This window comes from Podarcis pityusensis (assembly GCF_964106645.2).
Source record: "Podarcis pityusensis genome assembly, chromosome: 6".
NCBI classification, from domain to species: Eukaryota; Metazoa; Chordata; class Lepidosauria; order Squamata; family Lacertidae; genus Podarcis; species Podarcis pityusensis.
Window position 1 is genome coordinate 4136099 of NC_138030.1, and position 133753 is coordinate 4269851.

The 133753-nt window shown below is 48.1% G+C and overlaps 3 protein-coding genes across 3 annotated transcripts; all 3 read left to right on the forward strand.

Annotated features, from left to right (window-relative positions):
* Positions 1–20206: 20206 nt before the first annotated feature.
* SCRT2 (scratch family transcriptional repressor 2) lies at positions 20207–51913 on the forward strand. The gene is made up of 2 exons (XM_081011569.1): positions 20207–20413; positions 45459–51913. The coding sequence occupies exons 1-2, from the start codon at positions 20272–20274 to the stop codon at positions 46160–46162; spliced, it is 846 nt and encodes a 281-aa protein (XP_080867695.1). The 5' UTR covers positions 20207–20271; the 3' UTR covers positions 46163–51913.
* Positions 51914–57292: 5379 nt separating this feature from the next.
* SRXN1 (sulfiredoxin 1) lies at positions 57293–63643 on the forward strand. Its single transcript, XM_081011676.1, has 2 exons — positions 57293–57861; positions 63032–63643. The coding sequence occupies exons 1-2, from the start codon at positions 57616–57618 to the stop codon at positions 63233–63235; spliced, it is 450 nt and encodes a 149-aa protein (XP_080867802.1). The 5' UTR covers positions 57293–57615; the 3' UTR covers positions 63236–63643.
* Positions 63644–90684: 27041 nt separating this feature from the next.
* TCF15 (transcription factor 15) lies at positions 90685–104516 on the forward strand. The gene is made up of 2 exons (XM_081011655.1): positions 90685–91294; positions 103915–104516. Exons 1-2 carry the CDS (start codon positions 90800–90802, stop codon positions 103990–103992), a joined length of 573 nt encoding a protein of 190 aa, XP_080867781.1. The 5' UTR covers positions 90685–90799; the 3' UTR covers positions 103993–104516.
* The last annotated feature ends 29237 nt before the right edge of the window (positions 104517–133753 follow it).

Below are 133753 nucleotides of genomic sequence, written 5' to 3' on the forward strand. Positions count from 1 at the left end.
TTTTAAAAGCAAAAACAGAAGCACCAAATATCTAATCAGAAGCGGGGTGCTCAAATCAGAAACGGAAAACTCAAACAGGAAGGTAAAGGTAAAGGGACCCCTGACCATTAGGTCCAGTCGCAAACAACTCTGGGGTTGCGGCGTTCATCTCGCTTTATTGGCCGAGGGAGCCGGCGTACAGCTTCTGGGTCATGTGGCCAGCATGACTAAGCCACTTCCGGCGAACCACAGCAGCGCACGGAAACGCCGTTTACCTTTCCGCCGGAGCGGTACCTATTTATCTACTTGCACTTTGACGTGCTTTCGCACTGCTAGGTTGGCAGGAGCAGGGACCGAGCAACGGGAGCTCAGCCCGTCGCGGGGATTCGAACCGCCAACCTTCTGATCAGCAAGCACTAGGCTCTGTGGTTTAACCCACAGCGCCATCAGTGTCCCCAAACAGGAAGAGGAACACGCTAATCAGAAGCAGAGGACTATAAAAACAGAGCACGTTCAGCTTCCAAAAAAAAAAAAAAAAAGTTCGCAAACTGGAACAGTCACTTCCGGTTTGTAGTGTTCGGGTTCCAAGTTGTTCGAGAACTAAGCTGTTCGAAAACCAAGGTACCACTGTATTTGCGTGTGAAACATTAAAAAAAAAAAAAAATGAACAGAGCCCTTGAGATACGGGTGGGTGCTGTTTCGTACTAAAATGGCATGAGACCTGCACGCAGAGGGGCAAATTCTGAAACCAGGGGTTGTCTGTGTGTCCCTGATGCTAAGTTCCATCTGTCTGCAATCCCCCATAAAGTTGGCAGAAGGTGTAGAATGCTTCCAACCCCCTTCCCCTCTCGCTCCAGCCCTGGCCAATTTTCCAGGCATAAATTTGGTTGCAATTTTGCCTCCAGCCTGCAGGAGTCATCCTCCAGAGACGTCTGTGTGTGTGAGTGTGCGTGTGTGTTGATGTGATGGGGAGGGGTATAATTAACTCGGAGCTAATAAAATGCCGATTTGGGGGTTCTTTTGTGCTGGCTGCAGAAGGCAGCTTTGAGATGCAAAGTGCATCATGTCCGCGCCTGGTTGCAGATATCCTTCCTTGGCTGCAGCTGGCCAGGAATGGCCAGCTGTACATGCCAGATTTGTCTGAGGGTGCAGATCTGGAGCTGGAGTGGGGGGAGGCAGGAGAGAAAACCTCCCCCCCCCACACACACCCCATTTCTCCTGCAAGTGGCTGACAGCATCAACTCAGGCCTCTTGCCTCGAAAGTCTCTCTGTTTGCACACAGGAGGACAGTACGATCGGACACTCTTAGGTACAGCCAGGATAGATAATAATAAAGCAGATTATTATTATTATTATTACCCCGCCCATCTGGGCGGCTTCCAACAGAATATTAAAAACACGATAAAACATCAAACATTAAAAACTTCCCTAAACAGGGCTGCCTTCAGATGTCTTCTAAAAGTCAGATAGCTGTTTATTTCCTTGACATCTGATGGGAGGGCGTTAGGACTTGAACCAATGGATTCAAGATACAAGAAAGGAGATTCTGCCTGAAAAAAATCAGGAATAACTTTATGGCAGAAAGAGCTTCTTTGACAGTGGAACAGTTTCCCTTGGGAGGTGGTAATAATAATAATAATAATAATAATAATAATAATAATAATTTATTTATTTATACCCCACCCATCTGACTGGCAGAAAATTAAAAGGGTGTTTGGAGGGGCCCATGGATTGAGCCTGAGAACCTGGCATGAAGGGTTCATGCTTCCCCCTTCTTCTCCCTGTTGCTTTGATCTTAACTTCCACGGCTGCTTTCAAGTTAAATCAATCATTCGATCCATCAGGAGTTGCAACGTCATGTCAATCTGGCCCTGCAGACAAGCGGGCAATGAGCCCATCAAATATCACCCATGCATTCTTTCCTTCCCCAGGTGGTAAAGCAGGAGTGGGAAAATCTATGGCCGTCCATAGGTGGCTGGACTCCCAGGAGCCCCAGGAAGCATAGACAATGGTCATGAGAACATAAGAAGGCATCAGGCCAATGGCCCATCTAATCCAGCGTCTTGGATCTCACAGCGGCCAACCAGATGACCGTGAGAAGCATGCAAGCAGAAAGAGGAGCACAAGGAAGCTCATCCAACTGTATTCAGAAGCAACTGTGCAGGCAGAGCTTCTTTCTTCTTTGGCGACAACACGTAGCCAAGTAAGATTGTCTTCCATAAACAGGGTTTTAACAATGAGTCTGTAAGTGACTGTGGAGGCCAATTCTGGATCCACACGTCCTTCCACAGTGGGGACATTGGTTTCCGGGTGGGAGTTGATCACGGTGTAGATTTGCTAAGCATGCCTTCCTCTTAGCACGTTTCTTCCTTGCGTCCTGAGTTTGAGTGTCTTCAAAGCCCATGACACCTTTGGTAAAGGCTGTTCTCCAGCTGGAGCGCTCGCAGGCAAGTGTTTCCCAGTTGTCAGTGTTTAATAATCCTTTTTTTTTTTTAGATTTGCCTTCAGCGAGTCCTTAAACCTCTTTTGTTGACCACCTGCATTACGCTTTCCATTTTTAAGTTCGGAATAAGAAGAAGGAATTTGGATTTGATATCCCTCTTTATCACTACCCGAAGGAGTCTCAAAGTGGCTAACAATCTCCTTTTCCCTTCCTCCCCCAAAACAAACACTCTGTGAGGTGAGTGAGCCTGAGAGACTTCAGAGAAGTGTGACTGGCCAAAGGTCACTCAGCAGCTGCATGTGGAGGAGCAGAGACGCGAACCCGGTTCACCAGATTGCAAGTCCACTGCTCTTAACCACTACACCACACTGATAATCAGGCATCCACACAACATGACCAGTCCAACGAAGTTGACGTTGAAGAATCGTTGCTTCAACACTGGTGATCTTTGCTTCTTCCAGTACACTGGCATTAGTTCGCCTGTCTTCCCAAGTGATGTGTAAAAAATTTCAGAGACACCATTGATGGAATCTTTCAGGGAGTTAGAGATGGTGTTTATAAGTAGTCCATGTTTCAAAAGCATACAGATCATGGGTAGGAGTCATTAATAGCCACCTCCTCCATGAATTGATCTCATCCTCTTTCAAAGCCAGCCAAGTTGGGGGCCATCACAGCCTCATGGAGGAGTGCATTCCATAGTACAGTGGTACCTTGGGTTAAGAACTTAATTCGTTCTGGAGGTCCGTTCTTAACTTGAAACTGTTCTTAACCTAAAGCACCACTTTAGCTAATGGGGCCTCTTGCTGCCGCCGTGCCATCGTCATGCAATTTCTGTTCTCATCCAGAATCAAAGTTCTTAACCCCAGGTACTATTTCTGGGTTAGCGGAGTCTGTAACCTGAAGCGTCTGTAACCCGAGGTAGCACTGTACAGATCTGCCCACCCTATAAGATCAATTTCTTGCAAGTGCAGAATTAATATTACTTGGCCCTTACAGCATCGCCAGTTCGGTAGTTTTCTGCTGTGGCATAGAATACACACGCAAACCCATGAGCAGTAAGGGGGCAGCTGTCCCCTCCACTCACCCCACACCCATGTCCTGAGGGCAGATCTGGAGCTGTCAACACCCCCCCCCCCAGCAACAACAACAACAATTCAGTGCAAGAGAACAGGGGATAATTGAGCTTCCCTCCCTTTCAAAGAGTCAGAAATGCAGATGCTCCAATTTGTTTGCTGTCTTGGGTTCCCCAACAAATGGAGCAAGCAGCACGGGGTATCACAAACAGCTCGATCCAATCAAGGTGCTAAGCGAGGACCCTCCAGTGTGTGGAGCACAGCTATCAGGAAAACCACATCAATTTCTGCTGAGAGAGCGAGCGAGAGAGGAAGGTTTCTGCAAGGAGTCTGATAATTGCATTCCACCTGCATCCTCAGCTTAGGATGTTGAACTATTGATCCGAGACCCCACTGAGAGATGGGCTGGGGAACTATGCAGAGAGAGAGAGAGAGAGAGAGAGAGAGAGAGAGAGAGAGAGAGAGAGAGGCAAAATGGATTTCAGAGAAAGCCTTATGGCGGACAGCTCCATCCACAACTATTAGGTATGATTGCCTAAAATGGTGGCACCAAACTGAGAGGCGGCATAACTTGCCTCCACGCAGCGAAAGCAAACAACAAAGGCATCCTTGTGGCCTGTATTTTTATTTACTCATGTTTTATTATGATTAATTAAATTTGTATACCACCCTTCATCTGTAGATCTCAGGGTAAGGTAAAGGTAAAGGGACCCCTGACCATTAGGTCAAGTCGTGACCGACTCTGGGGTTGTGGCGCTGATCTCGCTTTATTGGCCAAGGGAGCCGGCGTACAGCTTCCGGGTCATGTGGCCAGCATGACTAAGCCGCTTCTGGAGAACCAGAGCAGCGCACGGAAACGCCATTTACCTTTCCGCCGGAGCGGTACCTATTTATCTACTTGCACTTTGATGTGCTTTCGAACTGCTAGGTTGGCAGGAGCTGGGACCAAGCAACAGGAGCTCATCCCGTTACGGGGATTCGAACCGCCGACCTTCTGATCAGCAAGCCCTAGGCTCTGTGGTTTAACCCACAGCATCACCCGCGTCCCCTCAGATCTCAGGGTAGTTTATGACATAAAAAATACAAGATGAAAACACAAAATACAAACACACACACAGACCAATAACCTCCTTGCCCCACCCCCTCCCACAAACACATTTAAAAGGGGCATCAGGTGTCACTCAGCCCAAGGCCTGGTTGAGGAGGACCATTTTCACCTGGCACCTAAAGATGCACAGTGAAGGCACCAGGCGAGCCTTCCTGGAGAGAGCATTCCACAAATGAGGAGCCACTGCAGGTAAGGCCCTGTTCTCATGTTACCGCCCTCTGGATTTCACGTGGAGGAGGCACATGACAAAGGGCCTCAGATGGTGATCTCAGGGTCCGGGTTGGTTCATATGAAGTGAAGCAGTCCTTGAGGTATTGCTATCCTGAGCAGTTTAAAGCTTTATAGGTCAAAACCAGCACTTTGAATTGAGCCCAGAAACGAATTGGCAGCCAGTGTAGTCGGACCAGGATCAGTGCAATATGCTCAAACTTTCTTGCCCAAGTGAGCAACCTGGCCACTGAATTCTGCACATCTTACAATAATCTAACCTCACCTTTCTTCCATCATGAAACCCAATGGGGCACACCTGTGATTCCTACATTGAAAGGGTTTGGACCAGGGTCCCCTTGTGTCCCTTCTGATTCAATGATTCTGTGTGGACCCCAGGTGGTCTCCCATCCAGACACTGACCACCCCGAGACCTGCTTAGCTTCAGCAAGGTGGCTGCTTCATGAATCTTCAGATCAGGCCCGGACTGCAGAGTTTCCCTTTTGTAAAAACTGAGCTGCCTTATATCGAGTCAGAGACCATTGGTCCATCTAGCTTTGCTCCCGTTGATCTGTCCCTGCTCCTGCCAACCTAGCAGTTCGAAAGCATGCCAGTGCAAGTAGATAAATAGGTACTGTTGTGGCAGGAAGGTAAACCATGTTTCCATGCGCTCTGGCACTCGTCACAGTGTCCCATTGCGGCAGAAGCGGTTTAGTCCTGCTGGCCACACGACCCGGAAAGCTGTCTGTGGACAAACGCCGACTCCCTGTGCCTGAAAGCGAGATGAGTGCCGCAACCCCATAGTCGCCTTGGACTGGACTTAACCGTCCGGGGGTCCTTTACCTTTTTACCTTTACCTTTACCTGCACACAATGGCTCCTTGATACAATCCCTTGCATCTTCAGATTGGGTTTGCAGAAACCAGGAGCTGAATCTCTGGACAGCTACTGCCAGTCCATGTAGACAAGAGCTAGATGAAGCGACTCAGCATAAAGCCTTTTTCTTTCAAAAGTGGAGCGACATGCATGGCAGCAGGTTGGACTAAATGACATGGGTGTCATCCAAAATGGACGTATTATTCAATGTGAAAATTAAGCACTGCGCTTTCTACATGTTTCCAAAAAAACCGCCAATGCAAGTGTTGCAGATGGTAAGGAAAACCTCAGTGAGAGGCGTTGAGAGGGGTTGTTTTTTGGGGCTACGCTGCGAGGTCCTGGCTCCCTTTTCCCTCCTGGAGAGACCAGGATCATCCTTGGCCTGCTATCCCTTCATCCCCCAAGAAGAACCCCACTTGCCCCCCAAAGGAGACCCTTTTTTATCGCTGGCCCTTTTGACGAACGGCACGTCCAAGATCAAATTAACTTTTGCACACTTAATTATGCCTCCTTCTCCTCTTCTCCACACACACACACACACACAAGGCAGCCAGATCTCACACTCCAGTCCTTTGGGCAATTAATCTTCGCACCTCAACCAGCCAACTGGCTATTGTGCAGCCATGAATGGGATGGGGGGTGCAGGCAGGAGCCGTGGGGCTCAGGGCCTGTTCATGGTGATAAGGAAGGAGACACACTGCCAAGGCTGCTTCCCCCTTTGTGAGGGGCTCAGGGAGAAATGGATAACCCCCCCCCCACCGGCACACTCCTCCTTGGCTGTCTCGCTCCCCTCCTCCTTCCCCTTTCGCCTTCCATCCATCTGTTTGCACAGGACTATTCCCCCAGGGTGCTGGGAAGGGGGGAAACAGAAAGAGAGAGAGAGAGAGCGCTGATCTATGGCTTTTGTGTGTCCTCGTTACTGCATGAAAGTATAATTATTTGGGGAAGGAATGGGGTGGGGGTGGGAGGTTGCAAAATAATTGTTCTGGAGCTGAACTTGGCATCCCGATCATGAAGTCACCAGGGGCCATCAGAAAGAGGTCCATTATTTCCTCCCCATCCTCTCTCAGAGATGGAGATCAGGAAGTTCGAATCCAGGTGGGAATGTCAAAGAGAAAAAAGAACACTTTCAGCTAGGTCACCTCCTGCCCCAGTTCAAATAAACGGGAGCTGCTCAACACGATGTTGGAATCCTTGCTCCTTCCCATTTTGGGGCAAATGCAGGCAATAATATAAATTCAGCAATGGCATTCAGTTTATGCAGGACAAAGGATTCTATTTTTTCTCGGAACAGAATTTGGGCTGCCTGGGGGCCTCATTATGTTTCCGCTTTCTATCGGCATACAAGGAGACACAACTTTGTCTGCGTGGGCCTCTTGCTGCTGGGTCCTGTCACACATGAAAATAGGTAAGAACAATCTAACAAATGGGTTGGTGGTAGCAGGCAGGCAGGTTTCCCGGCACCACCACTCCACGCAAAAGAATAGCATTTGTTTGCTGGTTTGCTTCCATGGAAAGCGCTCTGAGGAGAGCAAACCCGAGTAGGGGGAAGCCACAGCCAAGAACTTGATTGATCACAATAATAATCCAGTTAATTAAAATTGGAATCTGGGAAGGAGGCATCCTCCAAGGCTCTAGGGAAGGCTTTGATACATTCTGTTATAAGCTCGGGTTTTTTGGATTGCAAACGTTGGCACTCTGTTGCATGGGGCTCTCTGGTGTCCACGCCACTCCTGGTTCAATTTCCCCTTGCTACGTTAGAATCAAAGAATTGTAGACTTGGAAGGGATCCCCAAGGGTTATCTAGTCAACCCCCACAATGCAGGAATTCGTTTTTGCCTGAACTCATGACAGAGCCAAGGGTGAACTTGTGCAAATTGCAAAATGACTCGGGCTACTGCCAGGGGCAGGATGGATGGTGGCTAACAGATTGAGGTTGAATCCTGACAAGACAGAAGTACTGTTTTGGGGGGACAGGAGGCGGGCGGGTGTGGAGGATTCCCTGGTCCTGAATGGGGTAACTGTGCCCCTGAAGGACCAGGTGCGCAGCCTGGGAGTCATTTTGGACTCACAGCTGTCCATGGAGGCGCAGGTCAATTCTGTGTCCAGGGCGGCTGTCTACCAGCTCCATCTGGTACACAGGCTAAGACCCTACCTGCCCGCGGACTGCCTCGCCAGAGTGGTGCATGCTCTAGTGATCTCCCGCTTTGACTACTGCAACGCGCTCTACGTGGGGCTACCTTTGAAGGTGACCCAGAAACTGCAACTAATCCAGAATGCGGCAGCTAGACTGGTGACTGGGAGTGGCCGCCACGACCACATAACATCGGTCTTGAAAGACCTACATTGGCTACTACATTTTGCTCCGAGCACAATTCAAAGTGTTGGTGCTGACCTTTAAAGCCCTAAATGGCCTCTGTCCAGTATTCTGAAGGAGCGTCTCCACCCCCATCGTTCTACCCGGACACTGAGGTCCAGCGCTGAGGGCCTTCTGGTGGTTCCCTTACTGCGAGAAGCCAAGTTACAGGGAACCCGGCAGAGGGCCTTCTCGGTAGTGGTGACCGCCCTGTGGAATGCCCTCCCATCAGATGTCAAAGAGATAAACAACTACCTGACATTTAGAAGACATCTGAAGGCAGCCCTGTTCAGGGAAGTTTTTAATGTGTGACATTTTAATGTATTTTTAATCTTTGTTGGAAGCCACCCAGAGTGGCTGGGGAAACCCAGCCAGATGGGCGGGGTACAAATAATAAATTATTATTATTATTATTATTATTATTATTATTATTATCATCATTATTATTATAGATAACCCTTAGGGATCCCTTCCAAATCTACCATTCTGTGGTTCTGCGATTCCATGCGCAAACACTGCACTCTCTCCCCTAGGAGAGGCGCTTTGCACATATCATGTTTGAAGCAGCTTGGAAACGGCTCGGACCTCTGGTGCTCCAGCTGCTTAATTGATACGCAGATCGATCCGTTTGATTGGCCGCTGCCGGAGACCTTCTCCTGCGACCTTTCGGCATGGAGGGCCAAGCTGGGTGGGCTCCATTTGCCCACCCTGTGGTGAAGAACAGAGATCGCCGAGCGGTGGTGGGTCTAATTGATACGTGGTTGAGAGGGCCTGAGTGGAGCAAGTTGCAAAAGCGAAAGCCACAGGGCTCTTTCCTCAAGCCGTGGGCAGCCAGAGGATTAAAGGTTTACGAGAGAAAGAGACCAGAAAAAACCCTTCTCATTGTTGGCCGCCATGTAAGTCATCCGGCCAAGCGATGAGAAGCCCTGCGGCAAATCAACTGCTCTTTCGAAGCTTGAGGTTGTTCAAATAAATATGTATTTACATAGTATGGAAAAGATTTGGAAGCAGCCATGCCTGGTTATTGTCTCTGATTTAGACAGTCAAATTCTGAATCTTTAGAATGGAAAGTTCTGTTGATATGCTTGTGCCCATACTTCACTTACTTGCCTTCATTCACCAAACTTAGTACAGTGGTACCTCGTGTTACAGATGCTTCAGGTTACAGACGCTTCAGGTTACAGACTCCGCTAACCCAGAAATAGTACCTCGGGTTAAGAACTTTGCTTCAGGATGAGACCAGAAATCGCACGGTGGCAGCGGGAGGCCCCATTAGTTAAAGTGGTGCTTCAGCTTAAGAACAGTTTCAGGTTAAGAACGGACCTCCAGAACGAATTAAGTTCTTAACCCAAGGTACCACTATACCATAGAACTGTCTAGTTGGAAAGGGGTGCCAAGGGTCATCTAGTCCAGCCCCCTGCAATGCAGGAAATTCAACTCAAAGATCCAGGACAGATGGCCATCCAACTTCTGCTTAAAAACCTCCAAGGCAGAAGAGTCCACAACCTCCCAAGGAAGACCGTTCCAATGTCGAACAGCTCTTACTGCCAAAAAATTATTCCTGATGTTTAGTTGGAATCTCCTTGTTCAGTTGGAATCTCCTTTCTTGTAGCTTGAAGCCATGGGTTCGAGTCCTACAGAGCAGGAGAAAACAAATTTGCTACCTCTTCCATGTGACAGCCCTTTAGATTTTGGAAGATGGCTCTCATATCTCCTCTCAGTCTCCTCTCTTCCAGGCTAAAGATACTCAGCTCCTTCAAGCACTCCTTGTAAGGCTTGGCTTCCAGACCATTGATCATCTTGGTCACCCTCTTCTGCACACATTCCAGCTTGTCAACATCCTTCTTAAACTGTGGTGCCCAGAATTGGACACAGTATTCCAAGGGTGGTCTGACCAAGGCAGAATAGACCAACCACAGGGCCTAGGACTTGCCGATCAGAAGGTTGGCAGTTTGAATCCCCGCGACGGGGTGAGCTCCCGTTGCTCGGTCCCTGCTCCTGCCCACCTAGCAGTTCGAAAGCACATCAAAGTGCAAGCAGATAAATAGGTACCGCTCTGGCGGGAAGGTAAACGGCGTTTCCGTGCGCTGCTCTGGTTCGCCAGAAGCGGCTTAGTCAGGGCCCGGAAGCTGTACGCCGGCTCCCTCGACCAATAAAGTGAGATGAGCGCCGCAACCCCAGATTCGGCCACGACTGGACCTAATGGTCAGGGATCCCTTTACCTTTACTTTATGTGTACAGGTATAAAGTGCAACTGATTTTCAGTTTTGTTTGTGTTAAAGAAAATTCAATAAAAAGCATTTGGGGGGAAAAAGAAAAAGAGGGGAAGTCACCTAAGGTTTTTTAAAAAAAAATAAGAAGAAGAGTAAAGACCCAGGAGAGGAAAATAGTGAGATACAGGCTCAGCGTTGAATAGACAAAAGGGAGCCAGAAACTCAGGAGGTGTGATCAAAACTCTCCAACCACCACAAGTTACGCAGCCTTAAGGAAATGCAAAACTCCTTCAGAAGTGAGGCTGTGCCATCCATTTGAGCAGCTGGCACTGTCAGCATGCAAAGCAGGGCAGCTCCTGACCCCACTCTGAAAACGCCCAACAATTCCCTTCTGAAACTGGGGCACAATTCCCAGGCCACCATCCTCAGCTGCCCTCCTCATGCCAGCAAGGAAGAACAGCCGAAACACCTGTTTCCTCCTTCCCCTTTAAAAGGGTCCAAGATGCCCTGTCGTTTCTTCCCCCCCTTCTTTTATTTGGGGTGCTTCCCTCTCTCTGTGCCACTCGACTCCAGCTGGGGATTTTATGGGACGGCTGCGGTGCTAACCTGTCTTAAATCAAGGCAGCGGGGCAGGCAGGATGAAAGAGGCCACAGGGCGCCAGGTGTACCCAGCAGAAAAGATGGAGGTCTGAGGTTGTGAATGTGCCACCTGTGAGCTCTCTGCCCTCCCCACCCCCCGCTTGCCCGCCCAGCCCCCCAGGCTGCTAAGGAGGGGGCCAGTTTCATGATTCATGAGTGAGTGGGCCAGAGCACGTCAGGCAGGTGGTGCCAGGGAAATAACCAAACAGAGCCCAGTCACCCACAATTCCATCTCTTAGGTTTAACACAGAAGCATTCAGATTATGATTCCCAGAACCAACGCTTAATCCTACACAGGGGCGTAGGAAAGGGGGGCAGGCAGCCCCAGGTGCCATCATGGAGGGGGGTGACAAATTATCAAGCAACAATAACTGCCCCACTAGGGCGGTTCATAAAAAACTCTTTTTTAAAAAAATGCCTGCTCCAAAGATTATACAGCTATATATGAAATGTCATGCATATCAGTTAATATCTTGACCCTCCTCCATGAAAACAGCTGTTTACTTGACTGTTTTCCTATGTCGTGAAGGCTGGAATTTCAATTCAGTGGAGCACTTACTGTTCCCAACCCTAACCCTGTGGAAAGCCATCTAATTAGACTGTAATTTGAATTTGACATGTTTTTAGGAGGTAATTTAATTATTGTTTGATTTTATACCAGTGTTATGTATCTGATGTTAGCTGCCCTGAGTCCAACTTCGGCTGGGGAGGGCGGGATATAAATAAAAGTTTGTTATTATTATTTATTCCTTTGTAAGAAAATATGAAATAACATAAAGCCATTTTTGCAGGCAAAAAAAAAAGTCAATGTGTGTGTGGGGGGGAGACAAGAAATTTTCCGCACCGGGTACCACCTGAACTTCCTACGCCTCTGATCCTACGTTTAAAAAACACACACCCCTATTTACACTTAGAATTGTAGAGTTGTAAGGGAAGAAGAAGAAGAGTTTGGATTTGATATCCCGCTTTATCACTACCCGAAGGAGTCTCAAAGCGGCTAACATTCTCCTTTCCCTTCCTCCCCCACAACAAATACTCTGTGAGGTGAGTGAGGCTGAGAGACTTCAGAGAAGTGTGACTAGCCCAAGGTCACCCAGCAGCTGCATGTGGAGGAGCAGGGAAGTGAACCCGGTTCACCAGATTACAAGTCCACCGCTCTTAACCACTACACCACGCTGGCTCTTGGGAGACCCTAAGAGTCATCTAGTCCAATGCTGGCATCACAGCTAGAAAATCCCTGACAGGTGGCCATTCAACCTCTGTTTAAGGAGAGACCACCAGAGTAGTCTGCTCTGCTGTTCCACCATCAGAAAGTTCTTCCTGACTTTCAGTCATTATCTCCCTTCTTGCCATTTGAATCCATTGGTCAGGGTCCTACCCCCTGGAGCAGCGGAAAACAAGCTTGTTCCATCTTCCGTGTGGCAGCTCCTCAGCCCTTCAGGAGGGCTGCCCGCTGAGGGACTGAAGGGCCCATCCTTTCCTCTCTCAACGCCAGTGTGGTGTAGTGGTTAAGAGCAGTAGACTAGTAATCTGGTGAACCGGGTTCGTGTCTCCGCTCCTCCACAAGGGTAACCTTGGGGTAGTCACACTTCTCTGAAGTCTCTCAGCCCCACTCACCTCACAGAGTGTTGTGGGGGAGGAAGGGAAAGGAGATTGTTAGCCGCTTTGAGACTCCTTCGGGTAGTGATAAAGCGGGATATCAAATCCAAACTCTTCTTCCTCTTCTTCTCTCCACCTGGCTTGGGGCGGGGCCTGACAGGCTTCACAAGGACCGCGGCTGCTGCTCAGCAGAGAGGGCTCCTCTTTCAAAATTGTTTTTAATTTTTATCTGCGTTCTTTTAAATGAGACCGTCTTCTTGGATGTGAGCCCTGGAAGACCCGCACTCTGCCTTGCTGGCCCTTTTCCATCTGGCCTGGCAGAGTGGAGTGCGGACTGACTCCAGCTACAAAAGCTGAGGCTGTTGAACAGATTCTTGGGCTGGAGTACAGTGGTATCTCGGGTTACAGACGATTCAGGTTACAGACGCTTCAGGTTACAGACTCTGCTAACCGAGAAATAGTGCCTCGGGTTTAGAACTTTGCTTCAGGATGGGAACAGAAATCGTGCAGCTGCGGTGCAGCGGCAGCAGGAGGCCCCATTAGCTAAAGTCGTGCTTCAGGTTAAGAACAGTTTCAGGTTAAGAATGGACCTCCAGAACGAATTAAGTTCTTAACCCAAGGTACCACTGTATTGTTTATGGAGGATTGAGAGAGCTGCTGCTGTTATGGATATTATTGTTGCATCTTTAGTTTTTGATCTTATGATTTACGTGGAAATTGTTTCCATTTGGCTGTGTACTTTTTGATGTGTTTTATTTATTGTTTATGACTTCTGCTGTGTTTGTAATTGTGTAAATCTTGTCATGTTGTAAGCCGCCTTGAGCATAGTGTCAACTATGGAAAGGCAGCTACAAATAAAATAATGAAGATGATGATGATGATAATGATTGAAGATGGCTCTCGAATCAGCGCCCAGTCTTCTCTCCTCCAACTTGTTTGCTCAAACCACATCTCATATTTGCTCTCATTGCCTCCAACATTTCTCTGATAAAAATAGGGACGTCATAAGGAAAAGCGGGACATTCCAAATAAAATAAAAATCAAATCAAATAAATCAAATAAAAAACGACAACCGGGATGGCTGCTGTAAATCTGGGATTGTCCCAGGAAAATCGGGACAGTCGGAAGGTCTGCATTCATGCTTTCCACCTCCAAATCACCACACGCACATAACACCCTCCTGAAAGAACACATGGCCCATGAGAACAATCTGGGGCTCTTTATGACATCATAGCCCATCTGTCTCCCCGGCAAGGAGCCGTGACATCACACGCCTTGCAAGTTCAAGGTTAGCGGTCCCGCTGGAGCAAACAGAAGCCACCTCTCCAGACAATTTGCCTTTTAGGTCCGCAAAGGGCAGCTCTTATTTAAATGCCGCTGCTTAGCAATGCCCCCCCTCCTTTCTCCCTGAGCCCATCTCCTTGTTGCTCCTTTATTGCATGCTTCAGAGAGTCCCTTTCGCAAGGCCTTGGGCGGTGGTGGGGAGATAGAAGAGTCCGGTTTTCCCTGTACCTTATCTGTTAATATGGAATCCTGTTTCCCTTTCCTTCCTCGGAGGCACAGCAAGCGAATTGGCGATTACTCATGCCCTATTTGTGCCAAACACACTTGCCCGCTGCCCTGCGATATTTCTGCACCCCTCCCCACCCTGATGTAGTGCAATAAGCGAGGTAATTAAGTGTAAAAGACAAGGTAGGGGTGGGGATTGGGGAGGGGGAGCGAGAGGGACGGCTGGGGAGGGGAGAAAGAGAATAGCCCCCCCTCTTTTCAGGAGCAGGGGACTGAGATAATATATGCTAATAACCGGCAATCAGAGCGGCCGAGTGGCATTAATACTGCTGACTGCAATAAGCCTCTGTGTGCTGCCCCCTCCCCAAATGCACACAAAGAACCCCCTTCTCCATGCACAAAAAAGGACAGAGGGGAGAGACACACAAGGAAGAATGCAAACCTTTTCTTCCACGCTAGGAAGAAAGGACCCCCCCAGCCTCCAGCAACCCACAATGATCTTAAAATTCGTGGCTTTCTGGGCAGCTGTATGGAAATAATTTTCCTCAACTGAATGTGATAGCCCCCAATGTGAGGTTGGTGAGGGTTTAAAAAAAAAAAGTGGGGGTGGTGAAGGAGTTAAGCGTATGGGGCTGTATTGAGGAAGGGGAAACAGATTCAGAAAGCCAGTGGGATGCAATGGTTAGAGTGTCGGACTTGGGCAGACAAGGGCAGAGTTCGAATCCTCCCTTGGCCATGAAACTCTCTGGCTGACCTTGCGCCAGTCACTGCCTCTTAGCCTAACCTACCTCACAGGGTTGTTTGGGGGATTAAATGAGAAGCAGGGAGAACCACATATGCCTCCTTGAGCTCCTGGGAAGGGAGAAGGGGGGATATGAACACAATAAACATAGAGGCCAAGTCATCTGGGGCAGGTTGAAGCACAAGAGAAAGAAGAAGTTGCAATTGCAGGCTTCTTTTGGATGGAGAGGTCAAAAACTCTGGTTGAGTGTCCAGAAGTGGTGGGCATTTGGGCTTTGTCTGGTCTCCTCTCCACCTTCCTGTTTTCTAGGGTGTGACACCTGCACTGACATCAACAGCAACAAGGGCCATCAGCTTGCATCAGGGGTCTTTTTCAGCCTGTGGGGCCACATCCAGGGGCCCCATGCTGGTGGGGAGTGGAGTCAGATACCAAAGTCGTCATCTTCTTTGGCGATCCCTCGTAGCCGAGTAAGATTGCCTTCCATAAACACAGTTTTAACAATGAGTCTGTGACTATGGAGGCCAATTCTGGATCCACACGTCCTTCCACAGTGGGGACATTGCTTTCCAGGTGGGAGTTGATCTCAGCGTGGATTTGCCAAGCATGGCTTCCTCTTAGCACGTGTCTCCTTTTCACCCTGAATTCCTGCTTTTTCAGAGTCTACGACACCTTTGGTAAAGGCTGTTTTCCAACTGGAGCACTCGCAGGTCAGTGTTTCCTAGTTGTCGGCGTTTATACTACATTTTTTAAAGATTTGCCTTGAGTCTTTGAACCTCTTTTGTTGACCACCAGCATTACGCTTTCCATTTTTAAGTTTGGAATAGAGTAGTTGCTTTGGAAGACAATAATCAAGCATCCGAACAACTTGACTAGTCCAACAAAGTTGATGTTGAAGAATCATCCCTGCAGGAGCAACACACAAAATGAATTAAACAGGCAGCAGTGATACGATCATTTACCTGGCTTGTGGCCCAGGGTGGAGGGGCGCAGGCTATTGTTTACTTTTTATTTATTGTTATATTTAATTTCCATTCTGTGTTTATATACAATATGTATATCATTGAAATACCAATTTCAAAATAAATTTTATTTCAAGGGTTGTTGTTTTTTGAAATTTCGTTTTAAAAGGAAAACTGCACAGGGCAGGTTGTGGGACTCCAAATCCCATCAGCCCCCAGTAGGGATGAGAGGAGAAATTTGACACAGTTCACATTTTAATGCAAGCCTACATGATTCACGCGGGAATCACACGCTGTGGGTTAAACCACAGAGCCTAGGACTTGCTAATCAGAAGGTTGGCGGTTCGAATCCCCACGATGAAGTGAGCTCCCGTTCCTCGGTCCCTGCTCCTGCCAACCTAGCAGTTCAAAAGCACATCAAAGTGCAAGTAGATAAATAGGTACCGCTCCGGCAGGAAGGTAAACGGTGTTTCCGTGCGCTGCTCTGGTTCGCCAGAAGCGGCTTTGTCATGCTGGCCACATGACCCGGAAGCTGTACGCCGGCTCCCTCAGCCAATAAAGCGAGATGAGCGCCGCAACACCAGAGTCGGCCACGACTGGACCTAATGATCAGGGGTCCCTTTACCTTTACCTTACCTGATTCACAGTTCCTGAAACAATGCGGAATGAAACAAGGCTCATTTTCACCCGGGTCAAAGAATCCTGATCAAATTTGCAGATGACGCCAAACTGGGAGGGGTGGCTAACACCCCAGAGGACAGGATCACACTTCAAAACGACCTTGACAGATTAGAGAACTGGGCCAAAACAAACAAGATAAATTTTAACAGGAAGAAATGTAAGGTATTGCACTTGGGCAAAAAAAATGAGAGGCACAAATACAAGATGAGTGACACCTGGCTTGAGAGCAGTACATGTGAAAAGGATCTAGGAGTCTTGGTTGACCACAAACTTGACATGAGCCAACAGTGTGACGCGGCAGCTAAAAAGGCCAATGCAATTCTGGGCTGCCTCAATAGGAGTATAGCATCTAGATCAAGGGAAGTAATAGTGCCACTGTATTCTGCTCTGGTCAGACCTCACCTGGAGTACTGTGTCCAGTTCTGGGCACCACAGTTCAAGAAGGACACTGATAAACTGGAACGTGTCCAGAGGAGGGCAACCAAAATGGTCAAAGGCCTGGAAACGATGCCTTATGAGGAACGGCTAAGGGAGCTGGGCATGTTTAGCCTGGAGAAGAGGAGGTTAAGGGGTGATATGATAGCCATGTTCAAATATATAAAAGGATGTCACATAGAGGAGGGAGAAAGGTTGTTTTCTGCTGCTCCAGAGAAGCGGACACGGAGCAATGGATCCAAACTACAAGAAAGAAGATTCCACCTAAACATTAGGAAGAACTTCCTGACAGTAAGAGCTGTTTGACAGTGGAATTTGCTGCCAAGGAGTGTGGTGGAGTCTCCTTCTTTGGAGGTCTTTAAGCAGAGGCTTGACAACCATATGTCAGGAGTGCTCTGATGGTGTTTCCTGCTTGGCAGGGGGTTGGACTCGATGGCCCTTGTGGTCTCTTCCAACTCTATGATTCTATGATTCTATGATTCTATAACCATTGCTGTGTACAAACACAGGCTGGGAGCCTCAGTGGAGCCCCTTTGGAGGCTTCACCCAGAACAAAAAAAAATGTAGCCAGCCCCCCCACCCCACCCCAATAGCTACGGCTCTGAACAATGCATGAAATAAAACACAGGTATCCAAAAGTCACACTTCTCCAAATTTCGCAGCAAAGCATTCCAACCAAATAATGTGTAGAAAAATGCATATGCTGCAAAAAAGCGGGCATTAAAATGCAAATAAAAGTAATAGCGTACTACTACTATTATTAGTTTGCAAAATGTGTATAGCAGGTAAATATGCAACTATTAGGAGAAATTTGCACAAAAATGCTGACAGGTTTTCATAGAGACTCTTTGCAGTTACATAAATGTGGAGAACTGAACTATTTCCAAAATGAGAAACTTTAAGAAACCGAATTGGAAAGATTTGTCCATCCCTGAGCCCCAGTCAGAATGGGCAATAGTCTGGGATAATGTGAACATCTGGGATATGGCAACATCTGTAATGTCACAGGTCTGCCGCAGCTGCTTCCTAGATTAAGGACGGTGCATTAGTTTCTGCTCTGAAAGCTGCAGGGAAACTTTGCAATCTGTAGCCTTCCTGGTGCAGTAGTTAGGCCACAGGCTAAACAAACAATGGTTGCGATAAAATGAATTATCCAAGGACACGGAGGACAGGATTCATTTCATCCCCAGGCTGGCAACGCTTTGTGGATTTGAGAGGGAGCCATTTCAACAGGCTGCTAGGCCCAAGCTGACAGGCATTGGCAACAGGCAAAGAAACACCATCCGTCAAACGCCTGGTGGACTTTTTAGTGGCTGTCCTGGCCTGATGGCACAGAGTAAGGAACAGGCCCTGATTTATACCCCGAAGGAACTGGAAATGGTCAAAGTCAAGAAGAGTCTGTGCAGAACACACACACACACACACACACAGAGAGAGAGAGAGAGAGAGAGAGAGAGAGAGGTTTGCAATGCACCTTGAACAAGCTGGGGTCTGTGCTGTCCTCCCATTACCCCTGCCTTTTTCTGGGGTCAAATGAAGACACAGGCAGCTTCACAAACAGACAAGGGGCAGCTGGATGATTAGGGGTGTGATCAAGGGCTATGGAACAGAAGACCAAGTTGGAGGTGTGGACCCTCAGGGGTCTCAGATTTCAGTGGCACCCTGTGCGATGCCAGAATTCGGCCTACACACACCCTGCTTGCCGTGCGACCGAACCAGTCGCACTGCCCTGAATCCGGCTCTGTCTGGGGTTCAATCCGCTGCAAACGTCTCCTGTTGAAAAGTAACCAGGAGCTGTGCACTGGGGCTTGTGGGGGAGAATTACCTCTGTGGGTTGTGTGCCTCGCATTATTTTGGAGGGTGGTGGCACCACTGAGGGTTTTGTTTTCTCCTTCTCGCCTCAAGCAGCGAAATAACTTCAGTATTTCAGCTGGCTCTAGATAAAAGGAATAAACTGACTCTTCTCCTTCTCCATTCTCGCTTTTCCAAAGGTCAAAGTACTCCACCTTTTGTTGAACTGGGAAATCAGGGTTTCTCACCGCCCTTGAATCCAGGCTCAATAACAATCATAATTTGCTGGGTCTTAAACCACCCTGGGTTTGCACCAAGACAAAGAAACCGTGGATGGTGGTGAAGAGAGGGATGGGGGGGGGGGAGAGAGAGAGAATCTTTCCCCCCTCCCCACCCCCCTCTCCCCTCCTCTTCTTCCTCAGACACGTGTCCCTATTGTTCTGCCTTTGGCTGGACACGAGGAAGGGGAGGGGAGGCAAGAGTTAATCAACCCTCCGGGTGGAGAGAAACGACTGTCGAAGGAGCAGTTTTGCTCGAGGGGAGGGGGTCGATTTGGAGGAGGAAGGGGAGGGGAAACGACGAGGGGGGCGGAGGAATTCCCTGCATGGCGAGGAATTTGGGTAGCTGTGTTAGGAAACGTTGCGCGGGGGGGGGGGGAGGAAGAGTGTTCCCAAAAGGAGTAGAAAATGCCGGCCTGTTCTGGAGCTTTGCTCAGTGGGGGGAGAAAGGGACGGATGCAGTGGAGGGAGCGATAGGGATCGATAGGTACCTATTTTTGCCTCCATCCCTCTGGCAACCAGCATTCCATTTTATTTTCTGGGGTGCAGAAGGGGAAGAAAAAAGTTATCTTGCACTGATTTTAGAACAGATTTCAGAGCGCCGGCCTCTCTCCTCATCTTGGGTACAGACTTTGCCTGCGAATTTCTCCCGGAGCTGAAATTGGCCGTCGCCGCGTGGGTTATATGATGGCGCGGGGGTGGGAGAGCCGAATAATATGGAAAAGGTGTTTATAGGCTCAAACCTTGGACTCTAGACGTGTGTGTGTGTCGCAGTGTTAACCAGATGGGCAATGGAATACTGTGTTCTCTCCCTCCTCTCTCTCTCTCTCTCTCTCTCTTTCTTCCTCCCCCCCCCCCCCCTCACCGCACTGCCAACCCGGTCCCCTTGTCTGCTTCACCCTCCTCTCACTTTCTCCCTCCCCTGCCCCCCTCCCCTCCTCCCACCCTTGCCTTGCCTCTCGCAATATCCCCCCAACTCCCCCCCCAAACACACAACGCCCCCATCCTTTAGCCCGGCCTGTTCTTTGCTCACGTGCTGACGGTCCGGGGGGACCGTTGATGGATTAATCCACCTGATCGCCCCCCCGCTCCAACCCCACTCCCCGCAGCCTGCGTCCCATATAAAGACAGGAGGAAGGGGGGGTGAGGCTGGAGCGTGCTGCTGACCTCAGCTATTCCTCGGCAGTTCCCGCCTCTCCCCCCCCCCAACCTTGTCTCCTCCTCCACTTTCCTCCCCCCCCTTCCCATCTCCGCCCCTCCCTCCTCTCGCTCCCCAGCGGAGAGCTGTCCAAAGTGCTGATCGAGGCTCAGGAGGAGGCGGCAGCAGCAGTAGCAGAAGCCAGAGGCGGCGGAGGCGGCGGCGGCGTCTCGGGTCCTTTGCACGATGCCTCGCTCTTTCCTGGTCAAGAAGATCAAGGCAGACGCTTTCCAGCCCAGCCCGGCGACCCCCACTTACCACCCCTTGGAAACTTCCTACAATGAGTTGGCGGGACCCCTGGGAGCCGGCGACCCTGGGGTGGAGGATGGTAAGGAGGCGAGAGGCGCTCTGAGAAGGGTCGGAGGGCGGGTTGGGCGGGGGGCGCGTGCGATGCTAGGAAGTGATGAGAGCGAAAGTGTGGGGATGAGGGAGAGGGGACTTAGAAGGGGACAGGAGGAGCGTGTAAAGGGGAAACACTTGGTTATGCGCGTGCGGGGTGAGCCAAGAGCGGGCGCAACCTATTTGGCAAGGTCTGGGTCGTTTTGCATAGAGGGACCTCGATTATAACCACGGTGGGTGTTAATGGAGTTCTCCTTCCCTCTACCTCGGTCTCTCTGTTCCCCGGACACAGTGACACCTCCCCCCCCCCCCCCTTCGTGGCTCCTCTAGGGAACGGAAACAGGCAGCAAAAAGTGGTGTCAATCTTTTTTTAAAAAAACACACCACAAAACACAAAACTGCCTGCAGGGTGAGCGCGGGGGGGGTCTCTTCTACTGCTCCCACCCACCCTCCCACAGCATCATTGTACCAGAGGGATAGTTCTGAACGTTAGAACAGAATTGTGTGTGTGTGTGTGATTGCCCCCCCCGGGGGTACATCGCCAGTGAGCAGGGAGAAATAACCTTTGTGAGAGAGCGTTGGATGCGTTATGACACATCGGCACCCAAAGTCTGGGTGGGCAAAGTTTGGACCAGGCGGTGGTCCTCACTCACCCCCTCTACTACCGAAAGGGTACACAAAACGGGGGAGGGCAGAGATGATACTGTACTTAAATTGGGATGCTTTTTTCCGTTATGCAATGTGAGATCTTAGAGTTTTCTGTAGGGGGGAGAAATGTTCTGAGTCCAAGAGATTTGTATAAATACATTTTTAAACGGGGTGCGGGGGCAGAGTGAGAGATGGATAGGGTTTGCTCGCCCCAAGGCCGCAAAAGGGGGATTTTGAGCTCAAGGTAGGATAGGCAAAGCCTCTGTTCGCGGCCCGGACTCAGGATCATTCCTTGCTTTCTTTCATCCATTTCGTCCTACAAAGAGGCAGGATGTTCTCCCCTCCCCCCTTCTCCTCCCAGCCGCTTTCATCCTCGGCTGCCTTCTTCCATCTCCCAAGTTTATGACCCAAAGCAGCAGCAGCAGTACCTCTCATTCTCTCCCCCGCCAACCAGAAACCCATGTTGGACAGCTCAGGTGGACGACTTTAGCGGAGCCGTTGCAAAAAAATGAGGCATGGAAAAGTTTGGTCTTTCTCGCGTTTTGTGCGTGGCTAGCTGTGTGTGTGTGTTGGAAAGGGCATTCTGCGCGTGTTTCTCGAACCTCAGGGATTGGCCCAATGTATGTGAAAGCGAAGGACGCGTTTGCAAAGAGCGGCTCCGTGTTTTTGTGTGTGTGTGTGTTGTCGTGCTAGTTTATTGCAGATGAATTCCCATAGGTGCACCCTGCGTAAAACTGCTGCGTCTGCAGAAATATGACATTCCTTCCTGAGTGGATGCGGCGGCCTTTGCAAGGAGTTTTGATTCTGTGAGTGGCGTCGCTCCAGTCCGTTCGCCCCGACAGGACTGCTGTGCGAAGCTTCAATAGGTCAAGGGTGTGGATGTATTTCTAAGGATTTAAGAGATGCGTTGCTGGCCCAGATCAAAAGGTCACACACTCTTTTAGCAGCGGTCAGTCCCTTAAAACGCTCGTAGCAAGAAAACAATGGAACTCTCCTGTTGTTTCACCCCAGTATTTGGGGTGAAGAGATATACTGTCCCTGTAGAAGGAGGCTTGATTAAACCACCATGACTAAGAGCTGCTGGTAGTCTGATCCTCCATAAATTTTAATTAAATTCTGATGGATACATATCATTCATTCATTCATTCAAAAGTGGGATCCCCATCTTTCCTCTGTGAACAATGATACCTGGGAGCAGGTCAGTCCCATTGAGATCAGTGGGTCTTACTTCCAAGTAGACCTACACGGGATTGATGAGGCTGTATATTTTGTGGTTGTTGGATTGGTGTTGTTTAAATCAAATTACTGTGCTAAGGAAATCCAACTCCTGTGATCAGAATAATCTGTGGAACGACCCTCTATCGCATTATTTTGAGAAGGCTGCTTCTTGCATACAATGTAGGCTTTTGAAAGGATCTGAAACTTTTTTTGCAAACGTTGGGAATGGGAAGCAAAATGATTTGAAGATTTGAGAATGTGGGATTTAGGGACGGGAGCCAGGAATTAGTGGGAGGGGGAGGAGAACCACATGGCGGGGGCGGGGCGCGTTGGATTCAAGCCTTCACCCCCCCCACCCCCAGTTAGTGGGAATCCTGCTCAATCACCCTCTGACATATGAGATTTCACACCTGCCCTCCCATTTACAAGGATATACTATGGAGTCATGGAAGAAAAAGAGAGAGAAAGGGAGATTTTAACCCAATTTTTTGTGACTCTTGGGCAGCGGACCTCCTTGTTTAAGAACAAGGAATTTGGAGGAGGTGGGAAGAGAACATTCCTGTGTCCAAATGATTTTTGCAAGCATGTGAGAGGTAGTGACCAGAGTGCTGGACTAGCACCAGGGAGACCCAGACAAGCTATGAGATTCCTAGGGTGTTGTTGTTGTTGTTTAGTCGTTTAGTCGTGTCCGACTCTTTGTGACCCCCTGGACCAGAGCACACCAGGCACTCCTGTCTTCCACTGCCTCCCACAGTTTGGTCAAACTCATGCTGGTAGCTTCAAGAACACTGTCCAACCATCTCATCATCTGTCATCCCCTTCTCCTTGTGCCCTCCATCTTTCCCAACATCAGGGTCTTTTCCCGGGAGTCTTCTCTTCTCATGAGGTGGCCAAAGTCATGGAGCCTCAGCTTCAGGATCTGTCCTTCCAGTGAGTACTCAGGGCTGATTTCCTTCAGAATGGATAGGTTTGATCTTCTTGCAGTTCACGGGACTCTCAAGAGTCTCCTCCAGCACCAGAATTCAAAAGCATCAATTCTTCAGGGATCAGCCTTCTTCATGGTCCAGCTCTCACTTCCATACATCACTACAGGGAAAAGTCAAATGATACCTCAAGACATGAGGTTCTCTAGATGACCTTGAGCCAACCTCTCTCTAACCTGCCTCACAGGGTCCTTGTGGGTTTCAAAGTGGAGAACAACTTTTCCATTTCTTTGCTACCCTATTTGTGCCAAAGCTAAAATGGGGAAATCAGATTCACCTAACACTCAGATAGCTCAGTTGGTAGAGTATGAGACTCTTAATCTCAGGGCCATGGGTTTGAGCCCACGCTGGGCAAAAAGATTCCTGCATTGCAGGAGGTTGGACTAGATGACCCTCAGGGTCTCTTCCAACTACAATTCTACGATTCCAGCTGCCTCCATTGCAACTAAAGGACTGTGTTGCTGTTCTCCTTATCCATCCTCCCCAAGAACAGCGCCTCCCCTATTTCTTGCCCTTGTAAGTTTACCACCCAAGTCATACATTGATGATGGTGTGCATGAAAATATTCAGTCCATGATCAAGGATGATGGAGTTGTCATCCCATGTTGGCTGCCTCTGATGCCGTCCTTCGTCCTGCCTCCTAAGACCCCCTCTGCGAGAGGGGATGGAGCTCAGTGGTCCCTAACCCTCTCCAGATGGTGTGGACTACAACTCCCACCATCCTCACTCAGCATGGCCAACGGTCAAGAATGATGGGAGCTGTAGTCTGTCACTGATGCCTTCCTTCATCCTGCCTCCTGAGACCCCCTCTGGGAGAGGAGATGGAGCTCAGAGATCCCTAACCGGCCACCCTCTCTGGAGGAAGGCATCAGGAATAGCCAACATGGGATGACAACTCCCCTAATCTTTGACCATTGGCTGTGGGCTGGATATTCTAATCTGAATGCACACCATCAAGTTGTGACCTGGGTCCTTTAGTTACAATGCAGTCAGGTGGAAGCTGTGGTCCAGAACACCCTGGAGAAGGCAGCTGATGTAGCTCATTAGCACAGCGCTGACTTTGCATCCCACAGTCAAGCCCCAACATCTCCAGGTGTTGTTGGTTTGTTTTGTTTTTTAAGGCTCTTGTGTACCTGCCTGAGAAAGGCTTCTTTCTGACTGGGTCCCAGAAACCCTGGCAGCTCCTTTTTATCCAGCCCAGAGCTCTGAGCATCTGGCAGAGCCTAGCTGCCATTTTGATTCCCCAACGGAGCGCAGTTCTGGGGCATTGTGGGAAATGTAAATGTTGGCTCACTAGCCCCCAGTGCTGCTGGCTGGTAAGCTCACTGGGGCCCAGCCAGAGAGGAGGGGGTTTGCCCAGGCCCTCCACAAACCTGCAGCTGACCTTGACCTGGGATACAGCCAATGAACACATTCCCCCATGTTCCCTTTTAGCCTTGGCAACTTCCCAGATGTTACCCTGTGGATAGGCAACTCTGATCTGCTGTCGTCTCCACAGTCCCACAGGTGTGCTGAATGCACAAAATGCTGCTTACATACAAGCTGGGGGCATCTGAATTTATTTCTCACTGTTGTGCTGCAACATTTTGTTGTGGTGCTGCATGGCTTGCATGAAATGTTTTCCAAGGTTTTGCAGCAAGAGTCATCGATCTTTGCAGTGGCATCATCATCATCATCATCATCATCATCATCATAATGTTGTTTTCATTCCACCCATCTGACTGGGTTACTCCAGCCACTCTGGGCAGCTTCTAACAAATTAAAACACAATATGACATCAAACATTAAAAACTTCCCTAAACAGGGCATGATTCTTGATGGGCACATTAGGTCAGGGGTCAGCAAACTTTTCCAGCAGGGGGCCAGTCCACTGTCCCTCAGACCTTGTGGGGGGTCGGAATGTATTTTGAAAAATAATAATGAACAAATTCCTATGCCCCACAAATAACCCAGAGATGCATTTTAAATAAAAGGACACCTTCTACTCATGTAAAAACATGCAGATTCCCGGACCACCCACGGGCCAGATTTAGAAGGTCGATTGGGCCACATCCAGCCCCCAGGCCTTAGTTTGCCTACCCATGTCCTAGAAAGCTACTGCCAGTTTGTGCTGGCAATATGGAAATAGGTGGACCAAGCATCTGATTCACTGCTAAGGCAGCTTTCTGTGTTCCTCTGGGACTCTGTCTTGCGCAGGCTCCATCGGTTCCCCTTCCTTTCCACCTGGGACCCTGCAGGACGACATCTGAGGGGGGTTGTTAACCATCGCAAGGAACTGGAGAGTCGATTCTCCCCTGGTGGAACCGAGGCAAAACAAAGGCAAATTGACTAGCAAGAGCTCTCTCTCTTGTCTCAGGCAGCGGGGGCTGGCAGATCAATGGCAAGAGGAAAGCAGCAAGACCATATGGATTGCTTTTCCCCAGGGGGGAAGATTCCGGAGTGCGGGGGGAGAGCATGAACAACCCTGCAAAGAGAGAGAGAGGGAGAGGGAGAGGGAGAGAGGAAGAAAGCAGCAGAGCGTGCTGCCATTGGCCTACCAGGCTGTCAGCTACAAGCATCCATGCATGTAGCTGCATTGTGTTAGATCTGCACTTTAGCCTCCCTGCCCCCATCTACAGTTGTCCCTTGAGGGTATGAGGACTTCCATGTGCACACAGAAAGAGAGAGAGATGTCCTGTATGCAGGCACTTCCCCTTTCCCTTCAATGGAACAGGATGTGCAAAGAGCTGCGTCTCAATCCATTCAACGGTAGATTAATCAACTAAAAGTTTCTATTGATTAATTTATCGGGGAGGGTCCATTTTTAGGTAAAGGTAAAGGGGACCCCTGACCATTAGGTCCAGTCATGTCCGACTCTGGGGTTGTGGCGCTCATCTCGCTTTATTGGCCAAGGGAGCCAGCGTACAGCTTCCGGGTCATGTGGCCAGCATGACTAAGCCACTTCTGGCGAACCAAAGCAACGCATGGAAACGCCATTTACCTTCCCGTCGGAGCGGTACCTATTTATCTACTTGCACTATGACGTGCTTCCGAACTGCTAGGTTGGCAGGAGCAGGGACCGAGCAATGGGAGCTCACCCCGTCACGGGGATTTGAACCGCCAACCTTCTGATCGGCAAGTCCTAGGCTCCGTGGTTTAACCCACAGCGCCACCGGTGGCCAAATCATAATTAGTGGGTCTACAATTAAAGGGATGCGGGTGGCGCTGTGGTCTAGGTCGGTGGTTTGAATCCCCGCAATGGGGTGAGCTCCCGTTGCTCGGTCCCTGCTCCTGCCAGCCTAGCAGTTCGAAAGCACATCCAAGTGCAAGTAGATAAATAGGTACCGCTCCGGTGGGAAGGTAAATGGCGTTTCCGTGCGCTGCTCTGGTTCGCCAGAAGTGGCTTAGTCATGCTGGCCACATGACCCAGAAGCTGTCTGCGGACAAACGCCGGCTCCCTCGGCCAATAAAGCAAGATGAGCACCGCAGCCCCAGAGTCATCCGTGACTGGACCTAATGGTCAGGGGTCCCTTTACCTTTACCTTTAATGTTTCTGACACTTTCCTGCAAGTTGCTCAGGGGATAGGCACTCTCTTCCCCACCCTGTTTATCCTAAAACCTCACCTGTCCAGGTGAGGGAGTGAGACTGAGAGGGAGTGACTGGCTCAAGGACACCCCATCGACTTCAGAACTGGACGTGTATTTGAATCTGCGTCTCCCTGGGTCACGCTGCCCACTACACCATACTGCCTCCCTAAAGGTCTTCAAAGGATGCTGGTAGTGAACTTTTGGTTAAAATGATGGTTCATCTACATTTTACTGACTGCCAGATTAATAAGAAGAACCCTGCTGGAGTTGACCAGCCATTACCGCATCTTGTGGCAGTGAGTTCCACAAGTCAATCAGGCATTCAGTGAAGGGGGACATTCTCTGATGGATGAGTTTGAAGGAATGGCTCCATGGACTCTACCAACAGCTCTGCTCTTCAGGTGAGCCAATGGAATGGTGTGTGGTCAAAGGGGTGTGCACCCCAAAATCCTTTGCTGTGTCAGGGTTTGCCCCATTTGGGGCTGCACACACTTGAGTGGCAAAACATCTCGAGCCATCCCTGGGTGTGGCAATCCTTCCCTTTGGGATTTCTCCCTAGGATATAGGGACACTTTCTACAGTACCAGCTCCAGGGTTGTGCGGTGTCAGTCGTCAGAGGATCTAACCCCCCACGGTAGGTTGCCAGGAATGGATAAGACAAGGAACGTTCCTACCAACTGCTTTTTATTAAATATTCACAGAGAGGTTTAGAAATGCAGCTTCTTGGAATACTACGGGTGCTGAGATGTGCCCTCTGCCTCTGAGCTCTCTGCTCTCCTACTTTCAATGCCTGCCAGGTTCTGGGAGAGGCTGGGTCTGGAATGCTTTCCAAAGACACTGTGTCCATCAGCTCTCTCCCCCCCCCCCCGTGCTTCTTCTTCCTCCTCTCCCATTATTTCCCAGCTTTCCCCCTCATCTGCCTCTACGATACAATAATCTTTATTGTCATTAACCCATACAGAACAATGAAATTGAAAAAATCTACATCAGACATTCAAAAACCAACAAGCCTGCTATCCCAGCTATCCCAACCTGGTTAACCCCCTAAAAACTCTGATACCCCATAATTGAATACAATATACTCCCACAGAGACTATCTTACACTGTGTTTAAAACCAAAATCGCATTTGGATAGAAACTGTTTCTCAGGCGGCTACTCCTAGTCTTAATAACCCTGTACCTTCTTCAAGAAGGCAGAAGCTGAAAGAGATCATTTCCGGGGTGCGCACTATCCTGCGCTATCTCTGCAGCTTTCTTATGGCACCTGGAAGCATGTTGTTGTTTAGTCGTTTAGTCGTGTCCGACTCTTCGTGACCCCATGGACCAGAGCACGCCAGGCACTTCTGTCTTCCACTATACCTGGAAGCATAGATTTGATCTAAGATTTGATCTGAGCTGTGATCTCCCTCAAACCCCTGTTGTAATTCTGAACTGTCTTCTTCTCTGGAAGGGTCAGGCTGGGGAGAGAGTCTCCACCCCTCCTCCACTGCCTGGTCCCTGACATGGGGTTGTGAAGGCTGAGGCAAGATGCCCTCCATGAGCAGGTCCATCCTCTCTGCACTGCTGTGGAGTAAAGGGCCGTAGCTCAGTGGTAGAACTTCTGCTCTGCACGCAGAAGGTCGCGGGTTCAATCCCCGGCCTTTCCAGGTAGGGCTAGGACTATCTCCTGCCAGAAACCCTTGACAGCTGCTGCCAGTCAGAGTCCATATTACAGTGTCTCCCTCCCCCCTATTTATTTTTATTTCATGTATTAAATTGCACACATAACCCCACCTTTCCCCCATAGAGCTCTCCTCCTGCCTATTGTACATATACAACAACCTTGTGAGGTAGGTTAGGCTAAGAAAGAGAGAATGACCGTCCCAAGGTCACCCAATGAGCTTCATGGCTGAGTGAGGATTTGAACTCGGGCCTTAGCCCAACACTCTAACCACTAGTCTACACTGTCTCTTTCTGCCCCCCCTTTCTCCCCCCCCCCCCAGCAGGCTCTGAACGCTTGTGCCAGAGGTCTGAACTGGCTGCGTGGAGAGACCCTTTGAAAGTAGGCTGAGGAGGAACAGAGGGACGCAGATTAACCTCCCCTTTCCTGAATTGTGGGCTGCCTGCTCCGTGCAGCTCAGCACATTTGGAGAAAACGCAACATCTTTGATCACAAGTCAGAGCTGCTTCTGAGAAGGTCTCCCTTCCTTCCCTCCCTCCCTCCCTGTAAAGAAAACCAGATATTTCAGGAAGGAAAGCAAGAATCAGGGGAAGGATTAAGCTGTCCTGGGCTGAGTGAGAAGATGAGCTGTCAAAAGCTTTCCGCTTCAAAGTCTTGGCAGGCCTGTTCTGCCCAGGGAGGCTGCAGAAACCTGGAAACTTGAAAGGAGGGCATGTGCAAAGTCTTTTCCTACCAGTTCCCCTGAGATCCTTCAACTCCTGCTTTAGGAGTTAAAATGCACTGCAGAAGTAGTAGAGGTGGCTAGCTTGGCCCCACCACAGCTAGAAAAGTGCCAGCCCTCGCAAATGCAGCATTTGGCCCAGGAGGGGAGTTATAATAATAATAATTTATTATTTATACCCCGCCCATCTGGCTGGGCTTCCCCAGCCACTCTGGGCAGCTTCCAACAAAATATTAAAATACAGTAATGCATCAGACATTAAAAGCTTCCCTAAACAGGGCTGCCTTCAGATGTCTTCTAAAAGTTTGGTAGTTGTTCTCTTTGACATCTGGTGGGAGGGCATTCCACAGGGCGGGTGCCACCACCGAGAAGGCCCACTGCCTGGTTCCCTGTAACTTGGCTTCTCGCAGCGAGGGAACTGCCAGAAGGCCCTCGGCGCTGGACATCAGTGTCCTGGTAGAACGATGGGGGTGGAGACGCTGTCCCTAATCATGGTGATACTGGGGATCTTGCCCAGAAAAGGGCGGCCACACCGTTTTAGCTATGCGTCCTGCATTGCAGGAGTTGGGCTGGATGACCCTTTGGGTCCCTGCCAGCACTACAATTCTGTGTGGGAATGTTGAGGAAAGTAGGAGAGGATATATTGATTAAATATTATCCCTCCTCACTCACGCTAGTGAGCAAGCAGCAGAGCACATTCCCTTGAAGACTGATGGAAGCAAGTTGATGATTCGTTAGAATTCTTTAAGTCAGCGGTTCTCAACCTATGGGTCCCCAGATGTGGTTGGACTACAACTCCCATCATCTCTGAGCTCTGGCCTTGCTAGCTAGGGGTGATGGGAGTTGTAGTCCAACAACATCTGGGGACCCACAGGTTGAGAAAGGCTGCTTTAAGTTAAGCAGTCCAGTCTGGCTTTTCCAGTCTGGCTTGTTCCTGGTAAGTTTCCCCTTTTATTTCCCTCTTAAACTAATAATAACACGATAGTCTTGATTAAAAGTAAGAGTAAAGTTTACTTACATTCAGTCCAAAGCAGTATTCTGAAGGCAGGCTTCATCTCGTGGTTACAGTTACATTTGTAGAGAAAAGAAATCTGAGTTAGGCCTCAGACTTTCTGCTTTGTGGCTTCCATCCTCTTTAAGGATGAGAGCCATGTGCTGCTGGCTAAGGGCCAGCAGAGAGGAAGATGGCAAAAGAGCAAAAAAGGCAGAAGAGGAAGATGGTTGCATGACTAGCTCTTTTATAGGGTCTGCTGGGGTCACGCCCATCTACCCGCCCCCTGTGTGTTCACTCTAGGAAACAGGAAATGTTGTATTTGACTGCTTCAGTGATGATACATCCCACATTCTGTGATTCTGTGCTCCTGTTCTGCTTGCAGGTTTCCCATAGACATCTGGTTGGCCTCTGCACTGAACTAGAGGGGGCCTTTGGTCTGATCCTGCTGGACTTTTAGGACAGTGGCTGCTTTTCTACTCAGGCAAATAGCAACTTGGGGTGAGGAGTTTGGGGTGGTTCTTAAAAGGAGAATTCGAATTCATGGCAATGGATGATTATCCATGACAGTTCAATCAGTGGCATACCGTGGGTTGCCTGAGTCCGGGGTGCACAAGCCGTCGCTGTTGGGGTGCCTCCTTCCCCACCGGAGCCAAGTGGGGCTGTGCTGCGCCACCTGCCTGCCCACATAGGGGTGGGGATCCTGGCCGGCCAACAAAGCCCTTGGCGGGCAAATCCCCCTCCCCCACGCCTGTGGAGAGGAGGGCAAGGCCTGGGCTGCTCTGCTGCCTTCGCCAGGACAGGATGGGGACCTGTGCAGCATCCTGCATGGGAGCAACTGGTTGTGCCCCCTCAGAATTTTGTGCCCGGGGCACTGCCTCCCATGCTACACCACTGAGTTCAATGGAACCTCCTTCAGAAAGTGCGCTTTTGAATGTCAGGCGCTATGGGCAAGGAACAGGGCATGATATGTGCAGTAAAATAAACACAGGATCCCTGATTGCTTATTATCTTGATCTTTTCTTAAACTCACTATATTTTGAACAGTTAGAATGTGATTCAACCGTAACCAAGCTGCACGGCTTTTATGATTAAATTATTTAACTCCAGCTGGCAATACGGTTGGTCTCTGTTTTGGTGATGGCTTCTCCATTTCCATGGGGACACAGGTGGCGCTGTGGGTTAAACCACAGAGCCTAGGACTTGCCGATCAGAAGGTCGGTGGTTCGAATCCCCGTGACGGGGTGAGCTCCCGTTGCTCGGTCCCTGCTCCTGCCAACCTAGCAGTTCGGAAGCACGTCATAGTGCAAGTAGATAAATAGGTACCACTCCGGCGGGAAGGTAAATGGCGTTTCCGTGAGCTGCTCTGGTTCGCCAGAAGCGGCTTTGTCATGCTGGCCACATGACCCGGAAGCTGTACGCCGGCTCCCTCGGCCAGTAAAGCGAGATGAGCACCGCAACCCCAGAGTCAGACACGACTGGACCTAATGGTCAGGGGTCCCTTTACCTATCTCCATTTCCCAAGTGTCATTGTAGCCCCTGGGTTGTGGTTTGCGATTTGCAACCGTTTTTAAATTGCTCAACAGTTCATTACCCAGAGAACTTTGGATATAGGGCAACTAACAGTTCGCTAATTGATCGGCGGATTAATAGCCACTCTTAGAAACAGGATGCCAGCCCAGATGAAGGAGACCTCCTTTTTTTGTTTCTCTCTTCTCAGTGCATAAGCATGCGCTGAAAAGGTGGGAGGGGAGAGGGAGAGAATCCAGGAATCTGAAAGAGAGAGAAGGTGCTTTTAGTGCATTAAGGAGCAATCAGTGTCAAGTGTTCTTGAGCAGGGACTCAGGGAATAGCAGGAGAGGCAAGAGAGTGAATGGGCTGCTGCTATAGATCTCCCTCCCCTCTCCTCCTTAATTCACAAATACCTGCCTGGGGCTTTGAGGCCTGTTTCCCTCCCCACCCCCCTTTCCATAATCAGAAAAGCTGAGCGAGGCAGAAAAACCCGGTGCTTGGCATGTTCTTTGTTGAAGGGAACAGGTGCCCTTGAGAAGCTGATGCTTCTGCGAGGACACCAATAAACAGTGGTGTAGCGTGGGTTGTCAGCACCCGGGGCAAGGCAAGTAATTTGCGCCCCCTAACCCGGTAGGGGCAGAGAGCTGCGAGTGCGAGCGCCCCCCCCCCAGATGTTGCGCCCGGTGCGGCCGGCCCCCCTGCACCCCCCACGCTACGCCACTGCCAATAATGGGAAGTTTGTAGCACCCCGGCGGTGTAGAGGGAGGCAAGGTGGATATGGTTGGATTCTGCACGCCAGGAACAAGGGCAGAGGGGCAGCTGAGATCTGAGCCGCGATAGGGGACGGATTTCCATAAATCGTGACCGAGCCACCCACTCCAAAAGCCCCACCCACTTTCTGCAATGTTGAGAGGGGTTGAAGAGGGTGCAGAAAAATAAATAATGTTTGCCTATTGTGTGGGTGGAGGGTACAAGTCCTGGCACTCCCTACAGTTTTGTGCCCTCATGCAATGATGCTGCCATCGGGCAACCTGGCAAAACCAGAAGTTGCTGTTGTTTAGTCGTTTAGTCATGTCCTATTCTTTGTGACCCCCTGGACCAGAGCACGCCAGGCACTCCTGTCTTCCACTGCCTCCCGCAGTTTGGTCAAACTCATGCTGGTAGCTTTGAGAACACTGTCCAACCATCTCGTCCTCTGTCGTCCCCTTCTCCTTGTGCCCTCCATCTTTCCCAGCATCAGGGTCTTTTCCAGGGAGTCTTCTCTTCTCATGAGGTGGCCAAAATCTTGGAGCCTCAGCCTGTTCTTCAAATGAGCACTCAGGGCTGATTTCCTTAAGAATAAGTTTGATCCTCTTGCAGTCCATGGGACTCACAAGAGTCTCCTCCAGCACCAGAATTCAAAAGCATCAGCCTTCTTTGTGATCCAGTTCTCACTTCCATACATCACTACTGGGAAAACCATAGCTTTAACTATATGGACCTTTGTTGGCAAGGTGATGTCTCTGCTTTTTAAGATGCTGTCTAGGTTTGTCATTGCTTTTCTCCCAAGAAGCAAGCATCTTCTAATTTTGTGACTGCTGTCACCATCTGCAGTGATCATGGAGCCCAAGAAAGTAAAACCTCTCACGGCCTCCATTTCTTCCCCTTCTGTTTGCCAGGAGGTGATGGGACCAGTGGCCATGATCTTAGTTTTTTTGATATTGAGCTTCAGACCATATTTTGTGCTCTCCTCTTTCACCCTCATTAAAATCAGAAGTGCCATCCTCCAAAAACACATGCCTCCTCTTCCCCACCCCTCCTCATTTATCATCATCATCAGTTTACTTATATGCCACTTTTCCACAGTTGTGCTCAAAGCGGCTCACAAGATACCACACAGGCAATAATAAATATAATTTTAAAAAGTGTTAATTAGAAATAATCATAATGCAGAAGATAAATCCTTATAAAAACATACAAACAAGGCAACACACCCTCATTTGTCTGTCAAAGGGTGCCACAATATCGTCATATTCACTATGTGATCCCTGATTGGCTGAGATCACATAAAGAGTTTGGGGGGGGGGAACCCCAAGGAATCAGTAAATGTGTGAGGGCACAGGACTCTTCATCCAATGTTCGTGTGTTCAAGTCCCACGTTGGACCTATATGAATAGAGCTGAATTCGCACAGGGTGCCTTTTTCACTAATGGGGATCATATCCAACGAGTGCACTCCTGTTCCAATTCCCCCTCCCCAAAATTATTATTCTCTGACTCCCTCTTAGTGCTCTCCATATGTTTTTGAAATACAAGCACCATGCTGGCTGGGCCACCAAGCTGGCAAAGACTACTCTGTGCTGAAGTGTCACAAAGAACAGGGAGACTTGAAAGACTCGTTATCACCTCATATGGAGCAAAGTGGAGCCCGTCAATTACTCTGAAAAAGGATGGTTGCTCCTGCTCTGAGGGGGTTGGAAGAGTCTTGTAGTGCATCCCCCTCCCCTGTCAAAAAACCCCCCAAAAATCATAATTTTGATATGCTGGAGAGGATAAACGGAACCCGCTGCTTGACAATTTGAGGAGAGAAGGTTCGTCAGGAAGGAACACGGGACGCATCCTAAAAGATTCCCGACACAGACATTGTTTCCCTTCCATCCCTGTTGCTGGAAGCAACTCCTTGCCTGAAATAGTTTGCTCCTCTTGGCAATAACCTTGCTGTGTGTTCCAGCGAAAGTGTGAAAAATTGCTGAGGAGTGCATTTTTGCGCCAAGAGTGTGTGACTGCACTTGGTAAACAAGGAGGAGGAGGAGGGGGAGAAGGCGAACCAGGAGGGGGGGGAATCGTAGAGATTGCCAGGGTTGGGGGGGACGTCTCTTAAACCTTCTGAATTGCACATCTGCCAAAATAATAAAAATCAAAGGTGGGTTCTATTTTTAAAGACCCATCTCAGGCAGAGGGAAGCATCTCCCAGTGATCTTCAACAGCGAGAGAAAGCAAGGATAGCTCTACGCATTCAGGGATTTCTCTTTCCCTTTCTATATCAAAATCTGTATTCAAGAACAGAGATTGGGGGAGGCAAGAGAGACGTCTGTCATCCTGGAGTGATCTCTGGTGCTGAGTGTTCAAAATGCAGCGCTGAGGGAATGTGTTTTCCTACCCTTAGAAAACTCACCATCTGTTAGGGAGGTTGCTAGTGCCCTCCTTCCTCTGCAAAGGATGAGTGATGGGATAATAATAATAATAATAATAATAATAATAATAATAATAATTTTTTATTTATACCACACCCTTCCCGGTTCAGAAAAGCAGGCTCAGGGTGGCTAACAACAAATTTAAAACACTTAATTGATGCAACAAAAAAACAGCATAAAATACAGTATAAAACGTGGATAACAATAAATTCAAAAATTCAAAAGCGGTTGAGAGTGGCAAAGCCCCAATTTACAGATACACACCCACACACCCTGATGTTGACAGAATCCACCTGTGTTCTCCCTGGTGGAAATTTCACTCCTGTATTGCCTTCATGAAGGCACATTTCAACCTTCAGCTACCCCTGCCCTAAAAGAAATTTGTAAATATGGGACAATAATATTCATCACCGACAGTTAAGAGATTTTGGAAGGATAACAGAGGGCAAAATTACTCCTTATGTAGAGTTCTGTGGAGTGCCCCCCCCCAACGTCCAAGTTTTTGGACAGTTTTTAAAAAGCTTCATTTTGGAATGAAAAAGGCGGGCAGATGAGACTGCCACTTTCCCTTCCAGAATTGCCCACCTTCCAGCTCCAACTGCTTGGCTCCCTGCAGAGGAAAAGCTAAGGCATGGGTAGGCAAACTAAGGCCCAGGGGCCGGATCCGGCCCAATCGCCTTCTAAAGCCGGCCTGTGGACAGTTTGGGAATCAGCATGTTTTTACATGAGTAGAATGTGTCCTTTCATTTAAAATGCATCTCTGGGTTATTGGTGGGGCATAGGAATTCGTTCATTTTTTTCTTCAAAATATAGTCCGGCCCCCAATAAGGTCTGAGAGACAGTGGACTGGCCCCCTGCTGAAAAAGTCTGCTGACCCCTGAGCTAAGTGGATCTGTATCCTTTTTCCTGTGGAGGAGAAAAAGCTCTGTGTGTGTGTGTGTGTGTGTGTGTGTGAGAGAGAGAGAGAGAGAGAGAGAGAGTGTTTGGGTGACAAATGGCCAGCACCAAAACAGTTAACAACCCTTTCCTACGCAGCATGTACAATGGTACCTCATGTTACATCAGGTTACAGACTCCGCTAACCCAAAAATAGTGCTTCAGGTTAAGAACTTTGCTTCAGGATGAGAACAGAAATTGTGCTCCGGCGGCACGGCAGCAGCAGGAGGCCCCATTAGCTAAAGTTGTGCTTCAGGTTAAGAACAGTTTCAGGTTAAGAACAGACCTCCGGAACGAATTAAGTACTTAACCTGAGGTACCACTGTACTAAAAATGTTTGTGGGCTGTTTTGAACCCAACTCCTCCCTTGCCCCCCTATCCATCTGGAGAACCTCAGAACCCAAGGGCCAAACTCAGCCCTCTGGTTTTCTCTGTCTGCCCCCAACCAGGTTCTCCCCAAGCCACACCTTCTCGGCAGACCCCCCCCCCAGCGGTCCTGCTCCATCCCCTCCCAATGTCCTGATTTCCCAGGAACAGTACCAGAATCACGAAAGCCGTCCCATCTTCCAATTTGATCCCAGAGTGTCCCTATTTCCTTCACCAGCACCACTGCCAAGCTTGCCGCAGCTGCAAGGGATAATAATCCCATTGCTTTTCCATAGCCTCTCCATGGCCACCACTGCTGGCCTCCTCCCTTGGGGAGCTCACAGCTGGAAAACAGGCAAGGAGGAGACTGCTGGCACCAAGACCCAGCCCCATGGGACGTGCCAGCTCTGAGGGCCGGGCAGGGGGCAGGACCACCCTGGGTGGGAAGAAAAAGGGAGCAGAGAGGAGTGCAAGGAGTCTTGGGGTTTTGTTATGCTTTGTGTATCCGTTGGTAATCTTGCCCCTTTCTAAAATTTATTTATTGGGGTGTGTGTGTTTTTTTCTTTCTGTAAATCCACCAAACAATCAAATCTAATCAAATCAGGATTAAGGCGTTTTCTTAGGATGCTAGAGGGCATGTGTGGCACTTCCTGTTGGCATAATGGTGGTGGAGATGGTCTGCAAGGAGGGGGGACAAAATTTTTTGGGAATGTTCACGGTGGCAGGAGAGGATATATTGTTTATTAATATCCTTCCTAACTTGTGTTGGGGACGCGGGTGGCGCTGTGGGTTAAACCACAGAGCCTAGGACTTGCCGATCAGAAGGTCAGCGGTTCGAATCCCCGCGACGGGGTGAGCTCCCATTGCTCGGTCCCTGCTCCTGCCCACCTAGCAGTTCAAAAGCACCTCAAAGTGCAAGTAGATAAATAGGTACCTCTCCGGCGGGAAGGTAAACGGCGTTTCCATGTGCTGCTCTGGTTCGCCAGAAGCGGCTCAGTCATGCTGGCCACATGACCCGGAAGCTGTACGCCGGCTCCCTCGGCTAATGAAGCGAGATGAGCGCCGCAACTCCAGAGTCGGCCACGACTGGACCTAATGGTCAGGGGTCCCTTTACCTTTACCTTGTGTTAGCAAGTTCCTTTACTGAGCAAAGTTTACATTCCTCTTTTAAACGCACAGCAGATAGCTGGTTGCAGGCTCGTGTGAGCCTCTGACTATTATACAGTTTAGTCTGTCTCGGATTGAATTGTACGTTCCTGGTAAATTCCCTTGAATCCCTCTTAAAAGAGTAAAGACATGACAATCTTACTCAAAGTCAATAAAAGAAGTTTACTCACATCAGTTCACGGTTGGATCCCTGAAGGCAGACTTAGTTACAAATATGTACATGTGGCTCTACCCCATATGGGGGAATAATCCCAGTTCTTCTGCTAGCTGAGAAGCTAGCAGGACCATTCCTAGCTAAGAAGCTGCTCAAACGACAAAGGAAGTGAAAAAGAGAGAGTGTGCTGCGTGCCTTGTCCTTTTGTTACCTGGACAGGTAAGGTCACGCCCACCTACTGGTCACATGCAAAAGGAAGGATGCTCCAGCCAGGAGGAAACAGGAAGTTTTTGACTGGCTGGACCAAACATTCCCCTGCATGTCCACTCTAGGAAAACAAGGAATGTTGTATTTGACTGCTCCCCGTGGATTACATCCCACCAAAAAATGGGGGGTCAAGGAGTGTCAGTTGGGGTGGGGAGTCACTCTTTTCATCCTGGAGCCTATGCTGCTCCACCCCCTCCTTGAGGGGGGTGTTGTCATCTGGGCAGCCCAGGACCTCCATGCACACAGCCCAGGCTTACACCCCACAGAGGTCACTTTGGGGCAGCTAACGCATAGGTTTGACTTCACCCCCGAAGGCACATTGTCCCTCGAGACAGACGGGTGCCAGCAACAACTAACTGACTCTGACTGTGAAGGCAAAATATAGCCACCCTGGCTAGTATCCGCCAAAAGCCCTCTCTCTTTCATGAATTTGTCAAATCGTCCTTTAAAGCCATCTAGCTTGGCGGCAATCACTGGCTCCTGTGGGAGGGAGTTCCACAGGTTAACAATGAGCTGCGTGAAGAAGGACTTTCTTTTCTCTGTCCTGGACCGTCTTGGAGAACAGCATTTGTGGAGGCATCATGGAAGCTGCCTGCTGATATGTCGAGGGGCCCGTCTGGAGACGTCTTGGCGGATGACCTCAGATTCATTTGGAGAGACCTTTCCAGTTAGGGAGTTCTTCTTGGGCATAAGCAAGGAATTGTTCTCTTTTTTTCTGCCCTAGATCACAAGAAGATCAGAACAAAAACTCAAATGAAGAAAAAAAATACCAGTTTAGCCATTTATTTCTTTTTTAAAAAGCTCAATTTGTTTACTTTTATTTGTGGGGGAGGGATTTCGACTCTCCCACTTGCCACATGAGCGCCATCTGTAGCTGGAATATACCAAATGGATGAAACTCTCCTGGTTCTTTTCCATAAGGCACAGATGTTGGGACAAATGGTCGCTTCTGGAACGGACTCCCAAGTAGGCGTAATTTGATTTCCTAACATCATTTAGAGCTGAATACATGAAAGGAGCCTGTTGCTTTTCTGTGGTGTGAGTTCCACTCTGCACAGGAAGAATCCAATTAGCTAGCAGGGAATTGTCATTGCTGTGTTTCTTTGAACCATCGTTTTAACCATGGTCAGCCAAAACGCCAGAACTTTGGATGGCCGCAGGTTTACACTAGAAGAAAGAAATTATTTCTTCATGTGGTTATACTAAACTAACTTTCCTTTGTAAACTGCTTAAGAGGTTTCATTGACTATTAAGCAGCACACAAATTCTGATGAATGCAAAAAAAGAAATAAGAGTGTTGACCTAGGACCTGAGAAACCAGGGTTCAAATCCCCACTCAGCCACGGAGCACACTGGTTGTGCTTTAGCACATTATGAAAGAAGTCCTATAGCATTGAGAGAGTTCCGTTGGTACAGCATGAGGCTCTTAATCTCAGGGTTGTGGATTCGAGTCCCACCTGGGTAAAAGATTCCTGCATTGCACAGGGTTGCACTAGATCAGAGCTTTCCAAACTGTGTGTCATGACACGTTACTGTGTCAGCTGCCATGTGTAGGTGTGTTGCACAAACACTCCGTGCGCTCCTCCTGGGGCTGGAAATTTGTTAGTTTAACTTCCGGTTTGTTAGTAAAACTGAATAACTGTGTCACGAAATGAACCGTATCTAAAAGGTGTGTCACCAACATGAAAAATTTGGAAAGTTCTGAGCCAGATGGTCCCTTCAAATTTTACAATTCTATGATTCTAAGTTTGGACGTGGGTGGCGCTGTGGGTTAAACCACAGAGCCTAGGGCTTGCTGATCAGAAGGTCGGCGGTTCGAATCCCCGTAACGGGATGAGCTCCCGTTGCTTGGTCCCAGCTCCTGCCAACCTAGCAGTTCGAAAGCACGTCAAAGTGCAAGTAGATAAATAGGTACCGCTCTGGCGGGAAGGTAAACGGCATTTCCGTGCGCTGCTCTGGTTCGCCAGAAGCAGCTTAGTCATGCTGGCTACATGACCTGGAAGCTGTACGCCGGCTCCCTCGGCCAATAAAGCGAGATGAGTGCCGCAACCCCAGAGTCGGTCACGACTGGACCTAATGGTCAGGGGTCCCTTTACCTTTACCTTTATGATTCTAAGTTAACTGGTGGGAGCCTGTTTTCCAAAAGAAGCTTCTGCAACAGCTGATAATTATGACTCTGGGTCCAGTTCCAATCCAGATCAATTGCTGTCAATTGCAGATCACCCTCCCTCCATCCCTGCATTAAATATTTGTGTTGCCTGCTAAGAGCTGGGATGGAATCTGGGAAATAGCAACGGGAGCTCACTCCGTCACGGGGATTCGAACCGCCGACCTTCTGATTGGCAAGCCCAAGAGGCTCAGTGGTTTAGACCACTGAGAGGTAGTGATGGCGGCCACCTTAGATGACTGAAAGGTGATTAAGCAAACTCATGAAGGACAAGGCTACTGGTAACAATGGATATGTGCTATTTCCAGGGTCAGAAGCAAGCTGAGCACTTCACGGTGCAGAAATATTTGTGCATGTGTGCATTTATACGCAAGGGCATTAGAAATGAGGTGCACTTAGCCCATCTCAGAAAAATGGCACAACCTTCTTTCTGCAAGCATGCCCTCCTCTTTCTTGGCAGCTTTCTCCTGCCCGAGGGGGCCACCTACTGGTGCAGAAGTTCAGAAGAACAGACTATGAGGAACCCCGCATGCACACACATGCATACATACAGTCTCTCAGATTGCGAACACAGATAGTTGTTACTCCAGCCAAAGCTGTTACTCCAGGGTTGTGGTTTTCTAAAATATCAAGCTCCTGTTTGCACAGCCTGGCATTCCAGTGTGTTTCTCCCTAATCGCTTTTTTTTTTTTTGAAACAAAGTCACAGGGCTTCCCTGTGGGTCGCTGCCCTCCACACTCCAGGGATAACTACCCTCTTATCATTTACCACGGGGGTGGGGACCCCCCATCCTCAGACATTGGCCTTGCAGGATAAACTTACTTCCTCTTCTCCTGGTCCTGGTGTCATATATGGGAATATTCAAGGTGAAGCTTGGAACTTTAAGCCATAGTTAAAAGGACGAACAATTAGGAGAGTACTCAGAACATTCTCTTGACTCCTCCTTTGCATCCTCAACTTGAATTCAAGGGGGCCCCCTTCCAAAGGAAGGAAGGAAGGAATCAGAGCTCAGGAAGGAATCAGATAAATTGGATGGATGGTTACAAGATTTTCAGATTAATGAATTGTATAAACTTGATAAGAAAAATGGTTTTGCAACAGAAAAATCCAAATTGGAAACGGAATTAGACACTAAGGTTAAAAATCTCTCCAAAATGTATAATTTGTTGTTAGAATGGCATACAAAGGACGAACAAGTTAAATCTGTGATGATTGATTGGGCAAGAGATGTTGGACACAATATAATGTTGGAAGATTGGGAAAGGCTGTGGAAGAAAGGGGTTAAATTTACTGCATGTACTGTATTAAAAGAAAATATTATGAAAATGATGTATAGATCGTACTTAATCCCATTACATTTTTTTGAAGCTGCATCACCTGGTGTCTTGGGGATGCCAGGTGACTGACAGGTGTCCAGCCCCATCCACCTGTCAAAGTAGCCCACTGGGTGACGTCACAGGCCAGCGCCAATCAGTGCTGTGCACGCACCCAGTTTTCCTACAGTTTGATCCTAGGGAGAAGATTGTACCCTGTGAACAAAATGCACGAAGCGCCCTTCCGCTCAGCATGACTGTGACCCATTTCCCGTTTTACGAACTTCTAAGCTATTTGGCAGCTGACAAAATTTAATTCCTTTTTTATTTTCGTGTGAGGCAGATGAGGGGAGGTAATGAGGTGACCCGGCTCGCCTCTGCCTTTCCCTCCGTCAATCAAGAGGAAATTGGACAAGACAGAAGGAACGGCCTGAGAAAGAGGTCGGCTCTTTCCACTTGAGCTCCTCTTATTTCCCCAGGGAAGGGGGGAAACACAAGTGCATTCGTAGTAGCCTCTCGCTGTGGAACCGTGCGCCCGATGCTCCTTTGTTTGCTGAGCTGCTTCTGAGTTGTATCACCCGTTCGCTGACAGCACTGGCTGCCATCAAAGGCTTCCCTGGAAAAGGGAGTCAAGAGGAAGACTTGGTTTTCCCTTCATCCAGTGTGGGAAGGGAACACACCGGCCTCTCTTTCTTGAGGAGTTGACATTCTGCAAATGTCTGTCCTCTCGCCTATGCCCTGTTTCCTAGTTGCAACACCAAAGCATAACTCAGTGGCAAAAACACATGTTTTGCATGCAAAGGTTCTCAGGTTCAATGCTGAGACAATCTAGGTTAATAAGGATCGTCAGATGGAAGGCGATAGGACTCTCTGACGCAGCCAGATGGGCAACATATATTATTATTATTATTATTATTATTATTATTATTATTATTAGCCCTGATCAAAATAGATGGAGCTCTGTGCAGACATCAAAAGATTCATGAATGAATTATGTGGCACTTTGTTCAGTGAGACCACATTTCTCAGATTTTGTTCCTTAATTCCTGTCAAATTATTTGTTTTCTTACTGTATAGCTATCAGATTTTTGTTATATTCATATTTAGGGTGCAGCACCTCAGAATCCGGGACGCAGGTGGCGCTGTGGGTTAAACCACAGAGCCTAGGGCTTGCTAATCAGAAGGTTGGCGGTTCGAATCCCCGTGACGGGGTGAGCTCCCGTTGCTCGGTCCCTGCTCCTGCCCACCTAGCAGTTCGAAAGCACATCAAAGTGCAAGTAGAAAAATAGGTACCACTCTGGCGGGAAGGTAAATGGCGTTTCCGTGTGCTGCTCTGGTTCGCCAGAAGCAGCTTCGTCATGCTGGCCACATGACCCGGAAGCTGTACGCCGGCTCCCTCGGCCAATAAAGCGAGATGAGTGCCGCAACCCCAGAGTCGGTCACGACTGGACCTAACAGTCAGGGGTCCCTTTACAATGGTACCTCCGGTTACATACACTTCAGGTTACATACACTTCAGGATACAGACTCCTCTAACCCAGAAATAGTACCTCGGGTTAAGAACTTTGCTTCAGGATGAGAACAGAAATCATGCTCCAGAGGCATGGCAGAAGCAGGAGGCCCCATTAGCTAAAGTGGTGCTTCAGGTTAAGAATAGTTTCAGGTTAAGTACGGACCTCCGGAACGAATTAAGTACTTAACCCGAGGTACCACTGTACCTTTACCTTTACCTCAGAATCCATGTTTCAGATGGATTTAGAAATCTTAGCCATTTTCAAAATTAATAATAATGCTAATAACTCCCTTCCTCCTTTTTTAAAACAGTGGTTTGTCATGCAAACCACCACAGAAAAAGCTCGCCTGCAAACTTCCACAGGTCTTCGGTTGTGCGTTTAAAGCATTCCTGTTCATTGGCTGTATTATATCTGTTATGTACTGAAGTTCTTACCCTGGGCCAGCAGGGGGATACTGTAGATAGTTATGCAAATGAAGGATCGAAAGTGACGTTCAGTGATTGGATAGTTTGTATGCAAATGAAGGATCGAAAGTGACGTTCAGTGATTGGATAGTTTTAGAAAATGGCAACAGTTACATTGTTCTGGAGCTCTATATAAGCAGGCTGACTGAGCTCCTCAGCTCAGTTCTGTTCCAGCTTACAAATAAAGAGCTGCTTTGGAAGAATCGCTGTGTCGTCTGATATGTTCGCCCACAACTTAACAATATCTGCTTTCCAGAGAGCAAGAGACATTGCTGAGGGGTACAGCCCCTCTTTTGCATGCAGGAGACCCCAATCTCAGTGCCTAGGATCAATCCAGGCAGGGCTGAGGAACACGCCCACCTGAGCTCCTAAAGAGCTGCTGCCAGCCAGGGTTGACAACTCTAAGCGAGACAGACCAATGCTCTGATTCGGTATAAGGCAGCTTCCTATTTGAATGCCCTGCTAGCTGTCAGGAGCCTGCAGAATAGGGCAGCGTAGAAATATTATTAAATGAATCCGTTGATTCATTATTCCTGCATTGCTGGGGGTTTGACTAGATGACACCATCATCATCATCAGTATGATTCCCAATTTTATACATTTCAATATTTTTACAATCATTTTAACATTTCAAAACTTGACTTCCTTCCCCCTCTTTCTACAGTTCCTTAAATTTTAATATTTTAATATTTTCTGCATATCCAAATTAACTTAATCTGCTTATCTGCTTTAAATATATACTCTTATAAAACTGCAGGTTATTACAATAATCCTGCCAATGTTCTTATCTGTTTGCGGTTTATTTGTAAATATTCAATAAACCATTTCCATTCTTTTATATAAAAAAATTGTTATATTGATTGCTTATTTTTTCGGTAAATTTCGCCACTTCTGCATTTTCCATAAGTTTTTGTGTCCATTCTTCTTTCGCTGGGACTTCTTCTTCTTTCCATTTTTGAACTACAGTGGTACCTCGGATGAAGAACTTAATTCCTTCCAGAGGTCCGTTCTTAACCTGAAACTGTTCTTAACCTGAGGTACCACTTTAGCTAATGGGGCCTCCTGCTGCTGCTGTGCTGCCAGCACGCGATTTCTGTTCTCATCCTGAAGCAAAGTTCTTAACCCAAGGTACTATTTCTGGGTTAGCGGAGTCTGTAACCTGAAACGCCTGTAACCCGAGGTACCACTGTACATGACTCTTAGGTTCCTTCCAACTCTACAGTTCTATGTATACCTGAAGGAGCATCTCCACCCCCATCGTTCAGCCCAGACACTGAGGTCCAGCGCCGAGGGCCTTCTGGCGGTTCCCTCACTGTGAGAAGTGAGGTTACAGGGAACCAGGCAGACGGCCTTCTCGGTGGTGGCACCCTCCCTATACAACATCCTCCCATCAGATGTCAAGGAAATAAAAAACTATACAACTTTCCAAAGACATCTGAAGGCAGCCCTGTTCAGGGAAGTTCTTAAAGTGTGATATTTTAATGTATTTTTAATCTTTGTTGGAAGCCACCCACAGTGGCTGGGGAGACCCAGCCAGATGGGCAGGGTACAAATAATTTGTTGTTGTTGTTGTTGTTGTTGTTGTTGTTGTTGTTACGATACAGAATCAATGCAGCTGCGAGCTGCTAGCTTGAAAACATCACATGATGTTGGGACTGTCCGTGGGAAACAGAGGGCACCGGAATTAGCTCAGTGTGTAATATGAGCTGTACAGGAAGTGTTTGCCTCTCGACTGCTGGAGTTTGAAGAGAGCAGTCATGTTTTTTGTAACGCTGCAAAGACAGAAATAAAGGCATGTAAATACGTTTCTGTCTATCTCTTTCCCCTGCCGGGGGGGGCAACAAAGGGGGGGGGTGTTCTTCTCACGCTGAGAAGGATCGCCTATTGCGACCTCTGCCTGGATCTTGCCGGGAAAGCAGACAGGGAGGTCAACAGGAGACCAAGCCGGGTGCCTGGGAGAGTTGCCAGTTTCTCTTGATAAAGGCTTGATTTCCAACTATTATTCTGTGATTTCATCAACGAGTTGACCAGACTCCCTTGGAAGATGGGGGACTCTCCTTCCTTGGAGATTTTTAAGCAGAGGTTGGATGGCCCTCTGTCACAGATGATTTAGTTGAGATTCCTGCATTGCAGGGGGTTGGCCTAGATAGCATTTGGGGGTCCCTTTGAACTCTAGGATTCCCTGATTAACTGAACCCTTTCTGTCCTCCGTAGGCTATCTCCAGACCTGCCTCGCGTCGTCCAGCTACAAGAATGAAAAGAAGAAGCTCCACTTGGCGTCCTCAGACCCAATCTACACGCCGTCGCACGAAGACTACAGCGACCCTGAGAGCCCTCAATCGAGCTTGTCAGCGCACTACTTCAACGGCGAAGCAGCCGTCACCGAGAGCTACTCGATGGACGCCTTCTTCATCACCGACGGGCGGTCGCGGCGCCGGGGAGAGGGCCAGCGGCGGGGCGCGCACCGCCACTCGTGCAGCGAGTGCGGCAAGACCTACGCCACGTCTTCCAACCTCAGCCGGCACAAACAAACACACCGCAGCCTGGACAGCAAGATGGCGAGGAAGTGTCCCACCTGTTCCAAGGCCTACGTCTCCATGCCCGCCCTGGCCATGCACATCCTGACGCACAACCTCAAACACAAGTGCGATGTGTGCGGCAAGGCTTTCAGCCGGCCGTGGCTCCTGCAGGGACACATGCGTTCCCACACGGGCGAGAAGCCCTTCGGTTGCTCCCACTGCGGAAAGGCCTTCGCTGATCGCTCCAACCTGAGAGCTCACATGCAGACGCACTCGGCCTTCAAGCACTACAAGTGCAAGCAATGCGAGAAGACCTTCGCCCTCAAGTCGTACCTCAACAAGCACTACGAGTCAGCCTGCTTCAAGGGGGCTGAGCACGCCTGCGAGGAGGAGAACTGAGCCGGACAGGGGAAGGAGAGAAGGTCCAGGGGCAGGACCACGGCAACCGTCTTCAGGGATCTGGGGTTTGGACAAGAAAGGACAAGCGTCGCCCTGGGAGGCGAAAGGGACCGCCGCAACAAATTGCAAGTCGTTCTGTTACTGGGAGGAAGCACTTAAGAACCTGGCAACTGCAACCTGTCCTTCTCAGAAGGTGATGGAGACTTTGGGAAGATGGCAAGCATTGGTCCCGAGGCCCAGCAAGCTTCAAACCCAGAGGTGGTCCAAGGGATGTTCTGCAGATATTGTTGGACCACCGCTCCCATCAACCACATGTTCATCAGTGGTGGGAGCTGTGGTCCACAGAACGTTCTCCACCCCTGGTCCTCCTGACCTGCCTTTTTCTCCTTCCTTCTCCAAATCGTCAACCGAAGCAATAACTCCAGTCAACGCCAGCAGAAGGCCGTCTTCTGGGAGACTCCTCACTTGGTCTCACACGAGCAAGACAAGCTTTTGACTTTTCTTCAGGATTACCGGGATATAGAGAGGGAAAGAAAGAGATAGTCGTATCTCTTTCCATATCTTTCTCTCTCTCTCTCTCTCTCTCTGTTTCAGATAACTTGGGAAATGCCGGGTGTATTTATATTATTTATTACCTTATTTATTTAGTGTGCTGCTCCTTCTTCTCCCCTTGATGGGGAGGAAGAAAAGCTATCAGTGTTGCCCTTTGAGATCTTTTGGGGACAGAACAAGCGCAGAAGCTGTGAAACCCGACTCAGGGGGGCATTGCGAGGAAGGGTACCCACAAAGCTGACAAGGCTGGGTGTGGGACGCTTGGACGGAGCGACTTCTCAAATCATGCTTTGGAAGCGAGGAAGAGATTGATTTGTTGTGTTTGGCATAGGAAACAGGAACTTTTTTTTATGTCTGAAGGACCCAGGAAGGCACAATGCATGGGTGGGGGGAGAGAACCAGTCATTTATTTATTTCTATATGGTTGTCAGAATTAGGATCTCCCCCAGACAGCCTGTTTGTTGAGCATCCATCCCGATTATTTTGCACAGAGGTTGTAGGTCTTCTCATTCCCGGTTACTTGACATCTCCACCTAGTGGTTGCTAACAGTGATGCCTTTGAGAGGGGACTTCACCAAAGCTGGCCCTCATTCACCCATCTCCACATTGTGGGACGCCCTCAAGAGCTTCCAAGGAACAACACCATGTTCCCGAGAAGAACCCAATGCAAAAACCCCAACCATAACCTCTTCATCCTCCTGTCATCACAAGAGAAGCATTCTTCCTTGAAGGCTGGAAGGGACAAGGGCAAGAAACAGACTGACTGCATAGCTAAATCCAAACATCGTTTCCAGGCATAGCCAGGCAGTGGCGTAGGAAGGTGGTGCGGAGGGTACAGGCCGCCCTGGGTGTCATCACTGAGGGGGAAGACAAAATGGCAAAAATATGTGTTTTTGAAAAAATAACTCCCGCACGCCCCTTGCTACACCACTGCAGAAACACTCTCCCCTTGAGTGATTTCCAGAAACCAGAAGCATTGCTGTCCCCAACTTTGCAGGCAGAGCACAGCCTTTATGGCTAGTAGCCTCCGAGAGCCCTCTCCTCCATGAACCTGCCTAATTCAGAGGCGTAGCTAGGTGAGGCGAGGAGCACTGGGCGCCACACGGCGGGGCCTGCAGTGTACCTGAGCCACGTGTCACTCCTGGGGGGGAGGTGGCAGGCGGACTGCCTGCAAGCTCCGTGTTGCTTTTTTGAGCAGCGTGGGGCTTGCGTCTGCCCATCGCCTCAGCCGCCCAACAGCTGAGGGGGAGGCTGCAGAGAGGCTCCACGCAGTGCACCCTGCCTTGGCTCGCCCCGTCCCCATGGGCGGCTTGCTCCACCCCTGGCTGCAGGGTGAGCGTACTGCCCCGGGCACCAGAGCAGCAAGCTACACCACTGTAGCCAGGAAGCCCTGATTCTGTTGCCGTTCCACATTTGTTAATGGCGGGTGTGGAATCTCTTGCTGCTACAGAGGCGCCCGTATTAAATGCCCATATTCTTCCTTTGAGAAGTGTCAATGGATTGTGGCGGAACCATTTGCCTTTCAGCCAATCGGGAGGCCTCTCTGCTCAGCTCCCGCCTTCTTGCCTTTGCAAGCCCATCAGAAGTATGGGATGTAACGGGGGAGGGAGCGGCTTTATGCCATTCTCGTAGCAGAAATATAGTGCATCCATTTCCCTTTGATTGAGGAGTTTGTCCTTTCAAACGTGTGAGTTAGCAAGAATGGCAGCTGCTGCCATAAATTTAGGAGCTCTCTATTTTAAAGTTCTAATTTATGCTATTTATTGTTTAAGAAGAATGGGTGGGTGAAACATTGGGGGTTTCTTTGCATGAATCCTAGCAAGCAGGACGTCGATGGCAGAAGCTGTTTGCAGGTACACCATTGTCACAGAAGCTGAAGGCATATTAGAGCTCTGTAGCGGCAGCGGCTGTTTTCAAAGAGCTAGGATCCATTTGCAAGGAGGAATCACCGATTTACTTTGACCTGTGTTAGTGATGGTTGTTGAATGATGGGAACTGGACTTTGAATATTCACATGCAAAACATACCCTATTTCGTTGCGCTGTGGGTCTTTGCCTAAGGTTAGTCAGATGCTGCCCCTGGGATGGGATGGGGGGAGACCGAGAGAGAACACAGGGCTCCTCAGATGACCTCATTATTGAACATGTGTCCTGACTTGCTTGCACAAAGCTTACGGGGAAAGGTAGATTGTACCAAGTCTCTAAAGAGCAATCTGAATTGTTTGTGGTGAGGCTATATGACGAGCATTCATCCTGCATTCATCCTGATCTGCTTGTGGGAATATTTACATCTCCATGTGTTAGCTCATACCACTTTTCACAGCATTTCGCTATTACTTCCCTAAGTGCAAACCGTTCGCTTTTAAAGCGCATTTGTCGCGCTAAGGTGGCAAGAGCGTTTTAATCCACTTTAACTGTGCAAACCGAAATTTCTGGTATGCGCTCGAACTCTTCCTGCAAAATAGTGACAGTCTGGAGGCAGCCAAAACTCACCTAGGTAGCTCGCCACAGAGGCAATATTTCAGACGGAGACTTCCTGATTGGCAGCTCTGCCTCATAGCCAATATCTGGCACCAGTTTTCTCGAACAAAAAGCAGGACAAAATAAACATGGGCATGCTCTGGGAACCAAAGTCTTTCTCAAACAACCATCCGTTCTCTTCCTAGCCATCATCTCCAGCCTAAAACAAGAGTTAAGAACCAGGAGGGGGCAACTCCTCATTAAATGACATTTATATTTTGCTGATAAAGTGATGGATGTTTTTAAATTGAAAAAACGTAGGGGGGCACAGAACTCTATACTCAGCCGAATGAGTAAAAGCCATGCGGGAGGTGGAATGTTTCAGAAGATAACTTTTCAGTTTCATTGCCCCCTTCGGAACAGAGTGTGTTTTGGGCTGTGCAAGACCTGTTCAAAGGCAAAGCTGTTCTGTCACGTCTTCCTCACCGGTGAGAAATGTCGGCTCCTCCGTGGGCTGCAATTCCAGGTGATGGGAAGCAACAGCCGTTTCTATGCAAACTCTCCAGGTGAACGTTGCCTCTCCAGCCTCTGCCATTTTGCATGTGCTTAAAACTTTTCGGCGCTGCGGACAATAGTACATAAACAACATCGGTGTCTTCCAGATGTGGACATATAAACCTCTGGGGAGGGGAAAGGGCCCCAACAATGAATGTGATAAGAGACTCATCCGCTTTTTGTGACACCTCCGATTTTCTACCTCTGACCCAACGAGCCATCTCACAGGACAACGGACACAACTCGGCAACGGTCTCCTCAGTTGTCCAAGAAAACTGTTTGTTGTTAGAACAGGTGCGCCAAATGCCACAACTCATCAACGCATCCCCCCTCCACCTTTGGAATGCACCCTTCTTCCACAAGTCCCACACATTCTCTTGGAGTTGTAACTTCCACTGGGGAGCCGAAACACATTAATGCATCACAAGAGGGTTAAAGGGGTGGGTAGCTAATAATCAAAGGCTCCTATGAGCTCAAAGAATCCAGGTTGCCTCTTTTCTCTGCATAGTCTCTGCACCGGAGCTGCTCTCAGACCTGTGACTTTATATGGGAAGGGGAGCATCGCCCTTCTGAGGGAAAAGGAACCCTGTCTGTTACATGATCAAAAAAACCAAACCCTTTTGAGGGTGTGTGTAAAAAAATAACACGTGCTTCCAATTTTAATTCAGGGGGAAAGTGTGCCTCGGCTACCAAAAGTTTGGAAATGACCATTCCATAGGAGCAGGAATGTGTGAATGGCGGAAAAGCAGTTTTGCTACAATTCCAACTTGATGTGCTCATTTGAAACATGGCTTGTTCTCCTCTCTCTGCCCCACAGAGCTGCCTTTCCCCGTCTCTGCCCCACCATCGTTCTCGCTTCCCCCAGGTTTCTTTCCCCACTTCCAACAACAGCAGCACACAAGGTTTTCGCTCCCTCAGCAGCTCACACACACTGGCCGTACAGTATGGGTTAAAGGTAAAGGTAAAGGGACCCCTGACCATTAGTGCCCTAACCACTAAGTCCAGTCGCGGACGACTCTGGGGTTGCGGCGCTCATCTCGCTTTATTGGCCGAGGGAGCCGGCGTACAGCTTCCGGGTCATGTGGCCAGCATGACTAAGCCGCTTCTGGAGAATCAGAGCAGCGCACGGAAACGCCGTTTACCTTCCCGCCAGAGTGGTACCTATTTATCTACTTGCACTTGACGTGCTTTTGAACTGCTAGGTTGGCAGGAGCAGGGACCGAGCAACGGGAGCTCACCCCATCGCGGGGATTCGAACCGCCGACCTTCTGATCGGCGTCCTAGGCTCTGTTGTTTAACCCACAGCGCCACCCGCGTCCCTATAGTACGGGTTACAGGGACCTCGATACAGGCATTATCCTACCTTTTCCCTCCTCTTAGGGCTTGGGCAAGTCTTAGCTGTTCCCACCAAGGAGTGGGAAAAGGCTGTATACAATAATCATTTGCAATTTCCCCCGCGGGGCACAAATAGCACAACTCAAAACATGCCGAGGCTCAAGGTATTGCTAACGTCTTCTTAGGTGCCATGATGACACTTATGGAATTCTGCACATAGTTTCAGCACCATCATATTCCTGCGCTTGCACAAGCACACTCAAAGCAGCATCCATGTGATGCTTACATTATTTCATCATAGATAACATTTCGTTACAAAAAAATAAAAGCCACCTCCCTCTGACATGAGCGAGAAGCAGCAGAAAGCTTCTTTCTGTAAACGAAGGGTTCCTGGTTTCTCGCCTGTTGCTTTTTGCACTGGGAACGATCAAGGTCAACCCAGATCCTCGTTAGTGTTTATACTGTAAATAAGATAAGACAGCAATAATTTTCTCTGCATGATAGAGTCTTGTTTTCTCCTGCCAGATTTTGAACTGGACAGATCAAGGGGAAGAGAAACAAATCTCCCCCCAGATGAAACTACCTGCAGTATTGTAAAACGCAATTCAGGGATAATAAAAAAGGGCCTTCTTCTGCTACAGAATTGTGTTGTCTGTATTTGAATTGATGGAGTGAGTGGTGGGGGGAGAGCAGGGGCAAGCACAAAGCGCTGTACATATTTATTCTGATTATTGCTGTCCCGCCATTTGCACAACCAAGAGGGCAGTTTAAAACTGAATCGAGGAAGATAAAAAGCATCCATGAAGTAACATAGGCCTTAAAATGCAGCAAAACAACAACTCAAATAATTCAGTTTGTTAATAGCTGCAGCAACCACCATATTTTTTGCTCCATAAGACGCACCTAGTTTTTAGAGGAGGAAAACAAGAAAAAAAATATTCTGAACGAAACAGTGGATGTACGATTTTTGTGGTTCATGCTGTGGCCACAGACATGTGACTTGACGGTGAGTTTGGGGTGACCCAATGCAAAAATCCTGAGAATCCATGTGGATCCGTGCTTTGTAACCACGTTTTTGTGCCATTGCGGCCCCACGAAACAGTGGATGTGTGATTTTTTTGGTGCAGGCTGTAGCCATGGACATGCTATGTGAACAGATTGTGAATTTGGGGTGACCCAATGCAAAAATCCTGAGGATCCATGGGCTTTTACCTCCCCCCTCCCAGGCAGCCTCCTTTATCTTTAGCATCCCTTATCTCCCTCCCAATCACTTACTGATCAGCTGCTTCCTTTCAACACTCCCTTCCCTCTTGTTTGCCTTACTGTCTTTTCCTTAGCTGGAGCAGTTTTTTGCTCCTCCTTTTCTTCTAATTTCTCTCCTCATTGCTTTAGTCTTCCTGTCTCCTCTCCTTGCAAGTTCCCTGTCTTTACCTCCCCCCTCCCAGGCAGCCTCCTTTATTACTAGCGTCCCTTATCTCCCTCCCTGATTGCCTGCTGATTAGCGGCTTTGTTTCAACACCCACTTCCCTCTTCCAAAAAAAAAAAAAAGAGAGCATGATCTGCTTTTCACCCCTGGACAATTCGGCTCCAGGGACCACACATTTGCTCCATAAGACACACAGGCATTTCCCCTTACTTTTTAGGAAGAAAAAGGTGCGTCTTATGGACCGAAAAATACGGTAATCCCTTTGTCTAAGCAGGTCTCTCTCTCCTCCAAACAGATGTTGAAAAGGTGGGTCTTTACCAATCACCAAAAGCTATAGACCTGGGGTCAACAAAGTTGTTGTGTCTTGGGCCGGTTCATGGTCCCGCAGACGCTGCGGCAAGCCAGAGTGTGTGTGTGCGCGTGCATGCACAAACGCTATTTCTGGCGCTCCTTCCAGCACGGAGGAGGCGTGCTCAGTTTCCCATTGGCCGCAGGAGCTTTCCGCAGCCAATGGGAAGCCGCCCAGCATCACGGAGTGTGGTCCCCGCTCTGCTACGCGCCAGTTTAGCGTGGCGCATGGGAGCCGATGGAGCAGGCGGCGGGGGTCCACGGGCCTTAGGTGGCCGACCCCTGCAAGAGACACAGGGCCAGGCACACCTAAGGAGACAAGGAGGTTCAAATGCGAGGAAGGATCACTGCAAAGGCCCAAGGACCCACAAAGGCCAGCCCAAGAGGGGGAGACTTTTGCTTCCCGAAAGCTGGCCCCAGATCAGGGAAGATTGCATCAGTAATCCCACCTTTGTCACACCTCCTTTGCTGAAAAGACCACCTGTTTTTAAAAGAGTACAGTGGTGCCCCACAAGACGAATGCCTCGCAAGACGGAAAACCCGCTAGACGAAAGGGTTTTCCGTTTTTCGATGCGCTTCGCAGGACGAATTTCCCTATGGGCTTGCTTCGCAAGACGAAAATGTCTTGCGAGTCTTGAGATTTTTTTCGCTTCCCCCCCCTTTTTCTAAGCCGCTAAGCCGCTAATAGCCTTTTAGCAGCTAAGCCGCTAAGCCGCTAAGCCTTTAATAGCCGCTAAACTGCTAATAGCGCTAATCCGCTAATCCGCTAATAGGGTTGCTTCGCAAGACGAAAAAACCGCTAGACGAAGACACTCGCGGAACGGATTAATTTAGTCTTGCGAGGCACCACTGTAGATGCATGCTTCAGAAAACCCAAATGGCATTTGTTCCCTTAGAGAACAAAAACTGCACCCACCACCAAGAGATGTGGGTTGTCCTGGATTTGCTCACAAAACCCTGCAAAGTACATTGCCCAACTGATGGTGCAGTATACTGCATTTTTTGCTCTATAAGACTCACTTTTTCCCTCCTAAAAAGTAAGGGGAAATGTGTGTGCGTCTTATGGAGCGAATGCAGGCTGTGCAGCTATCTCAGAAGCCAGAACAGCAAGAGGGATTGCTGCTTTCACTGTGCAGCGATCCCTCTTGCTGTTCTGGCTTTTGAGATTCAGAATATTTTTTTTCTTGTTTTCCTCCTCCAAAAACTAGGTGCGTCTTGTGGTCTGGTGCGTCTTATAGAGCGAAAAATACGGTACATCATCGGGAAGAATACTAGGATAGCTTGACTTCTTCCCAAGCAGATCCAAATTCCCCTTTCACCCCACTCCCGCAAATCCACCTTCCCAGCTGCAAAGTCCTCATTATGGAGATTTTGGATCCCCCAAAGGCTTCTACAGTTTGTCCCCAGCAACCAGCTTGCAGTGAGCTAGACTTTCTTATGAAGATGGAGGTTCTTTTAGCAACGGATACACCTATAGGCAGAGGTTCTTTCAACATGATCTATCTCACACACCCCCCCAAAAAAATTGTATAGTTCTTCCATAACAATCCTTCAGCAAAAAGGTATTTTGAAGGTTAAGCATTTCCAGGGGTCAGCAAACTTTTTCAGCAGGGGGTCGGTCCACTGTCCCTCAGACCCATGGCTGTCAACGTTTCCCTTTTTTTAAGGGAAATTCCCTTATTCCGAATAGGATTCCTTGCAAGAAAAGGGAAAAGTTGACAGCTATGCTCAGACCTTGGGGGGGGCGGACTGTATTTTTTTGGGGGGGGGGAATGAATGAATTCCTATGCCTCACAAATAACCCAGAGATGCATTTTAAATAAAAGGACACATTCTGCTCATGTGAAAACACCAGGCAGGCCCCACAAATAACCCAGAGATGCATTTTAAATAAAAGTACACATTCTACTTATGTAAAAACACGCCGATTCCCGGACCGTCCGCGGGCTGGATCGAGAAGGCGATTGGGCCGGATCCGGCCCCCAGGCCTTAGTTTGCCTACCCATGAACTAGACCTCTTGACTAATAAGGGAAATACATGAACAAACAACCAATGTCTTTGGACCTCATTCTTAGTGACAAGAAGGAAGCATAATGCAATAGCCTGATGTCATGAAAGGGGCCAACCATCATTGTGAAATCAGGAAGTACAGTACATAAAACATGACATTTACCCACCTAATGCTTTTAAAATTAAGGACGTCTCTAAAGACTGAAGCCTAAGGGAAAGATTAAGAAACTTCAAACAGCGCAGATTTATGCCGCAGGCAAAAGGGGGAGACACAATAAATATCACAAGGTGCACTTTGGAAAAGGGGGGGGGAGAGAGAGAGAGAGAGAGAGAGAGAATTTAAGCACCAAGGAACCAAGGCAGGGAAAATTGAAACACTCTGCTCCAACCCCTCCCCTCTGCTCCAGGTCAAGACCCAGACCTTCAGAGGGCTGAAAAGACTGTGGTGCCCACACCACACATGTAATTCGAATTAAAAAATACTAAACTGTAAAATAAAAATTTTTTTAAATGGCACAAAGCTTACAGCTATGCTGAAATGCATGTGCAAACATGTGCTTTGCAACACAGGACCAGATCTGATCTCCTCGCATTATTTCGATCTATGTCAGTAGGATGTGGCCCCCCCTTAAGCTTAGGGGTGGGGATAAGCAGTAAAAAGAGAAAAGAAAAATATTAGGAGGCGTGTAAGGAAGTCTAACAAACCCCTGATTTTTCCCAGGATGGTTAATTGCATGGGTGTAGCGGGGGGATGGGGGCAGAGGGGCAACTGCCCCCCTAAATCAATAGAAATACTTAACTGACCAATCACATCGGTTCTGCCCCCCCTAACAAAAATCCTGGCTATGCCCATGGCTAATTCGGTATAAATATTTAATTCTCCCCCCCCCCAAAAAAAACCCCATCAGTGCCAGATTTACATATAAGCTAAACAAGCTATAGCTTAGGGCCCCACTCTCTTGGGGGCCCCAAAAAAATTTAAAGGGAAAAAAACCTGGATGTACATTTCCAAAATATAAGATAAAAAACAAATAAAACAAAACCTACACACAGCAACAGTGTTTAACACACAGCAACAGTGTTTTGTGTTGTGTAGGTTCCTATTTGTTATGTGCAAATGGCTTTAGATACCTATTAGGTCCATAAATTACCATAGAGAACATATTCAACACAGAAAACAGTGGCAATTTGTTGTTGACAAAGGACAACTGGACATCTAAAGGGCCCCATTACCTTCCGTAGCTTAGGGCAGGGGTCAGCAAACTTTTTCAGCAGGGGGCCGTCCACCGTCCCTCAGACCTTGTGGGGGGATGGACTATATTATTTTGGGGGGTGGGATGAATGAATTCCTATGCCCCACAAATAACCCAGAGATGCATTTTAAATAAAAGGACACATTCTACTCATGTAAAAACACGCTGATTCCCAGACCATCCATGGGCTGTGGCCCCGATCTGGTGGAACGCTCTGCCACAAGAGACCAGGGCCCTGCGGGACTTGACATCTTTCCGCAGGGCCTGCAAGACGGAGCTGTTCCGCCTGGCCTTTGGCCAAGGCACAGTCTGACCCCCTCCTTTGGTACAGTGGTGCCCCACAAGACGAATGCCTCGCAAGACGAAAAACCCGCTAGACGAAAGGGTTTTCCGTTTTTCGATGCGCTTCGCAAGACGAATTTCCCTGTGGGTTGCTTCGCAAGACGAAAACGTCTTGCGAGTCTTGCGATTTTTTTCCCTCCCCCCCCCCTTTTTCTAAGCCGCTAATAGCCTTTTAGCCGCTAAGCCTTTTAATAGCCGCTAAACCGCTAATAGCGCTAATCCGCTAATAGGGTTGCTTCGCAAGACGAAAAAACCGCTAGACGAAGAGACTCGCGGAACGGATTATTTTCGTCTTGCGAGGCACCACTGTAATCCTCACAGAATGGTTGCCATTAATCTGATTTGAATTGATTTTATAATTAAATGATTTTAGAATGTTGTATCATTTTACTGTTGTTAGCCGCTCTGAGCCCGGCTTTGGCTGGGGAGCGCGGGATATAAATAAATTATTATTATTATTATTATTATTATTATTATTATTGCCTACCCATGGTTTAGGGCTTCATCCCATCTAAATCCGGCCCTGATTACCGCATTTATTTTTGGTGACTCTGCTTTGTGAGACCTAACTACGTGTTTACTCTGCCCATTGGGCAATCCAGCCCCGATGCCATGGAGCTACGATTCTTCTTGGTCTCTAACAATCAATTCCTCCTTCTTCCCAAAAGGATCAGTAGCTGAAAGTTTCGGCAGCCGAAAGCTGGGGCTTCCCCCCTACGAAGGAATTCCCCCCGGCCCTTCCTCCCCCCCCGCCCCCAGGTTCCTCAGGACGAGAGGAAACCGGTTCCGGGGCTGATCCCCGGTCCAGATCGCAGCAGCGCCCCGCTTCCTCCTCCGCCGACTTTTCTGCTGCCTCATCGTGACTCAGCCCAAAAACTTCTGACCCAGCCCAGGAAAAGCGCTTGCCCACGTGCGCGTGTGATTCATTCGGAGGGGACGCTTCCATTGGGGACTGCAGGGGGGAACGGGCGTCGGGATCCTGCGGGGATCCCTTGCTCTCTTGCAAGCGCGGCATCGGGGATCGGGTTCACAAGGCGTCGTGCAGCCCAGGCAAGTGGGCGGTGGGGGTGTCTGTGGCTCCTCCGCCTGCCTCTTTCCCTTCCTCTCTCTCTCGTCCACCCCCGCGGCCCAGCGGTGGTGCGATCCGGTGCAAACCAAATGGACGGCGTTATATGAGCCCCGGGATGTGGGGAGTCAGATCGCGGGCTTGGAGGGCGCTGCTGGGGGCGGATCTGGGAAGGCGGAGGCGCATCGGGGCCGAAAACGTCGCCAGCATGGCAAGCGAAGGCGGCGCAGGGCGCAGCATCCATTCGGACAACATCGCCGCGGTCCACGAGGTGCCCATGAAGGTGATCATCAGACCCATCCCTCCTGTGTTGGAGGAAGGCAAGGTGGAGAGCCTCATGAGGACCATCGAGGTACGGCTTCAGGCAAAAAGCACACACAGAGAGAGAGAGAGAGAATCAGGGGTCAACCTGATCTTCTTTTTTTAATTTTTTTAAAATAATATTTATTACTTTTCTTTTTTTTTTTAAGATGATATTTATTAAAATTTCAAAAGAAAAAGATTACATTGATAAGAAAAATAACAATAGAAAAAAGAAAAACACAAAGTACAAAAAAAAAAAATTAAAAACAATTCCATCTTTTCATCACTTCTCTTACATTTACTTGTTTCCCGGACCTCCTCATACCTCCCTTTTTTGTATTCCAGTTCAATTTGTTAGTCCAGCAATTCCTTTCCCTCCTTTTTAATCCTGATCTTTAATCTTAATATATTATAGCATTAAGTTTTTACGTATTGAAAACCAATTTTTCCATATTCTTTTATACCATTACAGCTAGAAACCACTTAACTTCAATCCGACATCATTCTAACATTCATTAATTTTACAATATTTCTGTAAGTAGTCTTTAAATTTCTTCCAATCTTCTTCCACCGACTCTTCACCCTGGTCTCGGATTCTGCCAGTCATTTCCGCCAATTCCATGTGGTCCATCATTTTCATCTGCCATTCCTGCAGTGTGGGTAGATCTTGTGTCTTCCAATGCTTTGCAATAAGTATTCTTGCTGCTGTTGTAGCATACATAAAGAAAGTTCTGTCCTTCTTTAACACCGATTGGCCGACTATGCCCAGGAGAAAGGCCTCTGGTTTCTTCGAGAAGGTACATTTAAATACCTTTTTTAATTCATTATAAATCATCTCCCAGAAAACCTTAATCCTTGGGCACGTCCACCAAAGGTGAAAGAATGTACCTTCAGTTTCTTTGCATTTCCAACATTTATTATCAGGCAAATGGTAGATTTTTGCAAGCTTGACTGGGGTTATGTACCACCTGTATATCATTTTCATAATATTCTCTCTTAAGGCATTACATGCCGTAAACTTCATACCTGTGGTCCACAACTGTTCCCTGTCAGCCATCATTATGTTATGTCCAACGTCTTGTGCCCATTTAATCATAGCAGATTTCACCGTTTCATCCTGAGTATTCCATTTCAGCAGCAAGTTATACATCTTTGACAAAATCTTAGTTTTGGATTCTAACAATTCTGTTACTTTTCCAACAATTTAAACACTACAAAAACAATACAATACAATACAAAAACACTACATAACACTAACACATTAAACACATTAAGCTAACAAAACAAAACAAAAAAAGTATAAAATAAATCAAACAATTTCAATATCTTATCTTTCATTCACTTATTTCCACGACCTCCTCACACCTCCCTTTTTGTATTCCACTTCTGTTAATTGTTTCAGCAATTCTTTTCCATCTTCCTCTGTTTTCTATCCTATAATTATCTTAACACATTCTAACCTTATTTTTTCCTTTAATACTCTATTAATCTATTTATACTTAATTCCTTATAACGTTTCTACTAAAGCCATATAACTTCATTCCAACATTTTTCTAACATTCTGATCTTCGCACGTGTCGCAATGCCGGATTTACTACAGTGGTACCTGGGGTCAGCGGCGTAGCGTGGGTTGTCAGCACCCGGGGCAAGGCAAGTAATTTGCGCCCCCTAACCCAGGGCAAGGCAAGTAATTTGCGCCCCCTAACCCCTAACCTGCTGCCGCTGCCAGCTTCTTCTTGCTGCTGCCTGGTCTGGTCTGGTGTGGTTCTCTCCCGCGCTCAGCGCTGCGCTGGGCGGCCGCTGCACTGTCCCTCCCCCAGATAGTCCCTCGCTCTCTCTCCGCACCGCACGCCTGGCACCCACCCCCTCCACAGTGGGCGGCGACCCAGCGGCTCGGATCGGATTCGCACAGCCAGCACTGCAGTGAGAGAGAGTGAGTGAGCCAGGTAGGGGCAGAGAGCTGCGAGTGCGAGCGCGCGCCCCCCCAGATGTTGCGCCCGGTGCGGCCGGCCCCCCCTGCACCCCCCACGCTACGCCACTGCCTGGGGTTACAGACGCTTCAGGTTACAGACGCTTCAAGTTACAGACTCTGCTCACCCAGAAATAGTACCTCGGGTTAAGAACTTTGCTTCAGGGTGAGAACAGAAATCGTGCTTCGGTGGCACGGCGGCAGCTAAAGTGGTACCTAAGGTTAAGAACTGTTTCAGGTTAAGAACGGACCTCCAGAACGAATTAAGTGCTTGACCTGAGGTACCGCTGTATTGCCAGGTCAAAAGTTATGAATTCAGTACTATAATATGGACTTGGAACCGGTTTTGGACGATATATTGCCCAGCCGTAACACACATTGTGGTTGGTACACCACCAGTGATCTAATGAGTTTCATTCAGGAAATCCATGGCATGTCAGTGGGTTTGTTCTTGAAGATGGGATACGGCCTATCCATCATACAGGGTATTACTTTCATTTGCCTTTTAATTGCCTTTTTCACTGCTTTCTTTATTGCTTACATTGTTTTTTACCGTCTTACAATTTGAACCGTGTGGAATGCAATACAGTGGTACCTTGGGTTACATACGCTTCAGGTTACATACACTTCAGGTTACAGACTCCGCTAACCCAAAAATAGTGCTTCAGGTTAAGAACTTTGCTTCAGGATGAGAACAGAAATCGTGCTCCAGTGGCACAGCAGCAGTGGAAGGCCCCATTAGCTAAAGTGGTACTTCAGGTTAAGAACGGACCCCCAGAACGGATTAAGTTCTTAATCTGAGGTACCACTATATAAGCTAAAGTATGGTTACTGGATATTTTTTTTCAATGAATCAGGACACTTTTTTCTTCTTTTTTTTCTTTTCTTTTTTTTTGAAGCTGAGTAGCAGCAGGGAGTCAGTAGCATAGCTGTCAACTTTTCCCTTTTCTTGCGAGGAATCCTATTCGGAATAAGGGAATTTCCCTTAAAAAAAAAAGGGGGAAGTTGACAGCTATGGTCAGTAGTGGGGATGGTGAGGCAAAAAACCCTGGGCCCAAGCACACATGCATATTGTATAAAGGTGCAAAGCCCTTTTTTGCACCCTGTGAAACATAAATGCACAATTCTTTAAAAAACTGGGCAATGGTGTGCCGCCTTCCCGAGACTCAGGAGCCTTCCCCGATCTCCTTCCCCTTCCCCCTTTGTTTTGGCAGATCAGGGGAGGCTCGGGAGTCATGGGCGGGCAGCCGTTGCCCAGGAGGGGCCAGACTGGTAGTACAGTTGGCTCAGGCTTGCTTCAGGAGCTGCTCACTGCCGTGGCGCAGGAAAAACAGTGGGCGCCACGGCAGCGAGCAGCAAGCAGCTCCTGAAGCCAGCCAGAGCCAACTGCGGTAACAGGCTGGCTCCCTGCTGCTGAGGCTGCCGCTGCCACGTTTCCCGGGGACAAATTTGCAAATCCGGGACTGTCCCTAAGCTAAACAAGCTATAGCTTAGGGCAGGCACAGGCAAACTCAGCCCTCCAGATGTTTTGGGACTACAACTCCCATGATTCCTAGCTAACAGGACCAGTGGTCAGGGATGATGGGACTTGTAGTCCCCAAACATCTGGAGGGCCGAGTTTGCCTATGTCTGGCTTAGGGCCCCACTCTCTTGGGGGCCCCCAAAAAATTTAAAGGGAAAAAAACTGAGTGTACATTTCCAAAATATAAGATAAGTTCAACAATTACTTTGATAAAATACATATATTGTTATGTGCAAATGGCTTTAGAGACCTATTAGGTCCATAAGTTACCATATATATTCAACACAAAAAAACAGCTGTTGACAAAGGACAACTGGACATATAAAGGGCCCCATTACCTTCAGTAGCTATGGGCCTCATCAAACCTAAATCTGGCCCTGCACGTGTGGTCATAGAATTGTAGAGTTGGAAGGAAACCAAGGGTCATCTAGTCCAAACCTCCCCTGCAATGCAGAAATCAGGCACGTGGAACGGACATTCCTGGGAGCTGATAGCTCAATTGGGAGAGCATGAGATTTAATCTCAGACTCTACTGCCATGCACACTACGTGGGGCTACCTTTGAAGGTGACCCAGAAACTGCAACTAATCCAGAATGCGGCAGCTAGACTGGTGACTGGGAGCGGCCGCTGAGACCATAGAAGACCGGTCCTGAAAGACCTACACTGGCTCCCAGTACATTTCCGAGCACAATTCAAAGTGTTGGCACTACCTTTAAAGCCCTAAATGGCCTCGGTCCAGTATACCTGAAGGAGCATCTCCACCCCCATCATTCAACCCGGACACTGAGGTCCAGTGCCAAGGGCCTTCTGGCAGTTCCCTCACTGCAAGAAGCCAAGTTACAGGGAACCAGGCAGAGGGCCTTCTCAGTGGTGGCACCCGCCCTGTGGAACTCCCTCCCACCAGATGCCAAGGAAATAAACAACTATCTAACTTTTAGAAGACATCTGAAGGCAATTCTCCCTGTCATCATGGCCGTCTGTAGATATTCTATCATTTGGAGCTGCCACTCATTTATCGTAGGTGTTTTGTCACTTTTCCAGTTCTTTGCGATTAAGATCCTGGCTGCTACTGTTGCACACATAAAAAGTGGTCTGTTTTCTTTTTTGATTTCTGGTGACGTTATTCCTAGGAGAAAGGTTTCATGTTTATTCTGACGGCTCAGGGTAGGCGGGAGTCATGGGCGGGCAGCACGCTGAATGTCACCCCCCTCAGTGATGACACCCAGCGCAGTCTGCACCCACCTTGCTCCGCCCCTGAAGACAGCTTCCTTTTTAAAATAATTTACCTTATTTATGAATCACCCTTTACTTTAAAAAAAAAAAAAATTAATCATTTTTTCAATACAAACAACAACCACAAAAGACACATACAGTGGTACCTCGGGTTACAGACGCTTCAGGTTACAGACTCCCCTAACCCAGAAATAGTGCTTCAGGTTAAGAACTTTGCTTCAGGATGAGAACAGAAATCGTTCTCCGGCGGCGTGGCAACAGCGGGAGGCCCCATTAGCTAAAGTGGTGCTTCAGGTTAAGAACAGTTTCAGGTTAAGAATGGACCTCCGGAACGAATTAAGTACTTAACCCGAGGTACCACTGTACAACAAAAACCATAATAACACAATTTGACATTTCAGATTTGAATACACTGATATACCTATGAGTACACCTTTTTAAAATTATTTACCTTCTTTATGAATCACCCTTTACTCCATCTCTTACCCTCCTAGGAAGAAGCTGACCATGTGCCCCCGATAGATGTCCTCTGGATCAAAGGCCGAGAAGGGGGCGACTACTTCTACTCCTTTGGAGGGTGCCACCGTTACGCGGCCTACAAGCGCCTGGGCAAAGAGACCATCCCAGCTAAAATCATCCGCTCCACCATCAGCGACTTGCGCACTTACCTCGGTTCCTCCCTGCCTGATTTGCGGTAGGGATGCTCTGGGGACCAAGCGGTCCTCAGGAGGGGAGAGTTGATCTTGTGTTCGAATCCTGCTTGCGGCTTTCCCACAGGCCTCGGGTTGGCCCCTGCGAGAACAGGATGCTGGACTAGACGGGCCGTTGGCCTCATCCTGCCACTCTCTTCTTGTGTTCCTCAAGGAGATGAGCTTTGCTCTCAGGATGGCAGGCTTCCGATAAGGAGACTGTTGAATCGCAACAGAAACAGAGACTGTTTTTTACCTCAGGTAATTTCTCCTCCTGGCTTTAGTCATCTGGCTTTTGTATATATTTTTTAAAAAAACGTTTTTTATATCGTAAAACACTTTTTATGGACTTTTCACAATAGGCTTTGGAAAGATTGAAGAGAAGCCTATAAATGAATAAAGGAAAATGTATCAGAAGTTGTTGTTTTTTTTAATTGCTTAATTCTGTTTAAAAAGTTGCCGCCTTGAGGGTCTCATGACTGAGAGACGGGATCGAGATGCGTAACTTAATGTGAAAAGATTTTGCCCATCCTGTCAGGCCTTTTGCTCCCATTCGGAGTTTAGCAGGGAAAGAAGGGGGTGGTATAACCACGGAGGCTTTTATCATTTATTTTTATTACATTTATATTTCACCCTTCCTCCAAGGAGCCAAAGCTTATCCGCATGGTTTCACTACCCCTCTCCATTTTGTGCTTTTACAACAGGCATCCCCAATCTTGGCCCTCCAGCTGTTTTGGGACTACACTTCCCATCATCCCTGACCACTGGTCCTGTTAGCTAGGGATGATGGGAGTTGTAGTCCCAAAATATCTGGAGGGCCAAGTTTGGGGGTGCCTACTTTACAACAACCTTGTGAGGTAGGTTAGGCTGAGAGGCAGTGACTGGCCCAAGCTTTGAACCCTAGTTTGCCAGGACACGCTAACCACTACACAACACTGCTTCCCTAGCTATAGGCTTACCTGCTGGCAACCTGCTGAAAACCACACAGACTAGGCAGGCAGAGGGGCAGAGTTCAGGCACCGGTGGACCCTCCCAGAGTGTGTGGGCCCTGGCAACTTCCGGCAACTTCCAGGTGTTGCTTCCACAGCTGGCTTCATTTCCTGCCCTGTCTTGGCTTACTGACTAAATCAATTCCTGCTCCCGGGATTGGCCTGTTCTGCAATCTTGCTAGCCCCGATTTAGAAATGGCAGGAAGCAAAATAATGCCTGCACAAATCAAAGCTGTGCGTTCCGCATTTGTGAGAATTCGACCGTTTCTGAGCACAATTCAAAGTGTTGGTGCTAACCTTAAAAGCCCTAAACGGCCTCGGTCCTGTATACCTGAAGGAGCATCTCCACCCCCATCGTTCCGCCCGTACACTGAGGTCCAGCGCCGAGGGCCTTCTGGCGGTTCCCTCGCTGCGAGAAGCCAAGTTACAGGGAACCAGGCAGAGGGCCTTCTCGGTGGTGGCGCCTGCCCTGTAGAGCGCCCTTCCACCAGATGTCAAAGAGAAAAACAACTACCAGACTTTTAGAAGACATCTGAAAGCAGCCCTGTTTAGGGAAGCTTTTAATGTTTAATAGGTTATTGTATTTTAATATTCAGTTGGAAGCTGCCCAGAGTATTATGTGTGGCAGCATCCGTCCTTTGGAACTCCCTGTTTATTGACATCAGGCAGGTGCCTTCACTGTGCTCTTTTTGGCACCTGCAAAAAACAACAAGATTTTTTAGACAAGGCCTCATAGATGTTTAAAAAGCTGATGTACATTTTCATCTCTCTTTTGTTCATTTTAACAATTTGAAAGTTCAAAATTCTTGGTATTGATAATTTTATCATCTTTTTTGCAAACTGCTTTGAGGGTCTTTTTTTTTTTTACAATCAAGCAGTGTATAAATTCTCTGAAATAATACATTTAAAGTACACATCCCCAAAGAATCCTGGGAATTGTAGCTTACCCTGCACTGCCCAGCACCCTTAAACTACAATTCCCCACATTATTTTGGGTGGGAGAGAAATGTGCTTTAAATGTGCATGGACAGCCTGACTCTTGGAATTGCATTGCTTTTTGGTGTTTATGTACATGCTTTTATCTTCAGCGGTAAAATGTTTCCCCATTTCCTGATCAATGTATGAATTAATACGAGCAGTCCATATGGAATGGCCTTTGCTGTATATGAGAGCCTTTGATGTGGAAGTGCCTGCCTTAACAAGAGCGCCAGCAGATGGCGCCACTGTCCTGAAATTATGGGATTGCTCTTGATCTCAGCAACACATTTGGACAGTTTGCATTGAAAAGGGGGAAATCAACTTGCTCTCTGGCATTAAGATTGGAAACATCATCACCTCTGTTCTGATGCAACAGGAAGCCAGAGAGGGAATGTCCTCCGTACGAAACTGCCTTGTTTCGAACCTTAAAACTTCAACACCTGGTGCTGCCCCAATACAGCTGCTTCCGTCGCTGGGCTCCATTAAAAGCGGCTTCTTAATGGAAACCAGGAAATGACCTCCCCGAACAACAGAATGACTTTTTTTCTTATCCCTCTGGCTGCGATCTCCTGGGTGATGCGGGCACTGTTGAATGCGCATGCATACTTCATCTGTTTCCCTCCTGCCACGCAGCCCCAGGAGCTGGCAACCCACGCTACGCCACTGTGTGCAGGCACCAACATTTTACTACCCAGGGGAGAACTCTTGGAAAGAAGGGAGCTTTCACCCAAAACACTGGTTGCCATTGCTGGAAACCAAACGCAGGCCTTTCCAGAGCCCTAGAACAGGGGTCGGCAAATTTTTTTAGCTGTGGGCTGGTCCACTGTCCCTCAGACCTTGTGGCAGGCTGGAGAAGCGGCACTGGGGGCGGGCTGGAAGAAGAGGCAAGGGAAGCAAGTAGTCCTCCTCCCCAGCCCCAGCCGCTGCGCTTACCTTCCCAAGGGCTGCCACCGCCGCTGCTGCTTCTTGTGGGTAGGCAGAGGGAAGTCCACAGGAGCACCAGAGCAGCGGTGGCAGAGGGAAGATGAGTGGCGCAAAAGGGCTGGCTCCGGAGAGGGGCTGCTTCAAATGGTACGATCCGATAGTTTTTATTGTCATTGTCCCATACAGAACAACAAAATTGAAAAAATCTACACCAGACATTCAAAAACCAACCCAGCCTGGTTAACCCCCTAAAAACTCTGATACCCCATAATTGAATACAATATACTCCCATAGAGACTACCTTACACTGCATTTAAAACCAAAATCGCATTTGGATAGAAACTGTTTCTCAGGCGGCTAGTCCTAGTCTTTATAACCCTGTACCTTAGTGCTGTGGGTTAAACCACAGAGCCTAGGACTTGCCGATCAGAAGGTCGGCGGTTCGAATCCCCGCGACGGGGTGAGCTCCCGTTGCTCGGTCCCAGCTCCTGCCAACCTAGCAGTTCGAAAGCACGTCAAAGTGCAAGTAGATAAATAGGTACTGCTCTGGCGGGAAGGTAAATGACGTTTCTGTGTGCTGCTCTGGTTCACCAGAAGCGGCTTAGTCATGCTGGCCACATGACCCGGAAGCTGTACGCCGGCTCCCTCAGCCAGTAAAGCGAGATGAGCGCCGCAACCCCAGAGTCAGCCACAACTGGACCTAATGGTCAGGGGTCCCTTTACCTTCTTCCAGAAGGCAGAAGCTGAAAGAGATCATTTCCGGGGTGCGCACTATCCTGCGCTATCTCTGCAGCTTTCTTATGGCACCTGGAAGCATAGATTTGATCCAAGGTGGGAAGAGTGCACCCAGTTATTCTCTCCGCAGTCTTTACAACCCTGGACAGCATTATTTTTCCCCTGACGGTGCAGCTTCCAAACCACACACACAGACCATAAGTTAATACACTCTCCACAGTACAATGGTAAATGCCATCAACAGGTCCTTTGAGAGATTGTTTTTCCGACCCAATCATAGAATAGTGCAAGGTGCTCAGGCAGCTCAGCCCAGCCCCCTTCCTCCTCTAGGCAGGGCGGGGAGAAGCCAGGAGGAGGGAGGGAGGAGGCGCTGCCACGGTGTGTGTGAGAGAGGGGGGAATGGAATGGCGTGGGGGGGGGAGTGGCGCAGCCTGAACGAACAGAATCTCCACGCCGATCCATGGACAGTCTGCAGGCTGGATCATAGCTGTCAACTTACTGATTTGAAAATAAAGGACCAGCAGCCTCAAAAATAAGGGATCAGCCCCCAAAATAAGGGATTTTAGTCAACCATCTGAAATACGAAGTTAAAAGGGACCAGATAATTTGGGAGAGCAGCGCCGGTTTTTAGCCCTTCGTTTCCAGAGGTTGCTGCTCAAGACACCAGCTGATGAAACACTGCAGTTAAATAACTACAAGCAGCAACCACTTTTCGCGCAAAACGAAGTCCAAGTTATGAAGATGCTGCTGCAGTTCTGTATCTTTTCTCTTGTGCTCCATCTGCAGCTCTCAGTTCCATCAGGTGGGGCGGGAGGAAGGGGGGGGGAATAGCGTCCGAAGTAAACCCGCAGATCAGACCATCTATGCTAGTCTACCACTACAAATCTATGGGAGAAGCGCTTGCGGTCCTTCCTCCGCTTTCCCCCTTGGTTAGCCCTTGGAACACCTCCCCACGCCTCCGCCTCCTCCTCCTCTCTCTGAACTGCTTTCTCTGTGGTTGCCCTCTCTCTCCTCTCAAGGCTCATCAGCAATTCATAGGCCGCGCCCGGCTGCCCAACTCATCCGGGTCCTTTGGCGGCGCAGCCGCAGTACGGCCTAGCGGGAGCGGCGGGCAGAGGGGAGGCCCCAGGCAGAGACGCTCAGTTCGGCAGCCACGAGGAGGATGGCGGTGGAAGGGCCCGAGGCTCCCGCCAGTCCCGGCGGGGAGGGGCTCCCGGGGGCCAAGGCTGGTGAGAGGAGGCCGGAGGGGGGCGGGCCGGGCAGCCAAGCAACACAGTTGGAGCCTCCCTCCTCCCTGGCCGGCAGGGAGGGAGGGAGGGAGAGGAGCTGCTTCCTTTGAAACCCAGGAAATTTAAGGGACATCATCAATAAGGGACAGCAGCGGGACACAGCACTGGGATAAGGGAGTTTCCCGCCAAATAAGGGACGGTTGACAGCTATGGGCTGGATCCTGAAGGCAATTGGGCCTGATCTGGCCCGCGGCCCTTAGTTTGCCGACCGCTGCCCTAGATTCCGCAGGCCTTTCCTTGTGTTATTGTGAATGAATAAATGAATGAATGAATGAATGAATGAATGAAATACAAAATAGAACCATTGGAGGAAGCGAGGGAATCCTTTTGCAATGAATGAAGGCAACGCAAGAGATGAAGGATCCTGCTAGGCAGGAGCCACGTGCTTCGGGAGAGAAAGCCATTTCCTCAGGAGGTCACTGCAGGGCGGAAGAGAAGGAGGTGAGACTGGATGGCTCCTTCCCTTGAGCAGGAGAGACCGCTGGCTTCCCCGCGCAGCATCAAAGCATCCCTCCGGCCCGCAGGAAACGTTGCGAGGGCTCATGGAGGCAAAGACCCTGGGCATCGGCTCCCCTGGAGGATTATAAATTTTGCCCGAAGAATTGTGGCGTGCCAAAAAGTTTCCTCTTGCAAAGACCGGCGGAGGGGAAGGGGGGTTGCGAAAGGAACCACTTGCGAAGGAGTTGTCTCAACAGAGAGCCCTGTCGCTGTCTTACTGGTCACACCCACCCCTGCGGCGAAAACAGGGGGACACTGTCGTCAGCAAGGGGGAAACGGCAGCTTCCAGAGCCTTAGAGACAAACGTTTGAGCTCTTATTATCTGGAAGTGCCTGGGGTTTGGGCATCTGTCCAGCAAAAAAGGAGGAGGATGTTGGGGGATTCTTTTCGGGCGTGCGGACGGAGCGTTTCTGCCCCCGCTCTTCGGCTGCAAAGCTTCCCAAAGTGTGTAATTGATGAAGCAATCTCAACGCTTTACGACACGAAAGGGGAAAGGGTTGGGGAAGGAAGAGGGGCAAAGCAAACTCAATCTGGTAAGTGAAATAATCCCAGGGGAAGGCAACGAGGAGACAGGTTTCCCTGTGGTCAGACATGCGCTGGTGCCAGGTCAAAAAGTGCATTTATGCGCCTCTTTAGCTTCACAGTGGGACGCGGGTGGCGCTGTGGGTTAAACCACAGAGCCTAGGGCTTGCCGATCAGTAGGTCGGCGGTTCGAATCCCCGCGACAGGGTAAGCTCCCGTTGCTCGGTCCCTGCTCCTGCCAACCTAGCAGTTCGAAAGCACATCAAAGTGCAAGTAGATAAATAGGTACCGCTCCGGTGGGAAGGTAAACGGCGTTTCCGTGTGCTGCTCTGGTTCGCCAGAAGCGGCTTAGTCCCCCTGGCCACATGACCCGGAAGCTGTCTGCGGACAAACGCCGGCTCCCTTGGCCAGTAAAGCAAGATGAGCGCCACAACCCCAGAGTCGTCAGTGACTGGACCTAACGGTCAGGGGTCCCTTTATCTTTACCTTCAGCCTCCAGTGATTTAACATTCAATCCCTCTTCCCAGGGAACTCTGGGAACTGTAGCTCTGGGAGGGGGAAAGGGGGTTCCCCAAGAGCTCTCAGCACCCATAACAAACTACAGCTCCCAGAATCCTTTGGGGGAAGCCACGACTCTGCAAAGTGGTATTATTATTATTATTATTATTATTATTATTATTATTATTATTTATACCCTCCCCTCCCCGGCCAGAGCCGGGCTCAGGGTGGCTAACACCAGTAAAATTACAATAAAAACATAATGGGGGGGGGGACAATTTAAAATACAGGTTAAAATGCAATTTAAAATGCAGCCTCATTTTAAAAGTAGCCCATGGATCAAAACCGTAAGGGGCGGGAAAACATAAGGGTCAGACTGAGTCCGAACCAAAGGCCAGGGGGAACAGCTCTGTCTTGCAGGCCCTGCGGAAAGATGTCAAGACCCGCAGGGCCCTAGTCTCTTGTGACAGAGCGTTCCACCAAGTCGGGGCCAGTGCTGAAAAGGCCCTGGCCCTAGTTGAGACCAATCTAACCACCTTGTAGTTTGGGACCTCCAAAGTGTTGTCATTTGTGGACCTTAAGGTCCTCCGCGGGGCATAATAGGGCTTTGAATCTATGGTGTGAAATGTACCCAGAGCCCTTTCTTTCTCTGAGTCATATGGCATGGCATTGCGGTCCGGCAAGCAGCCCTGGGTGTCCGGAGGGAGCGAAGGGATGGCGTTATTTATCTCTGTTTGCTCTGTTGATGTTGCCTCTGCCCACCTGTCTCCCTTGCCTGCCTGACCTGCAACTGGACTCCTCTCGCAAGCCAGGCTGACAAACGGCCTCAGCTGCCTCCAATCCATTTGTTCCAGGAGAGGAACAAAGGCGCTTTGTGGGATCCGCTCTCTTTTCTTAATCTTGCGTGGCTCACCAGCATCCCTGGGTCCGGAACTCGGAGAGACTTCCTCCAAAGACAGCCGTGTAATGCCTTCCAGGTTTCCTCCGCTGAGTCCTCAGATGGGCTGGACCAACGATCTGTGATTCAGCCCTTAGCCAAGCAGAGGGGAGGGTTCTGCTTCTCTGACAGGTGTGGGAAAATGGAGGTGAACTGCTCTCTCTCTCTCTCTCCAACAGGAATGTCAGGAGTACAGAAGACACAACCTTTCTGCGCCCCTTCCTTGCCCAGGCAGTGGAGGCTAGGGGCACGTTCTGCAGCTGATTTTTACGATACAATATCCTTATTGTCATGGTCCCATACAGAACGATGAAATTGAAAAATCTACATTAGGCATTCAAAAACCCCTAAAAACTCTGAAACCCCATTTTAAAATACAATATACTCCTTAAAGGTAAAGGGACCCCTGATCATTAGGTCCAGTCGTGGCCGACTGGGTTTACGGCGCTCATCTTGCTTTACTGGCCAAGGGAACCGGCGTACAGCTTTCGGGTCATGTGGCCAGCATGACTAAGCCGCTTCTGGCGAACCAGAGCAGCGCACGGAAACGCCGTTTACCTTCCTGCCGGAGCGGTACCTATTTATCTACTTGCACTGGTGTGCTTTCGAACTGCTAGGTTGGCAGGAGCAGGGACTGAGCAACGGGAGCTCACCCCATTGCGGGGATTCAAACTGCCGACCTCCTGATCGGCAAGTCCTAGACTCTGTGGTTTACCTACAGTGCCACCCGCGTCCCAATATACTCCTATAGAGATTCCTTATACTGCATTTAAAACCAGAATTGCATTTGGATAGAAACTGTTTCTCAGGTGGCTAGTCCTAGTCTTAATAACCCTGTACCTTCTTCTAGAAGGCAGAAGCTGAAAGAGATCATTTCTGGGGTGTGCACTATCCTGCACTATCTCTGCAGCTTTCTTATGGCACCTGGAAGCATAGATTTGATCCAAGGTGGGAAGAGTGCACCCAATTATTCTCTCCACAGTCTTTACAACCCTGGACAGCGTTGTTTTTTCCCTGGCCGTGCAGCTCCCAAACCACACACACAGACCATGAGTTAATACTCTCCACAGTACAATGGTAAAATGCCATGAACAGGTCCTTTGAGAGATTGTTTTTCCTGAGGATTCTCAGAAAATATAACCTCTGCTGTGCTCTCTTCATCAGGTCTTTGCTGTTTTCTCCCCAGGTTAGGTCATCTCTCAACTCCATTCCCAGAAATCGAAACACCGAGACCTGTTCCACGCCCTTTTCACTCTAGCTTGAGAATTTTGCTTTGATTTCCCTTTGAAGAAAGGTTGCCATGTTTGGGAGTTTTTTATTTTAGAGGAAAGCTGAGTAAGAGGCACCGTGATCAAAGTTTGCAAAATTATATACCAGGTGAAACTCGAAAAATTAGAATATCATGGAAAAGTTCGTTTATTTCAGTAATTCAACTTAAAAGGTGAAACTAATATATGAGATAGACTTGTGACCTGCAAAGCGAAATATGCTTCTACTTCTCTGAGGTCCAGTATTCCTTTATTAGCAATCCTTGTTTTGCTGATTTCATTTAATATTCTAATTTTCTGAGATTGTCAATTTGGGGTTTTCATCAGCTGTACGCCATGATCATCACAATTATAACAAATCAAGGCTTGACATATCTCGCCTTGCATGTCATGAGCCTTCAGATGTCTTCTAAATGTAAGGTAGTTGTTTATCTCTTTGACATCTGGTGGGAGGGAGTTCTACACGGTGGGCGCCACCACCGAGAAGGCCCTCTGCCTGGTTCCCTGTAACTTGGCTTCTCGCAGCGAGGGAACCGCCAGAAGGCCCTCGGCGCTGGACCTCAGTGTCTGGGCAGAATGATGGGGGTGGAGACGCTCCTTCAGGTATACTGGACCGAGGCCGTTTAGGGCTTTAAAGGTCATCACATGCTCTGACCGCAGCTCCCATCCACGCTTGACTGGGAGAGGCTGTTCCAGCAGAGGCTGTCTTACGGGCTTTCGATATTCATTTGGCTTTAAATGGCCCTGAAATTAAGTGACAAACAAACAGCAACTTTTAATACGTATATAAAAAGGGGATATTGTTGCAAACAGGTGCCTGCAGATGTCGGATGTTCAAAGAGATGTTCAGAGATGAAAGTCTCTGCCCACCTGCAGGGCAATCCAATTTGAGAGCAAGTCTGATTCTCCTTTCAGAGTTTCTCAGCTGAGATCCAGTTTCCAGTTGAGGAACGAAAATGGGGAAAAAGCAGGCGAAGAGCTGGGGTACGTTTTATATGTCACAGGTGTGTGTTTTGCAGCAACATCAATAGTCTGAGTAAGAATGGCCAGGAACCGCAGGCGTCCCCGGAGGGGGAAAAGAGCGGCAGCAGAGCTCCCCCGGCACCCGGTATTTCCCTTGCACCGAGACGGCAACTCATCTGCGTGGGCTGCGAATGAGACATGTTAATCACCGCAAACATGTGCGCAGACACCGCCATCCCCTGGGGGCCCCACAGACCAAGAGCAAAGGGTTAAGCCTCATACTCTCCAGTTTCATCTCCCCAATCCCCGTTCTCAACAAGCAAATATTTCGGGTTATTTCGCACATCGGGGGGAGTATTGTCTTTCTCCTTCTTTGGCGATCCCTCGTGGCCGAGTAGGATTGTCTTCCAAAGACATGGTTTTAACACTGAGTCCGTAAGTGACTGTGGAGGCCAATTCTGGACCCACACGTCCTTCCACAGTGGGGACATTGGTTTCCGGGCAGGAGTTGATCATGGTGTGGATTTGCCAAGCGTGCCTTCCTCTTAGCACGTTTCTCTCTTGCGCCCTGAGTTTGAGTGTCTTCAAACCCCATGCCACCTTTGGTAAAGGCTGTTCTCCAACTGGAGCGCTCGCAGGCCAGTATTTCCCAGTTGTCGGTGTTTATACTACATTTTTTAAGATTTGCCTTGAGAGAGTCTTTAAACCTCTTTTGTTGACCACCAACATTATGCTTTCTGTTTTTAAGTTCAGAATAGAGTACAATGGTACCTCTGGTTGCGAACGGGATCCATTCCGGAGGCCCGTTTGCAACATGCAAAGCCCATAACCTGAAGCGCCGTATCTGCGCGGCGCGATTTGGTGCTTGTGCACATGTGCGAAGCAGTGAAACCCGGAAGTAACCCTTTCCAGTACTTCCGGGTTGCTACGGGGCGCAACCTGAAAAAACGTAACATGAAGCAAATGTAACATGAGGTATGACTGTAGTTGCTTTGGAAGGCGATAATCAGGCATCCGAACAGCATGACCCGTCCAACGAAGTTGAAGTTGAAGAAGCACACAGAATATCTCAGGTATGGTCCATGGCACCTCCGAAAAGGCCCGGGGAAGGAGTCGTGGTCTCAGACCCTGGAAAGCCATTGCTGTCAGCCAGTGTAGGCAGTACTGAGTCCAATGGACCAGTGATGCACTCAGTATGAGCCAACTTCCAGCGTTCCTAATTCTCTTCATGCTTGGTGGGCCAAAGTTTGTGAAAAGAGCAGCTTGTTTGGGTGGCTTTAGAAGAAGGATCGGACAAATTAATGGCGGAGAGGGCTATCGGGGGCTCCTAGCCCTTCCTCCTCAGTTGGAGGCAGCAGTGCTTCTGAATCTCAGCTGCTGGAAACCACAGCCAGGGCCGTCTTACCCATAGGTGCCAGGGGTGCGGGGAACCCGGGTGCCGGGCTCTCAGGGGCGCCAGGCCCGAGAATTAGAGTCCGGGGAAGAGCCTGCCCATCGGTTAGAGCGCCGCGGCGGGCTCTTCTGCTGTGGACGGTTCTGCGCTGCGAGTTTGGGGGGCAACCAAGCCAGCGAGGCGCTGAGGCAGTTGGCTGGTTCCCCCCTCCTGCGCACCTGGGACTGGGCAACCTGGGGGGGGGGGCGCCGGGCGGATCTTTGCACCCTGGCACCACATACGGGACCGCCTCTCCTGGTATGCCCCGCGGAGGACCTTAAGGTCCACAAATGACAACACTTTGGAGGTCCCGAGCCTCAAGGAGGTTAGAATGGTTTCAACTAGGATCAGGGCCTTTTCAGTACTGGCCCCGACTTGGTGGAACGCTCTGTCACAAGAGACTAGGGCCCTGCGGGACTTGACATCTTTCTGCAGGGCCTGCAAGACAGAGCTGTTCCGCCTGGCCTTTGGTTTGGACTCAGTCTGACCCTTATGTTTCCCTCCCCTTATGGTCTTGATCTATTGGCTACTTTTAAAATAAGGCTGCATTTTAAATTGCATTTTAACCTGTATTTTAAATTGGTCCTCCCCCCTATTACGTTTTTACTGTGATTTTATTGGTGTTAGCCGCCCTGAGCCCAGCTCTGGCCAGGGAGGGCAGGGTATAAATAAAGTTATTATTATTATTATTATTATTATTATTATTATTATATGCTTAAGACCACAGCAGGAGGGGAGAGGGGTCTTGGGTTCGAGTCCTGATTGTTGGTTTCCAATTGGGACATCTAGTGGGCCACTGTGAGAACAGGATGCAGGCCTAGATGGGAGGATCTTATTATGTTCATTGCTGTGCTAGGTCGACCAGCTTGGCTTAAGGCAGGTTTCCCCTAGCAGATTTCCTTTCACTGCTAGGAGAACAGAGAGGAGCCACTATTGTTCCATCTACCCAGCAGGGCTCATCTAATAATAATAATAATAAATTTATTATTTATACCCCGCCACTCTGGGTTTCCCTGGCCACTCTGGGCGGCTTCCAACAAAATATTAAAAATACAACAAAACATTATCTGAAGTTCCAACCCTTTCCTTTAAAAAACAAACATTATATTTATCGTTTTCAATTTTACAACAATGAAACAAATTACGTTATTTAATTCACACCAGCGATATCGACTTTCTCTCCTTCCGTGGTCCGTTATAATTTCCCCTTTTCTACTGCATATTCCAAGTTCTCCTTTTCCATTCTTTATCTATCATATTTTATTTATTCCTCTCCCCCCCCCCCCCGGCTACAATTAATCCTGCTAACGTTTAAAGTTGTTTACAATGATTTTTCATATATTCCACCAATTTCTCCCATTCTTTCATAAAAAAACTTCCTTCTCCTGGTCTCGAATTCTGCTTGTGAATTCAGCCATTTCAGCACAGTCCATCATTTTCGTCTACCGCTCCTCCTTTGTTGGAACTAAACTTTCCTCCCACTTCTGAGCATAACTTCTGACACTTTCCTAAACCATCACACCTTAGAAAACCTCCTCTGCCGCCACCATCCTCTTCTCCATAAGAGGAAATGAAGGGCATGGCTGCAGGAGCCTTTTTGTTTAACCCACAAGAAAGAAGGGCTTTCTCCCTGGCTAGGTTCAATTCTGATCCTTCTAGCCTCCTTTGGGGTAGGTTTGCAGATATGGCAGAAGGAGATAGGATCTGCCCATGCGATGCCCACCTGGTGGAAACTCTAGCTCACGTGGCCCTTAAATGTAAAACGTATGATGATCTCCACCAACAATTTCTAGACCATCTATGTATTCCAACATGGAAACCAGAGACGGAGGTTATGAGCTTCTTATTACAGGGGAGAGACCAGGAGCTCACCAAGACTGTAGCTAAGCTCCTCTATTTGATTTTTTGTCGCCGAAGTACGCTACAGGATCCTGCCCTTGCTGGAGACCCACAGAGATGAAACAGATTGCTCGCCTCTTCTTCCCTTTGGCAAATGACTGTACTGTTGAAATGGCAACGAGATCGCACTGGCCTATTTATTCTGAATGTTTCTTTGTGATGCCATTAAAGGTTTGATGATGGTGGTGATACAGGACCTGGGTGCAATAACTCTCTCCCAGCACCTGGGATTCAGAATTTCTCTCACGTATGGGGAATGATGCTAAACAGTTAGGAATCCCAGCTTGCTTTTCTAAATCATTGTCCCACAGATAAGTTGGACTGACTTATCAATAGGCTTGAAAAGAATCATATCTAACTGGTGAACGGTTTTTAGCAGAAACCATCAACAGAACTGCATGGAATAACCTTACATGTATAGAGCAAAATATCGCTCTTGAATTATATACCCAGCACATGGAACCTTACAAAAGGACAATACGAGTGGACTATCTGTGCCCTTATCACAGCAAAAAGACTGATACTCTGATGTAATAGAAAAATAAAAATGTGGCTCCCTTCTATGATTGGATTGAAGACCCATATAAACTCGCAACATATGAACAACTTGCATATAAACGCAAGCTTGCCAATTCAATGATATTTGGAATCCATTTTTACAAATACTGTAACAGGTTAAGATCCGGTGAAGTACAATAACAACTTTGTAAAGTAAAAATAAATAAAAAATGCTTGAAAAGAATCATGGCATTCTGGCTTCCTTGACCTTTTACATGTTAAGATAAACCAGCATTGTTTACCGCGAACAATGTAATTTATGCTGCTTTTCCCAGCAATGATAGATGCTGCTAGATAAAGGAGATGGTTTTGCCCCCTCTTTCATTGACCACACACAATTCCAGCCAGATGTTTTTGCTTTGAGAGTCTTCACATTCCTAGGGACTAGAAACTTGATTTCCTTTGAATAATAAAGGTAAAGGGACCCCTGACCATTAGGTCCAGTCGTGACCAACTCTGGGGTTGCGGCGCTCATCTCGCTTTACTGACCGAGGGAGCTGGTGTACAGCTTCCGGGTCATGTGGCCAGCATGACTAAGCCACTTCTGGCGAACCAGAGCAGCGCACGGAAACGCCGTTTACCTTCCCACCGGAGCGGTACCTATTTAGCTACTTGCACTTTGACGTGTTTTCGAACTGCTAGGTGGGCAGGAGCAGGGACCGAGCAACGGGAGCTCACCCCGTTGTGGGGATTCGAACCGCCGATCTTCTGATCAGCAAGTCCTAGGCTCTGTGGTTTAACCCACAGCGCCACCCATGTCCCTCCTTTGAATAATATTTCTAAGCAAAAGCTGAAATTGCACAGCGGTTGGATTGTGTGTGCGTGTGTAGAACACACGCAGACCTGGTGATAAATGTTTCCTAAGCTGGAACGGGGAAGGCTCCCTTCTTTTGCAAACAACACCCTGGAAAATGACCTGCCCCTCTCTAACCCTCTCCGGCATAATGCGGCATGAAGAGTTGTAGGGCCCTGCTGGAAGAGGTCTTGCCCCCACTGCGGTGTTAATATCTGACACCGGCCATCAAAGGCTTTGCGGAGGGAGACCCCAAAGGGCACAGGGAGCCTTGTAAAGGAGGCCACCGTGCTAGGGGAGCTTGCTCCCGGGCAGGGAGAGGGCCCTTTAACAAAGGTTCGAGGAGGTCAGGCTGGCAGCATCCCGGTGGCCACATGTGTCCGACGTTTAACACGGCCCAGGTCTGGAATCCATTTGCCTCGGCTGCCGGGAGAGGTAATGGTACCCCAGGGAGATGGGAAAAGCTTCTCAGCACATCCCTCCCATCTGCTCCCTGTTTATTTACTTACACTTAAGGATCACCTCCTGGATAAAAGGTCCCCGTGTGGGGGGCGCAAAGTGTGCAAGGGGGGGGGTCATTGTCCTATGTTGACACTGCGGAGACCCCCTCTCCAGGTTTTCAAGCTACTGTTTGCATATCTGATCCCACCGGCTGCCCAACTTTTGGCAGTGGGAAGCCGGATTTGGAGGGTGCAAGGCGGCTGTCAGATGGGCAAGTTGCGCCCGGAGATGCACCCATATTGCACAAGAACATAAGGGGAGTCCAGAAGTCGAATCGGTAATGATTCACTGGGCAAAAGACTTTGGGTATAATATACATCCTTCGGCACGGGGGAGATGATGGAAATACGATTTAAAATTTACAGCTTGTACACGGAAAGAAAATCGTATGGAAATGGTGTGCCGTTGGTATTTAACTCCCTGCAAATTAGCAAACAGGTATAAAAAAGGTAAAGGTAAAGGGACCCCTGACCGTTAGGTCCAGTTGTGGCCGATTCTGGGTTGTGACGCTCATCTCGCTTTATTAGCCAAGGGAGCCAGCGCACAGCTTCCGGGTCATGTGGCCACCATGACTAAGCCGCTTCTGGCGAACCAGAGCACGGAAACGCCGTTTACCTTCCCTCCGCAGCGGTAACTATTTATCTACTTGCACTTTGAGGTGCTTTCGAAGTGCTAGGTTGGCAGGAGCAGGGACCGAGCAGCGGGAGCTCATCCCGTCGCGGGGATTCGAACCACCGACCTTCTGATCAGCAAGCCCTAGGCTCTGTGGTTTAACCCACAGCGCCACCCGCGTCCCTTAAAACATGTATAGGTAAAGGTAAAGGTACCCCTGCCCGTATGGGCCAGTCTTGACAGACTCTAGGGTTGTGCGCTCATCTCACTCTAGAGGCCGGGAGCCAGCGCTGTCCGCAGACACTTCTGGGTCACGTGGCCAGTGTGACGAAGCTGCTCTGGCGAGCCAGCACCAGAGCAGCACACGGAACGCCGTTTACCTTCCCGCTATAAAGCGGTACCTATTTATCTACTTGCACTTAAGGGTGCTTTCGAACTGCTAGGTGGGCAGGAGCTGGGACCGAACGACGGGAGCTCACCCCGCCGCGGGGATTCGAACCGCCGACCATGCGATTGGCAAGTCCTAGGCGCTGAGGTTTTACCCACAGCGCCACCCGCGTCCCTATAAGGCATATAAGGCAGGGTTAAATCTGTGTTGGAAATGTAAGGAAAAAGAGGGCACCTTTTATCACATGTGGTGGACATGTAAAGTAACGAAAGCACTTTGGGAAATGATATACAGTGGTACCTCGGTTTAAGAACAGTCCAGTTTAAGAACGATTCGGTTTACAAACTCTGCAAAACCGGAAGCAGTGTCCTGATTTAAGAGCTTTACCTTGGTCTAAAAAATGGAATCCGAACGGTGGAAGGGTACTGGCCGCAGGAGGCCTCATTAGGGAAAGCACACCTCAGTTTAAGAACGGTTTTGGTTTAAGAATGGACTTCCAGAACGGATTAAGTTCATAAACCGAGGTACCATTGTATAATGAATTTTTTAAAATGTTTAAAATAACTTTTGTAAAAAAAAGCCTGAAGCTTTTCTTTTAGGAATTATAGTTACCCAAATCCCAAAGGAACAGAAATGACTTTTTATGTAGGCAACGACAGCCAAGCAGATTCTCCTAGCCCAGAGATGGAAAGATTACAAAGTCCCGACCAGAGAAGAATGGGCAGACTAAGTTGATGGACTACACCAAAATGGCGAAACTAACTGGAAAAATTAGAAATCAGGAAGATCAAAACTTTGACAAGGAATGTGGGAAATATATGTTACCTTAAAAACTATTGTAAACAGTTAAAATTGTTGGCAGGGTTTTAGTAACACTTGTAATGTAACAGGTACCATGATTGAAATGGAAACATAAAATTTTAGATTACTTTACAAGATGCAGTAAGAAAACTATAACAAAGGGGAGGTGGGAAGTCAAGGGGATTCGAGGGAATCCTGAGTGTAGATAATATGATGTGTTATGAATGTAAACTGTAATATGGAAAATCAAATAAATATATTGGGGGGGGGGGGGACATAAGGAGAGTCCTGCAGGATCAGGCCAGTGGCTCATCTATTCCGGCATCCTGTTCCCACAGCGGCCAGCCAGATTCCTGTGGGAAACCCACAAGCAGGATTCGAACACAAGGCCAATTCTCCCATCCTGCGGTTTCCAGCAAGTGCTGTTCAGAGGCATGCTCTGTCCCATAATAATCACAGAACCACAGACTTGGAGAGCAGGAAGGGACCACAAAGATCACCTAGTCCAACCCTCTACAATGCAGGAATCTTTTGCCCAACATGGGGTTCGAACCCACAACGCTGAGATTAGGAGTTTCATGCTGTGCTGCCTGAGCTATCCCGCAACATTAGGAGAGCCCTGGGGCAGGATCAAATGCTTGTGGATCTTTCTCAGCAGGCTGGTATTCACACTCTTTTGTATATTAAGCGCAAACACTCCGATTGCACCTAGTTACCAGTTACAGCCCCTTTGTTTTCATTATTTATTTCCCAAAAATTATACACCGCTTGATTGATTGATTGATTGATTGATTTTTTAAAAAAATCCCTGACAAAAAAGATAAAACGATAAAAATTATCCATAAGAGAAATGAACAAGAATAAGAAAAATTAACAACAATAATTTAAAGACTTTCAAAAATTTAAATGACTAGACTAGAAACCAGGCAGAGGGCCTTCTCGGTAGTGGCACCCGCCCTGTGGAACGCCCTCCCGTCAGATGTCAAGGGAATAAACAACTACCTGGCTTTTAGAAAACATCTGAAGGCAGCCCTGTTTAGGGACGTTTTTAAGAATTGATGTTTTTTATCATGTTTTTAATATTCTGTTGGGAGCCAGATGGGTGGGGTATAAATAATAATAATAATAATATGTTGTTGTTGTTGTTGTTGTTGTTGTTGTTACTGATACAGATTGAAAATCTCATTAACTTTCTCAATAAAAATGACTGCAGTGAAGGCGTTGGCCTGCTATCAATAGGCAGGGGGTTCCAAAGTGTACAGCAAAATGAATTTAAGATTGGGGGGAATGAGAAACAAGAGAATTGAAATTGATGGATGGCGCCATCGCTACATATTCCCACAAGTTTTCTATGGGATTGGAGCAGCTCCCGGGTTTAAAGGTGCAGAAATGTGTCCCCATCGCATCTTCCGAAGAGGTTCGTGGGGAGAGGTTCTGCCCTGTATTTTCCTGCAAAGTGACACTCGGTCCCCCACGATCTCTGCTGGCCTCTTCCCCTTCACATGGCACCCACATGCTCTGGAGCAGCTGCACCTGAATACACAGCAGTAGCTTATCCGTCAGCCGGCTGTCATGAACCTTGTGCCCCTTCCTTGCTTAGCCAAGACTCAGCCCAGTAGGAAGTCAGTGCTTGAGAGACACCTTAGCAAACAAGCATGGAGAGAGAAGGAGGGGGGAAACAGCGGCTTGAAATGGAGAGATCAACCTTACTGTATGCTTGTGAAACATGGACCACTTACAAACGCCATCTCCAACTCCTCGAAAGATTCCATCAACGGTGTCTCCGGAAATTTTTACACATCGTTTGGGAAGACAGGCGAACTAATGCCAGTGTAGTGGAAGAAGCAAAGATCTCCAGTGTTGAAGCAATGATTCTTCAACACCAACTTCATTGGAATGGTCATGTTGTGCAGATGTCTGATGATCGTCTTCCAAAGCAACTACAGTGGTACTTCAGGTTACATACGCTTCAGGTTACAGACTCAGCTAACCCAGAAATAGTACCTCGGGTTAAGAACTCTGCTTCAGGATGAGAACAGAAATCATGCGGCAGCAGCGGGAGGTCCCATTAGCTAAAGTGGTGCTTCAGGTTAAGAACAGTTTCAGGTTAAGAACGGACCTCCAGAACAAATTAAGTACGTAACCAGAGGTACCACTGTACTCTATTCTGAACTTAAAAATGGAAAGCATAATGCTGGTGGTCAACAAAAGAGGTTTAAAGACTCTACCAAGGCAAATGTAAAAAATTGCAGTACAGTGGTACCTCGGGTTACAGGCGCTTCAGGTTACAGACACTTCAGGTTACAGACTCCGCTAACCCAGAAGTAGTACTTCGGGTTAAGAACTTTGCTTCAGGATGAGAGCAGAAATCATGTGGCAGCCGTGTGGCAGCAGCGGGAGGCCCCATTCGCTAAAGTGGTAACCTCATGTTAAGAACGGACCTCCAGAACGAATTAAGTTCTTAACCTGAGGTACCACAGTATAAATACTAACAACTGGGAAACACTGGCCTGCGAGCGCTCCAGTTGGAGATCAGCCTTTACCAAAGGTGTCATGGGCTTTGAAGACACTCAAACTCAGGATGCAAGGGAGAAACGTGTTAAGAGGAAGGCACGCTTGGCAAACCCTCACCATGATCAACTCCCACCTGAGAACCAATGTCCCCACTGTGGAAGGACGTGTGGGTCCAGAATTGGCCTCCACAGTCACTTACGGACTCATTGTTAAAGCTGTGTTTATGGAAGACAATCTTACTCGGCTACAAGTGATCAGCAAAGGAGAAGAAGAAGATTTGGAAGGAGCAGGGCAGGGGTGGGGGACTTAACGCTTGAATCACATGGAGCTTCAGAGTCTCAGGGATCGTGAGTTCGAGCCCCACATTGGGCAAAAGTTTCCTGCATTGAGCGGGTTGGACTAGATGACCCGCATGGTCCCTTCTAACCCTACAGTTGTATGAAGCCATGACCCATTCCCATGTTGCTAGACTGCCCAAGAAGCTCAGCAGTCAGGAAGAAAGAATTAAGTTTCTAGTCCGCCGGCTTACAATATGACAAGATTTACATAATTACCAACGTAACAAAAGTCATAAGCAATAAATAAAACACATCAAGAACCAACCAAATGGAAAACCATTTCCACATAAATCATAAAATCTAAAACTAAGAATACAGCATTAATATCAATTGCAATTTAAAATGACATAGATAAATAAAAGCAATTTAAAAAACAAAAACGGAACCCTCTCTGCCCAGATGGAAGGAGGCAGGCAAAATGTGCTGGAAAATGTGGAACGCTCAAACCTTTGCACCCTGTTTTCCCCTGGGTTCCCCCAGCCAGAACCCCCATCTCTCTTGCACACACACAAACAAACACCCCAGCAGGTCTTTAGCTCTGCTTTATTGGGAACGGTTCTAAGCACAGAGAAAAGAGGATGGCTGCTCACTCTCCCATTAAGTCCTGTGGAGAGGGAATCAGAGGGGGGGGGTGTCCTTAACCCCCGACCAGCTCCAGGCCAGCCTGACTTTGCCTTGCCAAACGCAAACGCCTGCGAAATGGTCCTCTCCCTGCTGTTCGTCCTGAGATGTCCACTTTGCAAACCGCAGGGCGGACAGCGCTTTCCAGTGGAGCCTGGCTGAACGTTTGTGCAAAGGCAATGGGCCTTGAACGCACCATGTGTGGATATAAACAGGGGAAGGACTAATCACTGAGCACCAGCCTCCCCCCTCCCCCGTAATCCCAAGGTCTAAAATTATCTACTTATCTGCACCACTTGTTCGCCAAGTGTACAAAGTTGTCCCCCCCCCCCATCAAGCCCCACAAATCTTCCAACTGTGATTTAAATGGCATGAAACAAAGGGAGACCTTGCAGACAGGCCAGGGTCTCCATAGATGTGGGGTTTCAGGTACTGCAAATACAGAGGTGTGAATATGTCTATTTCAGCTTCTCTTTTTCTAACCTTAAATTCGGTTCCCTGCATTTCCACATCAGTCTGCGATGTTTTTTTAAAAGAAAATTATTCCTCACAAAAGTCCACCTGCATTTTAGCGCCGGTTTCTCTGTGTGGACATAATTTGTGTGCAGTTTTGCAATGAGCACAATTTTCTCACAAAGCCATTTCCCCTGAAATAATGCATTTGTGTGTTATATATGCATCTTTCTATGGACACTTTACTCCATTTATGTTGCCATAATGGACATCGCAGAGTCCTGTGTCCAGTTCTGGACACCACAGTTTAAAAGGGATATTCTGGATAGCTCCGTTGGTTAGAGCGTGGTGATGATATCACCAAGGTTGTAGGTTTGATCCCCATTTGGGATGGCTGCACATTCGCTGCACTGCAGAGGGTTGGACTAGATGATCCTCAGTTTCCCTCCCAACTCTCCTGTTCTGTGATTACTCAGCTGGAGAGCTACCGTATTTTTCGCTCCATAAGACGCACTTTTTTCTTCCTAAAAAGTAAGGGGAAATGTCTGTGCGTCTTATGGAGTGAATGTGTGGTCCCTGGAACTGAATTGCCCAGGGGCGAAAAGCAGATCATGCTCTTTTTTTTGAAAGAGGGAAGTGGGTGTTGAAACAAAGTTGCTGATCGTTTGCCGATCGGGGAGAGAGATAAGGGACGCTAGAGATAAAGGAGGCTGCCTGGGAGGGGGGAGGTAAAGACAGCAAACTTGCAAAGGGGGGGAAACAGGAAGACTAAAGCAATAAGGAGATAAATTAGAAGAAAAGGAGGAGCAAAAAACTGCTCCAGCTAAGGAAAAGACACTAAGGCAAACAAGAGGGAAGGGAGTGTTGAAAGGAAGCAGCTGATCAGTAAGCGATTGGGAGGGAGATAAGGGACGCTAGAGATAAAGGAGGCTGCCTGGGAGGGGGGAGGTAAAAGCCCATGGATCCTTAGGGTTTTTGCACTGGGTCACCCCAAATTCACCATCAGATCACATAGCATGTCCATGGCTACAGCCTGCACCAAAAAAAGCACACATCCACTGTTTTGTGGGGCCACAAGGGCGCAAAAACGTAGTTACAAAGCATGGATCCACATGGATCCTCAGGATTTTTGCATTGAGCTACCCCAAACTCATCATCAAATCACTGTCTGTGGCCACAGCATGAACTACAAAAAAATCATACATCCACTGTTTTGTTCAGAATATTTTTTCTCTTGTTCTCCTCCTCTTAAAAACTAGGTGCGTCTTATGGTCGGGTATTGCAAAATTCAGAGAAGGGCAAATTTCAAAGGATGGCTCTTGCAACTGGAAACTGCGAATTCAGCAGGTTTGCTTCTAAATGCAAATTCCATCCAATTTCTCTATCACCCCAAAGTGTAAATAGGCCTTTTGAATTCTGTAAGAACCCTGTCTTCTCTTTCGGTTCAGCAGCAATGAGCTGTGTAAAAATACATTTCCTCAGGAGGTAGATGGGTCAGACCCCCCCCCCCTTCTGTGTGCATGTGTTTTTTCCAGCTTTGGGGTGGGGAGGGATAAATCCTTTCCTTGCAAGGGAGGCGGGGCCTCCAAATCCACTCGGGGTTCACCGGATCCATTCCAGCCTGAGCAGACTAGTGACCCACCGGCTGGGGTTTACCTCTGCCTCTGAGAGGTCAAAGGATCTCCTTCGGCTTTCCCACAGAGGGAGGTTTTGCTTCCTGAGACATTGAATTATGGCCAGAGAGAGTTCCTTTCCTGTCTGCTCCCCTTTACCGGAGATATTTACTCCTCTCTCTCACTCTTGCTTTCTCACCTCCCGGCTCTCCGCCTCTGTTTCCCCAAGACTCCCTCGCTGGAGCGCCTTGGGCGAAGGCAGCCAGCCAACGAAAGCTCCTTGCCATTTCCTTCCTCCCAGGCCAGCAATTTGGGACATGGGGCACCATGACCCGGGAGAGGCTGGTGCCAGGAAATTGGCGGCTCTCTCAAAGATGGGCAGCATTTCGTGCCGCTTCAGTGGCAGCAAGAGAAAAATTGCAAATTTTATGAATTAAGGAATAGAGTGGTGGTGTGCTGTGGGTTAAACCACGGAGCCTAGGACTTGCCAATCAGAAGGTCAGCAGCTCGAATCCCTGCAACGGGGTGAGCTCCCGTTGCTCGGTCCCTGCTCCTGCCAACCTAGCAGTTCGAAAGCACGTCAAAGTGCAAGTAGATAAATAGGTACTGCTCTGGCGGGAAGGTAAACAGCGTTTCCGTGCGCTGCTCTGGTTCGCCAGAAGCAGCTTAGTCATGCTGGCCACATGACCCGGAAGCTGTATGTCGGCTCCCTCAGCCAATAAAGCGAGATGAGCGCTGCAACCCCAGAGTCGGCGACGAATGGACCTAACGGACAGAGGTGCCTTTACCTTACCTGCATGCATCTGCACATACACCACTGCAAGATGAAAAACGGTCAAGTCCAATTGCAACCCTTCTCTAATCCCTGATTTGCAAATCCTCATTCCCAAAAAGAGGAGGAGGAGTTTGGATTTGATATCCCGCTTTATCACTACCCGAAGGAGTCTCAAAGCGGCTAACATTCTCCTTTCCCTTCCTCCCCCACAACAAACACTCTGTGAGGTGAGTGGGGCTGAGACACTTCAAAGAAGTATGACTAGCCCAAGGTCACCCAGCAGCTGCATGTGGAGGAGCGGAGACGCGAACCCGGTTCCCCAGATTACGAGTCTATCGCTCTTAACCACTACACCACACTGGCACACTGTTATTTCATCATGTGGCTACATAGCAACTTCGCTCGTTTTTCTCTCTCTTTTGGGGGGAAATGTCACACTTTGCATGTGTTCACAGGGCCCAAGGGCAGTGAGTGTTGCTGCCATTCCCTTCTGGTTGTGCTTCTGCACTTTTAGCAGGGTGCTTTAAAAAAAAAAAATCTTAACCAAGGGCAAATTGCTTTATGATCATAATTTTTAATGCTTCCTGTCATCACTTAAAAAATATTCATATGAAGTTGCACCATATAGTTAACAGGAAATTAAAAGTTAAACAGTTTGGTCTGACACATTATTCTAGTTCACGTTTGCTTGAGTGGTGCAGAAATATTAGCCTGCTCTGGATATGCTAAGGATCCTTGAGGCATTTCAGCAAGTTTTTTTGTGCTGTGTGTTGATGTCTTCCAGAACCTGCTGCCAGCGTCGCAGTTTACCCAAGTGCTTCTGAATTAGTGCTTCCTTCCTCTGCAATTCATTTCTCAGTTCTGAAACATCCTCTTTAATTATCAGCTCTGGTTTCTGTGCGCATAACTGCAGCCTCTATTTTTTTGTAAGAAAAAGCATTCCGTTTCCCGTGCAACATCTAAATATTTTTGGATACACAGGTCAATGCTACTTCTAATTTCTTCCTGGTCTGGACCAGACTCTGGTCTCTGAACATCCAGGTCAGGCCAGCAGCCATGTCCTAGCAGGTAGCATTTAAAGTTCTTTTCCCCTGCGGTGGAAATGAAATGATTAGAAGAACTCTTGACTTGCTGGAAGGTGAGATGAAGGATTAGGGCCCAGGCTTCATCAAACTTGGCCCTCCAGATGTTTTTGAGACTACAATTCCCATCACCCCTGACCACTGGTCCTGCTAGCTAGGGATGATGGGAGTTGTAGGCCAAAAACATCTGGAGGGCTGAGTCTGAGGAAGCCTGGATTAGGCGCAAACTTGTTTTACTTTCAGCTAAAGTTTCCTGCATTGCAGAGGGTTGGACTAGATAACTCTCAGGACCCTTTTGAAAGCTACAATTCCATGATTCTAAAATCCAAGTGGTCATTTTTGTGAGAGGAGGAAACAGTGTGGAGTGAACCAGCAACAGAGGATGTGCTTAACCCATCTTCACCCCCTATTATTCTATGGCAAACCTCTCTGCCCCACCCCAGAGTTTTTCTTTCCAGGGGGTTTGCAGGGCATATTTATGGAGTGAGCATGTGTCTTGAATCCAATATCGGGGAGAGGAATAGTGGGGGGCAGGAAGGGTGCATGTGAAAAATGTTGGGCAGGAAAAGGGTTCAGCACTGGTATCCTGCCACTTCACCATTAAACCTCCCATAGATGGGGTTGTGTGTAATGTTTAAGGATGGGGGACCAATTCAATTTAGTTTGCATTTAAAGGTGAAACCAACGCACACTTCTTGAAGCAACAGGCGCACTACACTGAAATGCAGTCCCCCTTCAAAATCTGCACTTCAACCAAATGTTGCGGTGAAGTTCTCCAATTGAGCAATGTGTCAAAAAAAAATTATGCACCTCTTAGGGCAGTGTTTCTCAAACTCTGGTCTCCAGCTGTTGTTGGACTACAACTCCCATCATAATTTTGCTAACTAGGGATGATGGGAGTTGTAGTCCAACAGCTGAAGACCAGAGTTTGAGAAACACTGTCTTAGGGAAAGTGCCCATGAATCCAGGTACAGTCATACCTCATGTTATGTTTGCTTCATGCTACGTTCTTTCAGGTTACGTCCCATGGCAACCCGGAAGTACCGGAAAGGGTTATTTCCAGGTTTCACCGCTCGCGCATGTGCAAAAGTGGTGAATCACAACCCGCGCGTGCGCAGATGCACCACTGTGGGTTGCGCTCTTTTCATGTTGTGAACGGGCCTCCGGAACAGATCCTGTTCGCAACCAGAGGTACCACTGTATTGGTGAAAATTTATTTCATTGCTTCATTCCAACTCCAAGGTTCAATGATGCCTAGCCCCTTTCTCCTCCCGTTGCCCCCAGGGGGAAATAGTGCCATGTTTATTGCTGAACTACACAGCTAAGGTTGCCACCATTGTTCTGGCAAAAGACAGGACAGGGTGAGGCAGGGCAGTTGGGGGGCGATTTTTATTTATTTATGGGTCATCTGGTGCTGAAGTGACTTCAAATCAATCCATTACAATCTCTTGCAGTCTAACAGGATGGCCCCTCTGGAATTTGTCACACACAGGCTGAAAACATACACATTCATGACATGGGTGTAGCCAGGATTTTGGGGGGGAGAGTGAGTTGTAGAGCTTCTTTTTAGGTCACCCCCAAGCGTGGTTGAGCTTCTTTTGGGACGTAGCCCCCAAAATTTGTTCAGTTTCTTTTGGGAACATCACAAGTAAAAATCCAAAAAAAAAAAAAAAAAAGAGGACATGGCAGAGGGCAGGCATTGGGGGGGGGTGTCTTCTGCTGAGGAGGCAGAATCTCAGTTATTTGAGTATTTTCAATGCTTTTTCAATCCTTTTTGAGGATTTGGAAGCTATGCTCACGACTCATGAATTTGTAAACCCGTCTGTGCTTTGCAGACCTCTTATACACCCTTTCACACTCATGCATTTGGAGAGAATCCCTAAACTGGCAGAGAGAGAACGAGAGACTTCAAAAACAAACTAAATAAATTAAAAAGTTTAAAAAATTGTCCAGTAGCACCTCAGAGACCAACTAAGTTTGTTCTGGGTATAAGCTTTCGTGTGCATGCACACTTCTTCAGAAGAAGACGAGGAAGACACCTGTGAGTGAATTTGCTTTATGTGTGTAGATCAGTGCACGCTGACCAACGCACAGTCTTCGCAGTAGGGCTCTGTTCCGATGAAGTAGTAACGACAAACTGGTAGATTCCTATCTGCTGCAGCCTTCCTCTGTCTTCACAGCCGTTGTAATGTGCCCTTGTTATCATCCGCCTGTTCTGCCGTTGAGGACTTCTTGGATCATTCTTCGTCTGACTCCTTCCCTTTGACCTTACCGCTTTGGGTGACCCTGCTGGGAGTACAAGATTCCCAATGGCTTTGCTCACAAGAGTCATAGGAACATGTAAGCCCACTCACCACGACAAGGTGATGATCCAGCGAGTGGGCAAATCTTAAAAAATGTAGTATAAACACCGACAACTGGGAAACACTGGCCTACGAGCGCTCCAGCTGGAGAACAGCCTTTACCAAAGGTGTCATGGGGTTTGAAGACACTCGAACTCAGGACGCAAGGTGCTAAGAGGAAGGCATGCTTGGCAAATCCACACCGTGATCAACTCCTGCCTGGAAACCTATGTCCCCACTGTGGAAGGACGTGTGGATCCAGAATTGGCCTCCACAGTCACTTACGGACTCAGTGTTAAAACTGTGTTTATGGAAGACAATCTTACTCAGCTAGGAGGGATCTCCAAAGAAAGAAAAGAACACTTCTTCAGATACAGTCATACCTCGGGTTGAATATGCTTCATGTTGAGCGCGTTTGAGTTGCGCTCCACAGCAACGGAGCGCGTTACTTCCAGGTTTCACCGCTCGCACATGCGCAGATGCTCAAACTGACATCACGTGCATGCACAGAAGCGACGAAACGCGATGCGTCCGTGTGCAGATGTGGCGTCGCTAGTTACATTTGCTTCTGGATGTGAACGGGGCTCCGGAATGGATCCCGTTCGTATCCAGAGGTACCACTGTAAACAGATACAGCACAAACTGTTAGCAATACAGGACGTAGCATTTTACATTGAAATACAGGACACATATGTGTTTTTGTATGCAGTGTTTGGGAGGAAATAAGACGGTAAATAACAAACTAAATATTGATGTATGTAATTTTTATTTCTTAATTATATTTAGTGGTAGTATGGCTGTATTGTTTTTTGTAACATAAAATCATTCAATAAAAATTATTTCTAAAAAAGAAGAAATACAGGACACTCCTGTATTATAACAGGACGGGTGGCAACCTTCTGCGCAAACACTGGCGGTGGATGCGACGCAGCGACACATCCTCTTTGCCCGGCCAGACGGCTCCAGAAACCGGATCAGACCCGTCTTCCCATTGGCCAGGCCGGCGAGGGATGCTCCGCTCCCCGCGCCGCGATTGGCCGGCGCGCATTCCACCGTGGCCGCTCGCCTCCGCCCTGCGCCTTTTATAGCTATATCTAGACGGCGCCTTGGCCGGCCCGGCAGAGCGCGGCTCCGGGACGCGCGGCGAGGCGTCGGCGAGAGTTTCCCCGCGTCGGACGCGCCTCCGCGGGGCTCGGGCCGTTGCAGAGAAGCGGCGGCTCTCCTTTCCTCCCACCCCCGACGGCGCGGCCATGGCGTTCGCGCTGCTGCGCCCGGTGGCGGCGCGCGTCCTGTACCCGGAGCTGCGCCTGCTGTCGGAGGAGGACGACGCGTCGGAGGACGACGAGGAAGCGCGCAGCGGAGGCAGCAGCGACGCGTCGGAGCGCTCCTTCGGCTGCTGTCCAGCCGCCGCCCGGCCGTCCGGCGGGCCGGTGGTGGTGGTGAAGCAGCGGCAGGCGGCCAACGCGCGCGAGCGGGACCGGACGCAGAGCGTGAACACCGCCTTCACGGCGCTGCGCACCCTCATCCCCACCGAGCCGGTGGACAGGAAGCTCTCCAAGATCGAGACGCTGCGCCTGGCGTCCAGCTACATCGCGCACCTGGCCAACGTGCTGCTCCTGGGCGACGGCGCCGACGACGGGCAGCCCTGCTTCCGCGCCCTGTGCGGGGCCAAGGGAGACGTGATGGAGCCGGGCAAGCAGCCGCGCAGCATCTGCACCTTCTGCCTCAGCAACCAGAGGAAGGGGGTGAGTCCTGCTGCCCGAGGGGGCTGCGGCTGGGGGAGTCCAGGATAGCTTAGAAGCGCTCAGCGCTCGGGTCCCTAATCCTTCACCTGGAAGCAGGGGCATAGCCAATATTTGTGTGGGAGGGGGGAGAAACTTGTTGGAGGGGCAGACGCGATGGGTCAGTTAAGTACAGTGGTACCTCGGGTTACAGACGCTTCAGGTTACAGAGCTTCAGGTTACAGACTCCACTAACCCAGAAATAGTACCTTGGGTTAAGAACTTTGCTTCAGGATGAGAACAGAAATCGTGCGGCGGCGCAGCAGCAGCGGGAGGCCCCATTAGCTAAAGTGGTAAAGGTAAAGGTAAAGGGACCCCTGACAATTAGGTCCAGGAGTGGCCGACTCTGGGGTTGCGGCGCTCATCTCGCTTTTTTGGCCGAGGGAGCCGGCGTACAGCTTCCGGGTCATGTGGCCAGCATGACTAAGCCGCTTCTGGCGAACCAGAGCAGCGCACGGAAACACCGTTTACTTTCCCGCCGGAGCGGTACCTATTTATCTACTTGCACTTTGACGTGCTTTCGAACTGCTAGGTGGGCAGGAGCAGGGACCGAGCAGCGGGAGCTCACCCCGTCGCGCGGCTTTGAACCACCAACCTTCTGATTGGCAAGTCCTAGGCTCTGTGGTTTAGCCCACAGCGCCCTCAGGTTAAGAACAGTTTCAGGTTAAGAACGGACCTCTGGAACAAATTAAGTTCTTAACCCCGAAGTACCACTGTATTTCTATTGCCCCCCTCCTTGCTACACCCATTCCTGGAAGCAACTACTCAGCAGCACTCTGTGCATGCTCAGAGGCACGCTTTGTTTGGCAATCGTGGCCCCTGTTGCAAGGCAGGGGCCTGGCATTCAGAAGCAACTCTCCAGGGTGGGGAGGTTTATAAAAGCCCTCATTTCCCAGGGAGCTAGCAGATTGTTCCCTTACACACAGGTCAGTTTTGCTTCTCCTGTGAAAACCCTAGGTGGGAGGTAGGAAATCGCCTCCTCCTATCAGCTGAGGGGATTCCAATCAGGCCAGCAGAGTTGGTTCTTCATTTTATGTGTTTGTATATCCCTGTGCTTTTTATAGGCTGCGACAAACAGTGCTTGACTCCAAACCCTCTGTTCAGGGCCAGAGCTAAGACTTGAATCAAATGTGATAATAATAATAATAATAATAATAATAATAATAATAAACAACTTTTATTTATATCTCACCCTTCCCGGCCAAAGTCGGGCTCAGGGTGGCTAACATCAAATATATAACATTGGTATAAAATCAAACAATAATTAAATTACTTCCTAGAAACAGGTCAGAATCAAATTAAAGTCTAATTAGATGGCTTCCCGCAGGGTTAGGGTTGGGAACATCAGTGCTCATCAGGAGAGGGTGTCTCTGGACATGCGCAGAATGCTTTTCTCTTACTGTTTAAACAGGGATGTACACCTGCACTCACCAGGTTGGGGGGAAAACGCTGGAATTCCTGGCTTCTCCAAAGGCTTCAGTGCGGAAACTTCCAATACTAGAAGTTTATCCCCCTTTGTGCAGATGGGTAGACTGAGGTTGGGAGATGGTGGCTAGCCCTTAGTTCATTGATGAATGAGTCTAGGTCCTGATCTAACACCAGCCCTCTAGAATTCTTTTTATTGATTGCATTTATACCCCAACTTTTGCTCCTCCTCAAGTGTGGCATACATCTCCCCTCTCTTCATTTAATCTCCACATCAACCCTGTGAAGTAGGTTAGACTGAGGGGCCATCACTGGCCCAAGGTCACCCAGTGAAGCTCCATGGCAGAGGTTGTAATCGGACACGCTAACCACAAACCTCTAGGATAGCAAGGCACAGCATTAGTGTTTGCATATACTGCCTGTTTTCCATCTATTTCCTGCATCTCCCCACTGCAAAATAGTGAATGAGGGGCTGTAGTCAGACATGGCTTCCATCTCTACTGGACTGGCCCTCCTGGACCCGATCCACTCTTCTGACAGCAGGGAGATGAGGCTTTGGCCTTCATAACTTGCTGGTGGGCCACTTGCATAAAACAGGATCCTGGAGTTGAATGATCTTCAGTTTTTGTCTTTCTAGGTAGTTAGTGTAGCCAACGCATCCTCAGAATATTTGAGCCTCAGCAGGGGGCCGGTCCACTGTCCCTCAGACCTTGCGGGGGGCCAGACTATATTTTGGAAAAAAAATATTGAACAAATTCCTAGGCCCCACAAATAACCCAGAGATGCAATTTAAATAAAAGCACCCATTCTACTCATGTAAAAACACCAGGCAGGCCCCACAAATAACCCAGAGATGCATTTTAAATAAAAGGACACATTTTACTCATGTAAAAACATGCTGATTCCTGGACCGTCCTTGGGACGGATTTAGAAGGCGATTGGGCTGGATCCAGCCCTCAGGCCTTAGTTTGCATACCCATGGCTTTCAGCGGTTCTCAACCTGTGGGTCCCCAGATGTTGTTGGACTACAACTCCCATCATCCCTGAGCTCTGGCCTTGCTAGCTAGGAGTGATGGGAGTTGTAGTTCAACAACATCTGGGGACCCACAGGTTGAGAAAGGCTGGCTTATATGGTGGTTAGGGTGTGCCAAGTATTTATTGAGCACTCATCCTGTTCTGTGTGGCAGGGGGAGTGTCTCTACATCTTCCCATTCAGGCACTCCACACTTTTCGATCCACTTTCCAAGTGCTTGTTTCAAAAGTGGTTTTGTTGTGCCAGGACAACATAACCATTAAATCCATTTTATTTTCGCACACCTGAAATTCTGGTGTACGAAACAGACGGTCTGGAGGCATCGCCAGTCCGAGCTGCATTTCCTTGTAGGAGGAGTTGGTTAGATCAGGCATGGTTCCCTGTTTTTTTCCTGAAAACCCGATTTTCAAATTACACTGAATATATATGTTTCAATGGAGATACGGGAACAAAACACCAAGAAGACGCACAACGGTAGACAAAAATCCGTTTCAGCTGCTCAGTCTTTTCCAGTTCACTTTGTTTTCTCAGTTGTCAATGGAGAAAGTGATAACATTCAGTTCCTGGTTCCAAATAATGTTTTTTTGTGTTTGCTTTAGGGATCCTTGTTGTTGTTCTTTGTCCTGATTTAGTATAATAAGACTGCTTCCGATATTCCTTTATAAGGTTGCTTGCAAGCTGGGGTTAGTTTGGGTTTATATATATATAGAGAGAGAGAGAGAGCAAACTGTAGCTCAGCACTGCCATGGCTTGGGCTGTTGCATCAGCCACAGAGTCTACTGCTTGTGGAATGGCAACCAGGAGGTCTTTGGGCAGACAGAGGTAGAAGGAAGAATAACAAACCATGGTTGGCTTGTGTGTGTCTGATGCAGAACATGCAATAGTCTGTGGCAAATACAAACCATGGGCTATTGTAATGTCTGAACCAGCCTATATATATTCAGTAATGGCTGGGAGGGGGGGGCTAGCATACCATCACTATTGGGTGTTGGTGACCTTTAGCGTTATGGAGGGCCAAAGGTTCTCCACCCCTGATCTAGGGACTCCCCATTGATTCTGGTGGGTTTGGTATCCTATTATGAAAACTGGGGCTTGCCCCTTGATCTCCAGCGTGACAACGACATGGGGAGGAAAGGGTCATTCTGTTCTTGCAGAGTTGCCTAAAAATTCTTTAGGCCAGGCCTGTTTAATGTCTGCAGGTCAGTTTTATATTGATGCTCTTTTGCACCAGCAAACATTTCACGCTTGCATCTCCCGAGGGGACTGAAGGATTTGCACCAACGTGTGAGCCTCAGAGCATCTTTTATGAACAAGCCTTTGCTGTCTTTCCTCTTCTGAAACCTTGTAGGCTAGGATTACCACATGTCCCTGGTTCCTGGGGACAGTCCCCGGATTTGCAAATCTGTCCCCGGACAAATTCGGTCCCCAGAATGTCCCCAGATTTGCATATCTGTCCCCGGGAAACGTGGCAGCAGCAACCTCAGCAGCCCGGAGCCAGCCTGGTAGCGCAGTTGGCTCTGGCTGGCTTCAGGAGCTGCTTGCTGCCATGGCGCCTGCCACTTTTCCTCACCGGAAGTCCCCATATGATGTGTTACCCGTTCAGGCATAGGCATGATGCTCTGCCTAAGACCGAGCTAATATTATTAATAATAAATAATAATAATTTATTTATTACTTATACCTTGTCCATCTGGCTGGGTCTCCCCAGCCACACTGGGCGGCTCCCAACAGAATATTAAAAACACAATAAAACATCAAACATTAAAAACTTCCCTAAAGAGGGCTGCCTTCAAATGTCTTCTAAAAGTGAGACAGTTTATTTTCTTGACATTTGATGGGAGGGGTGTTCCAGAGGGTGGGCGCCACCACCGAGAAGGCCCTCTGCCTGGTTCCCTGTAACCTCACTTCCCCCAGTGCGGGAACCACCAGAAGACCTCGGAACTGGACCTCGGTGTCCAGGCCGAATGATGGGGGTGGAGACACTCCTTCAGGTATACTGGGCTGAGGCCATTTGCGGCTTTAAAGGTCAGCACCAACACTTTGAATTGTGCTCAGAAACGTACTGGGAGCCAATGTAAGTCTTTCAAGCCCGGTGTTATGTGGTCTCGGTGGCTGCTCCCAGTCACCAGTCTAGCTGCCACATTCTGGATTAGTTGTGGTTTCCGGGTCTCCTTCAAAGGGAGCCCCACGTAGAGCACATTGCAGTAGTCCAAGCGGGAGATAACCAGACTCTGGTGAGACAGTGCGCAGGCAGGGAGGGTCTCAGCAGACTAGACAATTCCATGCTAACTGGACCTTCTGTGGCAGAACGGGGCTGTGCAACTGGCTCTTCACCAGAAAGTTGGTGGTCTGAGCCCACCCAGGAACAGCTGTGGGCAGAATTCCTGCATTGCAAGGGATTGGAATAGATGAGGGGTCCTCATTCTGTGATTCTATTTTGATCTGCATCTGCAGCATCCTGTGTTCCTTATCGGGGTTCCTAGATGCTAACAGCACCACTAACAGCATGTGAGCTTCACAGGGAGACTGATTGTGTCTCTGTGTAGTCTAGCTTCAGTAATCAGGACGCATGTATCATCTCCCCATCTTTGGGTCTTTGCAGCACTTTAACGGGCTGTCAAGGGAATTCAATTTTGTTTGGAGCAGTGGCTTTTAACACGACATTTTCACAACGTGACATTCAGCTGAATTTTACAGCCAAAGTGTAGAATCCAGCAGCAGGAATAAAATCATATTGAACATTCCTGCGCTGTAGGGGGTTGGACAAGATCAGGCATAGGCAAACTCGGCCCTCCAGGTGTTTTGGGACTACAACTCCCATCATCCATAGCTAACAGGACCAGTGGTCAGGGATGATGGGAGTTGTAGTCCCAAAAACACCTGGAGGGCCGAGTTTGCTTTTGCCTGGACTAGATGATTCCTCGTAGTCACTTCCAATGCTACAATTCTGTGATTAGCAGCTCCATTCAGTAGCTTCTAATTATTGGAAGAGCACATGGATTTTATGTATAATACCCAGTCTAGCATCTCTGGTTGCAGAGAAAGACATCTGGTGGTCAGCAAACAGACAACTGTATTGATTTTCGAAGAGCAATGCTCTGCTCCAAATATTAAGCAGTCTTCACCAATCCAGTGCCCTCCAGATGTTCTGCAACTGCAACTCTTCCCCAGCCACCATGGCCAATGATCAAAGATAATGGGATCTGTAGTGTAAAGCAACTTCACAGGTTGTTGGAAGGAGAAAGGGGAATGTTGGCAGGATCACAGCGGTGTGTGGGTTTTGTCCTTCAAGCCACGGTAGTTTCAACTTCCAAAAATGGAGAAGACGACGAGGGGAGCCCAGGATATGCTTGTGTTTTGTTTTGAAAAAATGGCTCGATCAAAAAATTTTCTTTCTAAGTGCTGGGAAGGAGTGCGACCTTTTTGATTTCCGAAGTGACTGGAGGAGAGCCTTAATCCAGGGCTCAGCCTGGGAGCTGGCTGTCATTCCAGACTCGCTCCGGCTTCCGGCTATTCCCCAGCTGGTGATGACATCATGACCTTCGCCATGGCAACCTTCTGTGAGGCCATAAGCAAGACTCCTGGCGGGGAGAGGCAGGAAGGGCGACGCTCCAGGTCCCATGCCCCCTTCTGCCAAAACGGCCGTTGCTCTTAGTCCCTTAAGGTCTGGGCGCATCTTCTCCCGCACGTCACATGCTGGAACATGCTGGCTATGCGCTTTCTCCAACCAGAGATGGCAACCCCGCTGCCCCACTGCACGTTGCTGAAAGGGGGGGAGATGGTAGATCAACTTTCATGAGTTGTGCGTGCGGAAGGTTCTGGGTTCAATCCCTGCTATCTCCAGGGAATGACCCCTGCCTGGAATCCTGAAGGGTCTCTGCCAGTTGCTGCGGGCAGCAGTGAGCTTGGTGGAGCCAAGAGGCCAGACTCACAGTGCAAGGCAGATTCCCAGGTTCCATGTGGTGTGCCTGCTTCCCCTGCAAAAGCCTCTCCTCTCCCAAGTTTGAAAAGCAAAGGCGTTCGTTCTTTCAGTTTCTGTATTTAAGGTTGGGAAAATAAGTAGCCTGAAAAATTCATTTCTCTACATTTCTGCTCCACTTTGCAAGTCCTTGTCATTGGATTTTAAAGCCCTTTTGAAAAATTGTCAGCATCAATTGGATGCATGAGGACCATCTGATCCAAGTCCCTGCAATGCAGGAATCTTTTGCCCAACATGGGGCTTGAACCCATGAACTCTGCAGTTAAGCCCTTTGTGGCTTAAGGCCCTCATATCTATGGGACCGCCTCTCCTGGTCTGCCCCTCAGAGGACCTTAAGGTCCATGAACAACCATAGTTTAGAGGTCCCTAAGGAAGTCAGACTATCCTCCACCAGGGCCAGGGCCTTCTCAGTGATGGCTCCCACCTGGTGGAATGCTCTGTCCCATGAGACCAGGGCCCTTCAGGATTTAACCTCCTTCCGTCAGGCCTGTAAGACAGAGCTATTCCGCCTGGCCTTTAATTTGAATTCAGCCTGATCTTTTATTTCCCTTCCCTTCCCTCCCCCTCCCCTTTTATGAAGATTACCCGCTCTGAGACCCCACAGCTAATTCTCCCCTGGCCTCCTCGCTGGCCCAAGTAGGACCAATTCAGCCAGCTAGTCCTGGGGATTACCTAATGTTTATTTCCCCTAAATTGATTTTTGAATTTTATTGTTATTCATGTTTTTATACTGTATTTTATGCTGCTTTTATAATTATAATTTTATAATTTGTTGTTAGCTGCCGTGAGCCCAGTTTTTGAACAGGGAAGGGCGGGGTATAAATTTATTATTATTATTACTGATGCTGGACTAGATGGGCCATTGACGTGATCTAGCAGCCTCTTGCATTCTTCTGCTTACTGGGAGGCACAAGGGGAAGGTGGGGCAGCAGCAAGGTTGGTGCTCTGCAAGCACACAGGTGGAGCCAACTTCCCTCCAGCAAATCTGCACTGGGCAAACTTCACCCTAGCTTCACCCCTACCCCTTACCCTCCTGGCGATCAGCAGTGACAAAACTGACCAGAGGTCAGGTGACTGGTGACCAACGCTGCTGTTGGGCTGATCCGGAATCCTTGGTTGTTCCTATGTGTGTGTGTGAAGGCATTATTCAGAATAGCGCCTTGCACAACCCACTAAGAAAGATAATAGCACAATAAAATTCAGAACAGAAGCAACTGCACACTTACTCACAATGATATTAAAGTTGGAGGTCTAAATGATTATCAGACTTTGGAAAACCTGATAGTACTGGGTCAAGACCATCATTTCCTGTTAAATTAAACTTAAATTCAACAGAATTGATGAACTTGACCCAGTGGTACCAGGTTTCCCAAAGTCTAATAGTCATTAACAACTACACCTCTTGCCCCCTTATCTTTTGGTGACCCCATAAGTAATCCACACCCCACCCAGAAGGCAGTACCACCCACTTTGAGAGCAGATGCCCTAGAGAATTCTGTGAGATGGGTGTTGTTAGAGGGTGGCCCAGGTGACTTTGCTTACAGTGCTGGTGAGACCCCAGCTACTTGCTGTCTTAATTTGCCCAGAGATATCTCCACACTTTGGGGATGCAGGTGGCACTGTGGGTTAAACCACAGAGCCTAGGACTTGCCAATCAGAAGGTTGGCGGTTCAAATTCCCACGATGGGATGAGTTCCCGTTGCTCGGTCCCAGCTCCTGCCAACCTAGCAGTTCGAAAGCACATCAAAGTGCAAGTAGATAAATAGGTATCTCTCCGGTGGGAAGGTAAACGAAATATCTGTGCGCTGCTCTGGTTCGCCAGAAGCGGCTTAGTCCTGCTGGCCACATGACCCGGAAACTGTACGCCGGCTCCCTCAGCCAATAAAGCGAGATGAGCGCCACAACCCCAGAGTCGGCCACGACTGGACCTCATGGTCAGGGTTCCCTTTACCTTTACCTATCTCTACACTTTAAGTAACGCACATACCCTGAGCCTTTTCAATACCTAGTAATGACCCTGTTCTGAGACCAGTGGCAGGATTCTGGCTCTCAAACGTCAGCAGCACCCTGCGTGGCACTAAAATTTGGCAACCCACACCTCTTGCGCTCTGCTCTGCAGCATTGCAGTGGCACCCGCTGCGGCCAAACCGGGTGCGCCACCCTAAAGCCGCCTCTGCCTAGGGATTCAGATCGCATGAGCACTGGCTGCTGGGCTGAGATGTTCCCTTGAAATGAATCAAATGGTGCATTGCAGGAGAAGGTTGAGCCTAGAGAACAAGGTGCCTTCCAAGCCAGCTAGGCTGCCGTGAATGACTTTGGGGTGCCAAGTGGCAAAAGGCTTAAACTAGCCTGGCAAAGCTTCACCCACCAAGACCGAACTCTCTGCTCCCCAGTTGGTGTAAAAGGTAAAGGTAAAGGGACCCCTGACCATCAGGTCCAGTCGTGGCCGACTCTGGGGTTGCAGCGCTCATCTCGCTTTATTGGCCGAGGGAGCCGGCGTACAGCTTCCAGGTCATGTGGCCGGCATGACTAAGCCGCTTCTGGTGAACCAGAGCAGCGCACGGAAATGCCCTTTTCCTTCCCGCTGGAGTGGTACCTATTTATCTACTTGCACTTTGATGTGCTTTCGAACTGCTGGGTTGGCAGGAGCAGGAACCGAGCAGTGGGAGCTCACCCCGTCGCGGTCGAACCGCCGACCTCCTGATCAGCAAGTCCTAGGCTCTGTGGTTTAACCCACAGTGCCACCCACGTCCCTCCCCAGTTGGTGAGTAGAGAGTTAATCCTGATCTCTGCAGGATTGCAAAGTGACAGGAACTGGGGGCAGGTGGATATGGTTTGGGAGGTGGGAATGGTCTCACCAGCTAATGGTCCCCAACCCCTACCACAGATAATTATCTTTGCATGCATTGGTTTGAAATTAGCTTTTTTCTTTTCTTGCAGCTGCTGTTCATAAACGAAAGGAAATGTTGCTAGGGATGGTGGGGAGGGAGGGTCACAGTACCGATCTGGATTGTCCCAAAACGTGACCCCTATTCAGAGTTCATTAGTTAAAAACCTCTTTTGCAGTGCAACATGCAGCTTAGGGCTATGCCTGCAGGATGGTGAGCCTTAGTCCGGAGGGGTAGGTGTAGCCCCCCAGGCATCTCTGTCTTGCCCCCAGGACTCTCTCCAGGTCACACCACCCTCTGAGCTGCCCCCTTTACCATCCCCGTTTTGCCCCATCCTCAAGTGCTTTTCGCTTGCCTAAAAAGATGCTACGTCTTGCTTGCCTGGAAAGAGGATAAGTGAGTGTTGTGTGAACGTGACACCGCTTCTGTACAAAAGGCATTGATTGCCCTGCCCTCTTTGGCCCCTGGAACGTTACACAGACGGGAAGGTGGCCCTCCATCTAGATTATCCTCCACCAGGGCCGGGGCCTTCTCAGTGATGGCTCCGACCTGGTGGAATGCTCTGTCCCATGAGACCAGGGCCCTGCAGGATTTAACCTCCTTCCGCAGGGCCTGTAAGACAGATCTATTCCGCCTGGCCTTTAATTTGAATTCAGCCTGATCTTTTATTCCCCTTCCTTCCCTCCCCCTCCCCTTTTTATGAAGATTACCAGCTCTGGGATCCCACAGCTAATTCTCCCCTGGTCTCCTCACTGGCCCAAATAGGACTAATTTAGCCAACTAGCCCTGGTGATCATCTAATGTTTATTGGATGGATTTTCCCTCTAAATTGATTTTATTGTTATTTATGCTTTATACCGTATTTTATGCTGTTTTTTTGTAGCATCAATTAAGTGTTTTAAATTTGTTGTTAGCCGCTCTGAGCCCGGTTTCCTGAACCGGGAAGGGCGGGGTATAGATAAAAATTTATTATTATTATTATTGTCTGAAAAGAGTCCCCCACCCTGGCGTAGTGACTAAGAAGCTGAGGTTCAAATGGGGGAGCCTGCTGCAATTTCAGGCTTGCGAGTCCACATGGTGAGTGGGTGACTTCAGGCCCCTTCCATCATCCATCAAATGACATTGGCCTACCTTGGGAGGTTGTTGTGACTGTTGCAAGACAATGCAGGTGAATTGCTTTACTTGCTGTGTTTCTGCTTCCTCTCCAGGGAGCTCAGTGTGGCATGCATGGTTCTTCCCCCCTCCCCATTTAATCTGCACAAGAACCCTGTGAGGTAGGTTAGGCTGAAGGGCAGTGAATGACCCCACCCCAGTCACTACCTATTGAGCTTCATGGCCGAGTGGGGGTGCAAACCCTGGTCATAGCTGTCAACTTACAGATTTGAAAATAAGGGACCAGCAGCCTCGAAAATAAGGAATCAGCAGCCAAAATAAGGGATCAACAATTACTTTGATAAAATACGTATTTTGTTGCGTGCAAATGGCTTTAGATACCTATTAGTTCCATAAATTACCATATAGCATATATTCAACACAAAAAACACAGCAACAATTTGTTCTTGACAAAGCACAGCTGGACATAGAAAGGGCCCCATTACCTTCAGGAGCTTATTTAAGGGACATCATCAATAAGGGACAGCAGCGGGACATGGCGCTGGGATAAGGGACTGTCCCGCCAAATAAGGGACGCTTGACAGCTATGACCCTGGTCTTCCACAGCTCCTAGTCTACCACTCTAACTGAAACTGTTAGAAACTGAAATATAGAAGCTAATCACCAAATAGCACCTTAGATTACAGCTGCCACAACGGAATGTTTCCTGTTTTTCCCATTTTTCCCTGATGAGATTTATTGCTATTATTATTCATTTAATTTCTATACAGCTTTGAATTTTAAAGGAAAAAAATATTCAGTGCTGTTTACCTTAAAACGTAACACAAAACAATCGAGAAACAACTAATTGTTTCCACCAGTGTGGTGTAGTGGTTGAGAGCGGTAGTCTCGTAATCTGGTGAACCGGGTTCGCGTCTCCGCTCCTCCACATGCAGCTGCTGGGTGACCTTGGGCCAGTCACAGTTCTCTGAAGTCTCTCAGCCCCACTCACCTCACAGAGTGTTGTGGGGGAGAAAGGGAAAGGAGAAAGTTAGCCACTTTGAGACTCCTTCGGGTAGTGATAAAGCGGGATATCAAATCCAAACTCTTCTAATTCAAGCTTCAAGGAAAATATTTCAGATCCTTCTCTAAATGACAATTGGCTTTACCGATATTTATTTATATGGAACTCCTATTTGGGGACTTCCCTGGCTTTTTCCTGGCCCATGTAGGACCAGTCTGGATAGTTAGCCTTGGTGAAGACTTGACGTTTTCATCCCCCAAAAAGTTTTTGATTTGAGTTTCCACTGAAATGAGGCTGTATTTTAATGTTTTAATGTTGTATTTTAAACTTGTTTTTAAGTTGTATTTCAATCAATTGTTTTTATATTGGGTGTTAGCCACCCTGAGCCCGGTCTTGGCTGGGGAGGGTGGGGTATAAATAAAAATTATTATTATTATTATTATTATTATTATTAGCCTACTTCATTTATGTAGCTGCCACAGAGCAGAAGGACTCTAGGAAGGCAGTGTGGTGTAGTGGTTAGAGTGTCAGACTTGGACCTGGGAGATCAGGGTCTTCGCCTACCTCACAGGGTTGTTGTAGGGATTAACTAAAGAGGGAGGTGAACCATGTACTCTTTGGAGGAAAAGGTATAAATGCAATAAATAAGCTTTTCTGCTGACCTGCTTAAGAAAGCTAGAGGGGCCAGCCAGATGTCAGTCATCAGTCTGACGTCCAGAGATCTCCATGTGGTCACGATTGGGCCCGTGCTAGTCGCAAAACGCGCCCGGTGCCTGGGGAATTTCTTTTTTTATATATAAATTTTTATTAGTTTTTTTAACATATCATTTTCAACAGTAATTAAACATATTTTTACATCTTATTCAATTTTTTTGACTTCCACCAGTCCTGTCTGAAAATTTTCCAGTCTAATCTCTTAGTATGCATTTCTTCTTTCCCCTATTACATTTCAAACTCATAACCAATATCTCTATCTTTTCCTACTTTGTAACGCTTCGTATATTTCTCCTTACAAAACTTCTTGTAGTCCTACTAGCGCAATTTGGTGCCTGGGGAATTCCTAGCACTGACTCCAACCACGGCACCCCACAGCCTTGGGCTGGTCCGGCACTTCTTTCAACGCTTTCTCTGCCTTCCTTCCAGGGCATCCGCCGGGATCTGGGCGGGGGCAACTGCCTGAAGGCAAGAGGCATGAGCCACCTGAAGGTGCTGCGGAGATGAGACGAAGCAGAGACAACCGCCTGTCTGAGAAGCCAAGGTGGGCTTGACGCCTGGGGCGGCTTGAGGTGGATGTTCCTGACTGGGGCAAGAGGGTAGGGTGACTGGAACCAGGGTGGGCTCGGTGCTGGCGGGTGACAATCTCCAAGACGACGGGGAAGCTGGCCCTGCGGACTCAGGGGAGACGGGAGAGGGTGGGAACGAACACCCCCCCCCGAACCGAGCTGCTGCGCAACGAGGGATTGTGGTTTGCCAAGGAGAGACGGACAAGCCATTCCTTGGACTTCCGCCCAGATCCAGGAGGAGTCACTCCGCCACCGGTGCTTTTCCAGTAGGGGAGAGGGCACGAGAACTTAGTGGATCGGGGGGTGGGGTGGCAGGGGCTCCTGAGACCTCTAGCCTACTTTCGAATGGACAACATTGAAACAGAGCTTTATCCAAGATGATTGCTGGTCCGTATGATCGCTGTTGGTAGTTGTTGTTATTTCCTCATTCAGCGGGGCTCGAAAATAAAGTTATTTTTCACATCCTCGGGTGACTCTCTGTTTGCTGCTGCGTCCCGGAGTCTTCCTTTATTCTCAGAGGCTCATCCCACTAAGGAGGGCTTGGCTTGGCCCCCATCCCACTTACTAATAAAAATGAAATGGTTCTCAATAAAATAAAGCAAAGCTAAAGAGCAGAATGAACTGAAGCTGCAGCAAGCTGGAAGCAGCGTAAGGTTGGGCGTTATCAGGGAACAGATTTCCGTAATGTTTCTAGCTGAGAACAATTCCAAAAGGGTGTGTGTGTGAAATCGTAGAACTACAGGGCTACAGGACTATGGTGGTCATCTAGTCCAACTCCCTGCAATGCAGGAATCTTTTGCCCAGCGTGGGGCTCGAACCCACGACCCAGAGATTGAGAGTCTAATGCTCTACAGACCGAGACTCTGAAGCTCCACGTGATTCGAGCCTCAGGCTTACGAACTGAGCTATTTGATCCACATCTTCAACATTTATCCAAGCCTAACTTGCATATTAAAGGGACGCGGGTGGTGCTGTGGTCTAAACCACAGAGCCTAGGGCTTGCTGATCAGAAGGTCAGTGGTTCGAATCCCTGCGGCAGGGTGAGTTCCCGTTGTTCAGTCCCTGCTCCTGCCAACCTAGCAGTTCAAAAGCACCTCAAAGTGCAAGTAGATAAATAGGTACCGCTCCGGCGGGAAGGTAAACGGCGTTTCCATGCGCTGCTCTGGTTCGCCAGAAGCGGCTTAGTCATGCTGGCCACATGACTCGGAAGCTGTACGCCGGCTTCCTCGGCCAGTAAAGCGAGATGAGCACCGCAACCCCAGAGTCGGTCACGACTGGACCTAATGGTCAGGGGTCCCTTTACCTTTACCTTTTAATTTGCATATTAACTTCACATTATAAGGTGTTAAATACCATTGATATAGGGCTTTAAAGTAGTCCTTTAAAGGTAAAGGGACCCCTGACCATTAGGTCCAGTCGCAAACAACTCTGGGGTTGCGGCGCTCATCTTGCTTTAAAGGCTGAGGGAGCCGGCGTTTGTCCACAGTTTTTCCGGGTCATGTGGTCAGCATGACTAAGCCGCTTCTGGCACAACACCATGGCAGAAACCAGAGCACACGGAAACGCCGTTTACCTTCCCGCCAGAGTGGTACCTATTTATCTACTTGCACTTTGATGTGCTTTCAAACTGCTAGGTTGGCAGGAGCTGGGACCGAACAATGGGAGCTCACTCCGTCACGGGGATTTGAACTGCCGACCATCGGCAAGCCCAAGCCACACAGTGGTTTAACCCACAGCGCCACCCGCGTCCCATAGCAGTCCTTTAGGTCTGATGAAATTCTATTACGGTGGAAGTCATCCTGATTTTTTAAATAAAAACTCACAGCAGTGACCCTTTGCAGCAAATGATCCTTATGTTGACAGGTCGCACCGAGAGCTCAGCCAAATTTGCACACCGTGTCCCCTGGATTAGGGTACAATAGCTTGCAGTGGGGGACACCACTGGAAACTCGCAACATGGGAAGGAACATGTCTGATTTATCTGGTCTGGGAAAGGTGAAGGGTGTTGAGGGTGACTCTATGGCCTTGGATGACTCAGAGGCTGTCCAGCCCAGCTGTGGAGACAGGAAGCTTGGGATTCATTTCCTAATAGGCCTGCACGATTCCCTTTTATAGACCGGAGCCTTCATTGGCCAGTTTAAAGACCTTCCCTTCCCAGCCTCTTAAATAGGTCTTTGTCACAAGGGTCAAGAAAGCTGCTTGGAGGTGCTCAGCAGAGCCAGTTTCGGAGGGTCAGGGACTGGCAGGAACCCCAGGTGTGGCCAAAGGGAGCGGGCGCTGCCCCACCAGCACTGCTGCGCCCACAAAAGTCAGAGAAAGCACATGAGAAGACAGGCTGCTCTAGGTTCTTGCTGTGCTCAGGGACCCCCGAGCTACAGTTGCTGGTCAGGATGGGGTTAATCAGCTGATGGATTTGCTTTGCTGTGAATCATGATGAGGTTTTGCTCAAGTTAAAGTTCCTTTTTTTCTTGCATGGACTCTCTCGGGCTTCTTTTAGGGCTGCCAGCCAATTAAAGGATGTTCAGCTTATTTTTACAGATGGGTAGCCGTGTTGGTCTGCCATAGTCGAAATAAAAAAATTCCTTCCTGTAGCACCTTAAAGACCAACTAAGTTAGTTCTTGGTATAAGCTTTCGTGTGCATGTATCTGAAGAAGTGTGCATGCACACGAAAGCTTATACCAAGAACTAACTTAGTTGGTCTTTAAGGTGCTACAGGAAGGAATTTTTTTATTTCAGCTTATTTTTGTTTGTTTGCTTGCTTGTTAAAATTTGTATGCTGCCCTTCATCTGTTGACCTCGAGGCAGTTCACAACATGCAAATGCAAGATAAAAAACACAAAATACATGACAAACCAATAATCCTCCCTCCCACAACACATTTTAAAGGGTATTGAATGTTAATCAGCCCAAGAAAGGCCTGATTGAAGAGAAACATTTTTATTTTTTTTTGCATTTCAAAGCTGTATAATAAAGGTGCCAGCAGAACCTCCCTGGGGAGAGTATTCCACAAACAGGGAGCCACTGCAGAAAAGGCCCTGTTCTTGTGTTGCCACCCTCCAGACCTTTGATCCTCCAATGAAGGAGACTCTACCCCCTTTCTGATCAACTAAAGGAGGGGCAGCCAACATGGTGCTGTCCAGCCAACATGCCCAATTGTCCGGGACGATGGGAAATGCAGAAGAACGTCTAGAGGACATTGTGTTGGCTACCCCTGACCTAAAGTGTCTTGGCCGCCTTCAGTGGCAATCTCACCTGCATTGCATCACACAGGAACATAGGAAAGTGACTATCTGTTTTCCTAGTCATACCTCGGGTTACAGACGCTTCAGGTTGCGTTTTTTTGGGTTACAGACCGCCAAAACCCAGAAGTACCGGAACGGGTTACAGTGGTACCTCGGTTAACATACGATTCAGGTTACAGACTCCGCCAACCCAGAAATAGTACCTCGGGTTAAGAACTTTGCTTCAGGATGAGAACACAAATCGTGCGGCGGCAGCAGCGGGAGGCCCCATTAGCTAAAGTGGTGCTTCAGGTTAAGAACAGACCTCTGGAACGAATTAAGTACTTAACCTGAGGTACCACTGTACTTGAGTTTTGGCAGTCGCACATGCTCAGAAGAGCTAAATTGCGCCTTGCACATGCGCAAAGCGCCAAATCGCAACCCGCACATGCACAGACGTGCTGCTGTGGGTTGCAAACATGCAACCCGCACGGATCACGTTTGCAACCCGAGCGTCCACTGTATTATCTCCTGCAGGGACAGAGGAGCTGGGACTGTGCAGATGGACTGCAGCCCATCTCTTCCTTGACCCATTGGCCAGGATGGTTAGCAGGGGCTGATGAGAGCTCTACAGCGAGAGGATCACAGCTCTCCCAGCTAGCCTGCTCTGGCTGGCAGCTTGTCTCCAAGGTCTCAGGGTCTCCCTTTCCCATCCTCACTCAGCAACAATGGAGCATCCTTCCGCCTGGAAGCTGGGGGGGGGGCACTGTCTCCTGCCCTTCCCACCAGCAGTGTGTTTGTTCCCCGATAGCATCTTCTCCACTTTTGGTCAATATGTTGTCCCGAGGAACGAAAAAGCTGCCAAAGCAAATCTGTCCCGGAAGAAGGAGGGTGTGAATCTGAGCGTGGTCCAAAAGAAACAATTGCTGGTCAAGCTGGATCTCTGATTTTTTCCCTACAGCTCTGAAGGTCTACTCAAAACGAACATAAGGACAATAAGAAGAGCTTTACTGGATCAGGCCAATCGCCCATCTACTCCAGCATCTTTTTCTCACGGTGACCAACCAGATCCCTCTGCTGGGAAACTAATAATAATAATAATTCATTTATATGCCACCCATCGGACTGGGTTCCCCCAGCCACTCTGGGCGGCTTCCGACAAATTAAAGTTAGACATCAAACTTTAAAAACTTCCCTAAACAGGGCTGCCTTCAGATGTCTTCTAAAAGTCAGATAGTTGTTTATTTCCTTGACATCTAATGGGAGGGCATTCCACAGGGAGGGTGTCACTACCGAGAAGGCCCTCTGCCTGTTTCCCTGCAACCCCACTTCTTGCAGGGAGGGAACCTCCAGAAGGCCCTCGGAGCTGGACCTCAGTGTCTGAGCTGAATGATGGGGGTGGAGATGCTCCTTCAGGTATCCTGGACTGAGGCAGTTTAGGGCTTTAAAGGTCAGCACTTTGAATTGTGCTGGAAACCTACTGGGAGCCATGTCGATCCTTGAGACTGACCCAGAAACTCCAGCACGTGCAGAATGCCGCGGCGTGACTCCTTACGGGGTCCTCGCTGCGAGATCACATTCACCCAGTGCTATACCAGCTGCACAGGCTCCCGGTGGAGTACAGGATCAGGTTTAAGGTGCTGGTTTTAACCTTTAAGGCCCTATATGGCCTAAGACCCTCGTAACTATGGGACCGTCTCTCCTGGTATGTCCCGCGGAGGACCTTAAGGTCCACAAATGACAACACTTTGGAGGTCCCAAGCCACAAGGTGGTTAGATTGGTCTCAACTAGGGCCAGGGCCTTTTCAGTACTGGCCCCGACTTGGTGGAACACTCTGTCATTAGAGACTAGGGCCCTGCGGGACTTGACATCTTTCCGCAGGGCCTGCAAGACAGAACTGTTCCACCAGGCCTTTGGACGAGGCATAGTCTGACTCCCTCCTTTGGTAATCCTCACAGAACTCTAGCCCAATGGTTGCCATTAATTTGATTCTGAATTGATTTTAGAATGAATTGATTTTAGAATGTATTTCATTTAATAGATTGTGATTTTATGTAAATTGTGTTACTTTTACTGTTATTAGCTGCTCTGAGCCTGGCTTCGGCTGGGGAGGGCGGGATATAAATTATTATTATTATTATTATTATTATTATTATTATTATTATTATTATTAGGTCCTGGCAGCTGGCAAGCAGGACAAGGGCCCTCCACTCCTTCAGTTTCCAGTAACTGAAATTCAGAAGCATTTCTGCCTCCAACTACAGAAGCCCAGCATAGTCGTTGTGGCTAGCAGCCCTCTCTTTTAATTTATCTGATCATCTTGTAAAGCTGTCTAGGTCAGTGGCTGTGAGTTCCGTAGTTTAACTATGTGTTGCATGAAGCGAAACAGATTTTTAAAGTTCCCAGTACTTTTGCATTCAGCCTTTGGGAGAAGTTCCTGTTTCCAGGCTGAAGTCAGTAGCAGCCAACCCCTTCGGAAAAAAAAAAAAGCATCTTATATTCCCATTGCCTCTGTTCTCCCAAAGAAAAACAAGCCTGCTTTTAAAAGGGCTGGGGATATTTATTTACGGAACGCAGCGGCCATTCCCAGTCTCCCCAGTAAAGCCCAGTGGCCGGAATGCGGTGTTTTTTTAAGACTCTCACGGCTGTTTATTGGGGTCTGGGATGGATTAGACACAGTGAGAACAACTGCTCCCCACCCACCCTGGCCCCACCTGGGACTTTCGCTCACAGCTGCACAGAGCAATCAAGGACCATAAATCAAAACCCAGAGGGGGAGTTGTGGGGGGAGGCAGGGAACTGGAAGGGAACCTTCAAGACCAAGGGTGCTGGGCTCCAGAGCGTGGGGCTGGGGGGGGGGGAGGGAATTCCTTCTGGTTCTCTGTGGGGAACAACAGGGATGGCGTTGCTCGTTCTTCTCCCACACAGCTTGTGAGTCAGCGTGGTTTGGGGTGGGCTGGACGCAAGGAGCAAAAGGAGGTTTTGTGGAGCACGCAGGGAGGCAGCTGTGCGCCGATTCCAGAATATAAAGGATGCAATGCTCTGGACATTTCTGGATTTTATTTCTCATAACCCTGGAGCTCGGGATCACCCTAAGAAAACAGCCTTGGGTTAAATTCAGCCCAGAGAAAATAAAAAAGGCACGTGGGACAGAATCGCACCTGGGCAAAAGCAACCTTCTTTTTCTTCTCTGATGCCTTCAAAGGCTCGGGATTTCCTCCTGGAATCACTGTCTGCCTCTTGAAATTACACACACACCTAAGCTCTTCCCTGCAAATGGAAAACTAGAGCAGCAGGCAGAAGACTGGCCTGAGCAGGTTGTGTACAATGGGTTAGCTTTCTTCTTGCAGGGAGTTTGCACTAGGAACGCAGGGGATTTTCACTCATTTCAATTTTGGGGCCAAAAAAGGAGGGCCTTGGGTGTAATTTCCTGGACCTTTGAAGATAATCTTAATATATCTAATCTAAATCGATCAACCTTTCAGACAATTACTTGTCTCCCAAAACAGCTCAATGAAAAAATGTTTTCTGTTTTCATTTTAAATCACGGTGAGGCAGGCTGAAGGTAGTTTGAGATCTATCTGGGCAATTTGCATCAAGGGTTTCTGACTTTCAGCAATATACACAGGCATTCTCCGTTTCAGCGTGAATTTAAACAATTGTCATTAGCAAGGAGAAGTGCCCATCTCTAGGCTACAGGATTGGCCGTTTAAGAGACCCTGGTTCTCCAAAGATGGTGGAATTCGGAGAGGCAGACCGGAGACAGAGGCTCAAAAGGGCTCCGTTCACTTCCAGTCCTTGGAGGGACAAATTGCTCACTTTGCCTTTTGGTGCAAGTTGCTTTTCAGGAGCAAAACACGCCATGCAGTAATTCCAGTGTAGCACAAAACCCATCAATCACAGGAGTTTCTGTGTTCTCTGTGAAATCTGCTATGAAATCACGGATGTGTTCAAAAGAAAGTTTTAAAAAAATGTGTTACAGTGGTACCTCGGGTTACATACGCTTCAGGTTACAGACTCCGTTAACCCAGAAATAGCACCTCGGGTTAAGAACTTTGCTTCAGGATGAGAACAGAAATCTTGCAGTGGTGGCACGGCGGCAGCAGGAAGCCCCATTAGCTAAAGTGCTGCTTCAGGTTAAGAACAGTTTCAGGTTAAGAATGGACCTCCGGAACGAATTAAGTACTTAACCCGAGGTACCACTGTACATGGAAAAAATATACGAGAGAGAGACATTGCACATACCTTTGTAAATCAAGAAAATCTTTAATAAAAATACATTAAAAAAGGAAGAGTCTACTACTTTCTCTCCCTCTGCCTATTTATTCATCGCATTTATATTTCACCTTTTTCTCCAGGGAGTTTGCCCCCTCCTCAATTAATCCCCACAACAACTAGCAACTCTACCAAAAGGAATTGTTGCGAATCACAGAATCTTAGAAGGGACCCAGGGGTCATCTAGTCCAACCCCCTGCGATGCAGGAATCTCAGCTAAAGCACCCATGACAGATGGCCACCCAACCTCTGCTTGAAAACCTCCAAGGAAGGAGAAATCCACCATCTCACAAGGGAGTCTGTTCCGCTGCTGAACAGCTCTTGCTATTGGAAAACTCCTCCAAATGTTTAGTCGGAATCTCCTTTCTTGGAACTTGAAAATGAGAAATACTTAGGGACGGGGGCAGATTTTGTCCTCGCTCAGGGTGCCATGTTACCAGAGTCCACCCAGCAACAACCCTGCGAGGCAGGTTAGGCTGAGAGGGTCCAGGCTTCGCTGCTCAGAGTGCTGAGCCAAAATAATAATAAGGAGAGGGTGGGCACCAGCACAGGGCCCTGCCAGGGTTAGGGTCCTGGCCATCTGCCCCAGGATATCAGGTGTTGATGCCAGGGCCTCCCCTTTCCCTCTGCATCTCTCCCCCCCTCTCTCTTTCTCTCTCCCTCTTCCTGCTCTCAGAAACCCGAGGAACAACTCTTGGCTGCGTTCTCTGAGACAGGAAGGTGTCCCCAAGTCTCAGGAAGGAAAAACACTCCGTGCTGAACCCACAAAGACTGTCTCCGTGGGGCTGGGGTTGGCGGGACTCCAATCCTGACATCACCTGGGAACTGGAACCCGAAGCACAGCTGCGTTCTTCGTCTTCATCTTCTTCTCTCCCGTTCTTTTCCTTTTTTTTTGCAGTTGTGTTTTTCAGAATTCTTTTTATAGCTCTTTTCCCCTCCCAAATATTTCAGGCTCTTGAAAACATTTAACCCCCCCAAAATCTAAGATGTTGAGATGGAGAGAGAGAGAGAGAGAGAGAGAGAGAGAGATGAGGGTGGACCAGGCCTCTCTTGCCAGGAATCCACCAAGGCAAACCTTTTGCTGCTCCCCATTCTGCTGCAAAGGAAACAGTTCCCATTATAAAAACACAGCAATACTCAATTAAAAAAGGGGGGGGGATCCATAATGGTTGCATCCAACTTACAATGCCTCTAGAGCAGTGGCTGCCAAACTTTTGAGGGCTGCTGCCCCCTTGGTCCCACAAATTCATCCCCAGTGCCCCCTATCCTATTAAAAGCATTATTCAGATAGTGGTTTGCATGACCTGCTAAGAAAAACAACAGCGTAATAAAAACCACTAACAATTAATTGCACATTTATCCAAAAATTCAGTTAAAGCTAATTTGTTTAATTCAACAAAATGAATAAACTTGAGTCCGTGAGACCAGCTTTTCAAAGTCTGATGCTTATTCACACCTCCTAGCACCCCCCCCCCCCCCGGTAATTCCACCACTGCCCTAGTCCATCAGGAGGAATTCAAGTGAATACCGGGACTTTACAATTTTGCATTTAAAGTGATATTAAAATGTTCCATCTCCCTAACGCAGTGGTTCTCCAAGGGTGTGACCCGCCATACTGGTGTGGCTGGGAAGGATGACAAGTGTGGCAGCAAGATTCAAGGACAATCAAAGAAACATCTAAACATTTCAGTGTAGCATAGCATAGTATACTAGTTCGAATCCCTGTGACGGAGTGAGCTCCCATTGCTCTGTCCCTGCTCCTGCCAACCTAGCAGTTCGAAAGCACGCCAGCGCAAGTAGATAAATAGGTATGGTTGTGGCAGGAAGATAAACGGCATTTCCATGTGCTCTGCACTTGTCACGATGTTCCGTTGCACCAGAAGCAGTTTAGTCCTGCTGGCCACATGACCCGGAAAGCTGTCTGTGGACAAACACTGGCTCCCTCGGCCTGAAAGCAAGATGAGCGCCGCAATCCCTTTGACTGGACTTAACCACCCAGGGGTCCTTTACCTTTACCTCCCGGTGGTGTGCTATTTAAACAAGTCACTTCTAAAGAAAGCTGCTATTGTTGTTAAAACACAGGTATTCAAAAGTTACAATACAGCTGTGCCCACTGCCATAATATTACAGAATGATCACTGCAGTCCTCGATCCCTCATCACATTCACGCTGGCTCGTCCAGTACATTCAATAGGAACCCATTTTTCCCCCTTTCATTGAAGAAGAACATTTTAATGCCATCATATTCGCAGAGGTGTCTGAGCAGGGGATATATTAATTGAAAATGTCTAGTGAACCAGATCAGTAGAAAAGAAAGCAGTTTGGGGGGGGCATCAGTGTATCCCCTTCTGCTCCATCAACAGCAGCTTACGAAAGAGACTCTCAGAAGGACCCAAAAGAAAGCAGGGAAAGTGCAACGATATTAATATATCCCCTATATTGGCTCCCAGTACGTTTCCGAGCACAATTCAAAGTGTTGGTGCTGACCTTTAAAGCCCTAAACAGCCTCAGCCCAGTATATCTGAAGGAGCGTCTCCACACCCATCGTTCTGCCCGGACACTGAGGTCCAGCACTGAGGGCCTTCTGGCGGTTCCCTCCCTGCAAGAAGCCAAGTTACAGGGAAGCAGGCAGAGGGCCTTTTTGGTGGTGGCACCTGTCCTGTGGAATGCCCTCCCACCAGATGTCAAAGAGAACAACAACTACCAGACTTTTAGAAGACATCTGAAGGCAGCCTTCTTTAGGGAAGCTTTTAATGTTTGATGCATTACAGTGTTTTAATATTTTGTTGGAAGCCGCCCAGAGTGGCTGAGGAAGCCCAGCCAGAGTGGCGGGGTGTTGTTGTTGTTTAGTCGTTTAGTCGTGTCCGACTCTTCGTGACCCTCTGGACCAGAGCATGCCAGGCACTCCTGTCTTCTACTGCCTCCCGCAGTTTGGTCAAACTCATGCTGGTAGCTTCGAGAACATTGTCCAACCATCTCGTCCTCTGTCGTCCCCTTCTCCTTGTGCCCTCCATCTTTCCCAACATCAGGGTCTTTTCCAGCGAGTCTTCTCTTCTCAAGAGGCAGCCAGAGTCTTGGAGCCTCAGCCTCAGGATCTGTCCTTCCAGTGAGCACTCAGGGCTAATTTCCTTCAGAATGGATAGGTTTGATCTTCTTGCAGTCCATGGGACTCTCGAGAGTCTCCTCCAGCACCATAATTCAAAAGCATCAATTCTTCGGCAGGGAATCAATCAATCAATCAATATTATTATTTTCCCCACTTTAATCTGCTTGCGTTGTTTTTCCTGCCGCGTGTAGATGCGGCCTGTTTTCCTCTCTGTTCTTGCGACTGGCCTGTGTTTCGATTTACCTGCTGTAAGGAGGAAAGAAGCACAGCAGAAGCCAGCGGCCTCCCCTGACCTGGAGCCCATTCGTCATTTGGTGTTGAATCCTCTCTTTCCTGACGCAGCTTTCTGGAGCTCGGTGGCTCCTTCCAAGCCAAAAAGGGAGCCAGAGTTCTGCTCTGTCATTTTTGCTTGCAGCTGGAGAAGCGGGGGGACCACAGGGAGAGGTGTTCTCTTAGACATCACAAGTGGAAGGCCATAGCTTTTGGGGAAGAAGGGCCATAGCTCAGTGGGTAGAGCATCTGCTCTGTATACAGAAGGTCCCAAGTTCAATCCTCAACATCTCCAGGTAGGGCTAGGAGAGATCCTTGCCTGAGATGCTGGAGAGGAGTGTCCCTGGAAAATAATAATAATAATAATAATAATAATAATAATAATAATTCATTTATATGCCATCTATCTGACTGGGTTCCCCCAGCCACTCTGGGCGGCTTCCGACAAATTAAAATACATCAAACATTAAAAACTTCCCTGAACAGGGCTGTCTTCAGAAGTCTTTTAAAAGTTGGATAGTTGTTTATCTCCTTGACATCTGGTGGAAGAGAAGAGGAAGAACAGTTTGGATTTGATATCCCGCTTTATCACTACCTGAAGGAGTCTCAAAGCGGCTAACATGCTCCTTTCCCTTCCTCCCCCACAACAAACACTCTGTGAGGTGAGTGGGGCTGAGAGACTTCAGAGAAATGTGACTGGCCCAAGGTCACCCAGCAGCTGCAGGTGGAGGAGCGAGGAAGCGAACCCGGTTCACCAGATTACGAATCTACCGCTCTTAACCACTACACCACACTGGCTCTCCACAGGGCTTTCCACAGGGCGGGCGCCACCACCGAGAAGGCCCTCTGCCTGGTTCCCTGTAACCTCACTTCTCGCAGAGAGGGAACCGCCAGAAGGCCCTTGGAGCTGGACCTCAGTGTCCGGGCTGAATGATGGGGGTGGAGACACTCCTTCAAGTATACTGGGCATAGGGCCTTGAAGATCAGCACCAACACTTTGAATTGTGCTTAGAAACGTCCTGGGAGCCAATGTAAGTCTTTCAGGACTGGTGTTATATGGTCTCGGCAGCCGCTCCCAGTCACCAGTCTAGCTTCCGCATTCTGGATTAGTTGCAGTTTCTGGGTCACCTTCAAAGATAGCCCCACATAGAGTGCATGGCATTAGTCCAAGCAGTAGATAACCAGAGCATGCACCACTCTGGCGAGACGGGGAGCTAGAAGAGACCCCTAACAAGACCTTTGAAACTTCTGCCCTTCAGTTTTGCCCATACAGGACTAGAGAGGTCCGACTCAGTATAAGGCAACTTCTAGGTTCCTATCATCAAACCTGCGCCTCTTGACCCTGCTTCAAGTCTCACTTCCATTTTGCAGGAAAGAAAGGGAGATGAGTCCTTAGCACCTACTGACTTTGCACTACTGTGCCTCTGTAATTGTACAACAGCCGTGTAAGGTAGGCCATTATTAGCATCATTCCCATGATACCAGGAATGGAGATCAATTCAGTTTGCCTTTCTCAAAAATGTGCATATTAGGCAAAATCGCAGAGCAAGCTGTGAGCAGTGGGATAAATTCACACAAGAATGCTGACACGTTCTCACAAGAACTTGCACAAAAGGTACTACCCCCAATCTCTTTTCTGATGAGAGCAGCTTTTGGGTCTCATTTAGAAACCAAGGACCCAGAGTCTGGAGGAAGAATGGGGAGGCACACAATGTCAGATGCTTGAAGTCCAGTGTGAAGTTTCCACAGTCTGTGTTGATTTGGGGAGCCATGTCATCAGCTGGTGTTGGTCCACTGTGCTTCATTAAGTGCAGAGTCAACGCAGCCGTCTACCAGGAGATTTTGGAGCCCTTCATGCTTCCTTCCGCAGACGAGCTTTATGGGGATGCTGACTTCATTTTCCAGCAGGACTTTGGCACCTGCCCACACTGCCAAAAGTACCAAAACCTGGTTCAATGCCCATGGGATTACTGTGCTTGATTGGCCAGCAAAGTCGCCTGACCTGAACCCCATAGAGAATCTATGGGGCATTGCCAAGAGAAAGATGAGAGACATGAGACCGAGCAATGCAGAAGAGCTGAAAGCTGCTATTGAAGCTTCCTGGTCTTCCATAACACCTCAGCAGTGCCACAGGCTGATAGCATCCATGCCACGCCGCATTGAGGCAGTAATTGATGCAAAAGGGGCCCAAACCAACTACTGAGTACGTATGCATGCTTCTACTTCTCAGAGGTCCAATGTTGCTCTATTTGCAGTCCTTGTTTTGCTGATTTCATTTAATATTCTAATTTTCTGAGATTGTTAAGTTGGGGGTTTCATCAGCTGTACGCCGTGATGATCACAATTATAACAAATAAAGGCTTGACATATCTCGCTTTGCATGTCACGAGTCTATCTCATATATTAGTTTCACCTTTTAAGTTGAATTACTGAAATAAATGAACTTTTCCACGATATTCTAATTTTCCGAGTTTCACCTGTACTTGGGCACAGATAGGGGGTTGTAAGGATGGGTTGATAGTGTGGAAGCAGAAATACTATCATGTCCCTGGGCTGATCATTCATACCTGCATCCGGGCCCAAGTGCCACAGAGTTAATTTTAGGAATGCATGTCTGACTGTACCGAAGAATGAACACATATTCATAAGAAACACACGTTTCAAACTCCAGCAAAAGGTCCTAGACCTCTTGGTAGTGTGTGTAGGAACCCCTGCGAGTGCTGGACACGGGTTCAGACCCATCCCTTGTGACAATGTCGGCTGGGGCTGATGTAGCACAAAACATCTGAAAGACAGGAGGATGGAGGAGGCTGGTTTAAACCTTTCTTTGCCTGTGCATGTCTGGAAGCACAAATCCTGGTTTGGTTTCTAAACTATGGTTAATACAATGATTTGATTTGATGTGATGTCTGGACTGGGCCTCTGCTTTGCTTTCTTTCTCATGGAGACCATTTTTAATTCTTAACAGACTCCTCCGCAAGGCTAACTATAAATTCTTCTGCTTCGAGGATTTACGGCAGGTAGGGAACGTGAATTCTTTAAATTGCGGAAAATATTTTACCTACTCTGTACGCTCTTGGGAGAGAGGTTCGTTCTCTTTATTTCAAAGTCCCCTTGGCCGTAACTCAGCGATAGAGCATTTGGTTTCAATGCACAAGGTCGCAGGTTCATGTCCTGCTATCTCCATAGGGGGTGGGGAAAACCCTTCCTATGTTCCTGGGATGATGCCATCATCTGACAAGGTCAGGCACTGTCCACAGATGTTTGGAGGGCATCTGAAACACAGAGGCATGCTGCCACTGAATCAGTAGGTTCTCCTGGATCTTGTGGCTTATACAGTGGTACCTTGGTTCTCAAACGCCTTGGTACTCAATCGCCTTCATTCTCAAACGCCAAAAACCCAGAAGGGCTCCAGTTTTCAAACTTTTTCAGAAGCCGAATGTCTAATGTGGCTGTTGGCTATTGTTTCCGGGGCACCTGCACCAATCAGAAGCTGCCCCTTGGTTTTCAAATATTTTGGAAGTCTAACGGATTAAGTTTGGCTCTTTTGTTTTTGCTATTTATTTTGCATTTTTGTCTTTGAGGCTTTTTTGTTTAATTTGTTTTTGTGTGGAACCCAGTTCAGCTACTGACTGAATGTGTGACTGTGGAAATGGATAAAAGTCCCCCATCCAAACAATGACTATCATCAGTGCAGGTAATGTTTTTTTAAAAAATTATCATCTACAACGCTGTCTTATTTATTTTATAGTACACTACATTGATTATTACGGGACCCGGGTGGTGCTGTGGGTTAAACTACAGAGCCTAGGACTTGCCGATCGGAAGGTCGGCAGTTTGAATCCCCGCGACGGGGTGAGCTCCCGTTGTTCGGTCCCAGCTCCTGCCAACCTAGCAGTTCGAAAGCACGCCAAAGTGCAAGTAGATAAATAGGTACCGCTCCAGCGGGAAGGTAAACAGCGTTTCTGTGCGCTGCTCTGGTTTCGCCAGAAGCGGCTTAAGTCATGCTGGTCACACGACCCGAAAGCTGTACGCCGGCTTCCTCTGCCAGGAAAGCGAGATGAGCGCCACAACCCCAGAGTCGGTCACGACTGGACCTAATGGTCAGGGGTCCCTTTACCTTTACCTTACATTGATTATTGCTTTCATTCTATGGATCAATGGTCTCGTTAGATAGTAAAATTCATGTTAAATTTTAGGGGTTGTTTTTAAAAGTCTGGAACGGATTAATCCATTTTGCATTACTTTGTATGGGAAAGCATGCCTTGGTTTTGGAACGGACTTCCGGAACGGATTAAGTTTGAGAACCAAGGTACCACTGTATCTGTTAACATCTGTCATGAATGTTCCACTGTCGAACAGCTCTTACTGTGAGAAAGTTATTCCTGATGTTTAGTTGGAATCGCCTTCTTGCCATTTGAAGCTTGCCCCATCTTCCATAATAATAATAATAATTTATACCCCGCCCTCCCTGGCCAGAGTTGGGCTCGGGGCAGCTAACACTAGTAAAATTACAGTAAAAACATAATAGGAAAAAAGAAAACAATTTAAAATACAGGTTAAAATGCAATTTAAAATGCAGCCTCATTTTAAAAGTAGCCCATAGATCAAAACCATAAGGGGAGGGAAACATAAGGGTCAGACAGAGTCCAAACCAAAGGCCAGGAGGAACAGCTCTGTCTTGCAGGCCCTGCGGAAAGATGTCAAGTCCCGCAGGGCCCTAGACTCTTGGGACAGAGCGTTCCACCAAGTTGGGACCAGTACTGAGAAGGCCCTGGCCCTAGTTGAGACCAATCGAACCACCTTGCGACTTGGGACCTCCAAAATGTTGTTATTTGTGGACCTTAAGGTCCTCCGCGGGGCATACCAGGAGAGGCGGTCCCGTAGGTACGTGGGTCCCATGCCGCATGTGGCACCCCTTTGGATATTTGTAGATGGCTCTCATATACCTTTTCAGTCTCCTCTTCTCCAGGCTCAACATACCTTGTGTCCATTAATTCTTTTGCACAGAGTCCGGCTTGTTTGACGGTGAAACCAGATAGACAGGGAACAGATGAACAAGAATAAATTGGTTGTTGTTGTTTCTTTAAAGGGCAGTTCCATGCATTGCTCCATTCCATCAGTTTGTCTCCCAAGGAGCTGTTTCTCTCTTTCTCCTCCTTTGCAACCCCTCCCTGCTTCTTTCTCAATCCCCAGCAGGGACAGGGTGTGAAACCCAGGACTGGGGTGAACAGCAGGTTAATTTCCAGCCCTGGCTTCCCTCTGAAAACAATAGGACAATGCCCTGCCGGGGGCTGCCTGCGTAAACCAGCCCCAAGGAGGGGAAGTTGTAATATTTGTATTTAGCACTCAGTAAATTAGGAAGGGGAGAGGAGAAGGGGGGGGGGAAAAACGGGGAGGCAATTAGAGCACTCCTTGGCCCAGTTCCTCGCTGAGCTGTCCAGGGGAAATCTCCAGGGCCTATTCAGCCTTTGCTTGAAGGTCACCTGGACAACGCTCCATAAAAACAGCCGCCACCTCTCTGCAGAAGCAAGAAAACAAGGGGAAGTGGCATCTCTGCATCCACCCAAGAGCCCGAGGGCTCGACCTCCATGTGCTCTTTCCCCATCTTCCTGGCTCGACCAGCCCTTGTGGATCAGGTCAGTGCTGTGCTGCGAAACAGCCACGGAAAGGGGAGCCCTTAGGAATTAAATATGAACCTGCGTTCACATTTTATTTTATTTTTTTGCTGCTGTTTCGCACAGGTCACTTCTGAGCATTTTCAGGATGGACAAGTATGTCCAGATGGGTGGGGTATAGATGATGATATTATTATTATTATTATTATTATTATTATTATTATTATTATTATTAGTGCTTTTTCTAAAAAAATGTTTAGGGGTACAGTGGTACCTCTGGATGCGAACAGGATCCATTCCGGAGCCCCGTTCACATCCTGAGCAGAACGCAACCTGCGTCTGTGCGTGCGAGGGTCGCGATTCGCCACTTCTGCGCATGCAGTAACCCGTTCCGTTACTTCCTTCAGAATGGATCGGTTTGATCTTCTTGCAGTCCATGGGACTCTCAAGAGTCTCCTCCAGCACCACAATTCAAAAGCATCAATTCTTTGGCGATCAGCCTTCTTTACATAATAAAACATTAAAAAACCTTCCCTGTACAGGGCTGCCTTCCGATGTCTTCTAAAGGTTGTATAGTTAGTTATCTCCTTGGCTCGGGGGTCACATAGCTCCTTACCCTCCCATGAAAATAGGGATGTCCTAAGGAAAAGCGGGACATTCCGGGATCATATCAGAAACCGGGACAGCTTCTGTAAATCAAGGACTGTCCCTGCAAAATAGGGACATTTGGAGGGTCCGCAAAAGTTCTTATAAATGTGGAACAGGTATGATGTGGCACTTGTAGCAGTGCCAGTTCTGCCAAAGGAAAAAGTGGGTTGGTGTAAGGCGACCTTGTAGGTAAACTGGTCCCAAGTTGCTAAGAGCTTTATAAACTGCGTGTAACGCCTTGAACTTGGCACAGGAACAAATCGGAAACCGGTGCAGATCTCTGAGCACAGGTGCTATAGCCTGACAAGGCCTCACTCTGGTCAGTCACCCTCCTATAGGTGTCTCTTCAATGCTGGGCCACTGCAATGAGGTCTTAAGAAGAAGAAGAGTTTGGATTTGATATCCCGCTTTATCACTACCCGAAGGAGTCTCAAAGCGGCTAACATTCTCCTTTCCCTTCCTCCCCCACAACAAACCCTCTGTGAGGTGTGTGGGGCTGAGAGAGAAGTGTGACTAGCCCAAGGTCACCCAGCAGCTGCATGTGGAGGAGCAGAGGAGCGAACCCTGTTCCCCAGATTACGAGTCTACCGCTCTTAGCCACTATACCATGCTGGCTCTCGTCCCCATGATGCAGTGTGACTGCGAGCCAAGCCCCCAGGCTTTTAATTGAAAAGAGCCACTGGCTGTACCAAAGAAACAGCAGCCCACACAACAAAACTGGTTGGGCAGGTAGATGGGTTTCCCACGGAAAGGCACCACTAGGGATTGGGAGTAGCACAGAAATTGTCCTGGAAGGGTTTTTATTGCAAATTTCCCTAGTGAATACAATAGGATGGGCTTGATGGAAAGGTTGATGGTTGAATTCAACCATGCTGGCCATGTTGTATTATCCGTTGACCCGTACACTTCCTGGCTTAGTCCTGGGTGGACAAAGGTGTCTTTGGGATAATGGAACAACAGAGAATCGTTTAAGGCTGTGGTCGGGTCAAAGAGGAGTCCGTCCAGCATTCCTCCCGGTCTTGGAGAAGCCTAGTGGAAAACCTGAGTCCCCCGGCCACGTTTCACCTTGTTTTCCCGTTTCAGCCAGAGCCTTGCCCACCCCCTGACAGCAGCTTTCCTGCCCTCTCCCAGGGTCATTGGCATTGGGTAAAGGAGCAGATAATCTCTGGTTTGCAGTGTCTGTCTGTCTCTCTCTCTCGGCTCCATTTTCCTTGCATTGTACACCTCCAAGCCATCGAGGAAATCTTTCGGGCCTTTCTGCAGCAGAGTGGTCACTGGGGGGGAAACCCAGCCCCCTTCCCCCCATTGTCAGAGTCCTGGCTGTATCCTCACTCTAAAAATAGGCCTTGTTATCAAGTGATTGTTCTGACACCTCAGCTTGAAGCGTTTGACGTGGGTCTCGGCCAGAAGGGCAGGTGGGGTCCGATGGAGAAAGGCCCATTGGGAACGACCTCTTAAAAAATAATAAAAATTAGCCAATACTGAGAATTCTTCCAGTACGCTTCATGCTCCCGAGCCTGGGAGAAGCTGAAACACATTCCTGCATCCCCCCAAAAAAGGTCTTTATAAGCACCTCAATTGGACAGGAGTGGGAAGAGATTTCTGGTTGCTGGCTTTCGTTAGGCAGTTGGGTGTGCAAAACTCTTGCCAATATCCTGCAAATTGCATAGAGATCTACCAGTACCACTTTCTGCCCACTCTTCCCTTACAATGCTGAACTTTCAGTAATGCAGCCACCATCAACAAGAACTTCTAGCATTTTATTGTATTTTTCTAACTCTAAAAATACTCTTTATTATACACCAATCTACACAAAGCTTAAGCAGAACAATACATACAATACCTACATACATACCCAACATAGACACACCATGAATATTAGACTTCCAGCTATTCTCATTGTGCTGTTTTATAATTTGTTAATCGGTACGCATTTCACTTTTATTATTCTGCTTTCCCATTTTTTATCTAAACAAGTTTTGCTATACATTTTTTCTGTTTTCAAGATTCATTCTAAATCTGCCAGGAGATTTACATTGTCCGTGTAATTTTTTAGGTATTCTTTAAATATTATCCATTATTGACTTTTTGTATTGTGTTTCCTCTTATTCTCCCTGTCAATTTTGCAAGGTGTAAATAGTCAATCATTTTCGCTAACCAGTCAGTTTTTGTGGGAATATTGTTACTTTTCCAGTTCTTGGCTATTAAAATCCTCGCCGCTGTGGTTGCGTACATGAATAGAGGTCTCCAAGTTTTCTTAATTTCCATGGACATGATACCAAGCAGGAAGGCTTCATGGTTTTTAGTAAAAGAGAATCTGAACATTGTTTTGAGTTCGTTATAAATAAGAAGTTAAGAGAATTTTGGGACATTATTTATTAAGAACTTTTTTGTTTCATACCCACCCAGCGATACGTGTGTTCGGTGACTATCCACTGTGAACCTGATGGATTGCTAAAAGTCAGAGGGTGGGATGGGTGGGAGATTCAGTGCTTGACATTTCTCCAACAGGAGTTAATAACTGCCTTCCTTAATGATCTGGAATCTCTCTCCAGCCATTGGAGTGCAGCACCCTTCGGAGTTTGCGGGGAAGGACAGAGGCACATCTGGAGAGAATTTTGGCGGTTAAAATTTGGACACAGAGGGAGCAGAGTGGTATGAATTTCAGCTGTACTGGAGGCATGCTGGGGAACCGTGAAGGTATAAGTTGTTGGTCTCGGAACCTGATGCAGGACAAGAGGTTTTGCTATCTGTCTATTGATTCTGCTCGTGTATAAACTCAAGTTTGTAGTGCTTCCTCTAGGGTTTCCCACAACTGTTCCTTGAACTTCTCTGCCATTAGAACAAATGGGTCTGCCATCATAATCTCTCTCTCTAGCCCTGCCCAACCCACAGTCAACCTACCCAGCCTGAACATCTGGCGAAAGCTATAAATCAATGGGTTGTTGGCACCTATCTGTCTTGAGAGACAACAGAGTGTGCCTTCAGGGTGATGTCAAATAGATGCAATAGCAGCACCAGAGTGACCTACTGGGTGGAATCTACACATTTATAAAAAACAATGCTGTAAAAATGCTTTTTTTAAAAAACGTTTTGAAAAATACATTGAATTTGGCATAGCTCACTGTCGCCATCTAGTGTCACATTTGTATATTGCACTTTGCAACACATTTAAATCATTTTATTAGCAGCTGTGTAGCTGAGACCCCGGGTGAAAGAGGAGAGCACAAAATATGGTTTGAAGCTCAACATCAAAAAAACGAAGATCATGGCCACTGGGCCCATCACCTCCTGGCAAATAGAAGGGGAAGAAATGGAGGCAGTGAGAGATTTTACTTTCTTGGGCTCCATGGTCACTGCAGATGGTGACAGGAGTCACGAAATTAAAAGACACCTGCTTCTTGGGAGAGAAGCAATGACAAACCTAGACAGCATCTTTAAAAGCAGAGACATCACCTTGCCAACAAAGGTCTCTATAGTTAAAGCTGTGGTTTTCCCAGTAGTGATGTATGGAAGTGAGAGCTGGACCATAAAGAAGGCTGATCGCCGAAGAATTGATGCTTTTGAATTATGGTGCTAGAGGAGACTCTTGAGAGTCCCATGGACTGCAAGAAGATCAAACCTCTCCATTCTGAAGGAAATCAGCCCTGAGTGCTCACTGGAAGGACAGATCCTGAAGCTGAGGCTCCAAGACTTTGGCCACCTCATGATAAGAGAAGACTCCCTGGAAAAGACCCTGATGTTGGGAAAGATGGAGGGCACAAGGAGAAGGGGACGACAGAGGACGAGATGGTTGGACAGTATTCTGGAAGTTACCAGCATGAGTTTGACCAAACTGCGGGAGGCAGTGGAAGACAGGAGTGCCTGGCGTGCTCTGGTCCATGGGGTCACAAAGAGTCGGATACAACTAAACAACAACCATGTTTCTATTTATGTTTGAAGTTGTCCATTGTGGCTCAGGCAACCCAGTCAGATGGGTGGGGTAAAAATTAAATCATCATCATCCCTACTAAGGAACTCCCTGCCTATTGATATCAAGCAGAGGCCTTCTCTGTACAGTTGTACCTCGGAAGTCAAACAGAATCCGTCCTGGAAGTCCATTCGACTTCTGAAACGTTTGGAAACCAAGGCGCGGCTTCTGATTGGTTTCCGATTGCGCAGGTGTGCCGGAAACAATAGCGGAAGCTGCACTGGACGTTCAGCTTCCAAAAAAACACTCACTTCCAGTTTTCGATCATCCGGGAGCCGTTCGACTCCCAAGGTGTTTGGGAGCCGAGGTACAAATGTACTCCTTTCAGAACCTGCTAAAACCATTCCTACTCAGATGCTTAGAAAGTCGATGAGTTTTAATCTGTTTTTAGTCTATTGTTATCTTCACTTTTCAAAAGTTTTAAGTTATTGCTAACTTTTCCTACTGATAACTTTTATGTTTTACCTTTTTCCATAAACCGCTTCGAGGATTTATTTTTTTTACAATCAAGCAGTGTATAAATGTTATCAAACAAACAAAGTTGGGCATCTTCCAAGGCCCGGATCCCCAACAGGAGACCCACTGCCAAACACCAGGGCCTCGCCTGAGCCTGCTCTCCTCCACCTTGCCCTCACTGACTGCTCACTTGCCATCATTTGCCCTCACTTAGTGAGTGAGCAAGGGACGCGGGTGGCGCTGTGGTGTAAACCACTGAGCCTAGGGCTTGCCAATTGGAAGGTTGGCGGTTCAAATCCCCGCGACGGGGTGAGCTCCCGTTGCTCGGTCCCTGCTCCTGCCAACCTAGCAGTTCGAAAGCACGTCAAAGCGCAAGTAGATAAATAGGTACCGCTCCAGCAGGAAGGTAAATGGCGTTTCCGTGCGCTGCTCTGGTTCGCCAGAAGCGGCTTAGTCATGCTGGCCACATGACCCGGAAAAACTGTCTGCGGACAAATGTCGGGTCCCTCGGCCAGTAAAGCGAGATGAGCACCGCAACCCCAGAGTCGTTTGCGACTGGATTTAACTGTCAGGGGTCCTTTCTCTTTACCTTAGTGAGTGACCATTGGCACCCTCTGCTCTCTCCCTCTGGGTGCTGACTTGACCTTGAGGGGCAGGACAAGGAAATGGGCAGCAGCAACTGCCAGGAGGAAAAAGTGGCATCTTTTGTCAGGAGCCCTCGAAACCTGGCCACCACCCTGCAACGTGAGTGGAACTTGACCTGGGAATGCTTGGAAGTGGTCTGATCACACTAGGGTGGTCGGGTGGCAGGGAGGGCCTCAAAGTTGCTCTCCAGCTGTTAACATCTGGACAGCAGAATAAGCAAGCACACAGGCCTGCTATGGTGAGATGTTTTTCTGTTTCCATTGCAGTCAAATGGCTTCTAAATTTGCATCTGTGCATATAAATTAGCCCATGCAAACTTTACGCACACCTGTCCCCTGCATCTTTTGCAGCGATTCACACAACCACATAATTCACACAACGACTTGGATGGATGCTAGCCTTCAGAAAGGTTATTGTTGTTTGGCACAGAAATGGAAGCAAGAAGAATTACCGACGAAAGAAGAATGGCAGACGAAATTAATGGACTATGCAGAATTAGATAAGATGACAGGAAGGATTTGAAACCTGTGGGACCAGAGATTCTCAGAAGACTGGAATAAATATGCGAACTATTTGAAAAGCAACTGTAATCAACAGATTACGCTAGTATGACTGCAAGAAGTTTTGTAAGGAGGAATGTATGAAATATTGCAAGGAAGGCTATGATGAGAGAGTTAATAGATAAGATAATTAAAAGCAATAGTAAAATTAAGAAATGTAAATTAAGTGAAAAAAATTTCAGAAGTCCAAAAAATTGTATAAGATATGAACTAATGGTATGTTGAATGACTGTTGAAAATGATATATTAAAAAACTAAAAAAAGAAAGAAAAGAAATGTTATTGTTGTTGCTGTAGCAGACTGAGATGGCTAGGATTTACCCATCCAGGCTACATTGGTACATTTATCCTTTTCAGGAATGGGTGGAAGCTGAACCATCCATTCGTATGCAGTCCAAACTCCCATTCTTTTAATATACAATGGTACCTCCGGTTACATAGGCTTCAGGTTACAGACTCCGCTAACCAAGAAATATTGCCGCGGGTTAAGAACTTTGCTTCAGGATGAGAACAGAAATCGTGCTCCGGTGGCGCGGCAGCAGCAGGAGGCCCCATTAGCTAAAGTGGTGCTTCAGGTTAAGAACAGTTTCAGGTTAAGAACGGACCTCCGGAACGAATTAAGTACTTAACCCGAGGAACCACTGTAGAGACAAAACTCTTTCACCTGAAAGCACTTTCAAAGCACAGGGCAATACACAATTCCTTGCACTTTGTCAAGTCAGCTGTGCACTTCAACACAGTCACTATTTTCAGGTGGGATTCAATCAAATGCTGGCAAATTCAGATCACGCAGCTATAGTTGATCCGGAGGACTGGTGCAACCACCCTGATTTAGCTGCATTGCATGGGGTTGGAATAGATGACCCTCAGGGTCCCCCTGTAACTCTACCGTTCTATGATTCTATGAAAGACTGGGCTTCTTGCAAGGAGGAAAGAAAACGCACTGGAAACTGTGGGTTAACGCTGGCTTTTGACACAGCATCGTCCAGTCTTCCCACAACTATATCAAAATGAATGAATCATAGAATTGTGGGATAGAAAAGGGTCCTTCAAGGATCATCTAGTCTAACCCCCTGGAAGGCAGGAATCACAAGTGAAGAATCCCTGACAGATGGCAATTCAACCTCTGTTTAGAAAACCTTCAGAGTCAGCCACCTTCTTTGGTTGGTCCTTAAACACTCGTTAAAAATCTCCCTGCTACCATATCAGGATGAATAATCTGCTCTCTCTGTTTCTGCACACTTTAACATTAGTTTTTTTTTTATTTTAAAAAACCAGGCTTGCTTGTTCTGTTGCAAGAATCCAAGTCACCTTTTCCAGCGATACAAATCTTGCACCCAGTTTGGTTTAAAAACAGTGCATAAACGAAAGGATTAGCAGAAGCCTCATCAGTAAAAAACAACAACAATCACTGTTATTCAACAGGAAAATTTGAAATGTAACACGTTTGAGGAGCAGATCTATTCTGGGCTCAGTATGGGAATGTTGGTTGAGAATGCGCTATTTGGGTTGGCGAACAGCACGCAGGGCTATCAGGCCCCCTAGTGGTGAATGCTCATTTGGCAATTGGATCCCATCAGTTACGATGGCCGAGAAAGTTCCCTGCTTATTGGGCAAAACAATTCTGTTCATCGTTTATGGATTTATGAACCGCCTTTTACATTTTACATTACAGGCTTGTCAGCCTGGGAAGGCGGCCCATCTAGGAACGATACGATAATCTTTATTGTCATTGTCCCATACAGAACAACGAAATTGAAAAATGTACATCAGACATTCAAAAACCAACAAGCCTGCTATCCCAGCCTGGTTAGCCCCTAAAAACTCTGATACCCCATTTTTAAATACAATATACACCCATTCAGACTCCTTACAATGCGTTTAAAACCAAGATCGCATTTGGATAGAAACTGTTTCCCAGGTGGCTAGTCCTAGTCTTTATAACCCTGTACCTTCTTCCAGCCCCTTCATGGATCACTGCCTTGCCGTGGCGAAGGGGCTTGAATAACTCAGAGAAACTATGAGCTATGCCGTGCAGGGCCACCCAAGATGGACAGATCATAGTGGAGAGTTTTGACCAAATGTGATCCACCTGGAGCAGGAACCGGCAAGCCACTCCAGTATCCCTGCCAAGAAAACTCCATGGACAAAGACAACAGGCATATGAAAGTTATGATGCTGGAAGATGAGCCCCTCAGGTCAGAAGGCGTCCAACATGCTACTGAGGAAGAGCGGAGGACAAGTACAAGTAGATTCAGAGCTGATGAAGCGGCTGGGCCAAAGCCGAAAGGACGCTCAGTTGTGGATATGCCTGGAAGCGAAAGGAAAGTCCAATGCTGTAAAGAAAAATATTGCATAGGAACCTGGAATGTAAGAACCATGAACCTGGGTAAGTTGGATGTGGTCAAAAATGAGATGGCAAGAATAAACATTGACATCCTGGGCATCAGTGAACTAAAATGGATGGGAATGGGCGAATTCAGTTCGGATGACCATCATATCTACTACTGTGGGCAAGAATCCCATAAAAGAAATGGAGTGGCCCTCATAGTCAACAAAAGAGTGGCGAAAGCTGTACTGGGATGCAATCTCAAAAATGATAGAATGATCTCGATACGAATCCAAGGCAGACCTTTTAACATCACAGTAATCCAAGTTTATGGTGCTGAAGAAACTGAAATTGACCAATTCTATGAAGACTTACAACACCTTATAGAAATGACACCAAAGAAGGATGTTCTTCTCATTATAGGGGATTGGAATGCTAAAGTAGGGAGTCAAGAGATAAAAGGAACAACTGGCAAGTTTGGCCTTGGAGTTCAAAACGAAGCAGGGCAAAGGCTAATAGAGTTCTGCCAAGAGAACAAGCTGGTCATCACAAACACTCTTTTCCAACAACACAAGAGACGACTCTACACATGGACATCACCAGATGGGCAGCATCGAAATCAGATTGATTATATTCTCTGCAGCCAAAGATGGAGAAGCTCTATACAGTCAGCAAAAACAAGACCTGGAGCTGACTGTGGCTCAGATCATCAGCTTCTTATAGCAAAATTCAAGCTTAAACTGAAGAAAGTAGGAAAAACCACTGGGCCGGTAAGATACAATCTAAGTCAAATCCCTTATGAATACACAGTGGAAGTGAGGAACAGGTTTAAGGATTTAGATTTGGTGGACAGAGTGCCTGAAGAACTATGGATGGAGGCTCGTAACGTTATACAGGAGGCAGCAACTAAAACCATCCCAACGAAAAGGAAATGCAAGAAAGCAAAGTGGCTGTCCAACGAGGCCTTACAAATAGCGGGGGAGAGAAGGCAAGCAAAATGCGAGGGAGATAGTGAAAGATACAGGAAATTGAATGCAGATTTCCAAAAAATAGCAAGGAGAGACAAGAAGGCCTTCTTAAACGAGCAATGCAAAGAAATAGAGGAAAACAATAGAATGGGAAAAACCAGAGATCTGTTCAAGAAAATTGGAGATATGAAAGGAACATTTTGTACAAAGATTACCATAATAAAAGACAAAAGTGGAAAGGACCTAACAGAAGCAGAAGACATCAAGAAGAGGTGGCAAGAATACACAGAGGAACTATACCAGAAAAAAAATGGATGTCTCGTATACCCCAGGTAGCGTGGTTGCTGACCTTGAGCCAGACATCCTGGAGAGTGAAGTCAAATGGGCCTTAGAAAGCACTGCTAATAACAAGGCCAGTGGAAGTGATGATATTCCAGCTGAACTATTTAAAATTTTAAAAGATGATGCTGTTAAGGTGCTACACTCAATATGCCAGCAAATTTGGAAAACTCAGCAGTGGCCAGAGGATTGGAGAAGATCAGTCTACATCCCAATTCCCAAGAAGGGCAGTGTCAAAGAATGCTCCAACTACCCCACAATTGCACTCATTTCACACGCTAGCAAGGTTATGCTTAAAATTCTACGAGGCAGGCTTAAACAGTATGTAGACCGAGAACTCCCAGAAGTTCAAGCTGGATTTCGAAGGGGCAGAGGAACCAGAGACCCAATTGCAAACATGCGCTGGATTATGGAGAACGCTAGAGAGTTCCAGAAAGACATCTACTTCTGCTTCATTGACTATGCAAAAGCCTCTGACTGTGTCGACCACAGCAAACTATGGCAAGTTCTTAAAGAAATGGGAGTGCCTGATCACCTCATCTGTCTCCTGAGAAATCTCTATGTGGGACAAGAAGGTACAGTTAGAACTGGATATGGAACAACTGATTGGTTCAAAATTGGGAAAGGAGTACGGCAAGGCTGTATATTGTCTCCCTGCTTATTTAACTTATATGCAGAATTCATCATGCGAAAGGCTGGGCTGGATGAATCCCAAACCGGCATTAAGATCGCCGGAAGAAATATCAACAACCTCAGATATGCAGATGATACAACCTTGATGGCAGAAAGTGAAGAGGAATTAAAGAACCTTTTAATGAGGGTGAAAGAGGAGAGCGCAAAATATGGTCTGAAGCTCAACAACAACAAAACGAAGATCATGGCCACTGGGCCCATCACCTCCTGGCAAATAGAAGGGGAAGAAATGGAGGCAGTGAGAGATTTTACTTTCTTGGGCTCCATGATCACTGCAGATGGTGACAGCAGTCACGAAATTAAAAGACGCCTGCTCCTTGGGAGAAAGGCGATGGCAAACCTAGACAGCATCTTAAAAAGCAGAGACATCACCTTGCCAACAAAGGTCCGTGTAGTTAAAGCTATGGTTTTCCCAGTAGTGATGTATGGAAGTGAGAGCTGGACCATAAAGAAGGCTGATCGCCGAAGAATTGATGCTTTGAATTATGGTGCTGGAGGAAACTCTTGAGAGTCCCATGGACTGCAAGAAGATCAAATGCATCCATTCTTAAGGAAATCAGCCCTGAGTGCTCACTGGAAGGACAGATCGTGAAACTGAGGCTCCAATACTTTGGCCACCTCATGAGAAGAGAAGACTCCCTGGAAAAGACCCTGATGTTGGGAAAGATTGAGGGCACAAGGAGAAGGGGACGGCGGGGGATGAGATGGTTGGACAGTGTTCTCGAAGCCACAAACATGAGTCTGACCAAACTGCGGGAGGCAGTGGAAGATAGGAGTGCCTGGCGTGCTCTGGTCCATGGGGTCACGAAGAGTTGGACACGACTAAACAACTAAACAACAACAACAACCTTCTTCCAGAAGGCAGAAGCTGAAAGAGATCATTTCCGGGGTGCGCACTATCCTGCGCTCTCTCTGCAGCTTTCTTATGGCACTTGGAAGCATAGATTTGATCCAAGGTGGAAAGAGTGCACCCAATTATTCTCTCCTCAGTCTTTGCAACCCTGAACAGCATTATTTTTTTCCCCTGACCGTGCAGCTCCCAAACCACACGCACAGACCATAAGTTAATACACTCTCAACAGTACAATGGTAAAATGCCATCAATAGGTGCTTTGAGAGATTGTTTTTCCGGAGGATTCTCAGAAAATATAACCTCTGCTGTGCTCTCTTCATCAGGAACAGGAAAACTCTAATCCTAAACCTCCTCTACCTTCCTTGAGGCTCTACTCATTCGTGAGAAAGACTTCAGGAGTAAATTGCAAGGAAAAGTATGTACCCACTGCCTTGCAGGAAGGACATCTTCGGGAGAAGAAAAGGATAAGGAGTATATGCTCCTCAAATCCGGAATGGAGTCTCTAAGATGGTTGGATGGTATCTCGTAGGCCTCCTTCCTGCAACTCCTGCACCCCAGTTGCAGCCAAACATATTGCTCTGCTTTCCTTTGGACCACAGCAGCGAGGCCAGGGAAGGGAGGGGAGGTCTTGTCGTCTGGGCAGCCCAAGATTTGCAGACACACTGCCCAGGCTTGCTTCCAAGGAGGTCACTTAGGTGCCACTAAAGCAGCAGAAACAACACGGGAGCCAGCAGTTACGAGTTCCGGGCTCTGCAGCCACAGCAGACGCTGTGATTCTCCAGCAGTTTGACTTCGCTCCCGGAGACACACTCCATGGTCTCTCGTTGTATGCCAACAACCTTTACACATGTGTCCCTTCCAACTAAATAGTTCTATGATTCTAGGAACATACCATAAAAGCTTTGGTAAGCTTTTTGTCAGGTTGTTCAGACATTTTTTGTGGGGGAGGAGGTGCCCAAATAATGACTAGTTGAAAGTAAATGGGGAGAAAGTTTAATCAGATGTGATTACATTCATGACTTATATGCATAAAGCCATATACAGCTTGGGACCAGGATTCCTGAAAGATCATCTCACCCCTTATCTTCTTCGGCGATCACTCGTAGCTTGAGTAAGATTGTCTTCCATAAACAAGGTTTAACAATGAGTCCGTAAGTAGCCGTGGAGGCCAAATCTGGATCCACACGTCCTTCCACAGTGGAGACATAGGTTTCTGGGCAGGAGTTGATCATGGTGTGGATTTGCCAAGCGTGCCTTCCTCTTAGCACGTTTCTCCCTTGCGTCCTGAGTTTCCCAATTGTTGGTGTTTATACGTACTACATTTTTAAATTTGCCTTGAGACAGTCTTTAAACCTCTTACTGTTTAGCACTTACTGTCCCCAACCCTAACCCTGTGGAAAGCCATCTAATTAGACTTTAATTTGATTTTGACATGTTTTTAGGAGGTAATTTAATTATTGTTTGATTTTATACCAATGTTATGTATCTGATGTTAGCCGCCCTGAGCCCAACTTTGACCGGGGAGGGTGGGATATAAATAAAAGTTTATTATTATTATTATTATTATTATTATTATGTTGACCACCAGCATTACGCTTTCCATTTTTAAGTTTGGAATAGAGCAGTTGCTTTGGAAGACAATAATCAGGCATCTGTACAACATGACCAGTCCAACAAAGTTGATGTTGAAGTATCATTGCTTCAACACTGGTGATCTTTGCTTCTTCCAGTACAGTTGGTACCTCTA

Coding starts and splice junctions, on each gene's coding strand:
- SRXN1 (XM_081011676.1), top strand. CDS start 57,616: ATGAGCCCCGGGATGTGGGGAGTCAGATCGCGGGCTTGGAGGGCGCTG. Junction 57,862..63,031: donor GCCTCATGAGGACCATCGAG/GTACGGCTTCAG, acceptor TTACCCTCCTAG/GAAGAAGCTGACCATGTGCC.
- SCRT2 (XM_081011569.1), top strand. CDS start 20,272: ATGCCTCGCTCTTTCCTGGTCAAGAAGATCAAGGCAGACGCTTTCCAG. Junction 20,414..45,458: donor CGACCCTGGGGTGGAGGATG/GTAAGGAGGCGA, acceptor TGTCCTCCGTAG/GCTATCTCCAGACCTGCCTC.
- TCF15 (XM_081011655.1), top strand. CDS start 90,800: ATGGCGTTCGCGCTGCTGCGCCCGGTGGCGGCGCGCGTCCTGTACCCG. Junction 91,295..103,914: donor TCAGCAACCAGAGGAAGGGG/GTGAGTCCTGCT, acceptor CCTTCCTTCCAG/GGCATCCGCCGGGATCTGGG.